Source organism: Rattus norvegicus, chromosome 17 (assembly GCF_036323735.1).
Source record: "Rattus norvegicus strain BN/NHsdMcwi chromosome 17, GRCr8, whole genome shotgun sequence".
NCBI lineage: Eukaryota > Metazoa > Chordata > Mammalia > Rodentia > Muridae > Rattus > Rattus norvegicus.
This window is the reverse complement of record NC_086035.1, coordinates 8072537-8214242: the sequence shown is the minus strand read 5'-3', so window position 1 is coordinate 8214242 and position 141706 is coordinate 8072537. Positions and strand designations below refer to the sequence as shown.

The 141706-nt window shown below is 48.6% G+C and overlaps 4 protein-coding genes across 14 annotated transcripts in view; 3 read left to right on the top strand and 1 right to left on the bottom strand.

Moving 5' to 3' along the window:
- The first annotated feature begins 36104 nt into the window (after nucleotides 1-36104).
- On the top strand, nucleotides 36105-43026 carry Gm3045l (predicted gene 3045 like). Of its 5 annotated transcripts, none has more exons than XM_039095991.2 (5): nucleotides 36105-36226; nucleotides 38015-38437; nucleotides 39010-39369; nucleotides 41841-41995; nucleotides 42532-43026. In XM_039095991.2, the coding sequence occupies exons 2-3, from the start codon at nucleotides 38018-38020 to the stop codon at nucleotides 39229-39231; spliced, it is 642 nt and encodes a 213-aa protein (XP_038951919.1). In that variant the 5' UTR covers nucleotides 36105-36226; nucleotides 38015-38017; the 3' UTR covers nucleotides 39232-39369; nucleotides 41841-41995; nucleotides 42532-43026. The 5 variants fall into 5 exon arrangements, with proteins under 5 accessions (XP_038951919.1, XP_063132755.1, XP_038951921.1 ...); XM_063276685.1 differs by having other exon boundaries at nucleotides 36116-36310; XM_039095992.2 differs by lacking the exon at nucleotides 36105-36226 and adding an exon at nucleotides 36321-37012.
- Slc25a48 (solute carrier family 25, member 48) lies at nucleotides 41867-101109 on the top strand. Of its 2 annotated transcripts, XR_010059371.1 has the most exons (9): nucleotides 41867-41995; nucleotides 52377-52420; nucleotides 59415-59486; nucleotides 61394-61652; nucleotides 77604-77846; nucleotides 79838-79971; nucleotides 85451-85581; nucleotides 87017-90602; nucleotides 100034-101109. XR_010059371.1 is itself a non-coding variant. In XM_039096450.2 (8 exons), exons 1-7 carry the CDS (start codon nucleotides 48400-48402, stop codon nucleotides 85571-85573), a joined length of 921 nt encoding a protein of 306 aa, XP_038952378.1. In that variant the 5' UTR covers nucleotides 47444-48399; the 3' UTR covers nucleotides 85574-85581; nucleotides 86034-86380. The 2 variants fall into 2 exon arrangements, 1 of the variants encoding a protein (XP_038952378.1); XM_039096450.2 differs by lacking the exons at nucleotides 41867-41995; nucleotides 87017-90602; nucleotides 100034-101109 and adding exons at nucleotides 47444-48445; nucleotides 86034-86380.
- Nucleotides 94092-97215, bottom strand: Il9 (interleukin 9). Its single transcript, NM_001105747.1, has 5 exons — nucleotides 97074-97215; nucleotides 96949-96984; nucleotides 96833-96865; nucleotides 95473-95604; nucleotides 94092-94311 (listed from the first exon to the last, which is right to left on the bottom strand). The coding sequence occupies exons 1-5, from the start codon at nucleotides 97185-97187 to the stop codon at nucleotides 94192-94194; spliced, it is 435 nt and encodes a 144-aa protein (NP_001099217.1). The 5' UTR covers nucleotides 97188-97215; the 3' UTR covers nucleotides 94092-94191.
- Nucleotides 101110-131322: 30213 nt separating the features above from the next.
- The window catches only part of Fbxl21 (F-box and leucine-rich repeat protein 21), a 19190-nt gene continuing 8806 nt past the window's right edge, over nucleotides 131323-141706 (top strand). Inside the window, exons 1-8 of one of the 6 annotated variants that reach the window (XM_039095612.2) lie at nucleotides 131553-131804; nucleotides 132697-134146; nucleotides 135140-135205; nucleotides 135599-135713; nucleotides 136630-136723; nucleotides 137475-137607; nucleotides 138698-139064; nucleotides 139492-139614. In XM_039095612.2, the coding sequence (XP_038951540.1) occupies nucleotides 138699-139064; nucleotides 139492-139614 (489 nt within the window). In that variant the 5' untranslated portion in view covers nucleotides 131553-131804; nucleotides 132697-134146; nucleotides 135140-135205; ... (2 more) ...; nucleotides 137475-137607; nucleotide 138698. Of the gene's footprint in view, nucleotides 131805-132696; nucleotides 134147-135139; nucleotides 135206-135504; nucleotides 135714-136629; nucleotides 136724-137474; nucleotides 137608-138697; nucleotides 139065-139491; nucleotides 139615-141706 lie in introns of those variants that run through there. The other 5 variants (XM_039095615.2, XM_039095614.2, XM_039095613.2 and 2 more) reach the window with 5 other exon arrangements.

Below are 141706 nucleotides of genomic sequence, written 5' to 3'. Positions count from 1 at the left end.
CCTTGCCAAGGGCAATCTTATGCCCATTCTCTGGATTGGGGAATGGGGAGGCAGGAGCTGGGTAACTACCAAGAGTAACAGAGTCAGGATTCAGACCCAGCACTGGCTGTTGACTGATGGCCAAGCTGTGCGTCCCACTGACTTTTCTGGTGGCTTCCAAGCATCTTGGGGATTCCCTGATATCAGGCAGGCTGAAGTGTCTTTCTGGGCTGACAGTTCACAGTCAGCAGCAGAGGGGAGGAGAGGGGAGCTTCTGATATAATCAGGTATGGCCAGTGTGGCTAGAGTGGACTTGTGAGCTGCCAGGCACTCTTAATGGCATGCAGATGACATCACAGGGAACTCTTCTGTGACCTGTCCAGCTTTGTGGAGAATGGGCTGCTGCTTTTATATGGTCATTGTCACCCCCATGGACTAGCAAGAGGGCCACTCTGCCGACTGGTAATGTGGAGCCTCAACCACAAGGAGTCCTGATATGATACAGTGATCGGGGCAAAGGGTTTAGTACCTGGAGGATATACTGTCCTAGGCTTGGTGAGGGTGACAGTAAGGAAGGCAGTGGTATCGATGATGCGTGATGCATGTGTGCGCTAGGTCCCGGTCCTTTCTAAACTGTATGAGAATCTTTCAGAACCTGCCCAAGAGACCAGCATAAAACTGTGTAGGAAGAGTCTGCCCAGCTTTCATAGGGACTCTGAGCTCATCCACTCTGAGGCAGTTTGCCTACAGAGAGATGCCTGGGAGGTAGAGCCGGGCTCTCACAGGACACCAGGCCATCACAGGTCATGGAATGTTAGCAACTCCTGACGGGTTAGCCGGCCTTGTGCAACAAAGGCTCTCTGCTGGCGACAGCAGCAGCCAATGGAAGCTGCTTTTGAGGACAGGCAGACCTGGCTAGGCGCAGGTGTGTTTGAGCTGTATCTTCTCCACCTTTGTTCTCAGGGGTCGCTTTGAACTCTTCTGTCTGCTGCTCTTTCTTTGCCAAGCCTGTGTGTGAGAAGCTGCCCAGCCTCAAGCCGGGCCCCTGCCCGTCACACCTGGCACCTGAGTAAACATGGCTACTCTGTAGGCAGTGTCTGCAGGGCAGTGACTCGATAGGCCTGGGCAGCCAGAGAGAAGAGGGGAGCTCTGAGCTGCAGGGCTCTGGGGACTTGTGCCTGACGTTGCCATGCTTTGCCCTGCACTGGGGCTTCAAGAGGTCCTAGACCTCTGTCCTGGAATACGTGTGGATTCTGATAGAATGAAACAAACCCCGGGCCCCACTCAGATCCTTATGCAACTGTGAGTCGCCTTTGAGTTTGGGTAAGTCCTCTAATCCTCAGTTTTACCACCTGTAGCCTGGGTGAGCAACATCCCCTGCCTCAAAGGACTGAAGGGAGGAGATGTTCTCAGCACTAGCCTGGGATGTAATAACAAGCCTTCAGTGCCCTGTTTGTAAGAAAGTGACAAGCACAGGGACAACCCAGGGCAAGCCACGGACACTGTGGGATCCTAGGAGCCTAGAGCTGTCTGGACATTCAGGAAGAGGAGAAGCTCCCAGCAGGACCAGAGAAGAAAGGGCCACATTCTTTCCTCGAGCCTCCAACCTGTGGACATGCTCATCTCCCTAGCCAAGCCTGTGTGATGGGCGTGCCAGGAGAAGTTTTAAAACAAGAGCTGAGGGAGGCTGTGGACAGGTGTGTGCCATCAGGAGCTTCTCGTGACTGCAGTGGGTGGAGGGAAAATTAAAACGTGCAGAAGAGTCTGAGAACTGCCGCCGTCTGACTATTGGTACCAGGGAGATACAAAATGTGTAGGGTGTGTGTGGAGGGAGGAATCTGGACGGCAGCAGGGCCCCCTACAGTTGAAGCAGTTGTGTGTGGTGGTGATGGGTAGTGCTTTTGTTCATGCCCTGTTGGGTACACCCCTGTGGTTAGAAATTGAACTTGTGACCCGTGGGCTACAGAGGAGGGAGGTGGCCCTGTCCCCTGGAACTAGACACCACCCCATCAGCAGCTCCACAGTCCCCAAAGGTCTGTGGCCCTGCCTCCTGCTGACTCTCTGACATCGATTCCATTTTGTCTGCCTTTCCTAGCTCACCCTCGGGCCCTCAGCATCCTCCTCTTCCAACGGCGTGGTCAGCTCTCCGATCAGGGTCCTCTCCTGGGTCTTCTCTTCCCATATCCCTTCACCAACTCCACAAGCAAACCCTCTGTCCTGGAGTACACACGGAGACTGACCATCCCCTCTGTCTGCCTACCGCCATCTTGATCCAAGTTGTCTTTAGCTCCTGCCTTGAAAATCCCATGGTCCCCGGCCCCATTCTTTCTGAATGGCTCCCCTGCAAATCGGTGTCTTATAACATTTCTGCTCCTCCTGTTAGAGTAACATCAAAGCTCCCAGAGAGGCCTGGAAAGTCCTTCCTGCTGGGCTCTGCCAGTACCCCTCCTATCCTGCTCCTGGCTTCATTGCCCTCACCCCCGCCCCTAGCTTTTTAGCACACCCCAGCTCAGTGCATCTGCATCTGCAGTTCACCTGGAACACTTGCCCCATGACACATGGTTCCCACCTGATACTCAGGTCTGCACACATCACCTCTCCATGGAGGGCTCTCACGACTCTCACGTAGCCTCCCACCCTTTGCTCCTTCCTGCTCCTCTGTTTCCCGGCTTGTCTCCTTCTGAAATGGCCTTTACAGTTTATCCTCGTGTTAATTTGGTCTGCTTCCCCTCAGCTCACATGTGAATTCATGAACCATGAAACCGAGGTCCATGATGTCCATGTTTACTGCCGGACATGCCTGGCATGGCGTGGGTTTCCTGAAATAGAGGATAGTAAGTATGTGTTTATGTGTTGGGTGAGGAGGGTTGGGGATGGCCAGTCAAGGCCTCTGCCTCTTATTATAGATACGTCTACACATCAGCACGGTTCCAGAAGCAGTGTGGCCACACCTGGTTGCTCACCGTTCAGTTTCAAGAGCCATTTTCTTTAGTCTGCCTATTCTGCACCTCACTCACCCAGGAGGGTTATTCAAAAGCTAACACAGGGACTGTGGGTGTGGTGGTTTTGTGGGTGTGTGTGTTTGTGCGTGTGTGTTAGAAAGATTCCCTGGCCATGTTTCCCAGACTGTCCCAGTTTCTTTGCTCTGCCCTGCACCCTGAGTCTTCCGGGCTGTCTGTTCTCGTTAAGATTAGCCCTCACAGAAGTCTGCTGAATACTCCCACGGAGGTCCAGATGGCTGATCTTATAGTCACTGAGAGACAGGAGTTCATTCTGGATTTGAATGGTGGGTGGGGCCTGACTGTCAGACAGGCTATGAGGACCAAGCTGTCCCAAGGTGGCCTCATCACAGCTGGGTCGGACTCTGTGTTGTTGCTGCTGGGTGATTTGGGACAATGGGGCTTGGGTGGAAGCCATGGAAGGAATATTTCCTGAGCCAGCCAGGACCTGGGGTACTTTGGGGAGAGCCTTGAGGGCCACCCCTCATGACTTTAGGTGGAGAAACAGTGGAGTCAGCTCTCCTGATTCCCAGTGGGTGGGCCATCCCTGGGAAACTAGGCAGCCATCCACACGGCGTGGCCCAGTGGATTCACACCTCAGGTCCTTACCTCTGCTTTAGAAGATGGCTTTGCTCTTCTTGGAAGTGGCAGAATGCCATTTCATTGGCATGGTTTTCTTGGGGTTGCATGGTTTTGGCCAAGGTGTTCGCACTGTTATCAAAGGTGGAAAACTATTTGAGGAAGAGAAGGGCACATGTGGAAACCTGTCCCCAGACTGAGATCTTAACTGACTAGCCTCACGACAGTGACCATACAAAGATCCTAGAGGCCTCCGAAGACACCCAGCCCCCAAGGGGCACCCAGGCTCCACCAGGACTGTCACTGTGTTGTCATGTGCCGATCACTAATTACTGCTGAGGATGGAGCTGACTGAGCTCCCTGGACGTGGGCTCTAAGTTCTTCCAAGCCCACCTCAGTGCAAGCCCAACTCTCTCTGACTAGATTTCCTAATTTGCATGAGACATTTTGGAGAGTCCCTGCTCAGGGTTAGATTTGCACCTTTGTGACCGGGAAACTCAGGAGAGATCTTGATGATACCCAATCAGAATCTTGGGGGCTTTGAAGATGGCTCAAAGGGTCCAGGTTCAGTTCCCAGTACCCACATTTGGCAGCTCATGAACCACCTGTAACTCCAGCTTTAGGAGAGCTAACGCCCCCTTCTGGCTTCTGCAGGCACTGTACATGGTGCACATAAAGACCCACAGGGTGTAGGGGGTGGGGAAAAACACAGCACAAATCTAGATTCTTGGGTCTCACCCCAAAGCACATACTTTGAAGCACATACTCTGAAGAGTTTGTTCATTCCTGTGGCTTAAACCTCGTGAGCAAGGCCAATTTAAGGCTTGCCATGTGATGACACTGAAACCATTGGGAATAAATCTACATCTTTTCCATAGCAGAGCCACACAGGCTAAGCTTCCACATCCCGCCAGAGGTGTCCTTCATCTGAGTTCTACCTTGGCTGCTGCCTCACTGTGCGCAGAAGTGGTTACTCTCTTCTGCTGCAAGGGGAGGGTTGGGGTATTTGACATTGTGACAGGACTTTGTCATCGAAAAGTTTGTACTTGAGAACACGGACTGGGGAAATAGCTCAGCCAGTGGAATACTTACTGGGAAAATATGAGGGACCAAGTTTGATTCCTAATGTCTATGTTTAAAAAATGCCGAGTGCATGAATATGTCCTGTAAAACAAGGGCTGGGGAGGTGGTGACATGGTGTCTCTAGGGCTTGGGGGTCAGCTGGGCTAGAGGAAATCAGCAAGCTCCAAGGTCAGCGAGAGAGCAGAGAGAGCTCAAAAAATGTGACAGTGATCTCTGGTCTCTACATTTGTGGACATGCAAGGGTACACACACAGACACAAAGGATCACATTAAAGGCCTCATGTTTGTATTAGGAATAGGTATTGGTGTCCTGAGATACGTGTAGCCCTTGGGCCCAGGGTGAATATACCTGGCAGGCTGTATGTGCCATAGCTATGCAGGAGATAAGGACTGTGACCTCCAGTTACAGTCTCTGGAAAGCCAAGCCAAAACTGGTCATCAAGTAGAGAAGGCCGAGCCTACCATTTCCCATTTGCTGTGAACCGCACGGCGGGCTCAGGGTTCCGTGCTATCCTCTGGCTGCTGTCCTCTGGCTCCTTCTGGGTTTGCTTGTTTTAAAAATTTAAACAGTGGTCAAGCATACAAGCGTGGGTCTTAGAACCAGATAGTCAGGGATCAAATCTGTGCACTGCCACACGACAGGATCCGTGTGGTGTGACCTCAGGCCACTTCTCCCAACCACTCTGCTTCCCAGGGAGATTGTGAAGTAAGCATTTGTCTCAAGTGTGGAAGGGAAAAGCTAGCTAAATGAATGGGAAGACAATTTTTGATTCCTCCTGGGAAGCCATCTTTGTTCTAGGGGCTGGGAAGCTCAATGGGAAAGCAGACAGCCTAGCTCACTTGAGGTAGCAGTTTACTTGATGGTGAGTTCCTCTAGCCCAAGGGTGGTCTGTGTGAGGAGCTGTCAAAAACACAGCCTCAAAGAATAAACCAAAACAACAATAAAAATTTCTTCCTATAAAACACCCCCATGTGGATTTGTTTATTTATTTTCTTAATCCGGAGGAATTTCTTGATATGTTTTGGTTTCAGATGTGAGCTAGCTCCCCCTAGACTTTATCTCGCGGCTACCTCTTCAGACACTCCTCACTCTTAAAACGCCTTAGACCTGTGAGGCCAACAAATGTCCATCTATCAGACACGTGAGACACTGCAAGTGTTAAGTGCTGACATACAACTTACAGGCGCGTTCTAAAAGGATGAACAGTTCAAAGACAATGGCGCCAGAAGGACCTAAGTTCCCAGTAACGGCGCCATGCAGAACAGAGGCTCCTCAGATATCCCAGGAACGACAGACACAACTGACTCTGAACAACACAGGCTTGACCGTATATCCACACATCTGCATATGTGAGGGTTTTACTTTTTTGACGTTTGTGACAGATTGGAAAAAAACAAAAGCCCATCCTCTTTCCCTCTGTCCTCCTCCTCTGATCCAGCTCTTCTCCCCTTCTCTTCCTGTTCTGCCCGGAAGATCCCGCCTCCATTTCTTCGCCCAGTGATTGGCTTCTTGTCGTCCGTATCAGCCAATCAAATAACTAGGGGGAAATTCCCCTGCACAGATGAACTTCATAGCTTCCCAACTTGGGTGCACACCTGAGAGGCAGTTTGTTGTTGAGAAAGGTGTGAAAATGCTGGCGCAAACGGTAGCTGTGTAGTTTACTGCTGAGCACACCCTGTAACCCCTGTGACTGTGGGCACTGGCTCACATGCTGCTGGTCCCTGCTTAAAATGCTACCATATATATGCTAACCGTCCCCAAGAGAGAAACAGATTAACTCATTGCCCAAAAAGGTGGTCCCTCACGGGTTCTGCGCACTTGTTACTGTTTAATGTCTATGGGATACAAAGTAGGAATAAGCCAATTGTGGTCACCAAGGCTTCTGTGAAAAGCAGGCTATTAGTGGGGAGTCTCTGACCAATGGAATGCTTTATGCAAATTCTCAACTGGATGTGTTTGAGGGGGAGAAGGTACCCACAGTCTGCGTGGTCCAAAGGTCAAAGGTTCAAGGGTCAACTGCGAAGGCTTTTTACTCAGATTGTCAATACTTTTGTTATAGCAGCTAGCCTTAGTAAATCCTAAGGCACCGTATAAACACAATGCCCTTTAGAGAACCTGGGAACTGCTCAAAGTATTCTAGAGCCAGTATTCCAGAGCCACTGAGGTCCTAGACTCTTGTGGTACCGCTATGTCACCAGCATAGTGGGAAGCCATCAGTGGATTCAAATGTGAGCCCCACTGTCGGAGGCTGAGTTCTGCATCATTAAATGCTATTCTCAGACAACCGTGTATGACCAACCCAGAAATGTTAGACATGACACGTAGTTACATCTCTTCAAAGCCACTGCAGGCACCTGGGTTAGTTTGGAATAAAGAGCAAAGGCCTTCCCACAGCCCCTCTACTCACCTGCTCTTCATATTGAAAGGAGTTCAATATGCAGAGGCACGGCTTTGCTTAAAGCTGACGTTATCTCTGCCAGTGTCTCTTGGTTCTGGGAAGTGAAATCAAACCTTCAGGGGATCCACCTGCCTCACAGATGGCTTTGGGCCACATGTGTCAGTATGAACTAACCAAAAGGGTTTTCGGGTTACATGTGTCATGTTTGTGTGTGTGTGGGGGGGTGTGAAGAGTCACTAGAAAGAGACCTTGAGAGGTGAGGTTCTCATAATTTCTTTTCTCCCCAAGGCCCACATTCATCTGCTTTATCCTTCTCTCTCCCTGTAGGACCAGGGGCATGGGGAACTTAAATATGAAAATGGAAGGGAGGCTGCCCTAAAATTGCTACAGACCCCAGTTTTTGCCTCATGGCAGAATTACATGTGTCTTTGTGTGTTTTTCTCATTGCCTGGACTGTGCCTTTCAGCTTCTTGGGATGGGCAGCATCCAAGACTGCATTGTTTCTTGGCCAACTTCTCACCCTGGTGGCTTTCACCTGCCCGTTCACTGCTGTCACTTCTGGAACCTCTGCACTTCCTCCCCTGGACAACCCTGGGTCTTCTCTGGCCCCCTTGTCCCCTCTAGCAGGCAACCTCTCTTACCCAGCTGTCTTTCTCTGCTTCCTGAAGCACGATTCCCTAACTCCAGGGAAGTCACTTGAAAAGTTTGCCTGTCTTGGCTAAGCCTTGATCCTGAACTCTCTGTGAGGGTCTGAGCGTTCTTTGTTCCAAAGTTTTCTCATTGTTTTCTTTCTGATTGTAGAAAACATCTCCCGCCAGGCACACCCTACTGTTTTCCTGAAAATTACAGCCTACAAATAACTGCTTAAGTCAACTGCCAGGAGGTGCTCTCTGCAAGACAAGATTCCAGCTGCTGACAGAGTGTGTCGGCTTTATTTTGGGAACAGAGTTCATCAAGGAAAGAACAGGATTTTCAGGTGCCCCCCTCCCACCCTGTCCCTGATTTGTAGCACATAGCAAGAGAGCAGGCTGCTGCTTTTGAGGTCCAAAAAAGAAAGCCCAAGGAAGAGACCAGGCTCCAGGGGACTGACCTACTGCAGTCCCACACCTTGGGCTCACCTTTGATACATTGACTTGAGGGCACTCTTCCCTTGTGCGACCAGATCAGACCCCACTGAAAGATCAGGCGGCCAAAAGACATCTAAGACTTATGCTTAAACTGTACCTGTCCGTAGCACCTGGACATCTTCCTCCCCAGGGAACACTGCACATCCCATGGAGGTGTGGTGGGTCGTCCTGATGCTGCTTGTATCCTATAGCTAAAACTGGTTCCTGATGTCTGATTGCCCCCGAGGAGCAGATGCTCAGGTACTCATGTGATGCTGTGAACACGAAAAAGTTAAGGTTCTCCCCAGTTCATCTGGTCAATAAAATGCTAGAGCCTGTCACTGGGCAACAGAGGGAATGAGGTGGGACTAGCGGGTGGACAGGGAGGAGGGAGCCGCAGTGCATTAAAACGGCATCACTAGGAGGAGTAGCAAATGACAAGGGGTTTTAGATGGGGAATAAGCTAGAAAAGCCCTAGATCTGAGCAATCCAAGCATCTGGCTTATAAACAAAATATCTGGACCGTGTCTTTCATATGGGCTTATCAGAACATTAACTCCAACAACACTGAGGAAGAGTTAAGTGTTTTATCCATCCCTTATGTCTCATCCGAAGAGCAGAATGCCACCTATAGACCCACAAGTCATTCTTTATCCGTCTGTCTTAGTCAGGGTCTTATTGCTGTGAACAGACACCATGATCAATGCAACTCTTATAAAGGACAACATTTAACTGGGTTAAATTAAATGGCTCACATTCAGAGAGGTTCAGTCCACTATCATCAAGGCAGGAGCAGGGCAGCATCCAGGCAAACCTGGTGCAGGAGGAGCTGAGAGTTCTACATCTTCACCTGAAGGAAGCCAGGAACAGACTGTGCATCCTCAAGCAGCTAGGAGGAGGGTCTCCAAGCCCACCCCACAGTGACACACTTCCTCCAACAAGGCCACACCTTCTAATAGTGCCACTCCCTGGGCCAAGCATAGGCAAACCATCACATCATCCATCTATTATCTACCAAGCTATTATCTGTCTGTCTGTCCGTCCCTCTATCTATCTAGCTATCTTTATGTAGCTAATTGCAGCATCCATGTCTAGACAGACAGGTAGAGACATACAGTCCTCCCTTAAGAGCCTCGTCTCAGGGGCTTATGTTCCACTTCCATCAAATCCTGCAGTGAGGTAGCTAATCGGATCGATTGACTTGTATTTTAGGGTTAATGGACAGGAGGCTCTGCACTAGCATCATTGTTTACTATCCAAAGCGTGGCTTTATAGATACTTGACACCGAGAGCTGGCTGGAAACAGAGGCTCCACCCAGATCTACTGACCAGCACGTGCCAGTGCGTGGTCGGCGGGAAGCAAGGTGCAATGTGAAGTGTGGAAACCTAGACTATGCCCTCTTGCCCTCTCTGTAGCGCGATTACTTCCGATGCTAGGCATTTGACGCTGTCAGTATTCTGACATTTTCACGTCTTAAAAAAAAGCTTTTTCAAAAATAGGAACCGGTGCGTGTCATTCGAGTCACTGGACTGAGTTTCTGGAAACACCAGGGGCCTGGCAGATCCCTCTCAGGATACCTTCGCTTAGGCCTGGCTTCTCACAGCTGCTTAATTGATAGCTAATACAGAAGTGCAGAGCCCCGAGGGAGGCCATGAACCTACTGAACATGAAAAACCTAAGGGTCCAGTGGAGACGAAAAGGGCTTGGTTCATGCTAGTAGACGCCTTACCCTCTCAGCCCTGCTGCTGACTCTGCATATTTCTGACTGACTAAAATGGTCATCCTTGGGGTAAGATATCTTTTGATGCTCTATAGTAAGGAGACTTGTGGGTCTCTTCCTCCATGATCATCTTCGGACTCTGACGTTGAATCTACAGTGAGGTCCCGTATAGAATGGGGCAGGGAGCTGGGGTGCGGCCGTGGGCCCACCCGCCCCCATGTGCCTCCGGGGGAGGCTGCTGGCTACGGGGGAACCCTGCAGTGTGGCGGGCTGAACACCTGCTGCTCATCCCCTCAGCCACAGCTCCCCAGGACCCAGATTTTGAAGAAGCAGCTCAAAGGCCGGGGCGCAGAAGTGCTCCGAGGCAAGGCTTATCCGTAATGGTTTCCGGGTTGTGGGCCTGTGAGGTTGGAGCCATTTCCCCTGGCTCCCCATCCCGCAGGCGTTGGGTCCCAGCCATCCACCTGGAGCTGGTTAGATGCGTTCCAAATACAGAGAGATGCATTAGCAGAGGAGAGTTGGACTCCACAGAGGCCGCCAGCTGGGCACAGTAATCAGGAAGGGCAGGGCGTCTGCGTAGGGGAACCTGGACCAGAGGAATGCGCCGAGCCTCCCCTGAGAGCCTCCGGGAGACAGGCAGATGCAGCATCTTCCTTTCCATAAACTCCTCAGCTCCAGGCCTAGCCTTGGAAAAGATCGGCTTCTTTGGGGCCTTAGAGGCCGGAAGGGCAGAGATCTCTCCATCTGACCGTCTGCCATCTCCAACACTCTTGGCTGCTCATCGGTGCTGCTCTGCTGGGGCCAGCTCAGAACCAGCAACCTTTGCCTATTCTCTCTGGCATTTGAGGGTAGCCACACCACTGAGACCAGCCAGAGTGCGGGGCAGTTTGGTGCAGTTGAGTTCAGGGTCCATCTTTACCCATATCCTAACTAGATGCTCTGACACTAAACTCAGGCAGACGAAAGTGGTAATGTTAGACGCTTTGTGTACTTCCCCTACTGGGCTTTGCTCTAAACATTTTCCACGTGCGACATCATTCCTTCTTCTAGCCCTAGGAGTAGCACTGTCCTGCCGTGCGTCATGTTTCTCAAATGGTGCAAAGAAACACAATTGCTGGGCCATCGCCAGAGGACACCACGCTGGCGAGCAGAGAGGCCTTTCCAGTCACCTGCCGGGGGTTCCCACTCGGAAGGCAGCATGGCCTGCGTAGGGTGCGAGAGAACCTGGGCAGAGAGGGCGTGGACCGTATACTCTGCTCAGTGCTCTGGCCCCGGGCCTGGAGTTTTTGGGGAAATGACACGGAGAGATGATAGATCCTGAGGGGTAGATACCTGAGTCTGGGACAGAGAAAACCGTCTGCTACAGTGCAGGTTAATGTGCCCCTAGCTTTTCCTGGTGCTATGGCTCTTCCTAGAAGCCTGCCAAGGTGGCTAATATGCTTTGGAGGGGACTCCTATGGACTCTGATGGCCTTCTCCAACCCCAGCCTCACCCCCAGCAGGACCTAAGCTATCATCTCTTCACTGGTCTTACCCAAGGTGCTTGCGCCCTGCTGGATGGCCTGCTGTGCAAGGGCAGGTGGTGCTGGGGGGCTGTGACTCACCCCTTGAAACTCTTCAGGGCCCCAGGAAACGGATAAATGTTTGGGCAACAGTACATTGTCATGCACAAGGCATTCATTAGCGAAAGCAAATTTCTTAAATTACAAATCCCTCGGGACTGTGTTAATGCCTCCTGAAAGAAAACATCCAACTTGGATCACCCAGGTGGTTCTCTCTTGGAACAGCCGGCTTGGACCCATTATGAAGAATCCACTCCAGCACTGCAAAGCAGGAAGGCTCTGCCCGCCCAGGACATGGCTCTCTGAGGCTAACAGGAGGCTCACAAGTCCTTGCTGTGATACAGTTTTGCTAGCTGGTCTGACAGTCTCCAGTTATATTTCTCAGGTTCTACTGGGAACAAGTTAGGTCTTGTATAATTTACTCTTTTAGTCCCAGCATTCATTACCCAGAGGGCGGTCTGAGAGTCTGTCTCCAAGGTTTGTGATAGCAACAGGCTGCTGCCCCTGCTACCTGGTGGTATGTTTTACGTTGTAGAACTCTTGCTAGTGACAAAACTTTTGTCATTTCCCCCCACCCTCCCACCAAGACCTCCTTCATGCAAAGTGAAAGCTGCTTCCTACTCTGACAGGGCAAGACAGTGCAGGGTACCTCAGCTTGCATTCTATATGAGGCCATTTCACACTTCACCAGAATTTGATCTCCATGATGGGAAGCCCTGTGGGAAATTTCCAAACTCTATTCTAGGAACTCAGGGTCAAGGTACCCTGGCTAGCTTAGCTTCTGTGTTAAGGCTATTCTGGTGGTCACCTTGTCTGCATCTGAAACTAAAAAATGGAAGGCTTGCCAGGGAGGGATTTTTTTTTTTTTCATTTCACTTGAAGTAGGCAGATGCACTTCTAATCTGGATCTTTGATTTAGAAAGACACAGCCCTTTAATCCAGATCTTTTGAGCTGGGAAAAGATAGCTCTTGAGGTGGGAAAACACACCTTTAATCTGAGCTACCCCCTTCTGCTGGAAGCCTATATACCAATGGTTCTCAACTTGTGGGTGATGACCCTGTTGGGGTGGAATGACCCTTTCATAGGGGTCACCTAAGACCACCAGAAAACACAGATACTTACAGTTCACAACAACAGCAAGATTATAGGTATGAAGTACCAACCAAAATAATTTTATGGCTGGGGGTCACAACGTGAGGAACTGTATTGAAGGTTTGCAGCATTAGGAAGGTTGGGAACCACTGCTCTATACAGATTTGGAAGAAAGAGGCGTTTGCCCTTTGCCTGCTTGCTCTCGCCTTGTTAGTCCACCCGTCCCTTCAGTGGCATTAAACATATACTTCTTTGGGATTCTGGTGTCTACTGAAGGCCAGCTAGAACATACAGCCTTGTTTGTGGCTGAGAAACTACTAGATTCTTGGACTTTCTATTCACAGCTACCAGTTGTTGGATTAGCTGGATTGCAGCCTGTGAGTCATTCTAGTAACTCCCCTTTCTAGATATAGAGACAGATTCATCCTATAAATTCTGTTACTCTAGAGAGCCCTGACTAATACATTCTGTTAGTTTGGCCTGCTTGGGCAGGACGTCCCGTGCAGCTAACTGTTTGTCTTAGTTTCTGTTAAACTGCTTGCTTCTACAACCCTCACCCACCCACCCTGCAACTGCTGGGTGAGCTGTGACTTTTGGCTTTAAAAGCTCCATATTCTAAATGCTGGTGTTATACTTGGGCCCCAAATACTGGAGTGTAGCCCCAGCTAGCTGGAATAAAGTTTGCTATAGACAGTGTCTGAGTGGTCTTCTCTGGTGGGCTCTCTGTGCCACTACTGAGAGACTAGGAATTAGACAAACCCCATGTAGGCAATCAGATAGGGAGAGGAGCCATGACCAGGTAATAAAAGTGGAGAATTCCCAAGATGGCCAGCTTTTTTCTTCCTCACTCTCTGACCTGAGATAAAAAAACAAAGGCTGGTTTCTCCACCACCTTTCTTCTTCTTCTTCTTCTTCTTCTTCTTCTTCTTCTTCTTCTTCTTCTTCTTCTTCTTCTTCTTCTTCTTCTTCTCCTCCTCCTCCTCCTCCTCCTCCTCCTCCTCCTCCTCTTCCTCCTCCTCCTCCTTCTCCTTCTCCTTCTCTTCCTTCTCCTCTTCCCCCTTCTTGTTCTCCTCCTCCTCTTCCTCCTCCTTCTCCTCCTTCGTCTCCTACTTGTAGGCCACCTGCTGATACACAGGTTCAAGAAGTTCAAGGCTGGACCAGAACATGTTACATAATAGTTGCCAGCCCATCAACCATCCTATCTTTCTTCAAGCTGACAAACCTAAATTAAGAGGAGGAAAATTCTTTGGGGACTTAAAACCCCCAGCCCTCAAGAAGAGATTGGGGTTTCCCATTTTCTGGGTCCCCCTTTTGCTTTTCAGAGGATCTTTTTCCTCTGTGTGTCTGCTGCATGTGTTTTCCTCACCCCCAAGAACTGCCTTTCTTCAATGGTCGAGCCTTGTGTTTTTCTCTGCTGCTCTGTTGTACCCCAGATAATTTCTGCCATCTAATTCTTTAACTGGCAGAGAAGATGAAGCTGACCAAGAGCCCTAGACTGTATCACTGTGGGAGAAAGTGACCCATGGCGTTACCTGACCTGGCTCCTGGATACCTCGTAGGACCCCCCCAAAGGCAAAGAGTCGAGCTAGCCATGATCATTGACGAATGTGAGAACTCCACTCCACACCTCCTCCTGCTATGCGTGTGACTGGATGGCTGAAACACTGGGCTTTTTAATGAGCGGTTTGTGTCAGCCAGTTGATTTGTGATGACCTGGGTTTCAAGGAGAGGACGGACCTCTTGCTGACTGACCTGAGTTGTGCTGGGGTCAGACCATGCTCAGAGCTCACAGACTGCTGGGTTGAATTTTGTTCCCATACGTTGAAATACCAATCCCTTTACCTGTGGGTGCTGCCTTACTTAAAGAATCAGGCGTAATTAGTTCACAGATGTAATTAGTTAGGATGGGGCCATACTGAATCAGAGTGCGCCCAATACCTAGAGTCTTTATAAGAGAAGCATGGCAGGGCTGGGGATTTAGCTCAGTGGTAGAGCGCTTACCTAGGAAGCGCAAGGCCCTGGGTTCGGTCCCCAGCTCCGGAAAAAAAAAAAAAGAGAAGCATGGCATGATACAGATGCGCGCACACACACACACACACGCGCGCGCACGCACGCACGCACGCATGCACACACACGGTGTGATATTGCAACTGTGGAGACAGAGGACAAGGTAGAAGAGCAAGGACAGGAAGTCCAACCCGCCCACACCTCATTTTCAGGCTCCAGTACAATGGGCAAGAGAAGACATTTCTGTAGGGCCCTGTGCTGCGTCCGTTTACAGCAGACCGAGGAAGCTAGCACAATAAAAGAGAAAATAGGATGCATCGTCCCTCCCCTCCTGCCATCTCCCGAGCGCATAACCACACAGAGAATATTCAAGAAGTCAGTTTTTGGCTTGGCCTAGATTTGTAAGCCTGTAATCCCAGCTTCTAAGGAGGCTAAGCAGGAGGAGGCTCAGTGCAAGGCTTGCCTGTGCTACAGTGAGAGTTCAGTACCACTCTGAGTGGTTTAGCAAGACTCTGTAACAACAACAGCAACAGCAACAGACAGACAGACAAACAAAAACAACAATAAAAAGGCCTCCAAAAACAAAAAGGCCTGAGAATGTAGGTCAGTGTCCTTGTTTCAATCCATGGTAACACACACACACACACGCACACACACACAGGTGCACAAACATGTACACAGACAGGCACACACATACATGCATGCATGCACACACGCATGCGCATGCACACATGCATGCACATGCACACATACACATGTACCACACGCATACATATGCACTCGTGCTCACGCACACACACACACACAGGTGCATGAACATGTACACACAGGCGCACACATGCACACATGCACACGTACATGCACATGCACACATACACATGTACCACATGCATACACATGCACTCGTGCTCACGCACACACATGCATGCATGCACACATACACACCCACAGGAAGTCAACTTTCTGTAATCAGTCCTAGCCTGACATGCCCCACGAGGAGAGTGAGCTCAGCTCTGGAGAGGGTTGGAGGCAGACTGATGCCCCTTGGCTCCCAAACAGGTTTCAACTCATGAAATGTTCTGGAACCTTTACTGCCTCCGGTGTTGATGAGAACTAACAGCCAGGCACTGTGTTCAAGCTAGAAAACCTTACCCTTCCCGCCAAAGCCATTGTTAACATGAGAACATGAGAGGTGGCCCAACTCCTCCTAGCCACACAGGTTAAAATAAGCCACGAGGATCCTTGTCTTTGGGGCTCACCTCTGCCTCTCTCCTTGGGGCCAGGCAAAGTCCCAGGAGGTCCAGTAGTGCCCGTCTCCAGTGGAGGTGAGGTCCTCAGAGTAGTTCAGTCCTGCACCATTGACACAACACTAATATCTGCGAGCATGCGATGGTTCTGTCAGCAAGGAATCTACTTAAGTAAAGTTTTGCCCATCTTTGTTATAGTAAATAATTAAAAATAGGTGCATCGTTGGCACCAGCAGGACACATGGCATCTGCGGGGCACTTTCATCTCAATAAACAAAGCTCAACTCGATTTGCTAAGTTCCCAATTTCCATCCCATGCTGCTGCCACCGGCTACTCTCTGGGCCCTGCGGCGATCTTGTCACCATGGCTAGCACCATCAGCAGCCATCCATCTAGTTCCCAAGGTGGGTAGCTGCCAGGCCAGTCCCATATAGAGACCGCCTATCTCGCAGCTCTCTTGCTACATTCGGTTCACATTCCCAGTAACCCAGTAAAATCAAAGCTCAATAAGCTTATAATTTATCAGTCATGTTTATATCAGTAAATTCTCACCCCTCAACATGTCCACACAATAAACTCTGAACCAATTGGTATTGATACAAACTGCCCACCTAGATAACACAAACTGTCCTATATAAATCATCCCTTATGAAATATTCATAACTACCTGTGGCCCTTTAAGGCCACACAGATCTGGGTCGTCCTTCTCTGCCTCCATATTGGTTCTTCTTTCTTTTTCCTCTCTCCTGCTTTATAAAAACTCCGTCCCTGCCTTCCTTTTTCACTGCCCAATCACAGGCCTTGCCTTATCGCGTGCCTGCCCTCACCTGCATATAGACATCAACCCACATATCTTACACCCATCAGAATGGCTAAGGTAGAAAATTTAAGCTACAGCTCATGGTGTCGAGGATGGGGGGCAAGGGGGAACACTCTACCATTGCTGGTGGGAATGCAAACTTGTTCAACCACTTTGGAAACCAATTTGGCGGTTTCTCAGAAAACTGGGAATAGAGCTCCCTCAAGACCAGCTATACCACTCCTGGGCATATACCCAGAGGATGCTCCACCATCCCAGCAAGGATACTTGTTCATCTATGCTCATAGCTTTATTATATAACAGCCAGAAACTGGAGACACCCTATATGATCCTCGACCAACTAACTCATAAAGAAAATGTACATTTACACAACGGAGTGTCACTCAGCTATTAAAAGCAAAGACATCATGAAATTTGCAAGGAAGTGATGGAACTAGGAAAGATCATCCTGGGTGAGGTAACCCAGATACGTGAGTCCATGGTGTGTCCTCACTTGAAGTGGGTATTAGCTGTAAAGTGATCATGCTTCAACCCAAGGAAGCTAAGTTACAGTCTGGAGGACTCAGGTTGGGGTCAGGGGATGCTTGAATCTCACTGAGAAGAAAAAATAGGATCGTGGGTGGTGGGGGAGGGTGGGGACATGAACAGGAGTAGTCAGGTGCAGGGAGGATGAAGGCAGAGAGAGTGGGAGAGACAACTAAAGTCAGTCCAGGGTGGTGGTAGTGGTGCCACAGGGAGCATCTTTGGGACAAGCTAGAAACCTGGAGCAAAGGAAACTCCCAGGAGTCTATGAAGGTAACCCTAGCTAAAAGTCCTTAGCAATGGGTGGGGGGGAGGGTATGGAGCCTGAACCAGCCAGCTCCTGTAACAAGGCAAGACTAACAATGGAGAGATGGGGACACCAGTCCAGCCACAAAACTTTCAACTTACAACTTGTCCTGCCTACAAGATGTACAGGGGTCAAAAGGGAGCAGACATCGGAGGAATGGCTAATCACTCACTGGTTCGGCTTGAGGCCCTGTTAATGACACTGCGCTTGCAGACAGCATCCTTTCAGCAGAGGCTTCATCCAGCAGCTGACAGAAACTGATGCAGAGACCCACAGACAAACGTTAGGTGGAGCTTGGGGACTCTTGTGGAAAAGGTTGAGGAAGGATTGCAGGAGCCAGAGGGGTTAAGGATACCATAAGAAAACCTACAGAGTCAACCAACCTGGGACCAGAGAGGCTCACAGAGACTGAACTGCCAACCAGAGAACATTTGTGGGACTGACCTAGAGCCTCTCACATAGGCAACAGTTGTGCAGCTTGGTCTTCCTGTGGGACTCCTAACAGCGGGAGCAGGGGTTGTCTCTGACTGTGTTGCCTGCCTTTTGGACCGTTTACCCTAAATGGGCTGCCTTGTCTAGCATCAGTAGAAGAGGCTGTGCCTAGTCCTACTGCAACTTGATATGCCAAGGTAGGTTGATGTCCGTGCGAGGCCTGCCCTTCTCTGAGGGGAAAGGGAGGAGGAGTGGATGGGGGTCAGGGAGATAAGGGGAAGAAGGACTGGGAGGAGGGGAGAGAGGGAAGCTGTTGTAGAGATGTAAAGTAAATAACTAATTAAAAAAGAAGAGTTTTGCAATATTTCAGAGTAATAGAAGGAACAAGTTATTTTTAACATACCTTTACTAATCTTTGAGAATTTTATATAATTAAATGCATTTTGATCACATTCATACCCATCCCACGCCTCCCCTTAACTCCTCCCACATCCTCATTCTCTTTTTCTTTAATTATTACTGTTTATTGTATGCATAATGTATGTAAATGAACCTGCTGAGTCCTTTTAGTCTTGCTTGCACCTGCACGTTCTTGGGGCTGACTACGGGAGTCAGATAACCTCTTAAGTGGCTCATTTCTGGGCAAGACTGATTCTCCCCCTCTTAGCAGCCATCAGTTGCTTGTAGGGCTTCATCTAGGGACGTGAGATTTTTTTTTTCCCATCCAGGATAGCACTTCAACAGGTATCATCATTGTTTAGATTTTGTTTAAGCAGCCACATTGTTGAGATTTTACGGAAAGCAGTGCGGTTGACTTATACAGAAGAAATGTATCTCCGCAGACATCCTGGTCTTTGGGTGTTACAATGTTTCCACTCCTCTTCAGGGCAGAGGGAACAAATTCTCCATTCCTCAGTGGCATGAACAAATTCCTAGTGCATTGAGCGGCCTGAGTGTCAACCCACACTGGCTCTAGGCTGCACCGTTGATGGGGGTAGGAGAGAAGTGGATGCCACTTGTTATAGGACACCTTGGGGACCCTCATCACTTTGGAATTGTTCTGCATCCTGATGAGATTGATGGACACATAAAACTGCATTGAATGGTTCTCTTTCATCCCCTCCCTTCTCCTTCTACCTCCCTCTCTTCCCCTCCCCCAGTCTCACCCCCCCACACCCATACATAGGAGAGCAGTACCGGTCCAACTGTGGGGTAATGTGAGCATGCTCAGGATGTGAGACGGTGGTCCTGGCTGTGATGGACTGGCACGGTTTCACAGGTTGCCTTCACTGGGGACACCAGATAAGGCATGCACTGACATAAAAATCTACAGTCATGCCAAAATAAAACATTAACATGAGAAACATTGGCTTTGGACACAGAAACGTAAACAAAATCAATCTGAGGTCCCTGGGCTTCACAGTGATACGTCTAGGATTTATTTTTCCCTTCGGGATTTTCTTACGCCTGTTTTTCTCGGCGCATGTCAAATTGACTTGAAAGATACATACATGAGTCCACCACCACCGTGTGTGTGTGTGTGTGTGTGTGTGTGTGTGTGTGTGTGTGTTGCATCTAGGAGCAGGCTAGGATAATGAACAGGCAGCAGGCTGGAGAAATGGCCCTGGGGAAAAAGCCCCAGTGTGTGCCTACTACACAGGAACCCCTGGAGTTTCACAACAGTGAAGGACAGAGGCAGCGGGACAGGAGAGGATGCTGGGGGAGGGGGTGTGCTCTCACCTGGGCATGTGTCTTCAAAGTAACAGCAAAAGCGTTTGGGATACCCATCCTTCTTCATGCATCAACTTGAGGGTCAGTGACGAACCCGAAGAACCCCCAAGGCAGGGATGTGCTTAAATTTGCTCCAGATGCTGCTGGGAATGTGAGAGGAAGGGACTGAAGTGGAAACTTAGGGGCTCTTTGGCGAGTCCGTTGTGTCAGATGGTATTTTGCTGGGGCAAACATGTGAAGGAGTGTTCTCTTGAAGTGGTCACAGGTGTGAAAGGCTAAGGCAGACTCGTGAAGGGACGTTTCGATGAGGCAGACACAGGAGAGAGGATGTTCTGCTAAAGCAAGCTCGAGAAAGGGCACGTGATGAAGGATTCCTTGCTAACAACACGCATGCACTGGTCCGCCTTACAGTTCATAGTTGAGCTGCATTCGTCCAGACTCCTTGGACTCAGGCTGATTGGATGCACGTGCTGAGGCAGGGCACGAGGCGGACACGTGGCGTTTGGAGGGTATAAATAGGACTCCACGGAGTGGCTGAGCTGGCTTGTTGGTACAGCTGGCTGTGCGATGCTTGTGGGTCTCACACCTTCCCTGGTCTTCACTTCCCTGGGAGAGGCACAGCCAGAACTTCTGGTGTTCCTGCTGTCCTCCTGCTGACTGGAGCTGAGGCTGAGGTCTGGCTGTCTCTGCTAGGTTGGGTCACCGCTGTTGTTAACTCGACTCTACCCAACTGGACTGCTGGTGGATCCGTGAGGTGTTTGCGAGTGGGTCGAGCTGCCGCTGCCTGCTGACCTGTGAACCGAGCTGTCAATTTGCAGACAGCACAGATGGGAGTTGCTCCAAAGAACCTTTCTAAACAGGTCCACTTCCCCTGTATCCTTTCTTTCCCACTACCTCTGTTGGGTGGTGGGCTACAAGGGAGGTTAAAGCATTTAAGTACCATCATTAAAAATAAGGTTTGAAAAGATTAAAATTACAGAGGAGGACCCAGAGAGGTGGGGAGCACAGCAGTATCAATGGCTGGCTCTGGCCACAGGCAGGCTTGAGTCCTTAACCTTTCTCCCCCAGGAGGGCTGGAAATAAACTCTGGTCAGTGTTTCTGTGGATCGCCCAGCACTCTCCTGAAGGCCCAAGGTTGCCAACTCTGGTGGTGGCAGACACCATATTCTATCCACTGTTTGGAATGGACCTCAAAGGGTAAAGGCCCCATCCGACCAGAGACGGGGTCAGGCAGGGAAGCACTCCTGAAGTGGCTCGTGGATGAGCTGACCTGGACCCTGCAAACCATCTGTTGAGAGTCAGGACGCCCGTTTCACTTTGCCTGAGGTCCCTTTAGCCCCTGCCCTTGATAGCGGGTCAGCTCCTTGCCGTGGGTCGGGTGAGGTCATGCAGGAAAGTGCCCAGGATTCCATAGCTGGCAAGTGACACCTTCATAGGGAAACTCAGGTCCCTTGAGCCCCAGAGACCAAGTTCAGCCGTGTCCTTTTGATTCTCACACCACACTAGGCTGGGCTCTGTGTAGACAGAGCTCCTGGAGAAAGGGGACACATCTGGAGACGCTATGAGTTGGCAACATGGTTGGCTGCCTTAATACCCACTCGGCTTTGGCATTCTCCCATGACCTAGCCAGCCTGTGTGACTCGACATATTTACAAAGGACTGAAATGAGTCCTCGTGGGAAGAAGTAACCCCAGAAACCCCAGGATTGATTGTCACAGGTACTGAAAAGCAGTAGGGCCCTCACAAGGGCGTGATACCCTGGCACCTAGCACCTGACCCTCATCTACCCGTCCTGTACACAGACAAGTCCCAGCATAGTCACAGGGGGTCCACCTTCCATGGTTCCCCCATACTCCTTTGCTCCAGGGTTGCAGCATGGGATGGAAGGGAAGACGGAATGGAACAGGCACGAGATCGCTCACTTAAAGATGGGAGAGGAGCCCAGTGCAGAGGGGTAAAGAAGCCATACTCTATGTCCTCTGAGGGGAGCAGCTGGGGCTCAGGTCCTTCTAGCTCTGATGTTGGCTTACCCATTTCTCAGTGTTCCAGAGCATGGCAGGGTATAAATGGTGCTGAAGAAAGGAGAGTGCTTTTAAGGACAGATGGCAGAGGAAAGCAGAGGGTGTCCTCTTCCGTTTTGTGCCCTGTGCGAGCCCACAAGCTAACGATTTGTGAAAAGGCTCAACTGTTATTTGAAAGACATCAGGTGGGTGTGAGAGCATCATCAGATAGATCTTAGCTTCGGGAGTGAGTGAGGGAAGGCAGGGCTGACAGATGGAGTTCCCGAGGGACGAAGAGGCTCCTTACTGTGGGAAAGAAGAGGGCTGTGAAGAAACCCCCATGTGCACCAGGTATGCTGTTGACAGCCATGCTCACCGGCAGGGACGATGCCAAGGGTCTGGGGGAAGATGAAGATTAGCCTGGATGCCGCCCAAGAAGGATGAGGTCTCCGTGCTCTGAATTCCTCTTTGATTATTGTAAGATGTGCTTGAGTGATTACGTGTTGTTGAAAGTCAGAGATGGTCTCAGGGTGGGCATGGAGCCCAGGGAAGTGGGACCTCCCTCCTCCCAGACTGCTTCACAGCACCCCTAAACACTTCATCCTGCAGGACTTTGGACCCCATGGGACATGAATCTATGTGCCCAGGGCAGAAAACAATTTAAACGTCACTCTGCTATATAATAAATATGTGTACTAATTGGGCAGCCATAGAGGGAGAGGCCCCCTTGTCTCAGTTTTAAATCTTGTGTGGTTTCTCAGCCTAGGTGAAGAAGACACTTTGCCAGGATGCCTATTGCTCTGTACACCTGGAATAATTAAATAGGGAACCTGTCTCAAGACTCTCTCACTAGTGGTGGTGGCAGGCGCCCCCCCCCCCCCCGGTGGTTAGACCGTCTGAATGGCCAGCAGAGGGACCTGTGCAGGTTTATAATTGACTGGGTTGAGCCTCGGTGTTTGTGCCTCCTCTCTTCAGGCTCACCGTGGTCTAATTTCATCAAAATGATCATATGACATTTTGGGGATTGCATGAAGAAGAGATCCAATAGAAAATTTCTGAGGTCACCATCAGTTTCCTGACAGTCAAAGGATCTGGAATATCCTCCAGTGCTAGTCTTGTTTCTCTTGGCTGTATGATCTATCCAGGCTGGTCTCTGCTGGGTCTCTCCATCTTCCCCGGTCTGTAGGCTTGGGTTTTTCAAGATCTATTTTAATTATGGTTCTTTAATGCTTCAACCTCCCAACATAGGAAACAGAGGTTGTAACCCTATTTAGAAATAGTTCTTAGGGGCAATTCCAATCTTCATTGTCAGCGGTCAAGGCCACCGGCAAACACCAAACATGAATCAGCAGTGGCAGTCCAGTCCACTCAACAAACACTAAACATGAATCACCAGCAGTGGTTCCATCCAGAAGAAACTGTGAGCCTCTGCCGATAGGCTTGAGTCAGTGGAAGTGGTAAGAAGCGGCCGGCGTACCATCAGAAGTTCTCTGGTGCATTTCCCTCTACAAAGTCACAACAAATGAAGATCCGAGAAGAAAGCAAGGTGAACCAATACTACACAGCATCGTCAGCCAGCCTCAGCGAAGTCCAAAGAAGACCAGCAAAGCGTTTGCAAGGTAATCCAATGCAAGAGCGACTTCCACGGCTGTCTGGTTATACTTACCCTCTTTTCAAACATCACGGGTCCTCTCAAGTGTTCACCAGCAGAACATCACATGCCCTTTCACCAGGCAACCTCCAGAAAAACGCAACCTGTCTGTTCTCACCAAAACATCCTGTCACATGTCTGCTTCAGCAAAACATTCTCTCATAAAACAGTTTCCCGAAAGATATCACATGACACAACCGAGTCTCCCATGAAACTGGAAATTCCCACATCACTGGTCCCTTGCATGCAGAGTCCAGCAACTTCACACGGTTGCACGCAGGGTGTCACCTCTAGATATGACCATTAACCCTTTCAGAACCATTCTGCTTGCTACATAGCACCTGCAGTTCTAACAAGGCTGTGTAGCCAACTGTGTCCAGCCTGAGGAAGGGATGCACCCCTAGCCCATGCCTCTACCTAAGGACATGAGGGTGTATTTGCCCTCACAGTGACTGTTTTCTATTCCGTTGGTAACAGGACAAAGCTCAGCTCCTCATTGGCTGATCCCACTCAACCTCACCTGACCCTGGTCTTCCACAGGAATCAGATGCTGCCCTCCCCAGTGTGTCCACTGTAAGAAATGTCAGGAGCTATATTGTGTCAGGTATGAGCATGGCCTGAGGAAATGGTGGCCTTTGCTCTCACATGTCATTTGATCACCCTGCTATAAGAAGAGGCTCATGAATTGGGCTTGCCTACCTTCTACACCGTGCCCCCAAGCCAGCTAGGAAGTCGGCTCTTTAGCAAGCGAGCTGGCCTCCATGCTACCATCAGCCAGCTTGATACAAATGTATCTTCTACCACCTGCCTCTCTGGAAACTTTTGTGCAGTAACTGATTCAATGTTTTGGCCCCTACATTTTTTATTTTTTTTTTTTAATTGAAAACCCTGCTTTGGGGGTTGGGGATTTAGCTCAGTGGTAGAGCGCTTGCCTAGGAAGCGCAAGGCCCTGGGTTCGGTCCCCAGCTCCGGGGAAAAAAAAGAACCAAAAAAAAAAAAAAAAAAAAAAAACAACAACAAAAAAACAAAAACAAAAAAACCCTGCTTTGCTAGCCACGCTGGAGCTAGACCCATTTTAATGATAAATCAGAGGGTTGGGGAGCAGCTTCAGGGACCCCTGGGGTATGAGGACTGTTTTATTTCTTTTCCGCTCAAAAACTTGCACAAACCGCATGGTAACAACCGTAACAGAATGCCGCTTTAATCACTTGAATCCCATCACTCAACCAAATCAACTGTTTTTAATCTCCCCTTCCTAATCTTCCCAGAGCCTGCTTGCGAGCAGACGGTTCTGTAAACAGCTACAATCACGGCACAGGTCAGCTCCACATTGCTACAGCCTTTCTTAGAAATCCTCTGTAATGGACCCACGTGTGCCCTCCAGGGAGACTCCGGTTAGTCTCCCAGATGACCATCTTGTCCTCACTTGGAAGAGGCTAAAGGTAACCAGGGATGGACACCTACGTTCCAAGAATGTCTTAGTGTTGCTGGACTCTAGGTTTTTCTGGCATTAAAATGTTTCCCTGGGACAGGTACAGCGCTGTTTGCGAGGCTAGAGCTCTCTTTAAAATCACTTCTTTTTGTGATTATACTACAATTACATCATTTCCCCTTCCTTCTCCTCTCTCCAAACCCTCTCCTATACCCTTCTCCTTGCTCCCTTTCAAGTTCATGGCCCCCTTTAATTGTTGTTACATATGTATAGGATGTATATGTTTTTGTGTATGTGTATGTGTATACACACACATTCCAGATACATACATACCACATGCCCAGCCTGCATACTGTTATGTTACTTGTAGGTTATGTTTTCGGCACTGACCATGTGGTATTGGATAACCAATTGGTCTGCCCTTCTTTGGAGAGGTCTATTTCTTTCTCTCTCTGGATTCTTAGTTGCATGTACTTCTCTATGTAGGATTGATGCCCTGTGCCCTCCCCCTGTCTCATCCCTGCCTGCTTCGACACGCCCATTATCGTGGTCCTTGTTCAGTTCATGTTCAGTTAACCATGTGGGTGAGACATTTTGGGTATAGCTTCTTACATTACTAGAAGACGTAGTCTCACAGCAAACGCCCCGATCCCCTGGCCCTTAAATGATCCCTGAGTTTTAGCTGCAGGGGTTGTAGATGTGTCCAATGGGATGGGCTTGTACAGCTACATTTTGATTGGCTCTGTTTTTCTGTAATAGTCTCTGTCCGCCTTCAACTCTATTTTTCTGTAATAGTCTCTGTCTGCCTTGCAAAGAGAAGCTTCCTTGAAGAGAGGTGAGGACCACATTTATCTGTGGTATAAAGACAAATATTTAGGATACAGTTAGGGAACATGGTGGTTTAGTAATGTGGTGGTTGTAGGTTCTCCTTAGAGATACATGACTTCAGGGTTGGGGATTTAGCTCAGTGGTAGAGCGCTTGCCTAGGAAGCGCAAGGCCCTGGGTTCGGTCCCCAGCTCCCAGACCAAAAAAAAAAGAGAGAGATACATGACTCTACTAACTCTGTATAGTTGACTAGGATTCTGATACCAAGCAAATTTAGCTCTTTTTTTTTTTTTTTTTAAGATTTATTTATTTTATATAAGTACACTTTCACTGTCATCACCAGAAGAGGGCATCGGCTCTCATTACAGATGGTTGTGAGCCACCATGTGGTTGCTGGGAATTGAACTCAGGACCTCTGGAAGAGCAGTCAGTGCTCTTAACCACTAAGCCATCTCTCCAGCCCCCACATGCTTAGCGCTTATTGAGTGGGTCTTAAGTCCAATTAGAGAGCTGCTGGTTACCACCATGGCATACAGGCCACTACTGCACCCTGGGTTATCTTGCCGCACTAGTCATTTATGTGGGGTTTTTATCTACTCAATACATCCCTCATTTTCTAACAGCTCTCCCACAAATCACCTGTGCCTCCCTGCCATCTCGGTGTGAAGCGAGACCATTTCCATCCATGGATGGTTCATGCTCACCTCTGTCCATCACCAACACCATCTTTCCAAGCCACACATCCCTGTGCCAGGCCCTGAGTTTATTTTTAAAATGTACTTTGTATGCACGGGTGTTTTATCTGCGTGTTTGTCTGTGCACCACATTTGTGTCTGGTGCTCACTGAGTCCAGAAGAGGGTGAAGTACCATGGGACTGAGAGTTACAGCAGTTGAGAGCTGCCATGTGGGTGCTGGGGACTGAACCCAGGTCCTCTGGAAGAGCAACAAGTGTTCTTATCTGTCCAGCCACTGTTCCAGCCCTGGCACTCAGTGTTTTTATGTGGCTGTTTAATCCCATTAGCTGCCACTGGAGTTAGAGGAAGAGGCAGACTTAGGATGCCGATGCAGCTTCTTCAAAGCCACATCTCTACTTCCAGAGCCTGCCTTGCTCTGTCTCATTCCTGTGAAGCCCACAGGAAGGGTGAGCGAAACTTAGTGCCAACCACGCACCTCCTGCAGTCAGAGCTTGACCTGTGGGGACTGGTGTGGTCTTAAGATGAAGGTTCCTCAGTTAGCCTTAGCTAAAGCTGTTGTGTTTTATTAAAAGAAAGAGAAGGCAGGGATGTGTTTGGTGGAGGTGAGGGGGGTGCCTCTGTGGGCCCATGCTGAGGCATCCCTTCCCCCTGAGGGACTAGCTACATAACAATAGAGTTTATTTAGGGAATGGGGAGGAGAATTGAGGGGGTAGAGACAGAGAAAGGGGGGGGAGAAGAGCCAGCCCATGGAGAGAAAAGGGAGAGGGGAAAGGGAGTGAGGGGGAAGAGGGCAAAGGAGCAGGAGCAAGGGGAGAGGGAGAGGGAGAGGGAGAGGGAGAGGGAGAGGGAGAGGGAGAGGGAGAGGGAGAGAGAGAGAGAGAGAGAGGGAGAGAGAGAGAGGTGAGCAGCCCCTTTTATAGTGAGTCAGGCACACCTGGCTGTTGCCAGGTAACTGAGGGGCGGAGCCTAGACAAAATGCTGACAAAGGGATCTGTCTTTATAGGGGAAGCAAGTCCCAACCCCCATCCTGCAGGAGCCCAGGACAGGGCAAAGGTTATGTTATGTAGCTGGGATGTACACATTAGGGGTCAGATCAGGAAGATCATTGCCTCAGAGAGTAGGAGAGTCAGAAGGATCTGTTGACCTTGATTGTGACCAGGCTCTGACACTCCCTTAGAGGAGCTGGTTCTCAAGACGCCTGCAGTTGAAGGAGAGGCTGACCAGCTGCTCTGTCCTCAGAAAAGGTGAAGCTGTTGGGCATCAGACTGTCCAGTAAAGGGGGGAGTGACTGCAGCCTGACCTGGTAGAGGTTGGCAGGGCAGGTTGGGTACCAGAATAACCAAGCCTAGGGTCTGTCTCAGCAGCCTCTAGCCTGCTGCCCTGCCCTTCCCGGTTTATTCTTCACAAGGCTGAAGGACTCGCTTCTGCCTTTATAGCTCCTGGAGAGGGACTTAAGGGGAAATACAGAGCTCTCAAGACAGAATGAGGCCTCTAGCTAGGGTGGTGGTGGCCCTGCCCTGCTCTCTGCAGGCCTTCGGTGAAGCTGGGAGACATGGAGTGACTAAGACACATGGATGGACAAGCTCTTCCACTTTGAGGGGCTCTGAAAGCTGCCAGACAAGCAGCATGCCTCCTGAGGAAGTGCTCTGGGGAGATAGCCAGGGAGCACGTGAGCTGAGCGGGAGGTGGGCCCAGAGGCCAGTTTGGAGGGAGTGAGGCTTCTGAGAAAAAGGCAGGATTGGAGGGTTTCACTAAGTACAGACCTGGAGGAAGGGCACTCAAGAGGGGACAGAGCAAGTGCCTAGGCCCTGAGGTAGAATATGGCACCTTACGTTCCAGGAAGAGAAGGGAAGGCCACTGGGTTGGGTCTTCTGCTCAGCACTGGGCCATTGAGAGCCTCCCCAGAGAGCCAACCCCCCCCCCCCTCAGGATTCCCAGGTTTCCTCTGAGCTCTTGCTTTGGCTCTGTGGTCTATGCCACTGTCTCCTCTGGCGCCTGCCTTTGCAGCCCGTTTGCCTTGTGAGCTTTTCCAGCTACCTCACTCAGCGCCCCCAGACAGTCCCCTCAGACTGATGGCTTGTTTACATCTCTGATAGCTGTGTCCTCATTAGGAGCAGCTGACAGATCCAAATAGCATTTCTCAGGCCTTATGGAGCACTAAATCGTGCCGTGTTTACCTTCTGGCTACTAGGCGGACAGCTGAGATTTGTACAAAAGCTACCTGTGGTGGTTTAATTGGAGAAAGCTGTACTTGTTGAGGACTCTAAACCCAGCAAAGGGCGACTCTGGAGAGAAAGAACGTGTGAGTTTTAATTACCAGTGCTTGCTCATTTGCTGCTTGCTGATGGATGTTAACTGGCTGCAAGATCTCACCTGTGGAGGATGGTGTGAGTGCCACAGGCTGCCTCCCAGAGAGCCCAGGAAGGTGCTGCCCTTCTATCCTCTTGCCTCTCTCTCTATGGCCAGCAAGCTGGGGAAGGGAGTAAGTATCCTCAGGACTTGGGGAACTGAAGTGGCGTTTGGGCTCTCCTGGCTTATCATCTAGGAGCTTCCTGGAGTGCACAGTACACCTAGGACCTGACCACCCTGTCTAGAGGACTCTGGCGAAGCCCTAAGATACTGGTCCACTAGGACATATATCCACAGCTTCTGGTTTTCAGGGCAGTTTCATGCTCAGTCCTTTTAAACTAAAGGTTGAGTCTGGAGATCATGAGATTCACACGTGGTTCTAACAATGTAGAGTGGGCTCAATCACTGGCTGTTTGCCTAGCAATGGTGAAGCCGTGGGTTCAGCCCTACCTCCAAACTGCCTCAAAGCAGGTGCGGTGAAGCATAGTCTGTAAAACCAGGACTTGGGAGGATCAGAAGTTCAAGGTCACCCTTAGCTACACGGTGACTTCTGGTCAGCCTGGAGGTCAGCAAGCAAGGTAGGAGAGCTATCTCTTTCCTCCCACCATGAGTTCTAGGAGTCATCCCAAATCACAGTTGGCAGCAAGCACCTTTACCCTCTGAGCCATCTTGTCAGCCCCAAGACCCAGGCTTTGATACAGTCAATAGGGATATTTCTACTGACGTTGCCGGAAAGAAACAGACTTGTTTCCGAGGATGTCCTTCCTATAGCCGTCTCCACCTCCCTTCTGTCCGTACCACCCAACAGTTTGCAGGTTTAGGAGCCGAAGTGTTTGTTCAACTTTTCTGAGGTTCTGTATTTCCAGAGTGTGGTAAAAATGGAATCACAGAGGAAAGCATTTTGCATTAACTTGTTTTCTTCAGCATAATGTCTGGCTACTCGCTAAGGATGCGTATTTGCAAATAATTCGTTCCTTTTCATGGCTGACTATGTAGATTTTGGTGTGAATGTTTTCATTCCTCAAGGAGATAGCGCGTGTGTGTGTGTGTGTGTGTGTGTGTGTGTGTGTATTGTTTCTTTGTGGTGATATCAATATACCATCCTAATCTTTATTGTCAGAGTGCAGAGTGACCCTGTTTCACGGATCCTTCTAGCATTTGCTACTGTCATTTGTTAAATAGCCTTTCTGCCCCAGGTGTGTGTGTGTGTGTGTGTGTGTGTGTGTGTGTGTGTGTGTGTGTGTGTGTGTGTGGTGTCTTATTGTCTTCTGATGCAGTGTACATATATATGGTGTGTGTATGGTTGTGTGTGTCGTCTCATTGTGGTTTTAATTTGCATTCCCCTAAAGGCTGCTTGTGCCGAACCCTCCCTCAGGTGTTTACAGGTGACCTGTAGGCAGTCTGTCTCCTCTGGTCATTCATCCACTCTGTAATCGAGCCATGGAGGGCTTTGCTGTTCCTTTGCTGGTCAGAGTCAGTTCTACAGTCCGGTAGTGACTTATCACATGTATGCTCTGGGAGGTGTTGGTTGTTTTGTTTTGTTTTCCTGCTATTTCCCCTCTTTTGATGTAGCTTTCCCTCCTTTCAGCGAGACATTTTTCAGAGCAGTTTTACTCCCATGGAGTTAAGCTCTCCCCTTTACACATGACGCTTTTGATGCCCTCAGACCCTTACCCTGCTGTACTTAGGAGTGATTTCTTTCCCGTGGTTTGAGGTATTACTTCTTACATTGAATTTCACATTGATTTTCATGTAAGCTGAGGTTTTTCCCCTCATACACAACCAAAGTTCCACCATCCTTTGTTAACTTTGTCAAGACTGTCCCCCGGCCCTGTACACTTGGCTTCACACTCCTGACACAGCTCAGTTGTGCGTGTCTACGTGCGTCCACTTCTGGTTCTGTTTCACTGCTGTGCCCCTCTCCCGCTGCGAGCCCCATGTGGTCCCAGTGGCTACAGTGGATCCAGAGTGACTTGTCTCATTTGACTCGTGGCCCAGAACTCTCTCTGGTTCCTTTGCCTTGCGTGAGACTCTTGGAGAACTCCCTTGGCCAGCTCTCCCTTAGTGAGTAGAATGATCTGGCGTTTTCCATGATCGTAAACACAGGTCTGTGTTGTCCTTTTCAGGTTGTGTGATGCCGTGTGTGAGTCCAGCTGCCTTTTTCTGACTCATCTTCCATCGTTGAGCGCTTAAGGGATCTTTCATTAATTTTACTTTCCCCCTTGCTATTGACAACGCTGCCATCAATAACCTGTCCCTGAAAACACATTGTCATTTCCAAAGGAGACACTGCTGAACTGTGTTGGTCTCTTCAGTTTCTTTTTTCTTTTTTTTTTTTTTTTTTTTGGTTCTTTTTTTCGGAGCTGGGGACCGAACCCAGGGCCTTGCGCTTCCTAGGCAAGCGCTCTACCACTGAGCTAAATCCCCAACCCCGTCTCTTCAGTTTCTTAAGCCCTGAGGGAGATATGGGTTCCCAGAGTCCAGAGGCTGCTCCTCCTGGAGAACCACGTGGTAGATGAGCAGACAGATCTCCATACTGTCCGGTCATGCAGAGCAGATAGGAAACGGACCCCTTGTCTCTTCTTTCTGGAAGATTCCCCCCTCCATTGGCCTACCTGTGCTCTGGGTTACAGCCTTTCCTTTCTGGACTCCACCTCCAGCTTCCCAACCCCAAGGAGCCTGTGACTACTTTAAGAAGATCCTTCCAGGGCTTCAAAGAGTAACGGGATAGCTTTCTGGAATGCTTGTTAAAATTCTTGAATACGTTTAAGGGATTTACATGTTCAAAGAGAACATGCTTGCTGTTTGACGTTGACAAAAAGACGGGGCTTCTCCCCCTTTCCTGTGAATTTAAATAATTTGCCTGATTTTTTTGGGGGGGGTAGAAGACCACAAGACTCTGTTCTTGTGGTCGAGATGTGGTATTTGTTAGAAGACCCCACCCCATCCCCCTACCCCCGTGACTAAACTCCCGGGGAAGATGTGTGTAAATGATTCGGAAATATGTTTTCAAACAAACGGCCATCTGAAAGTTGTCAGCTGGAAGGAAAATGGCGCCACCCTTGCATGAGGAGATTTAGTTTCTCTGAAACAATCACACACAAAGAAACAGAAATATCATCTTAAGTAATCATTAATGACGACCCAATAGGGACCTTCTAGAATAAATGGAAACTAGTCTCCCCCTTGTGGACAAGGCGGTAAGTACAGAGTTCTGAGGGAACTGTGGTCTGTGTACACTCTTATTTACAAATCTGGCTGATTCTGACACCCTTAAACTACAGGGTCCCTGGCACAGGGTTTTGAGATGGTGACGAACGGAAATGCAACTAAAGCTTCTCTCTGAACAAGAAAATCTTGCCAGGGAGATGCTAAGAAGCGTGGAGAGGGTAAGGCTCTGCTCCCGATGGACCACGGGAAGCCTTGGTACTGTCCAAACAAGTTCTATCAAACCCCACGAGCTGCTTCTGGGCAAACGTGACTGGCACCGGAACTGGCGCAAGGAGAATGCAAAGGGTTTGGGAAATATTTTTCTCCCAACATGGAAGCAGGCCGTTGACTTTGCCCTGAGGGACCGGAAGTGCACTGCAGCAATGTTCCGGTGAGCTGCTGGGCCTGGGTCTCCTCTGAGCAGCGCGCTGGGGATCAGTGCTTGTGCATTTGTTCCTCAGAGATGCTGTGACTGCAGCCAGCCTGGCCACTGCATGCCCTGCTGCCTCCTGCAGACCTAGCCTTCAGAGTCTCTGTCTCCTCCAACCCTGCCTGTATCTAGCGCCGCGGGACCACATGCTTCTGGAAATCAGGAGTTTTCAAACATCCTACCTTTACTGTGCTCAGGACCAAGGTCCCTCCCACCCACACTATACGCTCTCTGGGCAGAGAACAGAATTCCTGGCGAACAGAAGCTGGGGATGCAGACACTTGGGTCAGAGGGACCTGGTACAGGCTCGTTCGACTGACTGACCTGGAGTGCTGTGTTTCCAGATATGAATCTCTGACCTTGGGATTCAGATTGCTCATATGAAGACACATGTTAAGTGAATCCTTGGTGTGGGTGCCTGTAGTGGGCTTATGGTCTACCATTGTGCAACCCTGCATAAGCCTTTTCCTATCCCTTGGGCTATTTGCAGGGACGAACTACTGCACTTTAAGAAAAACAAACTGAACTTATTTTTTTTTTTAAAAAGTAAACTTTTGTTTCCCAGAAAGGCTTCAATAATAACACTAGAAAGGCATTCCCAAGAAGAAAATACTCACAATGCAAATGTTTGACAAGGGACTCGTATCCTGCATATGTAAGGAGTGTTTACAATGCAACAACAAGAGCAAACGGGCAAAGATGAGGCTGAAATGATAATATAAGCTTGTGGCAGCCCAGTCTTACTGTGACTGGAAATTCTAAATAGAACACACAAGCTGCTATGTGATAACTCTAAAAGGTGAGTGAATGCAGAGCAGGGAAAAAAAGAAAAAGAAAAATCTGTGAGCAGCCATGTGTTGGGCAAAGCTCCTCCATCTTTCCTCACACCGATCCTCCCTCACACCGCTCCTCTCCTCCTCCCCCTCTTTCCTTCCTCCCCCTTCCCCCTCCCTACCCATCTTCTGTTTTTCATCCTTCTCCCCCTTCTCTCAGAAGTAGCAGAGGCAAAAGGATGCACCACTAGAAAGCCCCTCTTTCTAGCCAAAGAAATCTGATGGGGGGAGGAGCATTCTGGAAAGGTGGTGTGAGGAATATAGACAGACAAGAAAACGGTCCCCTAGTTCTGTGAGGACAAGCAGTAGGCTCAGCCTGATCCCTGAGTTATCCACAAATCACAGACCCAAACGGGTAAACTTTGAAGATCAAACTGAACTGTAAGTCATGTACAACCCTAAACCAGGACAGTGCCCGAGACCGGAACCACTGTCCATACAAGGCAATGCTGAACCTGAGATTAAGCCTAAGCAAACCAAAGACCTGGCTAGAACAAAATACAAATGTCCTTCAGACAGAGGATTATGGGTAGAACCCAACGTCTGCACACGGTGACGTTTCCCATCTCTAAAATAACCCAAATCTACCTAGCATGCAAAGAGCCAGGAAAGCGGGGCCAGTTCTGAAAGGGAAAAGAATACGTTCAAATCCCAAGGTGAGTCACCGCTACTGGATTATTGAAGACTTCAAAGAGACTGTGGTGTGCGCATGCTCCGTCGGATCCAGCGAGGGTTGCGGAAGTGTCCACAAAGAACCTTAGAGCTGCTTTTAAAAAAGAGTAAGCAGAAGTGTTAGGATTGAAATATATAAAGCCTGAATTTAAAATGTCCCCTGTGTGATCCAGTGGGAGAATCAACAGCGAGAAAAGGGTGCACGGACGTCAGTAACTATGATGCAGTCTGAGGAATAGGGAGAAAGGAGGTTTTTAAAATGAGCCTTGGGGACAAATGGGAAAATAGTTTTAGGACTTAATGTGTTCGTTGTTAGATTTCCAAGATAACAGGAGAAATAGAGTTGGGGAAATGCTGGAAGAAATAAGGCCCAGAGTTGGTAAAGGGCAGGACCTGTTATGTTCAGAGGCGCTGTGGACCCCAAGAGGATGTGCTCTGTGAAGACCACGCCCGGGCTACTCACTCGAACTACTAAAAACAAAGATTCCATCGGAACAAAGAAATGAAACACAATTCACAGTGGGACGTTGATATGTCCAATCCAGGGGCAGCACCACCAGTCGGAGAAGTGGGGTCCAGTGGCTCACACAGTATCGGGACTGCAGTCAGGAGCAATGTATGAGGAAGAGAGGCCAAGAGACTAATCAGTTTGGTTCAGTTACATACATGTTCTAGACAAGGTTAAGCCGTGTGTGGTGATGACAGTGGCTGGGTTCCTGGGGATGGTGAGAAAGGAGGGAGGGAGAGAGGGAGGGAGGGAAGGAGGAAGGGAGGGGGGTATATGCATGACATTATTCTTGGGGAGACAGGAACAAACATCTACTCACTCCAGGTAGGAAACCAAACAGTAGCTTCTTGGGTCCGAGGGCACTGGGGAAGGGGCTTGGCTGCTCCATTAGACGTATTGATTTACTAATGATATTAGCCTTAAAAGTTATGTTGACTATATAACATGAGCTAAAGGTAAACGAGTCTGAAAGAAGTCCAAATAATATGTTATTTATACCAAGAGAGTCAAAGAGAGGCATATTTAAAAAAAAAAAAATCTAGAAACTGATTTGAGGTGTTTTTTTTTTTTTTTGTTGTTCTTATTTTTTTGGAGCTGGGGACCGAACCCAGGGCCTTGCGCTTCCTAGGCAAGCGCTCTACCACTGAGCTAAATCCCCAACCCCTTGATTTGAGCTTTAAAAGTTAATCGTTTGGGTTATGTTGGTATTTCAAATCAAATTTGGGGAGCAATATTTACAAATGATATTGAGTCAGTTGGCCATTCCAGTTATAAAATTAAGGACTATATCTATTTATGGAGGGAAAAAGGGAATTCCAGCTAGATTAAAGAGTCAAGTCTATTTTTTTTAAGAAAAAGTCACCCAAGGGGCTGGAGAGATGGCTCAGTGGTTAAGAGCACTGACTGCTCTTCCAGAGGTCCTGAGTTCAATTTCCAGCAACCACATGGTGGCTCACAACCATCTGTAATGGGACCTGGTGCCCTCTTCTGGTGTGTCTGAAGACAGCTACAGTGTACTCATATAATAAATAAAAAATCTTTAAAAAAAAAAGTCACCTAATGAGCAAGCAGTAGAGGCCATCAGAGTGAGTGTAGGGTGCCATCTAGGAGAGTCATGCCTGTGACCCAGAGAGCCCCAATGGTCACACCCAGGGGAAGCCCAAGGTCCTACAGACTTTGGAGTTAGGCTCCTGTCTCATGCTCCAAGGGAAAACTCCAGAGCCTTCTATCTCTTGTCTATGCTCAGTCCCTTCCTGAAACGTCACAACAGTGGTGCCCTCCTGACTTAAAAGCTTGCACAGAGGAGCATGGAGCAAGCACACAGTGTGGCCCCCTCGTGGCTGCATACTTCTAGGAAGCTGTCAACAATGCTGGTCCCTTCCCCCTGAGCAGCAACACCAGGTTGGCTACAGGAACCGGGATGGTGGCTCTGTAACAGGGAACAGACAGTGTATCATCAAGCCTGAGACCTGCTCCCTTTACTTAGGAAGGGCCATGGTGGGGTGCCTCAGCCATGGTCTAAGGAGACAGAGAAGCTGGAGGTCAGGGGAGTAGAGATCCACACGGTGCTGGCCAGCTCCCTGAGTGCCCTGCTGTCAGTGGACAGAACTACAGAAACCTTTGTCTTCTTCACCCCAGGGTGGGTCACTCTGTGGTCTCTGGTGACTCACTGGCCCCAGAGAAAAGAGCTGGTCTGGCTGCAGATGTTCCCAGTCTTTGTTTCCCTGCTCTCTTGGGGCCATCTGGATTAAGCTGAATTAAAAGGCAGGTGAGGAACACAGGTGCTGGGTGTAGGGCAGAAGTCTCCATGGCGACAGAGCCACCTGGCTTTCTTGCCTGGCACCAGGCCTTGTGACTTCATGGTGGAATCTTCTCTCAGTGGGCAGGAGGGGTTGCCTGGTGAAGAGGAGGCTCACGGAAGAGTGGGGGCGGGGTGGGGGAGGCTTTGACCTTCCAGCTCTAGTCTGAGGATTAGGCTTAGTGTCAGCACTCGGGGCTCCAGCCAGCTCCTGCCGGGGACTCTAAGCAGCAAAGTGAGTGTGAGCGCCCTAACCTGGGGAGCCTCCTGGGGAGTTGGAGCAAATCACACCTGCTCCCTTTCAATCCAGGCCTAGCAGGTAAAGAGGAGACAGGGCCCTGGGAGGCAAGGCCAAAGAGTAGATCCCCCTCTCCCCAACCCAGAACAGTCAGTCCTGATCAGCACCCCCTCGATGGCAGGAAGGGTAAGGCATAGTGGGAGTCGCTATAGAGGGCTTCCAGAGGAAGTACCAGCAGGGCCCTCTAACTCAACAGTAAGCCACCCAGTTCTCTGATACCGGTTAGGATCCTAGGGTTATAGGCAACTCTCGAGCCTGGTGGGTTTAAATGATGGCCGCTCATTCCCACACAATGTTGGAAACCTGAAGCCTGGTTAGCCTAATTCTGATTGGGACAGAATTAGTTCCTTCTTGGGGCTCCAGGGGAGAAGTTGTTCTACACCCTTCTTCTGGCTTCTGGCTCCTGGCGATGGCTGGCGACCTGGCCTTCCTTGGCTCTGCCCACAGGAGATCATGCTCCCTGAGTGTCGGTGTCCCAAGTTTCCCAGTCATCGATCTAAGGCATGCCCTGACGTAGTAAAACTTATCTAGACATGATTGCATCTGCCAAGATCAAACAAGTCAGGAAAGGTGTAGTCAGTGCCAGGGCTTAGGGATGTACCTCACAGGGAACAGGTACTGCACACCCGTACGGTGAAGAGCACAGGCTCGAGAGGGACAGATAGGGCTCAGCCCCTGGTACAGTCCCTCGGCCTGCTTCTCCACCACCGTGTAGCAGGAGAGGTGAGCCCATCCCTTTGGATCTTCTGAGGATTAGAACATTCTCCAGTGTCAGATGTGTGCTCCGATCCCTCACTCACTTCCTGGCTCTATCAGTCCATGGCCAGCACGTCCCCAGGAGTTAGTTAGGTGACATTCAGGAACTTAGGGGCTATCACTGATTCAAGAGCCAAGAACTCTAGAAGAGTCGGGAAAGCCAGAGGCCAGACCATAATAAACGTTGCCATGAAGCCCAGAGTGTCTAAGCTGGAGCGGCTCGAGGGCCGGAAATGGTCCAAATGGGCAGTGATGGAAATGGAGACTCCAGGCCTCTGTCCCCCCCTCACCCTGGCCAAGAAGGAACCCCCCATTTCTCTTCTCTGTTTCTTCATCAGACATGGTTGTTCCCCTACCAGTGTACAAGAACTCCGACACTAGCCAAGCCTGTGGGCATCCTCGTTCTCTTACTCTCTCACTCTTGCCCTCCTTCTTCCTCTTTCCCCCTCTCGTGTATGGGTGTTTTGTCTCTGCACTAATAACATGTCTACCTGATGCAAAGGCCTGTGTGCACCCAGCAGTGTTAGTTAGGGGAGTTGGAGACCAGGAGGTTAGAATAAGGAACAATTTCTTGGGATCTTTTGTTTGATTGATTGGTTGGTTGGTTTTGTTTTTCTTGCAAAAGTGTCAGGGACACGACCACCTCAGGTGCAGAGTAGGCAGAGAAAGAAGCATTTCTGAAAGTTATAACAGTCCGTAGTCAGGGAGACTAGAAAGACTTCTGGGGTGAGGCTCGCAGATGCTCAGGCAGTGTGACTGAGGGTCTGGGGGATGCCCACATCCTGCTGAACAGAGCCAGCAGGGTGAGGAGTGAGATGAGGTTAGAGAGCCCAGTTTTTTTCTGAGAGCACTGCTGGACTTCTCCCAGTAGGGACCCCTGGTCTGGTGTAAGCTCTAGAAATCTCCCAAATATAGACAGGACTAGGAAGGCATCAGGCAGCACCAGCCAATGGAGTCCTCTCTTCTTAGACAATGCAGAAGATCCAAAAGGCTGAGCCAAGTGCCTTGATCTCTCCAAGCCTCCTGTTGGGGGAGGACCTGGAATGCCTGTACCAGCAACTGCGGGACACCAGTCTACAGGACAGGGAGCCACTTGGCTCTCCCAGCCTCTCCTTCTGCACATATGAGCAGCCCACAGCCTTTGAGGAGCTGGCTCAGCAGGCTGCAGTCGGCCCAGGCCCGGAAGCTGGCTGGAGCGGCCAAGGGGGTCTGTTCTTCGAGGACTCAGCGCCACCCAGTGGCTTCTTCCCGTACTACCGTTCCCAGGAAGAGCACTTGCCCAGTGCCACCGTGCCTCAAGGCTGCTGCTGGTGTCTGGCCTCTAGAGACCTCTTTCCAGGAAGTGAGACACAAGACGGCTGCCACAAAGTGACAGCCAGAGATGGATGCCTTGTGAGTTTGAAGAGGCCACAGGAGGGCAGGCAACATGGAGACTCTAGAATGTTCCAGACACCTATCCCTGGCCAAACCCCAATAAGACCTTGGCCAGGTCCCTGATGGCTCAGCAGCTAGGCAAGGCCTGAACTTGGAGCCGAGCCCATAGAAACATCTGGTTACTTATTGAAATGTGTCAGATACCCAGACACTGGGTGTGAGCCATTTCATTTGATCAGGGCTAGTGAGACACATCTCCTAGAAAAATCAAAGTTCACCCAGCTGTCAGGTGCCAAGCCTGGGTTCTGACCCAGACCTGTATCCGCTCTAATCTCATGAGCAACCTCCACCACCACCCATGCTGGCCATGGGGTCTAGGGACTGCAGAGGTAAGGACTGAGTTCAAAGGTCAGGATCAGGCTTTCCCATAGCAGCCTCTGGTTGAGGAAACAACATTACCAAGGGTTCCCCACTTGGCAGCACTGGCCTAGGTCCCGCCCCACCCCCAACCCCGATTGCCCCCTGTAGAGTTGTAGGCCAGGTTCCACCTTGGCATGAACGTAGCTTACATCCTCTTTTTCCTCACCCAGTCCCCCTTGGCAGGGCCAGACCTCATCTCTGGGTTTTCACCCTCACCAGCCTGCTGCTGCTGCTTGGAAGGTCTCGCGTGTGATGACAGCCAGGATGCCGCTCTCGCTAGGCACCCTGTTCTTGGTGCCTCGGGATTCGTGCCATACTACAGAAGCCCCGAAGAGAGGCTAGACACCAGTCCCGTGCTTCCCTCCTCGGTGCTGGGGAGCTCACGAGAGTGACCCCAACCTGGTGGTGCGCAGGAGTGAAGGCAGCAGGGACTTCGTGCTCCAAAACCTCCTGGTCAGTGAAGGATAAAGGGAACAGGAACGGAGGCCCCTACAGCTCGTGCCACCTGCCCTGGGACCACAGCTGGCCTAGTGAGTGCCCCCTCTGACATTCACTGTCCCTCCCTCCTGGGGCGGAAAGAGGTCTTTTACTATGAGACCACCAATGGGGGGGAATCTTCCTTTCCCCACTGAAAGAACCATCTCTCCCCTTCCCCACCACACCTTCATCAGCGCCTGGTGATGACGTGGTCTTCCGCTCTGGTATCTCCTTCCACACGCCTAGGCTTGCCTTTCTCATTAAGCAGCCCAAGGGAGAGGCCTGTGGCACATTCAGCCACCCAGTGCCACGCCTAGAAAGTCACCATCCTACCCAGTCTACCCCACCTTATTCTCCTAGGTTGGGAAATCTGCCTGATGAGGCTCTGTGTGTGTGTGTGTGTGTGTGTGTGTGTGTGTGTGTGTGTGTGTGTGTTGTCATAAAAGTGGCTACAGGGGGATTCCTACTGTGTCCCCATTTGGACCTCATTGTTGCTTCTGTGGCTGGGTACCAGGGGCCTCCTGAATGACCTGAAGGTACACAGTACACATTGGCTTTGTAAATAAATCATCAGCAGGAGGCTGGGGTGCCTGACCACCTTAGTGTGGTGCTTCAGAACCAGGCCCCCCCCCCCCCGTCCTCCTGCCTTCCCTCTGCTGGGCATCCCTTATGAGCCTGGAGCCTGCCTTGCCAGACTTTGAGATAATCTCATTCTACAGACTAAGAAGCAGGCTCAGTGGGGTGGGCAGACGGACTTCTGATTCTGAGCAGAGGCCCATGGCTGGGACTGCAGGGATGGCGGGATCATCTGGTCAGGAGGAGCTGGAGCCTGACTGCACAGCCAAGAGATCCAGCAAGGCTCTCATGCGAGAGCCCGTTCCCATCCTGTGTGCTCCCGAACCCCTTCTGAGTCTGGTTCTCCCCAATCTTCTCACTGGGCCCATTTTGCCACTTAGGAAAACTGAGGTGCATTTTTGTAGGGAAAAAAAAAAGATCCATGTTGCTTTAGGGTTTTATTCTTTACCCTCCCCCACCCCACCCCACCCCACTTGTTATAAGATCAGAAGAAATTATTTTGGAGTTTGCTCCTCTTCAACATGGGGGCATTTGCCTGTGTGGTGTTTACACTGACCCTGGGGTGGCAAATGGTGGGTAGTGGGGTGGGTTCCAAAGCCAAGAGTGATCTCAGACTTGACACTGAAGACATTGGGTCCTGTAGGACTGGTGATACAAACCTTTACTCTGAGCCATTCGAGCCAGGAAGAGCAGGTCGTCGATGCTCTTCACAACTTAGATGGGCTCTGGCTCAAAGTTTTAAAAAGAAAGGTAAAAAGACTCAGGTTCTGGGTCTTTTTAAATAGGTGGGTAAGTGGGTATAGAAGAACCAGATGCGGGGTTGGGGATTTAGCTCAGTGGTAGAGCGCTTACCTAGGAAGCGCAAGGCCCTGGGTTTGGTCCCCAGCTCCGAAAAAAAGAACCAAAAAAAAAAAAAAAAAAGAACCAGATGTAGGCTGGAGAGACAGCTCAGTGGTTAAGAGCACTGACTGCTCTTCCAGAGGTCCTGAGTTCAAATCCCAGCACCCACATGGTGGCTCACAACCATCTGTAATGAGATCTGATACCATCTTCTGGTGTGTCTAAGACAGCTACAGTGTACTCATATATATTAAATAAATCTTAAAAAAAAAAAAAAGAAGTTCAGAAGGCATTTAAAAAAAAAAAAAGAGCACTGACTGCTCTTCCAGAGGTCCTGAGTTCAATTCCCAGCAACCACACGGTGGCTCACAACCATCTGTAATGGGATCTGATGTGCTCTTCTGGTGTGTCTGAAGACAGTGACAGTGTACTTAAATATAATAATAAATAAATATTTTCTTTAAAAAAAAAGTACCAGACGCATCCAAGACTTGCAGCAAGTGGGCAGACCTGGGTATTGATTGGAAGCTATGAGTTCTTGGTATCTTGCCCTGTGACCCCAGGCTTGCCCTCTTTCCCTCAGGGGCTAGTTGGAGGTTATTGGCTGATGCATATGTGTGCCCTGGGATGAGGGTTGACTGAGGTTGTAGACCTACCAGGTCTCCTGAGAGCAAATGCTATTTTGAGAGGAGCCTGTATTCTTGTGTGGGTGCCGTAGTTGCCACCTTCTGCGTGACCATCTCAGCTCCTGACCCTGCCACCCAGGGTCCTCTGGAGTCAGCCTCCAGCCCATCAGCATCCTGAGTGGCCAGGGAGCAAAGGACTGCTGACCTCCACTGGCTCTCACGGCACCATTGCCTCCCGCACCATCTTCCTGCTCACCTACGACATCTCCCCACAGCTTGCCCATCGCCCTCAGATTTTTCTTTCTGCCTGTGCTCTTCGGATAGCCATGGGTGAACCTGCAGCTAGGCCTTCCCCAACACTGAGGACGGCCATGTCATCCAATCTCCTCCCATTTATACCCCCTACATATTTCTCTTGACTTCCCAGTGAGGTTTCTAGCAGTGGTGGCCCTTGTCAGCCTCTTAAACACTCTCTTCCGCAGATCAGATCTCCCAGCCTGTGCCCACTTGTGTCCATCAACTGAGGGGAAAGTCGGAGGAGAGTCAGGCAGTCCTTGGCCCTCGCAACTTGGTACAGAAGAAGGTACAGGAGCTTCAGGATCCTGCGCTGGCATTTTGGGAGATGTTTCTCCTCCTGGTAAGAGTCCTCTGGGAGCCCTTAGGGTATGGCACAGTTGGCAAGCTAACCCTGTTTTATTGATGATAAAGAAGCGGAGGCAGGGGATTTCCAGCATTTATGTAGAAGGGTGGGACTGTGAGCCTTCAGGGAAGTCACTTCCTTTCTTGAGTCCTGGCCTGAAGCAGCATTTGTGGCTTGGAACGGAGCAGCTGATGAATCTCACAATCATCACTACTGAGTGGCATTAGCGAATTTGTTTGAAAGCCTGCTGTAGCCTGGCGGAGCTGACCACCCACCAAAAGCTGGGAGCCGCCTGGCAGAGCCAGGTTACAAGCTGTCAAGTGATAGTTTTCTTTTCAGTCTGCAATCCCGAAGAAGTCTCAGCTGCTCCTCTGGCGCTCACGCTAACACCCCCCACCCCCACCCCACCCCCCCCCCCCGCCAACACACACACACCACCACCACCACCACCAGCAGCAGCCTCTCTGGCGCCCTCAGACTCCTCTCTGGACCTTTTAAATGCAATCTCGAGCCCCTTACCACCCCCCTGGCAGGAAACCTCTCCACTCTGGCTACGTGAACGCGGTCCCTTTCCACCGGGAAGCTCCGAGTGCTGTGCTGCAGCGCCCCCTCCTGGCACATCTTGTCAACACACAGCTGGTGTCCCCGTGGTCTACAATTTTATTCCTCAGACACTGCCTAAGAAGGCACCATACCTACCTTATAAAGACCGAAACCACCAGCTGCAGCAGCCTCAACCCTGCCGCGGCGACCAGGCAGCCTAGTCCTCAAATGGTCAACCCACCTTCAGCCCACAGCCACACTCTGCTGTGCAGCTCCGAAGTCGCACCAGGCGGACGAGAGGCTGATCCTCTGAGCATTCTCTGGGCAGACCCCAGAGAACTGTCTATGAGGAAGGAACCTTTCCCGATGACAAGCTCACAAAGCAACCCCGAAATCACTGTGACCTTTTTCTCCCTCCAGTTACCTCCCATAGTCTGCGCAGGAACAACAAAGGCCCAAAGCTGTTGTGGGGCCTGTTACAGCCATCAGTCGACTGTCTTTCTGTTGGTGGGGAAAGGGGTCTAGTGGTCAGTGCGAAAGCCTGGAGGCGGGAAAGCAGCTGACACTTTGGAGGGCCTGAAAGAAACCAGGATTCTGTGGCTTCTGAGAAAGGCCCTTGAAGAGGTGTGAGGTGGCTACCTCCTCAGATCTGCTATGACTAGGACTCCCTCTTTTGTTGATATCAGGTGGCCCGCCCTTTAGTCATTGCCCTATTGCCTCCCTGTTTAAGGCATCTCTAAGTGCTGACTGAACATCAGGCCTCTGCAGGACAAGGCAGACAGACTACAAGCCCGAGTGGACAGGCAGCCACACAGACCGTTCAGCACAGACAAGGCAGAATGTCTTAGTGTGCACTTCAGCAAAGACCTGGTGGGGGTGGGGGGGTGGGGGGGTGGGGGAGGGGGGGAAGGTGGCAGCCAAGCAGAATCACAAAGGAGTTAGGCACCGGGGTTAGCCAGAGAGCGTGGTGGGGGTGGGGTGGGGGGGAGGCATCTGTACAAGGAACCAGTACATAGAGTCCCACACAGGGAAGGAATGTGGGGTGTGAAGGCCACATTGCCTGGCTGGACTCCAGCTGGACAAAGCGAGGTGGTAGAAGGAGCAGAAGGGCCACTGGACTCTGTCTCGCAGACCTGCACACGCCTTAATAGGGAATTAGCGAGTACAGTCAAGGCCACAGAGTCCCCGGAGGGCACTGCACAGAGGTGGCCAGAGCAGAGGCCACGTAAGCCTCAGAAGCCTGCTGTAGCAGCCATTGGGAGATGGGGCCCAGGACCAGGTCAGAGGGAACAAAGAACCTATGTCCACCATATTCAGGTGGCGACGGCCACAGCCAGAGGCCAGACTGTCAGAGGGCAGTGGACGTTGGAGAAGGGAGAACACCAGGAATTCCCGGCTGGCAGGATGAGGCACTTGGGGAGAGAGAGGAACATAGCAGCTTAGTGGAGGTGCAGTTTCCCAAGTTGAGGGGTATAGAAGAGGCAGCTTGGGAGGGGTTGGGGGTAGCAGAGGGAGGAGTTAGAGTTCTCTTGGATGTGCCTGAGGTATCAGTCTCCTGGGTGGAGGCTTTAGAAAAGCAGAGGTCCTGTGCTCAGAAGTGAAGCCTGGGGTCAAGTAGAGGATTGAGAGTGGAGAGACAAGGGTGGAAATTCAGGAAGGTTCCGTCAGAGCTCCAAGGAACCCCATATCTACATAAGGGCAGGAAACAAAGGAGGGGTGAATAAGGCCACATGCAGGCCCTCAGCACAGCTGGTCAGCAGCTGCCTCAGGTGTACATGATGCTCACAGGAAGGGGCTGAGTCCTTGGGTACCAAGGCAGAGCCATTGGCTGAGTAGATTCCGGGCACAATGAGGAGATGCCAGGCTGGAGAGAGCCTTTCCTGACTTCCGGAAAGAGCACTCCTCCAGGGCTTCACAGTGGCTTCCCTGTTGCATCCCAGGCAAACCGTCAGTTCCTTAGCTGCTTTCTCAGAAGCAAAGACTGGCTTTTGTTGCCCTTGAAGGAGATAGTGAGAAACCAGAATTGGGCCCCATTATCCAAGGATTCCAGGGCCACCCCCCCACTTGCCCCTACTGTGCAGATGACACTGCTGGTTCCCTGTGTGGAAGAACTGAGGGAGACATGGAATGGAATTTTGCTCTGTCTCTGACAAGTCTCTCAGTTTCTCTATGAATCTCTTAAGAGGTTAGCTCAGAACCCTGGTTCCTCTGTGAGCTGGTTGCCTGTGTCCCAACCAAGAGGACAGCTAGAGGCAAATCCAGAAAGGGCAACAGTTTTGGTCCTCCTCCTGGATCCAGTGTTCTGCTGGGTCCCATGCCGCAGTGGCTCAGGACTCTGAGGGCCCTGCTCTACACTGCCTCATGATATAAGGCTCTCTCAGTCCTTCTTGCGATGCGTTTCGAGGACAGCTTCATGCATGCAGTCAGGACTGTGAGGGCTTCAACTCTTCTCATTGGCAATCAGAACAGCAGTACCCTGGGCCAGGGAGGCTGTCTTATCTGCCACCAACGATGCCCACCAACTCAAGGCCACCCTAATGGTGCTGACCCAGGACTGAGGAGTTGGCCATCTGCCAGGAAGTACTAGGTGGCCCTACAAGAGTGGCTTTGGGAACTGGCTGGCTTCACATCGCACGGACTCCAACAGTAAACTCACCAAAGGGTCCCCCATTGCAGACCTCACACCTCCCCAAAGGTTCCAGGCTTAGGTCATGGGCGTAGCAGAGTACAGCTTGGAGTGTAGTGCTAGTGATGACCATGTGGCTAAGTGGGTCACTATGTGCATATGAAGTGACCTCAACCATGGGCTGTGGCTTTTCACCCTTCCCTAGGATGTTGCAAGACTCCCCTTCCCAACCCCTGCTTCCTGCTTTATCCTGCACTCAGACGGGCAGCTCTGGCTCTGGAATCTATAAGTGAACTCTGTACACATCCCATGGGGGAAGGGGATAGGGCTACGGGAGGACCCTGAGCCTCACTCCTCAGCAGACCCTATAGCAGGGGTCAGTGGTCAGAGTCTTGGGAAAGAAGCCTGGCCAGTTGCTCCTACACACTGACCCAAAACTGCCATCCTGGGACAAGAGCAGATCAACAGAAGCTCTTCCTTCAGTCATTGTCCGTCACTCCTGCTACCCTGGAGCGCTGTGCCTGGGACCCTGTGCTGCATCCCTGCTGGAAGCTAGCTGGACCCTGCTGAACACAGGGTCACCCACAGAGGCAGGGGAGTACTGAGTGTGTAGTCTGCTAACAGAGGCAATCAGAGGCAGAGAGGACCATCTTTTGGCTGGGGTAATGTAGGTTGAGACAGAATCTGGTGGGGATCTCCTGCTACTGAACCCCCAATTATGCCTGAGAGACTTCAGATCACTGGGTTCTCTGAGAGGACGTGGCTAGAGGAAGGGCCACAGTTGACAGGAATCACATTGTCAGGTCAGCCCAGGGCAATATAACACCCACCAAGTGCCATCTCAGGATGGGGATGGGGCAACAGTGGCAATGTATAGATATTCTAGAGCACATAAATACAGGGAATAGGGTGTGCTTTGGGGTGGGTGGGTAAGGAGTGTTTCTGCCAAGCTGAGAAATCAGGACATGGGGCCTGCAGGCTTCCCCAAAGTAGAGAGGTGCCTGCCTCAGAATTCTGGCTGAGAAGAACGTGGCTATCTGTGGCTTCCGTTCTGGCAGCTGCTTAGCAGGGGGAAATGCTAGCCAGCTGTATCACCTTAGTTCCTGGTAAGTCCTGGAGTGAGTCTCCAGCCTTGTCCTTGTCGTTCCGAAGGCTGGTCAGGGCGTGCTGAGGCCTCCAGGGCGTGAAGTTCTCTGGGAAAGTGTCATCTATACGGAAGGTTCTGCTGAGCTACTGAGTGATCCGATGTTGTGGTTGTAGAGGGTTGGGATGCTGCGAACTGAGAGCCAAGGCTATCTTCCTGCTCCTTCAATTGTCTTTCGTCGTCTGTATCTGACTAGCATCCCTCTGACAATAACCGATAAAACATCTGGAATTCGTTGAGACCGCTGGCTTCTACCGACATAAAATCCAAGGCATCAGAGAGTGCCCTAGCCTGTAGCGGTGCTGGCTTGCTCTCCCGTAGCCTGCCTGCTGGAAATGTTTGCTCTCTTTCTAGTGAGAAGGCTCCCAACACAGGGGCTGCCATTCAGGCTAGACCTATCCACAAGAAGGGGCTGTGTGCCCACATCAGGGGGGATGCAGGAGTTTCCTTCTGGGTAGGGCTTATCCCTGGCCTTTTCCCTGTGGGAGCCAGGGTTAGGGGAAAAATTTGGAATCTGTTCAGACCGAGATCTGGTCCATCCTCTGGCCACTTTTCTGAAGGATTACCATCTCTGTGTGAGACGCACACAGATTATATACTTTAAGCATACCGGCAGGCTTTCCTGGCTTGTGGAGTGGGGTTCCCAGACTTGCTGGAAAGGGTAAGCGCCAGGCCAGGGAGGAGGTGTTGGCTAAGCTCAGGATAACCTTGAAATCATTCAGAGCTGGTATTTCTTTGGAGCTGGCTTGACACTGATTTCTGGGTGTGGTGCCTCCCACCACCTTATTCAGTATCTCACTTGTAGATGGGACTCTCAATCCAGGGCATGCAGACGTTGTGTGGCCTGGAGGGGGTGAGGGAGTCTCTACTCTAAGTGGCCTGGGAAATTGTGTGCATCTTACAGGGGAACCATCCGTGGCTTCCAGTCAGCCTGTCAAAGCACCGAGAATTCAAGTTAGTAGATACTTTTCAGTTACAATTTTTGTGCACGTGTGTCAGTGCATGCATGTGTATGCATATGTCTATGAGTGTGTATATGCATGCACACGTGTATACATGTGTGCTTGCCTGTGTATATGTGTGTATATGCATGCATGCACACACATGTGAGTGTGTATATGTGTACATATATGCATGTGCACACGTGAATTTGTGTTTGCGTGCATATGTATGTGTGTGCGCTCGTGTGTGCTTGCATGTATATGTACACATACACGTGTGAGTGTGTGTACATGTGCATGTATATGCATGCCCACATGTGGTGTGTGTGTATGTATGCATATGTATGTATGTGCATGTGAGTGAGTGTTTATATGTGTGCATGCACATGTGATTTGCATGTAGGCACACATGTGCTTTTGCATGTGTGTGTGTGTGTGTGTGTGTGTGTGTGTGTGTGTGTGTGAAGAGAACCTTAAGTCTCCTACTCTGTCTCCCACTAGGCTGTCTGTCAAGTGAGCCCCCAGTAATCCTGTCTCTGCAGACCCCGCCCCCAACTCTGAAGTTCCAGGCATGTCTGCCATTTATATGGGTTCTGGGAACCGAACTCAGGTCCTCATGCTTGCACAGCAGGTGATCTTTCCCACTAATCCATCTCCCCAAACCTTCAATTAGTTATTGCAGGGCTGTTTGCCCTTAACGCAGTTGAGTCTTCCCAGGTGAGTTCTATTGCAGACAACTTTTGGTGTTTTTAAAGCTTCTCTCCTTCCCTCTTTTGATCAACTTTGCAAATAAATCCTAAGCTCCTCCGGCTGGCACTTTCACCTGGAAGGCTCTGAGGCTGTGTTGTTGGGGAGAGGATGTGGCCGGAAGAACCAAGGGATTTCCCTTTGGGGACTGGGGCCCGCCTCCCGGATCACACCTCATCGAAGTGCGGTGCCTTTAAGATCCTCTGGGGGCGGGTTGTCAGCTACCCGCCCTCATTCGCTGACAGCCCGAGCGCGGGTGGATGGAACTCAGAGTTTAGAGAAGAACCTGCAGAGTGACCGTGTCGCTCCCCTGCTGTGCACTTGGTCCCCTGGGGCCATGCCTGACACACACTGAGCGTAGCGCCGGCTGCGGGAAGCCGAGGCGCACACCGCGTCAGCCATGGGCAGCTTCCAGCTGGAAGACTTCGCGGCAGGCTGGATCGGAGGTGAGTGTGCTTGCGAAAGCCCCCCGCACCACAGGGCAAACTGCCTGGCGGTGCCCTGTCAGCTGTTTGCGCCCGGTGTGCTCAGTTAGCACGCTTTGCATTGCGGGGTTCATCACGCATCCCATCCCAGAGTGAGCAACGCCTGCAGCACCGGGCGTCCTTAGCCCAGTCCGCTTGGCTGGTCCTGAGGTCCCTCCCAGTCTGTGAAGCCAAGCTCTTAAGATTCACATTGATTTCCTCTAGCCTCTGATTTGCCTCAACTTAGGCCCTAATGAACTTGGGTCCCATAATGATTAAACCGCTGGTCAGAGCAGACAACCAATGATGCCACCCCAATGCGCGCACACCCTTCAGTGACCCCGGGGCTCACCTGGGTTTGGTGACATATCTCCAAGTATCTTGTGCTCGGGTTGGCGCCTGGCTTGGCTGCTGAATCCCGGTCTCAGGGTGGCCAAGAACTTGGACTTCAAGATCAGCTTGTCTTAAGGGCGTTGCTCCTGAAGGGAGAGGAGCCCGCAGGGCAGGGAGTAGAGAGTTGTGATATAGGTCTTTCTAGACAGCTGAGAAGAATCCCTGTCTGGCCGCTGTCAGCCATCAGCTCTCGCCCTCCTACCCACCCCCCACCCCCGGGGCCATCTCCAGCTCTTCCGGACCTTTTGGTCCCCCACTCTACCACCTCAGGTGTTACTTCATTAGCCACCAAGCTGGGAGTAGTTAACAAAGTAACAGTTTCTGAATAAAGTCCAGCTGGGGCTTGCTGTGTCCTGAGGTCTCTGCCAGGTCAGAGGCTCAGAGGCTGAGAGCCTGAGTCTCCGCCTAGGGCTCACCGCGCGCCTAGGGCTCACCGCAAGCTGGGTCCCATAGCCAGTCACCTGCAACCAACCCACGGACAGGACTCTTAGCAGGTTCCAGGTAGGCTGAAGTGCCGGTGCTGTGTCTTCAAAGGTTTGTGTTTCACATTAAAGACACCTGCAGCCCGAGTGTACGATTTGATGACTTTTAGTAACTCCACCAAGAGGTAAAACACCCCTATAAGTTGCGGAGTATTTTTAGCCATGCCTCATCTTCCCTGCCACTCAGTTGGGCCCCCACCTCTCAGAACAGCCACTGTTTGCTTTTCTTGGCTATTGTGTATTGGATCCTGCAGTGTGTACACTTCGCTGTGCTAATACCCATTTCCTCATTACATAGCAACCGCAGGGGAATAGCTGCCTTTACAGCCTCACTTAGCGGATAGGACGAGGAAGTAGAGCAGTTGGGTGATTTTCCTGAGGTGGGCATCTACTGACACTTAGGAGTCTAATCCAGGCAACAGGGCACTAAGGGTCTGCCTAGGGCCTTGAGAGTCCTTGAACCCCCAAACTTGCCTATAGCCGTCATCTTCCTTAATGACACCATGCCACAACATTTCACTACAATGCCCTCCATATTTGTTTGAAGCTCCAAGCTTTGGAAATGACTGCCCCAGCATCCTATCTTTTTACTTTGCACCTCTGGTTTCCAGTAGGTGGTGAGTGGAGCAGGGTTGATTCTCTGCACTTGATTCTCAGCTACTGCTCTAGACCTGAGGATGCCTGCCCTGCTGTGGGCTGGGAGACAGGGTACCCTGAGGAGTTGAGCTCCTCCCTCCCTGCCGGACAGTGTGAGGTGTTGTCTGCTTCTGTTCACCTCTGTGCTGCTCAGTTCAGGGTATGGGGGTTGAAGAAGACAGGAGGTTCTAGGCGGAGTAACGTGTGTCCCTGTGGGCCTTGCTTGTTAAGCCCGCTTCTCATGGCTCAGTGTGGTGGAGGGATTTGTTCCAGAGAAATCTGGGCACTACAGAGGCTTCTTATCTAGATCTGGGACTATTTTACACCAGGATGTGTGTAGCCAGGTTCTGTCTCTGTCTCTCTGTGTCTTTCTGTCTTCTCTCTCTCTCTCTCTCTCTCTCTCTCTCTCTCTCTCTCTCTTTCACACACACACACACACACACACACACACACACACACACACACTCTCACTCACTCCTGCTTTGAAGCTATCTATTCCACTGTTTGTTAAACAAATGTTTTATAGTTTACTGTTGAACATAACCAAAGAAGAGCCCATATCCATTCAGTGGTCACTTCTAATTCCCCTCCCTATAGCCTGGAACCTCTTTATCGGTTTTCTGTCTCGTGGCTTTGCCTAGTCCACATAATTCATTTAAATAAAGTTGCACAGCATGTCCGCATTTTGTGTCTGGCGCCTCTTGCTTAGCATACTATTTTTTTTTTTAAAGTTTGCCCACATTGTAGTAGGGTTCAATACTACACTCCTACCTGTTTTGTGACCCCAGACAGAGCATGGGTGACAGACCAAAGCTTAACAAGTCAGTGAGTTACTGGAGTTACATACAGAGAGGCATAGGCAAAGGGTTAGTTACAGGAGTCTGGGTGACTCACAGGCAGCTGCTGTGACACACATCCAAGCATGGCTGATGGCTCCTGAAAGCTGCTGCATACGTGTTCTCAGTACACCGTCTCCTCTCTCCAGAAGCACTTACTGTTTATGTAACATTGAGAAAAGAATCCTGTAAATCTCATAAGTTTCAGGTAGTTCTGAGACTTGTGAGTTTTACTTCCTGAGTATTAAGGATCCTCCAAGATATAATGTTTCCATTTGGAGGAAATGGCTACATAGTTCTACTTGCAGCTAAATAACAGTCCATTTTTATTCACCATGTTTATTCATTGTATGTCAGTTAATGAACATTGGGTCTGTTCCCAACCTTTGTGGCATGTGGTGAACGCTGAGCTGACCATGAGTGTGCTTGTTTTGCTTGAGTTCTTGCTTTCAGCTCTTAGGATTGGAAATGCTGAGTCATGCCATTATTCTGTGTTCAACTCTTTTTGAAGAATAACCAGTTTTCTGGAGCAAAGGCTCTGTTTTCCTCAACAACATACGAGAGTTCTAATGTCTCAGGGCTACAGTTACAGCTCAGAAGCTAAGAGTCAAGTACTTCTCTTCAGTGCAGTTCTAAGCAAACGCATACTCGCAACCATCTACAGGTACAGTTGCTGGGAAGAAACGCTCACTTCCAGCCTCTACGGGCACTGCACGCATGGGGGGGAGGGGGGGCGCATGCATACATGCCAGCAAACATTCGTTCACATAAGTAAATTCATTTTTTTAAAAAATTAATTACTTTATATCTTGGTCAATGCTTATTGTTTGCCTTTAGAAAGTTGCAGCCATCCTGGTGGATAGGAAGGGAAATTTTATTATTGTTTTGATTTACATTTCCCTAGTACCTAATGATGTTGAGTGTGTTTGTGTACTGTTGACCATTGGCATGTCTTTCAGAGGGATGTCTATTTTGGCCATTAAACACTCTTTCATCTGGAAGAGTTCTTGGGGTACTCTGGACCTTTAGTGGATAATGTGATTTGTAAATGATATCTATATTTTTTAAGCGATTTGTCTTTACTTTCATGATAATATCTATTGTGCTACCTACTTTTGTTCTTTTGTTGCTTGTGCTTGGGTGTGTGTGTGTGTGTGTGTGTGTGTGTGTGTGTGTGTGTTTACTCTAACTACAAATGTTACAAAACCAGGCTTGTAAAGTATATCCCACATGCTTGAGTCTTTATAGTTATAAGCCTTTGGTCTATTTTGGATTACCTTTTCTAGGTAGTATGGGGCAAGGGACTAAATCTGTTCTTCCAACATGTGGTTATCCAGTTGTCTTAGGATATCACTAATTCCTATTTTGGAGTAGGCCCAGGTTTGACTCTCCTCTCTCTGCCTTCCTCAGTAACTGGACCAGGCCTTGTGCACTGGAAGACCGCTCTCTAGTGACTCACTGACTGGTGCCTGCTGTGCCTTAGGTCTCTGACCTCTTCTAGGAGCTGGCAGGGCCAAACCAGGAGTCCAGAGTTTGGGTGACCAGGTGTTCTTCTTTGACCTACAGGTGTAGCCAGTGTCATTGTTGGCTACCCTCTGGACACAGTCAAGGTACAGTAGCTGCGTTTTCATGACCTCTTGGGGAGGTACCTCACATGGGTCTTTCCTGGGACGGTGACTCACTCTGATTTCCTAGAGACCCTCCAGCCAGACTCTCTAGGGCAGGCCCTCTGTGGTCCAGGGGTGATGTGGGTTAGGAGACTTTGTTTCCATTGTCCTCTCCTGAATGCCTGCAGGAGCTTATGAGCTGGTGAGAAAGGAGCTAGGGCTCTCCTGATCCTCCTCCTCCCCATCCTCCTTCCCCAACTCCTCCTCCTCCTCCTCCTCCTCCTCCTCCTCCTCCTCCTCCTCCTTCCCCTCTTCTTCCTCCTCTTCTTCTTCCTCTTCTTCCTCTTCCTCCTCCTCCTCCTCCTCCTCCTCCTCTTCTTCCTCTTCTTCTTCCTCCACCTCCAGGTCCCTGGGGAGCTGAACAATCAGGAAAGGTTTGGAATGTGAGGTGGAGTCTGAGCTTGAAGTGTGGGAGTGGGTTTCCAGTCATTGGAGAAGACATGTCAGGCTTAGGGGACAGACAGCATGGGAAAGGGGGCTGAAGCAGGGACCCCAGGTAGGGACTGTGCTTGGGAAAGGCCAGCAGGACCAGTTTTTCTGATTCTGTGTTACAGCTGTGGACCCAAATCTCGGCAGGTCAGGCCTCAGTCCTCGGGGAGCTTGGATGTCCGGTTGGCGATTTCAACCTAGGTTGGAATAACCTGAAAAAGGCACATAGGGTAGGGGACTCTGGAGCCAGCAGAGCCATCCTGACAGCCATTGGTACCCCTGAAGGAGTAGGAGGGCGTGTCCTAGGTCCTACCATGAAAAACAGATGAAGGGATAAGATACCAGAAAAGGACATTCTGAGTCCCTGCCACCCGCCACCCATCTGTGGTGAGCAGGATCCAGCCAAGCCCAAGAAATATGACCACTGAACCGTTCTTGCCTTTGCTAAAAATGCCGGGACTGTACAGAAGCAGCTCGGAGGTCTGACTCAGGTGTCTGCAATTTCCTTTCTGCCTGTCTTCCTCGGCATGTGACAATGGGCCCTCCTAGGTTAGGGCCTAGTTTACTATCCGCATGCTGTCTACATGCTCTCCTCCAAGGTGGGGCCTAGCTATCATCCTTAGCTTTGTCAGGAGGATAATGGCTACCCCTGCTGCCCCACTTAGACTCCCCAAATTCCTTCCCAGTCTACCTGCACCAGAGGCTCCCCTGACAGACAATCATCAATTGCTCACCACAGTTCAAACCAGAAATCGTGAGCTGTGGAACTGCAGGGGCCGTGGGTCTAGACCCTGGCTGGGGCAGTTCCTACTTGCAAAGTGTGTTAAGCAGGGCTTAATTTACTCTGCCTTGCAGGCTAACAGTGGGAAAGCTGTTCTTAATACCCAGTAGGCCAGTAGGTATTACAACTAGGAAATGTCAGCTTAATATCATCAATGTAAATTGATCATCTCCCCAGTTCTTACATCATTTTAGCCAGATTCAAGGTCTCCAATGTGAACAACACACACACACACACACACACACACACACACACACACCTGCATGCACGCACGCGCGCGCACGCACACACACCTGCATGCACGCACGCGCGCGCACGCACACATTTCTCTTTGAAGGCAATATGGAGACACCTCGAAAGTCCTCCTCTGAAGTGGCTTCCTCAGTGGGACTGCCCATGGATTGCTCGTAATGTCTGTACCTCTGTACCAGAACACAGCCATGTGCCGTTGTTTCTCTAGTTGGCCAGATCAAAGGGGATTCTTAAGACATTATCATTGAACGGGGGTGTGAAGACCTGACCTTTAAAAAGATGATTGGGGTCTTAGTTTCTTGGGTTGCTAGAGTAAATTACCACCAACTGGCTGTTTTGAGATAGCAGAAATTGGTACTGGAGAGATGGCTCAATGGTTAAGAGCACTGACTGCTCTTCTAAAGGACCTGGGTTCAAACCTCTAGCAGTCATATTAGGTGGCACACAGCCATCTGTCACTCTAGTTCCAGCAGATCTGACCCCCTCTCCTGGCCCAGTAACTGCTTACACATGGTGCTCAGGCAAGCGTGCAGACAAAACACCTGTACACATAGTTCAAAATAAACACATCTTAAAAACAAACAAACAAACAAACAAGATACTCTTGCAGTCAGGAAGCAGAAAACAAAGTCAAGGGGTTGGACCCTTCTGGAAGCCTCAGTGGGGCTCGGCCCCGTTCCTTCCTCTGGCTTGTTCTGTTGCTGTCGTTCTGACCACGGCTTTACCACTTTAACTCCAACTCCACCTTTACCGTCGTATGGCCTGTGCCAAAGATTTTTCTCCTTTCCAAGGACACGAGACACTGGATTCACACCATTAGGGAAATGAGTACCTTTGCTTCCTGTCTAGTCAAGCCTGCCCTTTAATTCATAACACACACACACCTGAAAAGGCCAGCACCACCTTCTTCCCATTCTGTTTTGCATCTTGGGAAAAACCCTTCTTCCTGTGAGAAGATCCAGTTGTGTTGACCGAGCTTGAGAGTCCCTTGCTGACACAGCAGTATGGTAATGGGCTCACGTGGTCTGCCCTGGATCTAACCTTGGGCTCTTGATTGCCCTGGAACATCCTCTTTCCTTCTGGTGAACATTGTCTCTAGATTCCCTGCCAACTGAAAAAGGCTTGGGCAAGTCTAAATAGGTGTCCAGTCCGGTGAGATGGCTCAGTTAGCGAAGGACTTGCCTAGCAAGCGCAGGGACCTGGGTTTGATCTCCAGGACCCATGTTAAAAAATGCCAGGCATGGTTGGACACACTTGGAATCACAGCACCAGAGTTTGGGGAGACAGGAGGATCCACTCTCCAGCCAGTCTTACCTAATTGGTGAGTTCTGGAACAGTGAGAGACCCCATTTCAAAGGAAGTTCGTATGAGCTGCCTTTTCTTTTCTAAGACTCCTTCAGTCCATGAAGATGACATCCAAGATTGTCTTCTGGCCTTCACAGGCATGCATGCACATGTACCACCATGTACAACACAAACACAACAATAAAAGAATCCAGTCTTGGCCACAACACTTGCCCTGTGTGTGTGTGTGGGGGGGGGGGAGTTGGGTGAGAATGGCTCCCATAGGCCTCATGGTTAAATACTTGGTCCCCAGTTGGTGGGACTGTTTGGGAAGGATTAAGAGGTGTGGCCCAGTTGGAGGAAGTGTGTCACTGGCAGTTGTTGTGATAAATAATAAAAATATGATTCAGGGGGTTGGGGATTTAGCTCAGTGGTAGAGCGCTTGCCTAGCAAACGCAAAGCCCTGGGTTTGGTCCCCAGCTCTGGGAAAAAAAAAAAAAAAAAGAAAAGATACAATAATATGATTCAGGGCACCAGGCCCCATGGCCACCCATCTCGCTGCAGCTCTCTTGTTGTGGACTCTGTTCATATTCCCAGCAAGCCCGTAAAATCAAAACTCTTAAAGCTTGTACTCTATCAATCAGATTTATATCAGTAAATTCTCACTCCACAAACGTCCACACAATAAACTCACCACCAACTGGTGATATAAACTGCCCACCTAGATAAGACAAATTGTCCTGTATAAATCCATCCCTTATAAGATATTCATAGCTACCTGTGGCTAGTTAAAGCCACAAGAGGGGGTTGGTCCTCCTCCTTTTCCTCCTCCTCCTTTTCCTCTTCCTCTTCCTCCTCCTCCTTTTCCTTTTCCTCCTCCATCTTCTATTCCTCTCCTCCTCTCTCTCCTGCCTTTCAAAAACTCTGCCCCCACCTTTCTTTTTCACTGCCCAATCACAGGCTTGCCTTATCTTGTGCCTGTCCTTACTTGCATATAGGTTATCAATCCACAGATATCAATCAAGCCCACACCTTTCCCAGTTAGATTCCCTGTGACTCAGTCTTCTGGGTCAGCTTACATCACTGGCCCCATGCCTGTGGTGGAACTGTATGGCCCCACGCTTAATATTTTCTTTTAGAAGTTGCCTTGGTTGTATTGGTTTTTTTTCCCCCCTCACAGTAATAGAAAAGTAACCAAGACACACCCATTCCTGGCACTGAACCTTCCTCATTTTTTGGTCTGTATAATGGGTAAATGGCACCTCCCTGGATTGAGGTGGATACGAAGGTTGTCCAAGGAGGTGCCAAAGACAGAGCAGGGAGTGATTCACACCTGCCCTGACAACTTGGAGGGGTAGGAGAGGTAAGGCAGGGGCCTGACTGAGGGCTTAAGACTCATCCTCAGAGCACCTTGATCACCAGGCCCTGGGCTGCTGGCCTCAGGCAAAGGCTCCTTCCCCTGCCCTGGGCTACTGGCTACTCAGTGGTGAGGAACTGGGATGTCTGATTCCTAGAGCTGTGAGACAATATGCTGTCCTGCTTCAAGCTGCTATGCAAGGAGGGAAACTAAAACCAGCAGAGTTCTTCATCTGCAAGGTGTGGCAAAGGGCTCCCTGATGCCCGTATGCAGTCTGTAGTCACTAGATCCTGGGGGAACCAGGATCAGGAGCCTTGGCTTGGCGGCTGACCTCAGCGTCTGCAGCCAAGGGCTGAGCGTGTCTGGTTGAACTTCGCTCACGGCCCTGAAGAGACTCTCAATGCTCGTGGGCTTCAGTGCTTTCCTTCCTCAGTCTTTTGGGGGACTTGTTCCTCCATGGTCATCCACTACTCTGGCAGATCTGGGGCCAGCGAGGGATACATAGGATACAGACACTTCCCATAGTCCTTGTCATTGTCCTGGCTGGGAAGTCCCTATCCCAGGGTTAACTTGTCTGGCTGGGCTTAACACAAACACAAGGGCTCAGTCCCACACTGCACATTCTAGGGTGTGTCTCCCACCCAGCCCTTCTTAATACTTCTTAAAACACACACACACACACACACACACACACACACACACACACACACACACACACGTATAAAACATTCAGCTACCAGATATATTTCATTTTGGAATTATTACCTCTCAAAGCATTGAGGTTCACTATCTGCTATATATTCCAATTTTGCCATGATTTTTAAAAAAGCCATGGTTTATTTATTCTTCGAATACAAAATACAATGTATTTTGAACACATTTACTCCCCTGTCTCAGCTCCTCCCAGAACCACCTGACCTTACTACCCCATCCTTCTCTGTGTTAGCTCTAATTTTTCTTTTTTAGGTTTTATGCGTATGAGCATTTTTGCCAGGATGTGTGTCTGTGAATCGTGTGTACACAGTGCCCTCAGAGGCCAGAAGGAGGGCCTCGGATCCCTCAGATCTGGAGCTAACCGGCAGTTGTGAACTTGCTATGTTATGGGTGTTAGGGACTGAACCCAGGTCCTCTGCAAGAACAGCAAGTGCTCTTAAGCCCTGAGCCTCTCCAGTCCCTCTTTTCCTTTTAGCCCATCTCCTTTTTCCCAACCTCACTAAGCTGTGTTATCCATGAGGGCTGAGATTTTGCTGTCTTTATTGCTGAATCTGCTGAGGTTTGGAACAGATTTGGATTCGCAATGTTTAACAGAATGTCCGACAGAGTGGTTAACTTATCTTCCCGGTTATAAACCCAACACCTGTAGACAGCACAATAGCGCTTCCCCTCCATTATCTGTGGCTACTAATGGATGCCAATCAAATCCTCGGCCATGCTAGTGGCCATGCTGTTGTTGAGAGGCAGGCGAGTAGGACAGGATGGTGGGTCAGAGGAGGCTCTGGACTTACAATTAGACTTACCGACATAATGCACTCCCTTGTTAGTTGCACGCTTAGAGTTACCTTTAAAACTGGATGTATTGGGCTGGGGATTTAGCTCAGTGGTAGAGCGCTTACCTAGGAAGCGCAAGGCCCTGGGTTCGGTCCCCAGCTCCGAAAAAAAGAACCAAAAAAAAAAAAAAAAAAAAAAACCTGGATGTATTAAAAGATACCCCTGCATATCATGGAAGGTTGGGGCTGCAGAAAGATGCCGTCCAGAAGACTGCCACCTTGGTGGCCTGTTTCTAGGGTCTTCATACCTTGCTTCACACTGGATACTGCAGGGGACAGGACCTCAGTGGGGCTCTCACAGCTCCTTACAGACAGTGCAGGATATAAGGACTGAGAAAGCATCTTGGGGAAAATGTCAGGTGATAGAATTGAAAGAAAAGCAGAACTCACAGAGTCCAGGACAGACATTATTCTGAACAACCTTAGAAAGCTTCCTCACTGTTCTGTGCCTGTCATCTCCTGACTCAGACTTCCTCAGAACATGCCATCTGCTTTTCCTGTGTAACCTCTCACAAGTCACAAAGAGATGTGCCAAGGCTGTGCCAAACTCTAGGCAAGGGCAAGAGGAGAGATCTATGGGTGGCCCTGCCCCATGGGGCAATCTAATATAAAATCTGCTTACCCTGTGTAGGCACAGACCCAACAGGAGAGCAGGGACAAACCAGAATGGAGGTTGGAGGCAGGAAGTGTAGATGCTGTTGTCATGGAGGCAGGATGCCACTGGAGGAAATGACTTGGGGGATAACAGGCAGGCCAATCATAGGAGGCATTTGATAGGAGGCCCTGGAGAGTCTTAAACAGAGTGACATGATTTCAATGATTTTGAGAAAAATCAGCCTGGCTGTGGCATTAGAGGGGCTGGAGGCGAGAGGGAGACACTAGGGCTAAGGCTGTGCTCTGATGAGAAAGGGGTAAAGACTAGAAAGATGCCTGCTGGGAAAAACGAGCAGGTGTCACCAGAGGCATCTAGAAGGGTGAAGTGAGAGACAGCAGCAAAAGGGACAGAGCCCAGGTCTGTTTTGGACCTAAGAGGCAGACCTCCTGAGTCCAGCAACCATCATCCATACATAGACAACCGATCTGGGTCATCCTCTGATTCAAAGCAGCCATCTGCTGCATGAGACTGGGCTGGATGGATATCAGAGTAAGTGTCCCTGACGATCATGTAGCATCTGGCTGGCTAGGATTGAGCCTGGGCCTCCTCCCTGGGTGGGTCTCTTGGGTAGGGTGTCTTTGGGGCTTGTGACCTATCTCTGAGTGGCTCCCTGCCCTTGCCTCTCTCCGCAGACTCGCCTGCAGGCTGGTGTCGGCTATGCAAACACCTTCAACTGCATCCGCATGGTGTACAAGAGGGAGAGTGTAAGTACCCTGGGCTGGGTGGAGGGTGCCTGCCAGGGTCTCCCTTGGTCCTCAGGGACCAGGCCACATACCACTGCCACAGACTCGAGGCAGCTTGTTCCTCCTGCTGCTTCCCTATTTCTTCTCATCTTGTACCACATGGCAAGTGCTACCTTACCTCAGCTTACCCCTGGTCACCTAGTACGTTGCTGGAAGAAAGGAGTCTTGTAGGAACTCTCTGGAGAAGCTCTGAGGAATTTAGAACCACAGAATGGAAAGTTCCTGCACAAATAAGGTGGACCGTTGGTTTCCCAATACAATGATTGCTGGGAAGCCGACCCTCTGCAGCCTCCCTCTATCTGGATGCAGTGGGAATCCCCACCCCCACCCCACCCCCAAGACATGACTGAGGTGCTGAGTTTCAAATAGGAAATGGACTGATATTTTGCAACACCCTCTCCCTTCTTAAGACTTAGCAGGTTACTTTGGGGGAATCTACAGTTTTAAAAGTTACATTTAGGATAGAAATGGTCCAAATTAAAGAAACAGTCAAACAGTTCATGGCGGCTCTGTAGTTTCCCTGAGTCCTGGAAATGTGCCAGTTGAGACTGTGGCTGCCACATTGTAACAAACGTCCTAGGCTTGTACGGCCTCCTGCAAGTACCAAGCTTGTCAATAGACGAGTTCATCTTGAATGCCAGTGTGGCTTTAACTCTTGATTGGCTACTCTGAAGTCAGGGTGAGTAGTGCCAACCTTATACTCGGTAAATGGCTGTGATTCCCCAGTCTCCTGAAAGATTGACATTGATTTTTTTTGGCCCACATTCCCTGCAGTACGTGCCAGCCAGTGTCCCCGTGCCAGGACTCCGGTGGGGACTTCAGGTGTTACTTCTGAGACAATGTAGCTCAGTGTTTCAAGTTAATGGAGGAAGAGGCTGAAACAAGGCGTTTGCGCATGTGCATGTGCCTGTGTGCACCCACAGGTTTGTGTGGTGTCCTCTCCCGTCACGATCACCCGTTTGTGGCATAGCTTTCTACATTTTTGCTTTGTGACGTGGCTTCTTAGAACTTGCTCATTGTTGGCACATGTGTACCGTGTCAGCTCTCCCGGTGGCTGTGGAATTTTCCACTTTCCCTTAGAGCACCTGTGGTCTTACTGAGAACTCGGTTATAGAGGAGATTCTGACCCTGCTGGAAACATTGCTTCTTGCCTTCCCCATCCCTCGCTCCCCCCTTTTTTCCCTCTCTACCTGTGTGTATGTGTATGTGTGTGCATACCTGCATGCACGCATGTGTGTATGTGTGTGTGCACGCACATGTGTTTATATGGAGGGGGTCCCATGCTGAGGTGCTGTCCTTGGTACTCTTTGAAAGTCCTTTTCTTAGCCCATCACCATAGATTTAGACAGTGTCACCTGTCCGTTTGTCCAAACCCCCCATTCTGTCCTCATCTGCCCTACCCCAAGACCATGAACTCAGTGAGGGTGAACACTGTTTTGTTATTGGTTTGACTCATGGAAAGTAACCAGGGGGTGGGGGTGGGGAGCGCTTTCCTTGAGCAGCTAGTGAGGAGATGTGCTGGTACTTGACAGCTCCACTATTCTTCAGGGCTCCTAAGACATCCGCAGCCACAGCCTGATTTTTTTTTTTTTTTTTTTTTTTATGGCTCTGACACTGCGTGCATTTGGGGCATGCATACATCTGAGGCCAAGGCTCTGTTATGCAGGAGGCTCATCTTTAGGGCTAGGATGACTATCTGAGTTGTATGTGGTCTCCCTCCTCTGTCTTTTCTGTGTCATCTAGACCCTTGTTGGGGGCTCTTCTGTGGCACCCTAGGGGGGGTCGAGGTCCCATACCTGGTATGCAGAGAGAAACCCTGAGGAGTGGTTTGGCCTCACACTTCCTCCCATTGGCTACCCTTGTCACAGGTTTTCGGCTTCTTCAAGGGCATGTCCTTCCCCCTGGCCAGCGTTGCCATCTATAACTCGGTGGTGTTCGGGGTCTTCAGCAACACTCAGCGGTTCCTTAGCCAGTACCGCTGTAGGGAATTGGAGGATTGCCCTGGCCGAAGTCTGTCTGATCTGCTCCTGGCTAGCATGGTGACTGGTATGGTCTCTGTTGGTCTGGGCGGGCCCGTGGACCTCATCAAGATCAGACTGCAGATGCAAACACAGCCATTTCAGGAAGGTAAGAGGCCAATGGAGAGAAATCTGGTGTCTGGGGATCTGTGGCCCTTTCCCAATTGTCTGGATCTGGGGTACAATTGGTCATAGCCTATTAGTGAGCAAGACCGCCCTCTTCCCTGTCCACTACAGTGATCGTCTCATTTTCTCTGCTTGGGGGTTTTCTGTGCTGCTCTTGAAAGTGGCTTTGGCAGAGGAGGAAGGAGAGGGGCACAGGCTGTGTGTCAGCTTTGGTGGGGGAAGGAAAGGAGAGGGGCACAGGCTGTGTGTCAGCTTTGGTGGGGGAAGGAAAGGAGAGGGGCACAGGCTGTGTGTCAGCTTTGGTGGGGGAAGGAAAGGAGAGGGGCACAGGCTGTGTGTCAGCTTTGGTGGGGGAAGGAAAGGAGAGGGGCACAGGCTGTGTGTCAGCTTTGGTGGGGGAAGGGAAGGAGAGGGGCACAGGCTGTGTGTCAGCTTTGGTGGGGGAAGGGAAGGAGAGGGGCACAGGCTGTGTGTCAGCTTTGGTGGGGGAAGGGAAGGAGAGGGGCACAGGCTGTGTGTCAGCTTTGGTGGGGGAAGGGAAGGAGAGGGGCACAGGCTGTGTGTCAGCTTTGGTGGGGGAAGGGAAGGAGAGGGGCACAGGCTGTGTGTCAGCTTTGGTGGGGGAAGGGAAGGAGAGGGGCACAGGCTGTGTGTCAGCTTTGGTGGGGGAAGGGAAGGAGAGGGGCACAGGCTGTGTGTCAGCTTTGGTGGGGGAAGGGAAGGAGAGGGGCACAGGCTGTGTGTCAGCTTTGGTGGGGGAAGGGAGGGAGAGGGGCACAGGCTGTGTGTCAGCTTTGGTGGGGGAAGGGAAAGAGAGGGGCACAGGCTGTGTGTCAGCTTTGGTGGGGGAAGGGAAGGAGAGGGGCACAGGCTGTGTGTCAGCTTTGGTGGGGGAAGGGAAGGAGAGGGGCACAGGCTGTGTGTCAGCTTTGGTGGGGGAAGGGAAAGAGAGGGGCACAGGCTGTGTGTCGGTATTGGCGGAGTTGGGTGCTGAAGGAGGCGTATTGCAATACCTCGGCTTTTGTTCGTGGTTCGTTCCCAGTTTTTCTTCTATCCCAGTGAAGTGCTGGTCTCTTCCGGCCCCAGTCTCCATGTCTAGAGAATGGAGGGGCTGGATCGCTGGTCTTCCCTGTCATATTACATGTTTGATGAGCCCTCTGCCCCTGCTGGCAGCCTTCAGAATGATTGCTGTGGGATCCCTCTGCACACTAAGGCTGGGGTTCACTGTGGAACACAACAGGAGACCCACAAGCTCACTCAAGAGCATCCTGGCCCAAATCCATGAGCCCCCTGTCATGGTAGTGTCTCGTACAGGCCCCGAATCCTCTGAGCATGAGGCTGATGCTCCCCACATCACAGGGAGGGTGTGGAGCCCAACTGCTCTGAGGATGTCTGTCTGTCTGCAATATAGAAGGGTGGAAGGGATACAGATTCACAACCGAGACACAGGGAGCTATAGGGCAGGCCCATCTGGCCTTATCCCAGGCATTGAAAGCAAGCGAGGAGGGAGAGATGTCACACGATTGCACTGAAGGCGGTAACCCCAGTCAGCAGAGGTCCTCGGAAGTATGCCGTCTCCCATTTTGATGATACACAATCTTATTCCGCTTTCAGTTTTCCTTTGCTGACTAAGACACAAACCCAGGACATACCTCATTGCGTGCCTCACTCTGCTGGTAGAAAACTACAGCCCAGGCAAAAGGGGGTGGCACCCATATCTGAAAGCTGGGGGGTAGGGGGGGTGGGGTAGCAGGGTTGTGGTGACCTTGGCAGTGTCCTTCCAATGATATAACCAGGACACTTTTTCCTCATGGCTGCTCTCCTGCAGCCAGATGTGTCTGGAGACTCTAGTTTTTAAAGACAAGATGGAAAAATGGACCTTCCTATAAGCTATCACAGGTGAAAATTGTCATGTACTTTAAGTACATAAGCTTTAAGAGACAACCATGTGGCCCGATATGGGGACTGGACAGAACAGGATTGGGGCTGACTTGGAGTGTGCAGTCTCTGCTTCAGGCCAGGCCCTCGGGACTGATCGCTTTGCTGCATTTCCAGACAGTGTGAGCAGCACTTGGGACCCCCTTGCTTTGTGGCTTTCATTCCTGACGGCCAGTCCACTTCCAGGTTAATGCTCACGTGTTGGGAGAGGCAGCTGGGTGTTCTGAAGCTAACCACCAGATGACTCTGTGTCATCTACTTTAGGACATGTGACAGATGGGCCTGGAGGTCCGTTGGGTGGCTTGGTCTTCTCTTTTGGGAGAGCCAGTGACTTCCTCCTGAATGTATGTTGCTGGTGTTTCATGGCTGAAAGCTGATCAGAACAGTGGAAATGTCCCTACATGACCTGCAGTAGACACAAGCTGGGACTCATTTAAGGTGCCTCCTTTTGATAATCTTTCTTAGGTTCAGGATTTTAGGAGGATTCACCCAGACTACGTACATGCTCCTACACCCTCTCATGCTCCCCTTGGACACAGACACACTTTCTATGTCATTCAAATGTGTCACATGTCATTCCCATTTATTTTAAATAGGTATGGTACTTTAAATAGATGTGTACTGTTCTCTCAATCACATGCATGCATGTATACACGTGTGTGCACACACACACATGTGAGCACACATGCACTTGCACATGCACACCGACAGGGCCAGTCAGTACCCTCTGGAAAGAATCCCATTTCCGGAGTTAGGTTGCCAGCAATCCTATCTTCGCCTAAACTGAGACCGTTAGCCTGACTCACCTGGTGCCACTGAGCTTCAGCTGTGTCACCTCACTGCAAGGACAGACTGGAGGTCCATGGGGCTCTCGGCACAGCATCTGGCATGTTGAAATTGTGAAGTAACCGTCACCTGTGTGCTTGGTAACCGTACTATTGAAAACGCTCCTTGCTGGTGACCATTTAGCCGGTTTGCTGTTTGTCTTCGACCCAAACGGTGAGGTTATCAGCCAACTCCTTTATAAAGCAGCTCCTTCACTGGGGCTAGTTCCCTCAGCGCGTGGGCTCTTTGGCTCATGAGTGGGACCAAGGGTGTGGCCATTTTTAAGATTCTTGGCACACACTGTAAAACTTACGCAGAAGGGCCTTGTCGCATTGCACTGGCAGTTGCTGAAGTTGAAAGGGATTGCTACTGTACAGATGTGTGGCTACCAAACACACCACACATATGCACGTGCATACAAACACAACACTCACACATGCACACTCACATACACACACATACACACATGCACATGCATGTACAATGCATACACATTCATACAGGCTCACAGTCACACTCACATATACAGGCACATATATTCACACACATGTACACACATGCATACACACTCACATAGACAAACACATACATGCACACACACATACTTTCATACTTACACACACACTTTCATACTTACACACACACATATTCACACACATGTACACACACTCACATGCACACACACACACATATTCACACACATGTATACATACTCACATGCACACACACATGCATACATACACACATGCACACACATTCACACACATGCACACACACATCACTCTCATACATATACACATGCACATGCACATGCATGTACACATGCACACACTCACACACGCACACACATGTACACATGTTCACATGAACGCACACATACACACATGTACACAAGCACACACATGCATGTACACATGCACACACATGTCCATGCACACACATTCACATACACACATACACACCACACACACTCCACACTTCTCCAGGCATGCCCCACAACCTCCTCTAGACTCTTCAATCTCTCCGTGCTAGTCTTCTGGGGCTCCTGCCCATTGGTATGCAAGTAGGAATGGCTTGGGTTCTCTCAGACGTGCTCCTCACAATGGAGAAACCTGCCTTCCTGTCAGCACTATTAGTGGCATGAATGAGCCCACCTGGGGGCCCTATTGGACCTGACTGGAAATTGGAGCTGGGTGTTGAAGCCCTCAGTCGCCCTGTTGCCCTGTCATGTTGTATCCCAGAAGCAGATGGCCAGTGATGCTCTTCTCCACCTGGAAGCTCTTGGGTCTGTACACCCACTAAAACCCTGAAGGCTCTCAAGGCCCATATGTAGCAGAAGGAGGTTGACAGACGTGAGGGGACTCAGTATTGGCCATGATCCCAGTCATCTGCAGGCCCAGCTGGAGTCCACTGTGCTGTGTTCTGCCCGTTGGCATTTACTTTGGGACTCAATCCTTCCTTCATAATCACTTCCTGGGCCCCTCTGAGCCCCTCAGAGTAGGTAAAGAAGAGATGTGGAAGTCAGTCCTGGGGAAGTCACACATGTATGTGTCAAGGGCCCTCACTGGAACCCTGGACTCTGGCTGTGTGGATCAGGAAGGCATTCGAGAGGCAGCAGGCATGATGAATACTGTCCGAGTACTGAATAACATTTAAGATCTGGGGTGGGAGTGTCTCCCATTGAGGGGGCAGTGTGGAGCAATGGTCAGCAGCAGGAACTAGTGTGTTGTGGCGAGGTGAGTAATCTGGAGAGTAGGAGCTCTGGGAGACATGGGGTGAGTTGGGAAGAGCTTCTTAGCCAAGGTTGAGTGAGATGCTGCCCCTCAGTGAAGCAGCTTGGGCGGCAGAGCGAGCCCACCAGAGCTGTGCCACAGGACAGCTGATCTCACAGCATTGGGTGCAGGTGCTTGGATTGTGGGACTCACTTGTGTTTCCCCAGATGTTTGAGATGACACCGGTAATTAACTCAGCTGTGCTACGCTTGGCATCTAGGAGCAGATTCCTGAGACTCTGGGGATGTACGGTGGTAGTGGGACATGTCCTTGGGGGGATTGACATTTGAGGAAGAGATGGAGTTGAGAAGGGAAAGACTTTCTCCTCCAAGTTGGGAGGGGAGGAGGAAATAGACTTTGAGGGTGAGAAGAAGGATGCGGAGGGTGTGCTGGACTCGGTGCCATCACAGGGACCGAGCTGGACCAGGGGCCAGAATACAGCTAGGGCCCTTTCATGCCAGTAGGGGATGAACAGTGAGCAGAAGAGAAGGGCACCTGAGAACTGGACCCAGGCAGTTTGGGCATTCTAGAACACAAGATCTGTGTAGCAACAGAGATGGGAAGAGACCTGTTTTCTTGCTTCACTGGGTCCTCAGAGGTCCCCAGTTGGAGTAAGACAAATCTGATGCTTCTGTACTCCTGGGTACATCAGCTTCTCTTTCACAGAATAGCTGGATTGCTGCTGTACACATGTGTGGCTACCAAATATACCACATACGCACATGTGCACACCTCATATGCACACCACACATGCACAGATGCACACTACACATGTGAACATGCACATATACACCATACATGCACACCGAGAAAGCACATCACACATACACACACATGCCAACACACATGTATGCACAATGCATACCACACATGCACACACATGCCAACACACATGTATATACAATGCATACCACACATGCACACACGTGCCAACACACATGTATAACATGTGCCCACCACACATGTACATGCAGGTGCACACACATGCACACAACACATGTTCACTACACATGGACACACATGCATACCACACATGTACACACATGTGTGCACACACACATGCCAACACATGTATACACACAGACACACCACAGTACACACACATGCCAACACACGCAATACATGCACAGACATGTACATATGCACACATGCACACCATGCACATACACACATGTACACACACATGCACACCGCACATACTCTACTCTTCTCCAGCTGGGAGGTGCAGCAGATGTTTTAAGATTTATTAAGTGAGAACTCATTAATGATAGCTCCTTCACTCACTTCCTAAATAAGGAAACAATGTGCAAAGTCAGGAGCTCTGGGAACATAGGAGACTTAAAAACCCCAGACACATTCCACCCTTGATAGTCTGGCTGGGCTTCTCCAGGAGGCTCTGAGATGCCAACAGGAAGTGGGGGCTGGGGCACTGGCAGCCTAGAAGTAGAAGAAGGAGGTCTAAGAGGCTGTGCACTGAGCATTAACACCTTAGTTAAAGTTGCATGTGTCGGAGGTACATCGTGGCATTTGCTGCTGCTGTTTTGAAATTGACGGACAAGACTAAGTGTTGTCCTGAGTCTTGACGCTGGCCTTGAACGTTCTTGTTCCCAGATAGTTATCAGCGTCTTGATTTAGGTGGTGAAGTTGACAGGTGTATCCTTTCAGAATCCAGATTCCTATCAGGACAGGACAATAAATGTAGGAGTGGCCCCACTGTTTCCCTTGAGCACAGTGCGTTCTCAGAACACTCACTTCAGTGAAGTGTGTCTGTAACGCTCTTTCTGTCATTAAGCCAAGGAACAGAGCAGTTCATTCATCTCTGTCCCCTCTTTATAGATGAAGAAACAAAGGCCTATGGAGTCTGGTCTCTTGAACATGGTTGTTCAGGAAGCAATAACCGAACAGGAGTGGGCATGCTGGTGTGGTTTTAATGCAGGGTTCTTTCTGCTGAAGCTCCTGACTCTCTTGGAACCCCCAGGTCCTGGGGAAACTGGACTCTTGAGAGACAATAGCTAGTGAAGGGCTTCCCAGCCGAGAAGTTCCTGGCATGTGATCTGAGGGGTCTGCCAGCTGCTCCTACCCAAACCCAACACCAAGACGGGGTAAAGGCAGTTTGTCTGTCCAGAGAACCTGTGGGATGCCTCTGTTACCTTAGACCCGTGGATAAGAACATGACGCGGGGGATTTCTAGTGTTTCAAGCCTCAGGCCAAGATCAGAGCCAATTTTTGTTGAACGCCAAGCGGATGAACCCGTGGCCTTGGTGTGGGGACCTGCCCAGGTCTGCCAGTCTCGTGTGTATGGAATGAAGCTGAAGTGCTCAGGGTCCCAGACCACAGCTTCCTACCAAGAGGAGGCCGCCTGTCCCAGAAAGGGTGTTTGCTTTCTGTTGCTATGATAATGTAATAACCCAAAGCAACTTGTGGGGAAAAGCGTTTATTTCCTCTCGTCTCTTACATTCCATCATGAAGGTTAGTCAGGAGGCTAGAAACTTCACAACAGGAACTGTACACAGGGACTGAAGAAGACCCAGGGAGGAGCACCGGCTTGCTCTCTGTCTTTTAGGGTTTCTATTACTCAGCAAACCACCATGACCAAAAGTAAGTTGGGGAGGAAAGGGCTTATTCAGTTTACACTCCAGCTTGGAGTCCATTACTAGGGGAAGTCAGGACAGGAACTCAAGCAGGGCAGATGCCTGGAGGCAGGAGCTGATGCAGAGGCCATAGAGGGGTGCTGCTTACTGGCTTGCTTCCCATGACTTGGTCAGCCTGCTTTCTTATAGGACCCCGGACTGCCCAGGGGCGGCCCCACCCACAATTGGCTGGGCCCTCCCTCATCAATGACCAATTAGAAAATGTCTCACAGCTGGATCTTATGGAGACATTTTCTCAATTAAGGTTCTTTCCTTTCAGATAACTCTATCTTGTGTGTCAGGTTGACCTAAGAGGGGCTAGCACACTCTCCATGGCTTGCTCAGCTCGACTTTATACCACCTCAGACCAGGTCCGCCACCACTCATGGTGGGCTAGGCCGTTTCCATATCAGTTGTTAATCAAGATTGTCCCTCAGGCAATTTGATGGAGTCATTTTCTCAATCCAGAACCCCTCTTACGAGACGGCTCCAGCCTGTGTCAATTTGACAGACAGACAATGAAAAAGTAACCATCCCCAAGGAGAAGACAGCATACAGGGAAATAGAAGTGTCAAATGCAGATATCTGGCCCCCTCAAAACAAAACAAGCAAAACAGAAAGCATCCTTTAGAGGCATGAGAGAGACCAGAGAAGGGATGGCCAGAGATGAAGCCAGCAAACAGGACACTTCTGGAAGAGCCGTAGGACCAGTTAGCCACAGCCTTCTGTCAAAGCAGTCATGACAGGCCAAACTGATGATGTAGACCTGTAGATTAATGTGAGTCTCCCAACCTTGGGTGAAATGGATGTAGCAGAAGGGTCCTTTCTCTTGTTTCAAACATCCTGCCAGTCTCTGCATAGGGCAGCAGTTCTCAACCTGGGTCATGACTCCTTTGGGGGTTGCCTATCAGACCTCCCACATGTCAGACCGTTCCATTACAATTCATAACAGTGGCAAAACTCACAGTTATGAAGTAGCAGTGAGGAAAAAAAATGTTATGGTTGGTGGTCACCCCAGCATGAAAAGTTGGCAGCATCAGGAAGGTTGAAACCAGTGGTGTAGGGGACTTTGAGTTGATGCTAATGGGGCTGTGGGCCTTCTGAGATCTATAATCTATACCAATTAGAGGAAGGTCCACTTAGAGGGAAAGTAACATGTTTTTAACTTAGAGTATCAGTTTCAGCGGCTTCGTCTCAGGGACGAAGCATTCATGATAAGAAATGATCAGAAGTTGTTTTTTTAATGTATATTCTCACTGTAAAAAAGCATGGTCAGAGATATTAAAGTATTTTAGAAAAAAATATTGTTAAATGTTAATCCTTCCATCTACATGGACCCCCCAACTCCTACCCCAGGACCAACCGTGGGAGGCTCAAGATGTTGGTGGGGCATCAGTAGTTTACTGAGCTGAGCAACGGATTCAGCATCCTGAATCTTTCCTTAGCCACCTTGGGCAGACAGCATGGCGGTCCAGGAAATTCGAGCACTTGTTATTTCCGAGAACCATTTCCCCATCATACCTCAAGCCAGCCTATAAGAATCATTCACATTTCGCCTTCACCAACCATAGTTAGTCCGTGCGAGCTACAGAGGACTCTCACCCAGGGCTTTCCTGCAGCCAGTGGTGGGGACTCCAGGCCACACCCTCGGGGTCAAGGTCTAAAGCTCAGGGTACTGCAGGGTCAACTTTTTGGAACTCTTGTTGTTTCCTGGAAGAAAATCCCAGAAGCTACCCAGCAGCTGAGTATTGACCTGGCGTCGTTTTCCCCGGCTCCTACCATTGCTGCTGAGTTGATAAATAAAATGCATGGTCTCCATCCTTTTATAGCCTCCCTTGGCCTGGGAATTGTGGGTATTGTGATGTTTTCGAATAGGCCTAAAACTGCAGTGTCATCAGGTGATGACACATTTTTGTGGTCCTGATGTGTTAAAGCCCTTGAACCTGTGCAGGTGGATGCTAAACAGGCGCCACCCCAGAGGTGGTTTCCTGCCCCTTGAGCACTTCCTTGATGACACTGTGGTGTTCTTTAACCTTAGGAGAGCATTGCAGGCTGTGGAACATCATGGTAGGTGTGGCTCTCTAGGCGGGTGCGACTGTCATAAGAGCTAAGCTTTTTCTTGAGTGTAAATCTAGAATCAAACTGAACAAGGGCAGAAGGCTTGAGGAGGCACGGACTGGGACTCAGGGAAAGGAGGTTAAAAACATGAAGAAACCAGGAGCCAAACACCTCACTAAAAGAACAAGGAACCCCAGACACACCCTGGATGAGGATGGTCCTATAGCAAGAAGCCGTTTCCTCCTGACCATCGGCGTCATGAGAATGTCATAGATGGAAAGACCTTTGTGGAGGAGAAACACGCTATCAGGGATATCAAGAGGTCAAACGGCAGCCTCGTCAAAGATGATAGATTAGATAAGGGCATAATCAGTGTCAAGTGAACCCGATTACTAAGGCTAGCAAGATGACCGTCTCAACCCTTAGCACGAGAGAAGTGTTTAGGGTTACACATTCAGTGCATACAGCCCCCCTGAAAGAGGTCACAAAGATAAAGTCATGCGGCCAGAGAGAAGTGCTCTGAATGTGGTGGGACTAAGGACCAGATGCACCATGGGTAGAAGGTCTAGGACATCAGTCCTGGCTGTGAAGTCCTGGGTCCCAAGGCTGTGCTAGGAGTATAGATGGGGGTGGGGACGGTGGTGAACACAGACCTGAGGCAGAAGTTGCATCCCTCTCCTTTGCGCACTCCTGTGCTGCTGCTGCAGCTGCAGAGTGAGAGCAGGAGCCAGAGAGCGGCAGACGGAGACCGCCATGATCCACCAGCCTCACAGTTGCACGTGAAACTCACTGTGGCAGGGCGCCTGTCTAAACTGTCCTGGTTCAACGCCTACCCTAAACCCTAGTTTTACAGCTTTGAACCATCCTTGCAGACTGCGATTCCTCCTATTAGCAATCCCCCCCCCCCGAAACACCACAGCAGGGACAGAATTTAAAACCCACCCCAGTCAAGGAAGGAGGACTGACTGATTTTTGATCTGGACTTTCTGAGGCGATGTGTTTTTATTTTTTTTTTCTTTGTTTCCTTTAGCCTTGTTAATGTATAATCCTGATGTTTCTGCGATTCCGTCTCCGTCCTCTGGTTTGGGTTTGATTACGGCTTGGTCAGGTTTTATGACTGTTGTGTGTTTTTCCACCTGCTCTCCTGTTAGTGCTTCACGGTTCTTTCTGAGAGTAGCTATTGCTCTCCTCCATTCCTGTGTCATTTCTTCTCTCTCAGCCCCCGCCCCTGAGCTTTCTCCCCTCACGTCTTAATTCAAGCCTTCCATGGCTTTAATGATCTTTGAGCTCAGTGTACCCTAAACTTACCCCAGCTCCCTTTCCTTGGCCGCTGCTTCAACTTTCTTCTCAGCTGATGAGATTCCGCTCCCAGCCCACTTCCCTCCACTGCTGATCTCAGCAACCAGGGCTCTTGCAGATGCCGCACGGCCCTTGTTTCTCATCCCTCAATTATTATTGAAGTCAAATGGATGGCTCTTTTCAACCTGCCACTGTAACGTGTGTGACGTGGTCCTATCCCGCTGTTGCGGCTCACGCTCTCGGAGTAATAGAGGCTGCCTGGTGCCTTATGTGCATGGATTGAGGGTTTAACTGCTAAATTACACACTCGCCCCACCATACTCTGGCCCCACTTTGAACATTGCAGTTAATTCCGCAGAAATAATCGAGCTGATAACATCTAACAAACTCACAAAAGCCCAGATGCCTGAGTCCTAGCACAGGCTATGTAAGGAGCACGAAAGAATTGTAAACATGTTTAATGAAATCAGGGAATACAAGTAAACTATCAAATGAACTGAAATAGACTCCAGATAAATAAATGAAGAAAGAGTCAGACAGGAGTTGATGTTGGAACTCGGTGGTATATTAAAATTTAAGAAATGGAGGTTTTACTAAGTCAAAAAACAGAACAAACCAACCCAACAAAAACCCTCTCTTTATACAGCCCCACCAGCAGAATGGATCAAATAGAAGGCAGACTATCAGGGGTGGAAGACAGATGTTAGAACATCCAGACATTGACAAAGATAAAGTAATAAAACATGGACAGAACACATGAAATCTATTGGACACCGTTAAAAGATGAAATGTAGAAGTTATGAAAAAACCGTAAGTCGTGGGTGCTAGACCTTCAATCTAAAGGTTTATACAATGTATTCAACAAAACCACAGCTCCAAGTCCCCAAATACAGAGAAACAGACGACCATAGAACCAGGAGGCATTTAGAATACTAAGCAGACAAGACCAGAAAAGAACCAACTGACTTCACATTTCAGCTACAACACTAAACCAAGAGAGCACAGAAAATATTCAAAGCTGAGAGAAGCACACACACACGCAAAAAGATACCCATGGAGGCACAAGACTCCAGAGTGCCAAATACTACTAAGGGAAAAACAAAACAAAAACAAATAAACAAAAAAAAAAACCCCAAACCAAAAACCAACCAACCAACCAGAAAACCCTGGAGATAATCAACAAACTTGATTTCAAGTTGTACCACAGAGTCGTAAGAACAACAACAAAACCTATGTAGACCATAGAACCAGACCAGAACAGACCAGAAGAACAACAGAACAGAGGACCCATCTGTAGACTCTCACAGCTATGGACAATTGATTTTTGACAAAGATACCAAAAATACTGGAGAAAAGCATAGCCTCTTCAACAAATGGTGCTGGTAAACTGGATAGCCACATTTAGGAGAATGAAACTGAATTCTGATCTCTCTCTCTCTCTCTCTCTCTCTCTCTCTCTCTCTCTCCATATATATATATATATGTATATGTATGTATATATATATATGTATATATGTATATATCATTCAAGGATCAACTCCAGATGGAGCATTAGAGGGAAAACTCTTAACACTTTAAGATATCAACATGGGCAAGGACTTTCTGATTTTTAAATGTTTGTTTAGAGTTGGAAGAGACACATGCCATACCACACGCATGAGGAGTTATGAGAACTGTTTTCCATTCTGTTGGTCCTAGGAGATCCAACCCAGGCCATCAGCCTAGGCAGTAAGCATCTCTACCCACTGAGCCATCTCGCTGGTCTATGGAAGACGTTCAGGATGGGACTCTGATCACTCAGGGATTAATGCTAACAATTGACAAGCAAGTTTTCCTGAAATTAAAAAGTTTCTGTAAACAAGGAAACAGCTGAGTGTCGAGACAGCCCACAGAAACGGAGTGGATCCTTGATGGCTAGATATCTAACAGAGGGTTAATACTTGGGTTATAAAAAGGTCTCGATAATAAATCAAGCAACCTACTCAATAAATGGCCTGGTGAAATGAGTAGACACTTGCCAAATACATGGCCAATAAACATATGAAAACATCCACCCATCAGAGAAACACCAATTAAAGTACATTGAAATTCTAGCTCCGGTTGGAAAGGCAAGTGTTAAGAAAACAATAGCTGGGCCGCTTGTCGATGGTGCACGCCTTTAATTCCAGTACTTGGGAGGTAGAGGCAGGTGGGTCTCTGAGTTCAAGGCCAGCCTGGTCTACAGAGAGAGTTCCAGGACTGCCAGGGCTACACAGAGAAACCATGTTTCAAAAAACCAACCAAACAAGTGAAACAAAAAGAAACAAAACAAAACAAAAAGAAAGGCTGGAGAGGATGTTGGTTTTGGAGAAGATGTTGGTTTTCGATAGAAACATAAATTAGCCTAACCACTGTGGAAATCACTGTGGAGGTTTCTCACAAACTAAAAGCCAGGCAGCTGAACCACTCCTGGGTGTTTGCCTAGAGCACTAAGTGAACACCCGACAGGACCACCTGCACACCAGTGCTTATTGCAACATGGCCAACGTGGCTGAGCTTCCGGGTCAGCCCAGATTGCCACAGCAGGGTACACAAAGGAAGTGTAGTTGGTTGTGCAGTAGAATAGTTTGAGCTGCAAAGAATAAAGTTATGTCGTTTACAGGACAGTTGAATCAACTGGATATAATCTAGTAAGTAAATTAAGTCAGTTTCAGGAAAAAAAAAGATTCCATGTTTTCTCTCCGTTGTGGCTCTCCTACTTTATACAGGTGCATACAATCAAGCATGGCATGCAGGAAGTAAGGCTGAGTAAGGGAAAATGGAGTGAAGAGGTGAGAGGGGCGGGCAGCAGGGCATGGGGCTAGCATGCTCAAAGGATGTCACACACTTGCGTGAAGTTGTCTTATGTAACCGAGATGCAGTCACTGCCTTGCTACAGGTCTCGAACTGTGAGGCTAACAAGTCATTGAGAGACCCCCACCCTCCACCCCCACACTTTAAGACAAAGTAAACCTTTTCAGAGGTTAATCACCTTGGATATTTTGTTACAGTACTGCCAAGTCAGCAAGTGTTCATAGTTGGAGTTTGGGTTGGTGTGTCAGCATCTGGTGGTTGTCTTCACTCCTGTCATAACTTCTAGTGTGGTCTATGTTTTACTGGCTCATATATTGCTTTAATAGCCACAAATGAGTATTATAAGCCAATAACCACTGCTTGTGTTATAGCGCCTAGGAGACGAAGAGGATTTTCTTATTGCTAACTCAGGGGCGGAAAGAGGGTAACTGGAAGGGTTTACTGACAGACAGGGCTAGCTGGCTGATCTGCCAAACTAGCAGATCATTATCTGGACACCGCCTTTCAATCAGTAACTCCGGAGAGCCACCCTGTGGAAGCTGATTTAGAGGAGCCTTGACTCCTGGGTCAGGATCAGCCGTGCCTAGAGAAGGGCATACTCAGCCAGTGTTTCCACAGCCAGACAGCGACACCTGTTTGGTCTCAGGCAAAATTCCCACGATAACACCGTGATGTCGTCATGGTTTGGGGAAAGAACCATCTCTTGGGGCCTCTCAAGGGCCACAATGTCTGCTCTTTCTCACCCCCTCCAACTTCCTTCCTCCACACAGGGGGAAATGCATTCACAGGAGTTTGCTCAGACAGGTTTCTCAGGCCAGTGTAGCCTCCCCTCGCTCTTAAGGATATCTGAGGGTGAGTTATAGTCTGCATCCTTCGCTCTAACCTCAACTACACAGCCTATGAGGTTGAATGCTTGCAGGAGAGAGATGAGAATGTTGACTTGGGAGAGAGCTCCCAGGATGACAGGTCGCTTCCTGTCTACAGTGTGCAACAAGACCCAATCAGATGCCGGGATCAGGGGTTGAATCCTGGCTCAGACAGTGTTGTGGTTGTGACTGGGTCTCATAATCCATCCCGAACACATCATGTTAGTAGGGCTCTTCAGAAGTAACACTGAGCGCCACTGGGTCTGTACATGAAGGCTTTTCTGACCATGAGCCACAAGGGAGGATGATGGGTAGCCTCTGGGAGGATCGGCTGGCAGAGCAAGTAAGGCTCTGCTGTTCTCTATACCCCTAGACATGCTAAGAGAGAGCAGACCACAGCCAGGCAGCATAAACCCCCAGGCCTGAAAGTGTCATGGGGGATCCACCAGAGAAGACTGCTTAGGCATGGGTTTAAGCCAACAGGAAGTCTTTATTAGCCTCTGGTGACTACACTCGGTGTTTGGGAGATTCCTGAAGCCTGAGCCTTTCTCAGGGTGAGATTTTAAGCACAAAGCCCTTCTCTTGGGTTGACATACTTCAGCTAACGAGAACAGTCAGCCAGAAGCAGAACTATCGATGACAAACATCAAGGTTAATACATGTAAGGACTTCCCCAAAGCTGTGGACTTTGATGGATTGGGTCTTTGTTTTCATTTTGGCAGGCGGTGCTGCCTACGTGCTGAGTTTTGCAGCCTGAATGGCTTTTCCATCATGGAGTCAGGTTGTGCTAAGATCTGGGGCCTGTTACAAAAGGAGATAGAATCCAGGGCCCTTGAGGTTGAGGGTCATTGATGCTGCCTTACAGCTGTTTTAGGGCACAGCCAAAGTCAGAGCTGGCATGGGTCAGAGCATGCTCATCCTCTAGCCAGCCAGTGGACCCCATCAATGACCATGGGCTAACTTACTGAATCCCACACTATTCCAGTCGCCACACCAAGGACTTGGCATGTTACCTGCCTTGTCTTTTGTATTTGAAAACAAGAGCAGAAAATGCCGACATTTGCTAAGTGGGGGAGGAGGGTTTGCATCCATGACAGGCTGATTTCAAATAGAATTTTAATTTACCACACTGGGTACATTCTCATTCTCATTCTCTCTCTTCCTCTCGCCCCACCCCTGTCTGTCTGTCTGTCTGTCTGTCTGTCTCTCTCTCTCTCTCTCTCATTTACACACACACACACACACAGTTTTGGGGAGACAGAGGTAGATAGATAGATGATTGATAGATAGATGATAGATAGATAGATATATAGATGGATAGATAGATAGATAGATAGATAGATAGATAGATAGAATAAGAAGGACTATCAGTGCCCCATCAAGAGAGAGCCTGACTTGACTGTCTTCAATGATCCCAGGCAGTCTTCAACCATAGCCACTTAGAAATGCACAGTGAAGGTTGACCAGAAGGCTCCAAGAATCCCAGGGCAACTTGGGCTTGTATTGTCTCCAGCCTGGTATACAGGTTGCCAGGGCTCCTTCCTGGAGCCTCGGCATTCTGGTGTAAGTTGCCAAGGGTGACAGACAGCATGGTAAACATGAACGAGCCATGTGAGTAGGAACTGTCAATGGGCCGCACCAGCTGTGGTGCCAGGGGCTAGCCAGTCTCTTACCTGCCTGGTCACTTGGCACCTTCTCCCTCCTGTCTTTTCAGCCAGCCACGGATTGAAGTCCAGGGCAGTGGCAGCTTACCAGGGACCGGTGCACTGCTTTGCAACCATTGTGCGGACAGAGGGCCTGACAGGACTGTACCGGGGAGCCAGCGCCATGCTGTTAAGGGACATCCCAGGATATTGCTTCTACTTTATTCCCTATGTGTTCCTAAGTGACTGGATCACACCTGAGGCCTGCACGGGGCCCAGCCCCTACGGAGTGTGGCTGGCAGGAGGCATTGCTGGTAAGCACCCCCACTTCTCCCATCCCCTTCCCCCCCCCCCCCCCCCCCCCCCCCGTCTATAGAAGTCCCATCCCTGGGTTCTGGGCCTGCCACAGCAACGGTAAAGCACAGAGGCCGCCACCATAACCTTCCCAGTCCTGAGGAGACAGGCCTCATCCAGCCAGATATGCAGGGCCTTCTTTTCACTGACCTTGGATTACACCTAGTGAAGAGAATGACCCTTTGACCGCTCATGTCCTTCCCTCCAGGGCTGTGAGAATCCCTGTGTGAATTTGCTGGACTCTGAGGCAATGGGTGCATTCTAGCATGTTCTCCGTGGCAGGCATTGCTGAGCGTTGGGAGAAACTGTTGTCTCTGTTCACTTTCACTAAATGTTGGGCTTCGTTAGGTATGGGAGGGGGAGTCAGTCTCCACACTGCCCTGAGATACCTAGGGGCACGGCAGTCACAAAAATATAAGGCTAGCCACACTTGTTCATTTTGTTACCTCCTATGCTGCACCACAACCCCAGTTCACTCAGAGGGACATCCGTGTGCACTAAGTGCTTTGCACACTTTGATGTGGCTCTCTACTGCCTCTCAGGCATCTTCCTCTTCCTCCCCCTCCTCTTCCTCCTCCTCCTCTTTCTCTCCCTTCTCTTCCTCCAAGCTATCTATGTTCTAAGCTCATAGCAAACGTACACAAAGCCCATGCCTCAGTCAAACAATAGTGGTCTGCTCATGGGCCCTGCATGTCTGAGGCTCATCCTTGGAGCCATTCCCAGGGAGAGCCCCCCCAAGTTCCATCTGCACTCACTTAGAGAACATGTGCCAAGGGCTTGCTAACCTTAGTTCGTGACATTCTCACTGTGACCGAGGGATAAGTATCCCAGGCACATGTGGAGAAGTAGCCAGGGGCCCTGGCAAAGACAAGAGAGTGAACACCCAGTCAGAGGCCAGGGCAGAAAGCTAGGGCGTTGGAGGCCTGCACGGGCAGAGGGACCAGGGTGTGCTGAAGTCTCCTTGGTGAGCTGCCAGGCAGCAGCTCCAAAACCTAGCAAGCCAAGTGCCCTGGGCTTTGATATTGCTTTGTTGTCTCTCCCCAGCCAAGAACGTGCCAATTCCTGTGTTAGTAAAAAACAAAACAAGGGGTTGGGGATTTAGCTCAGTGGTAGAGCGCTTGCCTAGGAAGCGCAAGGCCCTGGGTTCAGTCCCCAGCTCCGAAAAAAAGAACCAAAAAAAAACCAAAAAAAAAAAAAAAAAAAAAACAAAAACAAAAAACAAAAAAACAAAACAAAACAACAACAAAAAGCAAAAAATAAATAAATAAAATAAAATAAAAAAACCCGACAGAAAACAAAAAACAAGCAAAAACAAACCACCCCAATTTCCCCAATCCTTTAAAGTCACACAAATGCTCAAACTGGAATTTTTTGAGGCTGATCCAGCGAGGCTGACCCCTTTACGTGATCTCTCAGTTTCATCAGTTTCATGCCACAGACTTCGTAGATTTTACTCAGAAAAAGCCCGTGCCCCATCTTCCCACGCTGGCCCTTCCCCAGCGATCAGTCTTTGTGATAGACAGGCTTCGTTCAGCGCCCCTAGACTCAAATTAAACCCAGCCACAGGCAAGCCTTTGGTCACAGGTCTTACCTTTGCTCTCTGCCTGCTTGGGAGACCGCGGTGTCCTGTGAAGCAGTTGCTAGCCACACGCTGATAATGTAGCTGTGTGAGCGCCGCCATGGTCCGGTCTCCTGCTCCAGGCTCTCCCAGGCCTCATAAACACAGCACTGCTGCCCCGTTTCCAGAGGAGGCGTGGGAGGATTCCGCTAGGTCCATGAGTGGTTGGAGAGAAGGGATCAGAAGTCCTGGCGGGCCTACTTCCCCCACCACTTAAGGGGCAGGGATGGGGAAGGGGAGCAGGGGGCATTGGAGTACAGCACCCTCAAGAAGCCAGGCCGTGAAGACCCAAGACAGCCAGCTCTGACATGTTTGGTTTCCCTGACTACGCAGGGGCAATTTCCTGGGGGACAGCAACACCGATGGATGTCGTGAAAAGCCGAATCCAAGCTGATGGGGTCTATTTAAACAAATACAGGGGAGTCCTGGACTGCATCTCCCAGAGTTACCAGCAAGAAGGCTTTAAGGTAAGCTCCACACAGCCGTCCTGGGTCAGCAGCAGCCTGGAAGAGGGTTTAGACCTTTGGTGGTTTGGCTGGAGGAGGGGACTGGGAGAGCAGGTGCTGGAGGATACCAGCCTGTCCTTGGTTACATTTATTCCTCAGTGTTTCATGTTTTATGAGGCAATTGTGGATGAGACTTCCTCACCCCCCACATCCTGATTTCTTTATCAGCAAGTTTATTATTAATATATGAAAACGTTACTGGATTTTGTACGTTGATTTTGTACCCTGATATTTTGTTTGAAAATATGGATCAAGTTTTGGGATAAAGTACTTAGGTTTTTAAGATCATGCTAATCTGCAAATAGGGACGACTTGACTTCTTCTCTTTTCTATTTGTGTTCTTTTTATTTCCTCTCTTCTCATATTATCTCAGTGAAGACTTCAAGCGCTGCATTGAACAGGAGAGGAGAGAGTGGACACCCTTGTCTCCTTGTAGATTTTAGAGAAACGTCCTCAGTTTCCTCTGATTTGATGTGATTGGCTACAGGCTTGTGGTATATACCCTTTAGTGTGCTGATGTGTGCTCCTTTTCCCGCAGTTTCCTCTAAGGAAGACTTCATGGCTGTTATCATGAAGGGATGTTAAACTTTGGGAAGGCCTTTCCTGGATCTATTGAGATGGTCATGTGATTTCTGTCTATTCACATGTGTTGAATCAAGCCGTCCCTGGAATGAAGCCAACCTGGTCGTGGTGTATGAGCTCATCTTGTTCTTTAATTAAGTTTGCAAGAGTTTTATAGAGAATTTTTATATCTATAATTTCTTCTTGGTTGTCTTTAGCCACTGCTGGTATCAGGGCCGTGCTGCTTCTGTAGGGTGAATTTGGTGGTATGTCTTCCTTTTCTTTTAGAGAAGGTTCCTCAGGCTCTTTAGAAGAATATATATTCTATATCTGTTGGATCATTGATATCTGTTAAATCCATTGACTCTATCTTGTAATTTAAGGTGGAGGGTTTTTGTTTGTTTACTTTTAGGTTGGTGGTTCATCTTTAGCTGAGAGTGGGCTACTTAAGTTACCCACTATCAAAATCTGCATGACCTGTAATTTCCTGTTTAGAGATTGTGTACCATGTGGTGCATCTGTATTTACAATTTCGATGTCTTCTTGATGAACTATCCCCTTCCTTTATAATGCAGTGACCTCAGCATTATAGTCTTATCTACTTTATCAGATGTCAGAACAGCTGATTTTTATCTACCATTCTATGCCAGCTAGTGTTTGTCCTCCACCTTTAGACTCTGGGTGTCGGGTGTGTTTCTTGCAGACAACATACAGCTGGGCTGATCTTTTAGTTCAGTCCGACAGTCTGAATTTCTATATTCATGGGTTGATGGCATTTACATTTAAGGCTAATATTTAGAGGAGCTTAATGACTCCTGTCATCTTGTTGTTATTTTTCTGATTGGTTGGCTTATTGTCTGTTCTTTTGTGTTTCCCTCATTAGTCATGGGGGTTTTGCTGGTTCACTGTGTTGGACACGATGGATTCTCTCCTAGCTCTCCTTTCTTCATCTGTTCTTTTCTGTCACTTATTCTTTTCCAAAGCTCTCTTATGGAGCCTGTCTTTTATCCCCTCTGTGTGCAGTAGTCCTGCATATCTTCTGTGGTGCTGCCCTGGTGGTCTGTAAACACTGGACATCGCAGTTTTGTGCATGGAAGTGTGAGGGCCAGTTGAACTTGGGAACTTGTCTTTCCTATGGTTTATATTGTTGCTTACCCTATGTTAGTTGAGCGTTTCTTGGCTACTAGAGCTGTCTTTATTTTGCTCTGTGTGTGTGTGTGTGTGTGTACACACACACCAGAGCCCTCTGCTGTCTATATTTAGCTTTATAGTCTGTGGACAGGTCAGGTTGCCTCATTCTTCTAAAAACTCCCCAGACTGTACCCCCTGGGATGGCAATAGATAAGTCAGTGGTTCTCAACTTGTAGGTCACAACCCCTTTGGAGGTTGACTGACACAGGGGTCACATATCAGATATCACGCATATCAGAAATTTACATTGTGGTTTATAACAGTAGCAAAATTACAGTTATAAAGTAGCAATGAAAATAATTTTATGATTGGAGGGTCACTACAACATGAGGAACTGTACTAAAGGATTGAGAAGGTTGAGAAACACTGTGCTAGAAGCTCTCACCTGCATATGTTGGCAATGTGAGAAGCAAATGCAGCCCTGAGCCCCTGTCTGTAGTTTGAAGGCCTCCTGGGTAGTAATCAACAGCTGGAAGGATACACCTATCGGTTAAGTATACTGATGGGGCTTCTAAAGCACACAGGTGACTAGAAATTGAGCCATTCACTGACTGGAGCTTTAGGACTATTAAGCTTCAGGGTTATTAGTTAAGGATTCATAAAGGACTCATGCAACCAGGTGATCTGGTCTTCATATTTCAAAGGAGAAACCCAGAAGCCCATAGTTTAGGAACCAACCACTAAGTTACAACCAAAGTAATATCTGATACTTTGGTCCCATTCTCTGCCCACTCCAAGGGTTGTCTTGGGCCATATGTGCTGTCTCCTGAAGGAAGACTTTATTCCCTGAACTGAGGAGGCTGAAGTTGAGCCCTGGATTCCTAGTGGTGTGGTGAAGCTGGAACATGGCTGGTGAGGAGAATTTGTGGTAGTCAAGCTTCATGAGGAGCCAGGGTCGTTTGCCTGGTGGTCCTGACCCTTAGGGGTCTGAGGTCCTAACCCTACTCAAACATTCAGAGCTACCACCGCCTGGACTCCCTCAGCACTGGCAGTTCTTTGGTCATCCTTCACTTGCTCATCCTTCTCACCCACTCACTTGTTCATCTTCGTCATTCATTCACACACTCACTCATGCTTGTCATCCATTCACCTCCTCATCTTTCAGAGACTCACTTAACAAGCAGTTATAGAAGGTCTACTCAGGACTGAGAACCCCATGAGTGCCAAGACCAGGGGAAACCACACCCACAGACTGTGTTCCTTACCCTGTCAGGGTCTACTGAGTCCTAGTCCATGAGGAACATCCTGTGATTAGGAAGGTGCTGTTGTCTCTGGGGTGGCCATGATTGGATAGACAGAGGCTATAAGCAGGTCTGGAGAACATTCAAAGCAGAGGAGACCAGAGGTGGCCTAAAGAGGTAGATGGGACAGACATTCAGCATACAAGACTGGTGCAAGAGTATAGACATGTCCCAGTAGCAGGTAGCCATGGAGGCTTTGTGAGGAGTATCTTGGCCCCGACGTCTTGAATGTTGTTTTATGAAGCAAGCTATGCTCTAGGGCTGGGCCCACTTGGTACTGCCTTGGAGTAGAGTCAAGCCAAGGTTACAGGGAGTCTTGGCACCAGCATGGAATTTCCCCCTTGGAGCTGGACTCAGTTCCTTGCTATTCCTAAATCACTCTGAGTGAGCCTGAGGAATTCCAAGATGGTTAGGCATTTAGGAAGGAGTGCCGATATTACCCACATCCCATGTGGGTCTGCCTGAGTGACTCCAGGATGTGTTCTATCACCCCTTCTCCTAGGCCAAGCTGTATCCTATGGTTGCCAGTGTCCCCCAGACCTGGTCACATACATGACCTTTGCCTCTTTCTGAAAATGAGCCACTCTGTGTCTTGAACTTTGAAATGGTTCTGTGAAGGTTCAGTTCATATCCTGACAGCCCTCTGATCTTGCTTTGGGTAGGGTTTGCCTTTTGAGCATGCAGTTGTCAGAGAAGGCCTTAAGAGGGAGGTTCCAAAGACCCCTCTCTGTTCCTATCATTGCCTGGTAATATTGCCATTGTTCCCAACTGCGCTTATCTAAGAGGCTATCAGTTGCCCATGTTTCTCTGAGTCTACCTGGCATGAAGCAGAAAGATGCGGGGCACAAGGAACTCGGGGGGGGGGCATTACTTAGGGATAGAAGATCAAACACATGTGATTGGTCACGACAGACGCAGGGGCTAGCAGCTACTCCATTCAGACCAGGTGTTGAGCAGTCACTGGGTGCCCTCTGGATCAATGGGCACTAGGAAAGGCTTTATTAAGTGTTGACTGGGTTGTTCTCTAGAATACCCTTTAGCAGCCCAGTGCTGCCACTATTGTAGTTAAATACACTTGTAACCCTCGTGTTTTTCCACTTGTCCACGTTGTTGCCCAAAGTAATGATTCCAAGACTTCTGATAGATAAATATATGCTTAGTCCGGTAGCTTTGGCTCTGTTCCCTGCGTAGTGCATATCTCAGTAATCCAGTTGATTCTAAGTGTGCCACATGACTTGGTACTTTCTTCTCAGTTTCATGTATCTGTCTCCTCCCCAGAGTTTGGGGTGAATCTCCTGCCCTGACTATCTCCCAGAATCCTCTCTCAGTACCGGAACTTCCACCTCCCTATTTCCTGACTATGCTAATAGGCCAATGGCGTTTTATTGACAGGTGATGCTTCTGCACAGTGCAAGATTCTCTCTACAATCTATAATTAGAGATGCTGTCACCTACCTGTGCTGTAACCTTATCCATGCCTATAAAGATGTTGTCACCTACCCACAGTGTCACCTTATCCATGCCTACGATCTTAAGCATTGTCCTTGATCTGTCCTCTACCCCTTTGGGGATCTTTCAGAAAGCACCTGTCACCATCATTATGTGTGGCTGGGTGCTTTTTATCAGCTTCCAGAACCCTGGGGGAGGGAAGAGGGAGGAAGGAAGGAAGAAGGAAGAGAGAGCAACAGAGACAGAGAGAGACAGAGACAGAGAGAAATAGAGACAAAGAGACAGAGACAGAGAGACAGAGAGACAGAGACAAAGAGACAGAGAGAGACAGACAGACAGAGACAGAGAGACAGAGACAAAGAGACAGAGAGAGACAGACAGACAGAGACAAAGAGAGACAAAGAGACAGAGACAAAGAGACAGAGAGAGGGACAGAGAGAGACAGAGACAGAGAGAGACAGACAGACAGAGACAGAGACAAAGAGACAGAGACAAAGAGACAGAGACAAAGAGAGACAGAGACAAAGAGACAGAGACAGAGAGAGACAGACAGAGACAAAGAGACAGAGACAAAGAGACAGAGACAGAGAGACAGAGACAGAGAGAGACAGACAGAGACAGAGACAAAGAGACAGAGAGAGACAGAGACAGAGACAGAGAGACAGAGACAGACAGAGACAGAGACACACACACAGAGAGACAGAACAAATATAAGTGCATATAGACATACCAGTATAGATCTGCTTGGACCTCAGTTTGCTGAAGCCGTCTGTGGATGCACCTCAGAGCCTATGACAACAAGCGACATCTCAGGTGTCGTGGGTTGGAAACACGCCAGCGTCTTTCCACATTCAGATCTTTGGGCTCCAGTCAGGCCAGCAATGGGCTCCCTGCACTTGCGATCATCTCCCTCACCCTCAGAAGCAGTGTTGTCGAGAACGTGGGTTGGCGCTTGGAGGGTCAACCCTGGAATAACGCCCCACCCCTACCCCACAAAGGTCTTTTTCAGGGGCATCACTGTGAATGCTGTACGCGGCTTTCCCATGAGTGCGGCCATGTTCCTCGGGTACGAGCTCTCACTGAAGGCACTCCGTGGCGACCACACCGTAAGAAACAAATGAGCGATCAGGTCAGTGTGCTTTCTTCCTAGCCAGGGTTGAAGCTGGGCCTCTATTCTTCCTGGTCAAACCATTATGAGTTCTCTAAAGTGCCCCTCTGTCCCCTGTGGTAAGTCTAGGAGTGAAGAGGCCTGCCCTCTCACCCGCATGTTGCAATTCTGACATAGCCATGGTTGACATGGTGTGTGGGCCCCCAGTGACTAAGCTGGGTCTAACTCAACGGCGTTTTCACAGCCAGTTCGCCTGCTCTGGGTCCCCTTCGCAGCTTCCAAACCTTGGAGAGAAGTGTGTTTAGCTTCTTTCTTTATTATAGTGATGTCTGATCTGCAGACACTGACCCCATGCCACCCCGTGCCTACACAAGGCCGTCTCCCAACTTCTGACTAAGCCTGATTTACTCCTTTACAAAGCTCTGAAGGACAGGCCACTTACAACACAGGTCTTCTCTTTTCCTTTCTCACAGGGAAGGATCAGTATAGCTCTGCACAGCCGACATCTTGTTCAGATGCTCTCAGCAGTTCTTGGGAATCAATCCATGTTGCCACCTCATCCTCCAGCTAGCCTCCCCTCATCCTGAACACCCCCTTCTCCTTCTCCCTTCACCCCCTGTTCCCTGTGTGTTCCCATGGTGCCTTGAGCCAACTCTGTCTTGGTCTTGGTGACGATAGCTGTTTGTCCTCCAAGGCTACTCGTAGGTCTCCTCCTCCAGGAAGGCAGCTTGATTTCTTCGCTGAGATGTGTTCTGCCCACTACAGGCCCCCTAGCTGCCTTGGTTGCCCTCTGTTCTTCCCAGTGGATGTCCCCGCACAGTAGGTCTCCTCTCTCCACCTTTTTCCTGATGGCGATACTGCCCTTCCCTCCTGCTGCTGCTGCTCCTTCCTGGGCTCAGATTTGTCCCTTGCCAAGCTCAGAAAATGGAAGGATCAGTCACTGGACTTTCATATCAGGCAGAAAGCCTGTTACTCTGCCTCTGTGATAACCAATTCTACTGAGGAGGAAGGCCACCATCAGGGAAGCCTAGAGGCCTGAGTACTGCCTTCCAACCCCATGCCCCAGGGGCTGCTGGGAAGTGCAGCACAACACGCCAGGTCCTAGTTGCAAGCACAGAGGGCCGTCAGCTGGGCTGACCACAGGGGACCTAGAAGCTGACCTTAAATAAACCTCTGTGGCTTTGCACTAGGATTCCAGCACTCACAGCTTCCCCGGCTCTTTGCCCCCTTTATATAAAATTAAAAGGGAGTAGTAACATGTTTCGCAAAATTAAAGCTCTCGGTGGAGCACCCTTGGTTTTGGATGAAGTCTGGGACAAGGCAGGGCTGAGCAGGACCACAGTTTCATGCCTAATGCTGTGCCCAGACATTCCCTGCCCCCCCCCCAAAGCCAACAAGGGGAAAAAGATCAATGTTTTAAATCCTGTAACAAAGCCAATGTATGTTTGTATTGTAGGAAAACACAGAAACAACAGAAAGAGTAAAGCAAGAATCCCTGTGTTCACCGTAAGGTCCAGCTGCAGCCTGAAACCCAGAGCTGGCTTTGTACAGGACAGCCACCGCCATCCTGCCTAATGGCCCAGAACCACGTCCACGTCCCGTGGTTAACTCTTCAGCTACAAAATGGCTTTGGAACACAGACCTCAGATCCCGGAGTGACTGGGCACTTGTCCTAGCTGTCGTACTAGGCCGCTCTTGGCCACTGGCTCTTTAAGGAGGCTGGGGGAAGTTACCAGAGAGCCAACTCGTGGCATCTGAGAGCTGTAGCTGAGCCCGCCAGAACTTTGCTTTCTGAATGTCTTTTCTCTTGCAAAGGGCTGGGAAACACGTCTCCTTAGGAAAAAAACCAAAAACAAACCAAAAAAATCCCTCTAAGGGCAGTAATGGGGTTGGGGAATAGGAAGACGCTACCTCAGTTGGGAAGGAGTGACCCCAGCAGCATTGTCTGGAACAAGGTGTTTAATATCCTGCTCTAACCAGGAGCCATGGACCCCAGGTCCTCTAGCAAGCCTGGCTTTTAACTTACAAAGGTTTGGAGCAGGCCACAGTCTATGTGGCAGAGTCACGAACTCTCTGAAGACGTGAACAACAATGCCAGCCTTCTCATCTGGTCCCCCAAATGGAGGAGACAGTGTATCTCAGATAACCCTGGAACACTCACAGCAGGCCCTAAGAAATGGTGGGATGAGGACTGTCTCCAGAGGCCCAGGCACAAGGGTCAATAAAAATCCTTTCAGAATATATGCCTAGCATGGAGGGCACAGTTCCCTAGAGGTTTGGGGAGGCGGCACCTTCCTTCCCATCTGCCCCTAGTTTTGTTTCCTTCTGTGGTACTCATAGCAGAGAGGTGAAACTCAGTGAGAACCCTGTGGGGCGGTTATTTTGTCATGGGGATGGCTTGAGGAAGAAGGTCGCAGTCACTCGTAAGCCGTCCTCAGGTTTCCTCGTGAGTCATCAGCCCCTTCCCCTTCAGGATCCTGGTACCAGAACCCTCCTAGAACAGAGCTGTTCTATCCTCTGACCTGGTGTGTGTACTCCAGACCTGGGAGCCTACTTTCTGTTTACAAGGCGCTTCATAACCAAAGAAAGGAGATGCGTTCTTCCCGTGACACCTCGTTTGAGCATTTACAAACAATCCCAGACAGCCTTCCTGACCGACTGTGGCACAAGACCCATCTCCATGTGGGTGTGTCCAAGCCTAGATCCTGCTGGCCACAACTCAAAAAGAGCATTCTTTATGCACCCTCTCTCCTCTCTGCGCCACCGTAATCTGAGCAGGCCTCACCCCGCTGCAGGCTGCGATTGCAGCGCCCGTAGAGCCAGCAAGGGTGCATTACTGGAGAGTAGGAAGACCCAGCCGTCTCCGTCCGGTGCCAGGTGGGACACAGCCATCATCCCGAGCTTCGAGTCCCTTCCTTCATGACTGCAGACTTTCTCTCCAGAGTCCAAGTGCTGGTGGGAAACAGCAGACCATACATGGGTCAGGCAGCCATCATCTCTTTCAGCTCTGGGTTAGAACCTGAGAAAGAGAGGCAAAAACATTCTGTGCCCACGGATGTTGGAAACCCAGCATAGACTTGCACTCCTCAATCAAAAGCACAGAAAAGTCCTTAGGGTTGTTTCTGTATACGTAGCGCCCTACCTGACTTCTGAGAGACCTTGGTCACCCTCCTCTCTCTTCAGTTTAGGTCTTTGGAGATGCTGCCAGAAGAAACCAGCTTAACTAAGAGGGGTGGGGAGGTTAGCATGTGTCATTTTCTTCGTGGTCCTCAAGTTGGGAAGGGAGGGTTCAGTGTCTGGAAAGAAACATACAGGGGAGGAAAATCCAAAGATTTGCTCCCAAGCCTGAGCGGGTGATGTGTTGGTGTCATGCCTGAGCCGCAGATGGCAGCCAGAGCTCACAGGGGCGGGTGTTCTGTGGGCGTGACTTCTACGTGGAAATCCCAATAAAATGCAGTCTGCTTCCCAGTGTGACTTTGTGCTTCTACCTTACCACCTATGGGAGCCACATAGGAGATAACCTTGCTCTTCCGTGGCGCGCGTCCATGATGTCACTTCCGGCTCTGCGCCTGCAGCAGCCACGCCTACTGCACCCCAGAGCCCTTCTCAGCACACTGCTGAATGTGGCTTCAGAGTCCTGCCTCACATTGTCACCTGCGCAGTCGCCACCAGCCAAGCAGAAATGTGGTCCAGGGTGGTCTTAAACCCCAGTGAGGGAACTGTCTTCACAGCCATGTAAAAAACAAACGTTTTAAGATCTTCCTTGGTTTGCCCCAAACCAAGCACCAAATCACAACTGCCCCCTAGAGGCCGACATGACCATTTTCAGTGTAGATCACAGGTGCTTCCTCAGAATGCTCTCCAAGCCCACCCTTCACAGCTCTTGAAGCTCAAAGTCCCTTGGCTAGATCTGAGCCGATGGGCTTGTGGTCACTTAGTGATCACCTGTGTTGAGCCCCTGCTGTGTGCAGGCACCGACTCAAGGGAAGAGTGGAGGAGCTCCGGCAAAGCTTTCGTGCTAGTTTACTAGACTCCTTAACAGGAAGAGGCTGGCCCAACCCCCACTTCAGCATCACGGGCAGGTACTGAGGGTCTTGGTGAGGTGCTGTGCTCCTGGTATGTTACAGGATGGACCCAGAGTGCCTCCTCTATCCCATCCCAGGATGTGTCAAGCAGGCATGCACTAGTGCCTGCCTAGGCTGCACAGTTGGGTTGAAGGAGTGGTATTTTCAGAGGCCAATCAGGATCTCCCATTGTGTACTCCTGGCTAGGCAGAGAGTTCACTCCTCTGTAGTGAATGACTAAGGGGCAGTTGGAAGCCCTTCTGCTTGTCTGTGACATCACGTGCTGTACAGTCCTTAGGAAAACCCGTGTGCTCATGAGAAAACGAGAGTGGAGAGGAAGGTGGTATCTTAGAGTCATTGGAAGTTAGTTTTCAGTCTTGCCGGTCGCTTTGAGGACCGGAAACATTATTTCTCAAAAGCCTGTTTGGCTGATATGCCATAGAATTGCCACTTGGTGGCAGCAGAGTGTCAACTAAATCCTGAGGGTGCCTGCTAGCTGGTGACTGTTCTGGGAGCGCTTGGGTCCTGGGCACTTCCCTCCCAATCTTTGTTCTCGGTGCCCCAGGGTGTGGTCCTTCCCTTGGGTTTCAACCTCGGTGTCTATCTGCATGATCTCGACACGTTCTGCTGCTTGGGCTTAAGTTCTCCTCGTCTGTAAAAAAAAACCACAGTCTTCCTCTCTGATCCGGGGCTGTTAGCTTTTGTCTGGAGGTTGACAAAGGGTGGCTGGGTCTGTGTACCCTGGGCCCGGACCATGTGAAACTCTGAGCATCATAACTGCTCCTTTGTGTCTTCATAAGCATGCTTTGGAATGGGATAGATGCCGATACTGAATAGATCTTCGCATGCTCCGGACACAGGATGGGCTATTGGTCCGTGTTCTAACTCCCAGAATCCTCTCTGCTAAGCTGTTGTCAAAGAAGATTCCGGAAGCACGTGATTCAGTTGTGAAGTCCAGGGAGCTGTACATCCAGAGAAGTATGGCTTCTGGCCACTGGCTGAGCATAGAGAGGGCCCACTGGGCTTGATTCCCCTGGGCATGGAGGGGCCCACTGGGTTAGGTAACCCAAGTCTTAAAAGATCGGTGTTCCGCGCTCCTGCCTCAGTTCTACCTTCCCCTGCATGCTTATTATGGTTGCTGAGTCATCAAACCGTGTCCTTGGGCGCTGGGGACACAGGTGCAACTGTTTTCATTTTCTACCTAAATTTAACTGTCCTTCCCCTCCCCCCAGCCCGCGCCACTTCTCCTTCCCCCACCAAGCCCCATTCTATCCAATAGCCAGGAGTGGGTCTCGGGTGTGATTTTGCCACTTCTGGGGAAAATTTAGGCATCCTGAGTGAAATGGTCAACTCGAGATGGCCCCTTTACCCCTGGAGGTGACTTGAGATTCTGAGACCGGGATACCCTGCTGTATTCTCTGGGTTCCTGCAACAAATCTGCCCAGGGGCTTAGCCCCCTGCACAGGGTAGCATCTGATCCATTTGAACAATGTGCTTCTGGGCCTCAGTTCTCATTTATGCAGTGAGAAGTATACACAACTGTTAGTGGGTACCTCAGGAGGTCAACGTGAGGATCCAACTCACTATCCTACAAGTCACTCTTATTTCTGCCTGATGCCCAGGAAAGAGGAACAAGTGCTCCAGGTGAGCTCTCCTCACCCAAGGTGTGCCCTTCTCACCCCAGGTGTGCCCTCCTCGCCCCAGGTGTACCCTCCTCACCCCAGGTGTGCCCTCCTCACCCCAGGTGTGCCCTCCTTATCCCAGGTGTGCCCTCCTCGCCCCAGGTGTACCCTCCTCGCCCCAGGTGTACCCTCCTCACCCCAGGTGAGCCCACCTCACTCCAGGTGTGTCCTCTTCACCCCAGGTGTACCCTCCTCACCCCAGGTGTACCCTCCTCACCCCAGGTGTGCCCTCCTCACCTCAGGTGTGCCATTCTTGAACTGTGTCTGCAGGAGTGAATCTTTTCTTACTCAACTTTACAGTCAGGCCAGGGAAAGCACCAGGCTGGCAGGTGGTTTTGATGTGGCAGCAAGCCTCAGTTTCTATTGCTTGGCCCCTCCCCCTAGCAGTAGCTAGTGTTGTCTTCTGAGACCACCCCAACCACCAGCATCCGCCCCTCCCTGAGATCCTGAATGAATGCAGTCAGCAAACCACAGTGAGTAGTCAGACTCAGAAAACCCAGATGGAGGGGAAACCACCCAGGTTGCCATGTAGCCAGCCAGTCAGGGAGCTGCAGACGCCTCTGTTCCTCCTGGAGATGACCCAGAGCCAGAGGGACCGTAAGTGAGCCCCAAGTCAGAGCAAAGCTGTTTTGTTCACACAGTTCCCCAATCCCTTATCTCCATCCCGAAACCCAAACAGCTCAGCCAACTCAAGGTTGTTGTGACTCGTTGGGCTGTAAACCCCGGCCTATCCGTGTAAATGTTCTTGGGTTCTGCAGCAGAATATTGATGTGTTTAATTACAGAATTTTCGCCCCAGGTCCTGCTGTTTGTGTTATGTAAGGAGTGGCGCGTGAATTGTGCATTAACTTTTGAAAGGACAAAAGAGCCTGAAATCTGAACCCTTTCTGACCTTTGCTTGCTGGATAAGTGACTGTGCCCTGGGGCTGTGGTGAACCCATTTGACCCTCGGGCTGTCAGAGGAAGTAGTGTAGAAATCTTACACAGATAGGAGAGCAACGGAGCAGGGTAGGCAGAAGGATGGATGGCTTGGCAAACAGAACCAGCTGGAAGTGGCTCTCTGCTCCTAAGTTTTCCCCAGCTGAAGGATCTTGGGAACATCTCCAACCTAGAAAGCTTCGACTTTCACGCTTATAGAAACGAAGCACCAGCGTCTACTTCCTGTCAGTCGTGAGCCACTGAAGGGGGTTCTGCCCCTTGGTACAAACAGAAGCAAGGCAGAATGTAAGTGTTTGATCTGATGACGATTGCAAATGGGTGTCTCCCTCAGCCTCTCCTGTGTGCCACACTTTGAATGGTAGGTTTGGAAGGGGTGGGGCAAGATGCCACATTTGGGGGGGTCCACAGACTAGACATGAATCAGGTACAACACAGACTCAGACACCCTCCCTATTCAAGGCGCTGTGTAGGAGCCTAGTTCTGGAAACTTCATGCATGAAGACAGATTCCAGGGCTTCTGTCCCCCAGTCCCCACCCCTCTTGTATCAGCAGGTGGAAGGGGAGAGGGCCATTTTCTCTGCCAAAGACTCCCACCCTATCTTTGACCTTGTGTCTGCCTGTCCATCAGTCAAGGCTGAAGGGGCCAAACGGAAGGCCTGAAGTCTTCCATACTGGATAGGCAGGTAGTATAAACTAACCCTTGACCTGCCTGGGGGTGTTGCAGAGACACCCACAGAATGTTCTGGGTCCAATCTATCTGCCAGACATGCATATTCTCAACTCAGTTCCAGTTGTGCCCCTGCACCCTGGAGACCAACCATCCATTCAGACCACATCCACACGGCACCTGCTGCAGGCCAGCTCAGTGCTAGTACAAGAGTGAACAGAGCTGGTCCCTGGAGAGCTGGGGTGTGATCTGGAGAGAGAAGCAGGCATGCTTGGAAGGCTGTGAGCATCGTGAGACCAGGAGTGGGCATTGGGGTGGGGCATGTAGAGTGTTAGGCTGAGGGGAATGGCTACATCCACAGTCTGCCAGTCATGCAGTATGATTCAAGGACCTCCTGGGGCTTGCGCTGTTGGATTTTGTTGGCTGGCACATGGTGGACGGTCCCTGAGCAGGTTCCAGGTAAATAGGCCACGTTGACCTCACACTTTCCTGCTTCAAGCTCTCACCTGAAGGGCCCTGCTCTGAGACCCATCTCCAGACCTGCTGCCTTTGTACCCTTATGTAAACCATGCCCACGTTTATTTTTTAAAAATTGTGTGTAGGTGTGTTGATCTGTATGTGGGCATGTCCACATGACTGCAGGTGCCCTTGGAAGGCAGAGGTATCAGATCCCCTGGAGCTGGAGTTACAGATGGTTGGGAGCCTCCTGACAAAGGCGTTGGGAACTGAACTTGAGTCCTCTGTGAGAGCAGCAAGTGCTCTTAACCACTGAGTCATCTCTCCAGCTTCCGTACTCACCTTCTCTCAGCCCTTGGACTCACCAAACAATGGTCCTTTCTGCTTTGGGGGCCACAGTTTGCTTCACAGGAGCAAACCCTTGGGAACTTGGTGGTGCCCTGTGTCCCTCATGCTGTTCTTAGCCTTTGCTGCTGTCGTCTTTCAGGTTGTGCCCCCCATAGCTGCTCGCCTCCAAACCAGTCAAGGCTCAAGCCTCCAGTTCTGGGCTCAGGCTTATGACACTGTTTATTACCAAGTCTTTGAACGTTGGACACTTTACCTGCTCTGAGCAACAGGATGAATAGGCAGGGAGAAAGCCCAGTCCCCTTGTATTTCTCCCTCCCCATGGAATGGCTCTTTATTCCGAAAGAAACTGTGAAACAAAAGAACACAAACAGGTTCTAATCTAGAATAGCTTAGTTTATTTCTTCATTGTAACAATTAAAACAATTAGGGAGAAAAGGTTTTGTAAATTCAATAAATAGAATAAATAGTATCTGTCTTCACGCCCTGCTTCTCTGCACTTGCACCTCTGTCTTCTGGAAGGTCTTCAGGAGACTCTTCAGAAATGACACGGTGTTGCCTGCTGTGGTCTGGTTGCACGGCTTTTCACAGGAGAAAAACTGCAGCGAGAGAAGTGGACAGGACAGGGTGAGCACCTCCAGCTCATTCTGCAGCAGTGTACACCCTGCAGCCTAGAACCATCTTCCCTCAAACCTGGGGACCAGTTGATGGTCAGGGGAGAGAGAGGTGTGAGATGGGAAGAAAACAAGAAGGGTAATCCTGGGCTAACTAGCATTGGGTAAGACTCTGCACGTGTTAATTTGGGGGGGTCACGATTCCAGGAGTCTATGTACACACACACACACACACACACACACACACACACACACACACACACATGTCTTTTCAAGGTAACATTGTAACACGGAAATTCTGAGTAAGACTTTGGATTCACACAGACCAATGTTTAAGTCCCAACCTCGGCTCTTGTTAAATACAATAGCATCAGAAAAAAAGACTTTCCTGGGTATCGCTTCCCTCCTTATAGAGCTGGTGTACAGCACTGAAACTGGCCTCTAAGGCTGGTGCTCAGCGTAACGGCACCCGTAACATAGACAGGCAGGTGCCACTGGGGACAGATACCTGTGTCTAGACGGGCCAGCCATAGCACTTAGCTGGTGCTCTCCTATGAACACTAAGCATAGGGAAGTAGGACAGTGGCTGGCCACTGCCCCAGGAACCATGGTACATGCTGATAGTGGGTAGGGCAGGTGGAAATACTTATCTTGACCTTGATGTCTTTAATTCTACAAACCTTTTCAGTCATTCAGCAAACCAACAAAAACCCTGACTTAGGGGCTACCACATCCTTGGTTAGTAAAGTGAATTCTAGGATGACTTACTGCTGCATGAGCTACAGTCTGACTCTTCAGAGTCCAGCTTTTGCTTACAATAAGGTGAATTCTTTCATTATCCAACAAGCAGAGAGAAGAAATTGGCCACCTGGGTGTCAACGGTCTCCATTTAACCAAGGGAGCTGCAGACTCCAGAGCACATCTGACCTACTCCAGTGATTTTGTTCCTGGTTAATTTCTTACCTGCCCCACTTCCAGCCTGGGCCTACCTACGCTAACTTTCCCATCCTTTCTCCTTTGCTTAGAGATGAGCAGACAGTCATTGCTCTCAAGTTTCTCTGCTACAGTCTCTGACCCAAAGACCCTCCCCATTTGCTGACATCATGCACTCAGAAATCACGTGTCACATGCAGACACAAAACTCACCTGACACTTGTTGCTCTTTAGGGTTTCAACTATCCTTTTCACCCGAAAGAAAAAAGGTGAGAATTTTGATTGCTGGGTGGCATTGGTCACCTGTGACATTCCCTCCTGGAAGCACGGTGTGGTACAATCATCCTGGCAAATAACAAGGACATATGAAGAGGATTTATTAAAAACCTGCCTAGGACTGCTTTCAGAAAGAACCACCAACAGGACTTTAAAGGACAAATTAATTTAACCGATGCCACTCAAACTTGTGCTACTGTTTTTAGATCTCTTCCTTGCCACCCTAGGAAACGATCTTAATTAATTAATTGGAGGTGAGGTCAATTTCCCAGGGACGCTCCTAGAGGAGATTCCACACAGGAAATGTGGGCCTGGTGTGCTAGCAAGGCCGTGCTGCACTTGCCTTGCCCCTGGCAGCCCCGTCCAGGTCCAGTGGCTGTGAGTTTGAAAGCCCGGGAAAGGAAAAGCATTTTCTCACGCCAGCTGATGGGACAAGCCATTGCACAGGGCTCATGTTTCCCACAAGCTACAATCCTGCATTGAGAAAGGAGGGGATAGATCGGACCCTTCCCTAGCCATAGGACCCCAAAGAATTGGGGCTTCCGACTTTCACAGGGTTTTAAGCTCAACTTTTCCCCAGTCCAAATTGGGGGGCTGAGCCCTGCAGTGGCTACAGGTCTGAGTGACTGCTCCCTCATCAGAACTAGGAGTTAGAATAGCACCAGAGCCTCCCTGCCTTCCCCTCACTGACAGGGCACCGCACTTAGATATTGCCTTCCCAAAGGGCAGCTGGAATCATTCAGCAGCCACTGAAGACCGGCAGGAGAATGGAGAAGGAGAAAGAGACGAAGAAGGGGAGGGGGAAAGAGTAGGAAGATGCCAGAGAAAGGAGGGGTGTGTGTGTGTGTGTGTGTGTGTGTGTGTGAGAGAGAGAGAGAGAGAGAGAGAGAGACAGAGACAGAGACAGAGACAGAGAGACAGAGACAGAGACTTCTAGATAGGCCATGCCTGATGCTGCTATTTTGTTTGTTCCACAAATCTGGACTCACCAGCAGACGAATCAGCAAGCAATATTCATTTTTTTTTCATTTTGTACATGACCATTTATCTCAGAAGATAGTCAATAAATTTTAGACTCTGAAAAAATATCCAGATGTCTTAAGGGTATGACACTAACTTAAGACATATGGATGTGTATAATGTGTATATATAAATAAAAGTTTTAAAGGTGGGGTCTATACTCTAGCAGTTCCACTTAAACAAACATTTAGAATTTAGAATGTCAAGTAAACTGTGTTCTTTTTTTTTTTTTCCAAAGCATAAGCCATGTCCTGTGACCTTTCCCGACTGTACTTACAGATGGGATGGGGAGGCACAAGCAGCTGGTCACCTGCAAGAGAGAAAGCACAGCATGAGCATTCTGGCTGTGAACACAGAGAGAAGTCTGGAAGGTTCTTAAGGTTATTCACTCACGTTGGCACTGCAGCTGCATTTTGATGATGGGTCGTCCTACAGTAGGCAAAGAGATAACCCACAGTGAGTTTCGTCCCCTTTGTCATTCCCCAGCGAATGGCTCTTCCTAGCCCCCCAAAATCTACCTTCAGGTTTTCAATAAGGTAAGAGGTGTGTTGGATGCCCCAGGAGGTGCTGCATCTCTGGCCCAGGACAGACCCAAAGAGCAAAGCAGAGGCAAGGACGTATGTCACAAACATGTTGACAGGGTCTGTAGCTCAGCCTGCCAGCATCTTCCAGTCTAGCTGTATTTAAAGCTCTTCAAACCTGGAAAAACCCTGACATCAAACTGATACCCAGTGCCCACTTTTTCTCTGTAAGTTGGGGCCAAATGATAGTGAAAAGAAATCAGTCTGAGTCACTCGACAAAGGCTGTCTTATGCCAGGAAATACCATTCCTCAGAAAAGATGCTTTTCAAATGGTGGGGTTCTGAAATACTAAAGGAAAAGTTAAAGATCTAGCCCAAACCCCACTAAAGGCAGGAATTCTGGTTGTGAGGTTGAAAACACTTTCCATGAAGGCCCAGGTCTGTGTTTTCCCCTTCGCATTTGCAGAAGTGCTGATAGAGGGTGAGTTAGAGGGATGGTAATGAAGGGGTCACCCTGGGGATACCAGGGGAAGTCAAGGCTCACCTTCCACTCACTGGGGTTTTCCTCTGCCTATTGGAGCCTCAGTTTACTTGATTGCTAGATACTCACAGTGTGTCAGGCGTAGGAACAAAAGTTCTACCTCACACATACACCTCTGAGGGTCACTCTATGCGAGCATATGAGGGGCTGTCCTCTGTAAGCTCACGGATGCTGGGGCTGTACTTGTTAGCTTTGGCCTTGAGGGTCCTTGGGCTCTTTACAGACTGTGTATAAGTACTGGGCAACTTGGGTAAAAAACAAACCAAAGCTCAGAACTAAAACAGGGTACCATTTAGCACCTAGAGCACTTACAGCATCTCTCAGCGCGTCCCAGGTGCTCTATGTGAATTAACACCCCATGAGTGGAAACTAAGTTGCCAGTGGATACTAAGTTGCCATTCTCATTCTCGACCCCTTAAGTCACTGGATACATTTTAGCTGCCAGGCCCTCTAGTGTGGTTATAGTCCTCACTATGACCAGAAAGCAGACCTCTGTAATGTAAATGCTATAATTATCCTCAGGATTATATATGTAGGGAAACTGAGGCACAGAGAAGCAAGTAGCTGGCCCAAGGTTATACATCTAGGAATCTTTATGTAGGTTCTGAATTGAAAGTTCCAAGTGCAGGTTTTTGGGAAGCAGCAGGCCACCAGAAGTTTTTGTTTTTGTTTTTGATGTGTGTGTGTGTGTGTGTGTGTGTGTGTGTGTGTGTGTGTGTGTGTGTGTGTTTCTCTCTATAGAATCCAAACAAATGGAGCTCAACTATGCAATGTAAGGCGGACCATTACATGCATGTTCTTAGAGAAGCATCCTTCATCACGTGTCCTTTCACGTGCTTGCTTTAGCAGAACATCCTCTCCTGTGTCTGCTTCAAGAAACGTTCCTTCACCTGTTTGCTTTAGCAAAACATCCTCTCACCTGTGTCCACTTCAGGAAAACACTCCTTCACGTGTTTGTCCCAACAAAACACCATCCATCACAACTGAGTCCCCAAGGAACCCTTAAGTTTCCACTTCAGATCCACATCTCTCTCTGACAGGACTCGGGAGAGTTTGGTGTGGCAATACAGCTAGGTAAAGACCTATTTTTTCCTCACATTTTTGCTGCAGCGGGATCTCACTTTAATCCCGGCTACTTACATCACCTAGGAAAGTTCTGCCCTGACCCATCGTCCTTGGGTCACCACCCAGCCACCACCAAGAAGAGATGGTGCATAGATGGCACCCTTACCCAGGGGTGCCTCTCAGGCTGGTCACCTAACTTTTCCAGTCCCACGGAATCAGGGCAGGGCATCATCCATTCGGGGATTCCTCCCAGAAACACATTCGATTTGGAATATTTGTCCAGCAGTTAGCCACGGATTGGGCGTTTGGTCTGATGTGGGCCCGTCTCACCAGGCACTCACCCCCCTCAAGACATGTTGCTGTCTCTGTCTTGTTGCCCTTAACCTTGTTGAGCTCTGCCTGGCTGGCCCTCCTCAGCTCTCTCCTACAGGGCCTGCTCTCATTCTCCAGGCTTTCCCTGAGCACAGGAATTATTGTAACTGCGTGTATCTAGATCTCCTTAAAATCGATACATACTGATTGTGAACTGTGGGACACCTGGTGCTGGAATTTCAGGGGGTGACTACAATGTGTCCTTGGCAACCAAGACAACTCACTTTCTACCTCCTACCCCATGCGTACACTTAAAGCCATTTTATTATTATTATTTTTTTTGGTTCTTTTTTTTTTTTTCGGAGCTGGGGACCGAACCCAGGGCCTTGCACTTCCTAGGTAAGCGCTCTACCACTGAGCTAAATCCCCAGCCCCTTAAAGCCATTTTATTAACAGAACTTTTGTTTTATATATGTGACTACATGTGTGTAAATTTGCTGCATGTACGCAGTGCCCCAAAAGGGCATCAGATGCCCTGGAACTGGAGATACAGATGGTTGTGAGACGCCGTGTGAGTCCTGGGACTCAAACCCAGGTCCTCTGCCAGAGAAGCCAATGCTCTCAACCTCTGAGTCATCTCTATATCCCCATATTTGGAACCCCTGAGTTCTGGTGCTTTGGGGAAATACTATCTCCTCCTGATAGGCTATCATGTGCTGGTACCCGGGCCTCCTTCCATCCAGCTGTGTCTTGGTACCTGTTATCCAACATCTTTTAATTCCTCGTCTCCTCAGCCTTTCCTACCTTCCAGGATTATATTATTCTACTCTTGTCTGCTCTAAGACCAATGTTTTTGGTTTCCATGAGTGGGAGCTTCTTGCTTTTCTGTGTGACCTATTTCACCATATTGTCTCCCAGTTGTGTCCGTGGTACCACAGGTGGCAGAATTTCAGTGTTATGTCATTGTGCACGCGCATATGCTCATATGCGCACATGTACAAGCGCAGACATTTTCTTTTTTTCTCTTTTTCTGTCACAGACTTGGACGTTGATGCCACATCTGAGTCGTTGTACTAGCGCCATCCTCTGCTCGCTGTATGCATCTAGTCATTTCCTTTCAGCAGAACCAGGAGTGGGATTGTAAATTCTCTGGCCAGTCTGATCTTCATCCTTCGAAATGTTGACACTAAGCTCTCTGTACTGATCTGCTTTCCCACCAATGGCGCCCAAGTTCTACCCGCCTCTCACCAGTCAACATTTACTACTTAAAAAAAATAATAGCAGTTTTGAATGGGATGAGATTATCAAGTAAAGGAAATCAGAGGCATACAAATAGGAAGAGAAGGAATTCAATCACCTGTTATGAAATGACATGATGTATAGACTTAAAAAATCAGAACTCTACAAACTCCACCAAAAGACCCAGGTAAAGGAATTCAGTGAAACTGGAGGATATAAAAATCCTTCATAATCCAACATAAAAGCCAGCCGTATTTTATACACTGATAATGAACTTCCTCGGAAGATATGAGAGGCATTCTATCTATTCACAACTGCAGCAAAAGTAAGGTTAAAGAAGACAAGATAAATGCCCCGGGATGAGCCAGGAGTGGCAGTGCAAATCCCTAGTGCCTGCTACCTGGGATGCCGAGAGGACAAGATGGTGCAACCATTCAGGGCCAGCAACACACGAAGCCCCAGAGGCTAGAAACAAATTCAACCGAAGAAATAACATCAAGTCCTGAAGTGAAAATTACAAACCACCGATAACAGAAACCAAAGACGCCCTGTGTACACACAAGGGAAACCGCCGCGTATGCCTGTGCACTGAGAAAATGAATGTATTTAAAATGTCTACACTACCCAAAGTAGTTTATAGGTTTAATGCAATTTCCATCCAAATACCAAAGTCATTCTTACAGAAATAGGCGGAACACAGATTCTAAATTCATTAAGTGCTCAGCAACCACTGACTAAATGATCGATAAATTTGCTCTTGTTATACTCGTGTGTGTGTGTGTGTGGGGGTGTGTGTGTGTGCACGCGCGCGCGTGTTTTACTTGATATCTCATCCCACTCAGAATTGCTATAATAAAAAACAAGTATTACTATAAATTACTATAAAACATGTATAAAATTTAGACATAACCAACACATCATTCCAGCAGATGATGAAGCATTCGAGAAGCCGACCATGGAAGCATTTGAGGAATGAGAAGGTGACTGTGTTCTGAGCCCTTGGTGCTGGGCTTGCTGTCATCGAGGCTGCCCAAGGAAGGGCTGTGGGGTGGGGACCCCCATCCTGTGCCCCCCACGCACTCACTTATGCAAATGGAGCAGAGTAAGGGGCAGGAGGAGAGGAAAACCCTGCAGTTGAACGCACCATTGAGACAGCAGGCACTGTCCAAGCCCCGTGCAACTTTCGAAGCTCTGCTTCTAGGATTTTTTTCTCAGCATCAGAATGCAAGTATGCATGCAAATGCTGGCAGGAAATAACCCAAACTTCAAAATGACTCACTGACATCACCACAGGGAGGCTGGGGAGCTGAGCGCACGATGCAGGCCGAGATCGAGTGCAGATAGTATCTTTCGCAATAAATGACAGGAGACAATAATCAGCCATTTATTTCCAAAGATAAAGCTCAACACACTTATTTTGTGATTAAAAGGCTAATGTGTCATGGATTGTTTCTACAACAAAATGGCCATTTATTCTAGGAAGTCACAACACAAAATGACCCCCCAAAATTTTTGTTTTAAATAGCTAAATTTCCAAGCGCAGAACCATTCCACATTTTACTCTAAACGGTAGAGAGATAACGAGTTCCACGAATCTTTCAGCACTAATTTCTTTGTCAAATAGTTATTCTTAGGTCAATATTTCTCATCAGCTATCTGGGGGTAAACCCCTCTGGATACACTTTTCTCCAAAGGAGGGTGCTTTTTAACTGGACACCGTAGGCCGCTCCCCAGAATCTCTTCTAAGCCAATTCTTCTTTGCCTGACAGGGGGACACTGTTCCCTGTTGACTGGCCTGAGACCCAGGACTCTTTTCTCCTTTCTCAGATCCAACCCCTACTTAACAACTGCCCAGCCCATCTTCGTAGATGGAAATTCTCACACTCCACTGCCAGCACAGTCTATCACCGCTTGAAACTTGTGTCTCTTAGCTGCAGGGTCCCCTTTGCTCTGGTTGATTTATTGATGTCCCTATAGCTCAGAAAAGCTGCTGATTCTTGTGGCCACGTAGGAAATCCTAGAGTCAGTTAAATGTTCATAGTAAGCACCCTTCTGTATTTACTCACAGTGGGGTCTCTAACCTTTTTCTTTAAAAAAAAAAAAAACTCTTCTATATGGAAAAACAGATAAATTTATGTGGAAATAGGTGCCAAGGTACAGAAAGGCATGTCTTAGTCCCAGAACTCACAGCTTGAACAGAATGCAGCAAGTCTCAAAGCTTGTGTGCTTGTGGACAGTGCCAGGAGTCAATCTCCATTTGTACTGACCCACCCCATGCATTCCATATCCCAAGACTACTTAATATAATCAGAAAGTCAGTGTAACCAAAGTGTATGGCACACTGTGTATGGCATACAAGGAGGATGGTGGATGGTGGAAGGTGGATGGGGGATGGGGTATGATGGTTAGTACTGTCAACTTGACAGAACCTAGAATCACTGGAGAGATAAGCCTCTAGGTATGTCTTTGAGGAATTATCTGGGTTAACTGAGATGAGAAGAACCGCCTTATTCCATGAGTTGGGGATCCTGGACTGAATAGAGAGAAGAAAATGGGTTTGGAGATATGGATGTTAAGATCACTGGCTGCTCTTCCAGAGGATCGGAGTTTAGTTCCCAGCACCCACATGGTGGCTCACAACTATCTGTAACTTTAGTCCCAGGGGATCTGAAGGCCTCTTTGGCCTCTGTGGGTGCCAATCTTGAGTGTGGTATACAGACACACATGCAGGCTAAATACCCATACACATTAAAGTAAGTTTTAAAATGCTTTTAAAAACGAGGAAGAGAGCTGGGCACAAGGAGCCATCACTTGTAGCTGTGGCCTCAGTGTGACTAGCTGGCTTCTTGCCCCTGCAGTCATGCTGCCATCAGGATGGACTGTATCCCCCGCTGCTATAAGCAAAATAAAATCTTTTTTTCTTTAAGTTACTTTTCCAGGTGTTTGGCCACAGTAAGGCCAGTAACTAATACATGGAGGCAGATTCTAGAGAGATTAATTGTGTTACTGTCCCAAATTGCCATTGCAACATTGTAGCAACTTGGAAGAAGGATTGATTTCACCTCCCAGTTTGGGGTTACAGTCAGTCATGGAAGGAAGGCATGGGGGCCGGAACAGGTGTCTGGTTATATTGCATCCACAGTCAGAAAGTAGAGAGCAGTGTCTGCTAATACCCAGCCTGCTCTCTTTTGATTTAGACCAGGATCGGAGCCTAGGGAATGGAGCCACCCACATTTAGTGTGGGCATTCCAATGTTAGTTGATGCAATCTAGGAACTTCCTCACAGACATGTCTAGAGGTTTGTCTAGATGAATCTAAATCTCAAGTTGAAAATAAATATTGATGATCAGAGGTCTGTTTCTGGACTATAGTCTGTTCCAATGAAATGTTTGCTCACACCAGTGTTGCCAAAACCTTATTTCTGCGGTTTTCTAAATGTCTTAATGGATGATAGAGAACACATGGCTACCTTTTTATTTTCTGTGCTAAGGACCCAGCCCAGGTCCTTGCACCTGGTGAGCGAACATATCTCCAGCATTTACTTTTCATTCCTGCAGAGCAGTTAGATAGTTGCAAACATTCACATTTCTAAATTGTCCTTAAAAATCTATTTGATGATCCCTCCACTAAATACTATGTGGGAATGTGTCCAATTCAAATGTATTTGAGAAGAAATTATCTCTTTCATGTATTGGGCCTCTCTTCCTAAAGCTTAGTTATTACTATATATTTGAGTGTGTTTTTCTATCTCCCTCAATTAAATTTTATAGGTTTATTGTTATTTTTAATATGACTTCCATGCATTTTTACAAAGTTTCTTCCCAGGTTCACCCACTTGCTCAACAGTATTTACTGAGGACTTATATCCTGAGCATTGTTCTGGCCTCTTCAGAAGGGAACAAAAACCAAGTTCCTGGTTCACGCAGCCTCTGTTGTAGAAAGCACAGAAAGACAATGAGAAACAAATGGAAGCAACCACACTGGTACTATGTCAAGTGGCGAGCCGTGCCCAGGAAGACAAAAGCCAATAAAGAGGCAGGGGCGATGGGAGAAGAGCAGAGCTGCGGCCTATTGTGTTCCCAGTGAAAGGCTCTCCAGCGATGGTGATTTGGGCAGAGGCTGGAAGAAAGCAAATGAGTCACGCACAGCTTGTGAAAGAGCATTCCTGGCTGAGGAGGAACAGGATGGGTGACACAAAGGCCTCATGGTTCCAGGGTGCCTACCATGCTAGAGGGGCTGACAGTGAGGTAGCCAGTGTTTCTATAGATTAATGCAAAGGGTTGGGGATACTCGTGGTTGAGGCAAAAGGGCAAACATGAGCCCTACAAGCAGGAAAGGTGGATTCCAGACTCCACCCTGAGGAAGGTTGGAGCCCCGGTGAGCAGTAGGCCTAGGGAAGGACATGATACGAACTGGTCTATACTTAGGAAGGCCCCTTTGGATGTTGCATGGTGAATAGCTGAGGCAAGAGACACAAGGATAGAAGACCAGATCGTTTTACAGGCACAGGTCAGTTAGGATGTTGTTGAGATTAGTCATGCGAGACACAATGGAAGCCTGTGGATAGCACATGACAACTAGCATCAAACCCAGAATCTCTTGGTGGAGTTGGTGAGGGGGAGGGGGAGGGGAGAGGGGGAGGGGAGAGAGAGGAGAAGGAGAGGGAGGGGAAGGGGCAAAGGGAGAGGGAGGGAAAGGGGGAGGGGGAGAGGGATGAGGGAGAGGGGGAAGGGAGAGGGAGGGGGGAGAGGGAAAGGGAAAGGGAGAGAAAACCCAAAAGGCCTTTACCAGGGAAGTTGATGGGGGTGGTTGTCAGCTGGATAAAGAATGTTGCAGGATCAGGGTGTAGGGCTTGTGGCAAAACATATTTTATTTTGAATGCTTTAGTGCGATGTGCCTTACTGAGCATTTGTGGGCCTTATAGAATATCTAAGTATTAAAGTATAAGCACAAGATGAAGTGTTTTCTACTTCAGTACATATAGTGTGAGCTTGTGTGTGTGTGTGTGCCTGTCTGGGTGTGTGTGTGTCTTCCAACTTGTTATTTCTGATGCTTAAATACAGCAGTTAGCTTTGGCTATGTAACAAGCAACCCCCATACTTCACCAGATTCTAATGCCATCCATTCGTTTTACACACATCTGTGGGGCTCAGCTGGGTTTTCCTATAAAGATCTGTAGAGCTTGTGTGCACTGAGTGAAGTCCTTGCTGCTCACAGGCCTGAGACTGGCTGGTTGTACTTCCCACGGTAACAGGGTAAGTCTATCAAGCTCAAACCTCAGAGTCACACCGAGCTCTGTGCTAATCACATCTGCCAAATCTGCAGAGCCGAAGTGAGTCATACAGCTGATCAATGACTGACGGGGACCCCTGCTCAGAACTCTGGAAGATGACGCAGCAGAAAGCACGGGTATGGGAGAGGAGTGGAGTTAGAGCCAAATGCAGCCTGCCGCAACAGAAAAGTGTTAGCATGTTATCTCCTAGCCACCAGCCCTCCCACTTCTTAATTTTCTAAATGTTCATTTCCCTAGAACATGACTGTTGTAGAGAATATTTAATCTCGATCAGTGGCCTTCTACCTTGCCTTTGAGCATTTATTTCCTGGGTAAAGACACACACATTCTTTATATTTATAAGCCTTAATCAGCACTAGAGCTGGGCAGATACCTACTCTCTATGCTATTAAAATCTATTTCCTATCGATAACTCTAAGTTATTACTATGTTTCATCTGGGCTGCTCTTAACTCTACTTGGTCCTTAAGGCCATACTTTCTTGACTCCTAACCACGGTGTCTTCTTTCTTCCTCACCCTCTCCCTTCCCTCCTGATCTTCTCTGACTCCAAACCTGGGAACCCCACCCCTGCCTTTCTCAATTCTCCCCAGCGATTGGCTGTAGGCATCTCTATTGGCTAATCAGAAATAATTTGGGAGCAAGGTCACACAACATCACTTGAGTCTGTGTGTGGACTCTCTCTCTGGGACAACCAAACTTTGGGGTCCACAGTTAGCATTATAACACATAACATAGACCAAACCTCAACACATGACCTGGGATTTGTTGAAAATAAAAATTAACAAATTACACACTATACCAATTTTTCTCTTTAATAAAACTTTGTAAAAGATAGTTTGTACTTTACAGAAATTTAAGAGGATTTTGTTGTTGTTGTTTTGTTTTGTTTTTTAAGACATCTCAAGGCTGTTTAACCTTGACCGTCCTGGAGCTTGCTCTGTAGACCAGGCTGGCCTTGAACTTACAGAGACCCATTTGCCTCTGCCTCCCAGGTGCTGGGATTAAAGATGTGTGTCACCACCATCCAACTCCTTTCTTTTCCTTCCCTTTCTTTTCTTTTCTTCTCCTCTTCTTTTCTTTTCTTTTCTTTCCTTTTCAACCTTCTTAATTTTCACTGTATACCTGCATGAGAGTGACTACTAGTAACAATGAGACAGAGTCAATGTTAGGCTGTCTTGAGTTTTCCCCTGCTAAGGAAATTAACCCAATACTTCTCAATTTAACCTTAGTCAAATTTTTAGGACAAAAAGCAGAAAGCAGCCATAAGATTCTTTGCCAAAATATCGCAAGTCTGATCTCTAGCCCAGTTGCTAGTATTCTTCCCCTCTGAAACCTCTTCTAGTCCATCTCTGCATCTCCCTGGTCCACATTCCTCTCAGATCTGCTGCTGCCAAGATCCTCCTGGAATGGCCCATTAAGACTATCTCACGGCATCCCGACTGCTTTCCTAATCCAGAACCCCAAAGGTTCCCACATTCAAAAAAAGCTCAGTCAGGATTATCACAGCAATAGCTTATTCCCCGGTGACAACTCCCGTCTTAGTTTTCTTAGTTGCTTTTTCTTTTGCTGTGATAAGGCACCATGACCAAGGCAGCTTACAGAGGAAGCCGTTTATTTGGGAGATAACTGTTTCAGCGTGTTATGGCCGTCACGACGGGAGCACAGCAGCAGGCAGGCTGGCACACGGCCATAGTGCTGGAGCAGAGGCTCAGTGCTCATGTCTCCATAAGAGAGGGGCAGAGAGGCACTGGGAGTGTGTGAGGCTTTTGAAACCTCAAAGCCTGCCCCTAGTGACACACCTCCTCCAACAAGGCCACACCTCCTAGTCCTTCCCAAGCAGTTCCACGAACTGAGCCCCGTGTATTCAAGCATATGAGTCTGTTGAGGCCTATTCTTATTCAAACTACCACAATAATTTGATACTTTGTCTCTCCCTTATTATCTATTTGATTTAATTTTTTTTAACCATTTCTTTTTCAGCTCTGTAGATTGCATGTTTGTTTTGCTTTCTACACAAACAGTATCTACGATTGATCTTTTGGCAGGTACAGCCACACATTTAAAACACGTTCTGCCGAGTCCTCATAGCTTCCTGTGAGGCATCATAGGGGGCCTTTGAAGCATGTCGGCTATAGGTATAAACCAGAGCCAGAGAGCCTCCGCTGCTTTTGTATAAAGGTGATTTTATGCGTATCAATTCTGCTTTAATTTCCTCATCTGTAGAAGGGGATGGTGTTAGAATCTGTGTCCCCACTGAGTCCCATCAAAGGGAGAGGACTAATGATTCATGCATATAAAGTCCTCATGACAGTGAGGGACCCACTTACTGTGGTAAATAAAAAATAATTGAATGCACCAACCCGCGTTATTGCCAACTCCAGCGGGCCACATGGCATCTGCGGGGCACTTTCATCTCAATCAGCAAAGTGTCTCAACCCAACTTGCTAAGTCTCCAATTTCCATCCCACGCTGTCCCTGCAAGCTACTCTCTGTCCCCAGAAGCTGCCATCTTGGAACTCCCTGCTGTGAACTCCGCTCAAATTCCCATCATCCATCCCCTGTGGTTATAGTCGCAACCAACTGATAATGACATAAACTGCTCACCTAGATAAGACAAACTCTCCTGTAATAATCCATCCCTTAGAGGATTTTCATAGCTCCCTGTGGCCATTTAAGGCCACATGCATCTTGGTCATCCATCTCTGCCCCCCCCCCCCCCCCGTCTTGGTTCTTCTTCTTCCTTCTCTCCCTCCTCTCTCCAAAACTCTGTGCCCGCCTTACTTTTTCACTGCCCAATCACAGGCCTTGCCTTATCTTGGTCCCACCCTCGCCTGCATATAGACATCAGTCCACAACTTACCACCATGGAAGTGGTTGATACCATTGTCTGAAGATGAGAAAATGGGAGCTTGAAAAGGACTTTGGATGGGATCTCACAGTGTGTGTGTGTGTGTGTGCATGTGTGTGTGTATGTGTGTGCATGTGTGTGTGCATGTGTGTGTGTGTGCTCGCGCGCGCGCGCGCGCGTGTGTGTGTGTGTGTGTGTGTATGTGTAGGTAGGTAGATGTCTGACGTGTGTGCAGACCCCCTTGGAAGCCAGACATGAATGCTGAGAATCAAACTCCAGTCCCTTGGAAGAGCAGCAGGCACTGGCCCCTCAGGGTAATGTTCAAAGTCTCTCTCTTCAATTCTGTCTGTCCTCTGGGGAAGTTACTGTTGTTTCCTCTCTTCAGGAAACACCCTGATTCTTCCCATCTGCACGACTATCCCTACAGAAATTCAGAAACATGCAGTCAGTGTCTAGTTACGGCTGTCCTTGCTATTCCTGACCAGCACGTAGTTGGCTCATTTAATCTCAAGATCACATTCCCTACTTCGGTGTTTTTTTTTAAAACAGACTTTTTGGTGTTTTGATGTCTACGGCATAGACTGCCAACCCTTTCACCCCTTGTGTTGCCGTGATGGCTCAGCTGAGGTGGTCGGTCCTGCTGCTTCTCTGTGCTGAGGTGACTCTTCCCCTCCTCTCCCATGAGATGTTCTTTGGAGAAAACCACTGCACACCGGCTTTACTGAGGTCATCACCGGCTGTGCCCTGCGTCCTCGATGGCACAGCCATGGAGGGATATTGGTGCCACATGGGATATTGGTCTCCAGATGTATCAAATAAAGTATTTACCAAGACACGTTTGCGGCTAGAGTAGATTTCATCTTCTAGTTTGTCGATGCCTTACTTATGGTTCACATGGTTCCAAGTTTGACCACCAGGAGCCTGTCGAGGTGACCGTTGGTGTTCCCTTTGAGTTCATCAGCATGGCTTTTTAAACTTAGTATTGGGAGGGAAACATCTTCCCTCCTTCCCTCTCTCCTTGTTTCCTCTCTTCCCTTTTCTCCCCTCCCCCCTCCTTTTCTTCCCCTTCGTCCTCTTTCTTTTGCCTTGAGATACTCCAGGCTCAGACTGCCTACTCTTCCCCAGTCCTAGAAGCTTCCACTTCTCTACAGAATGTTCCTTTTACAGAGAAATGGCATGAGGCGTGAAGACGGTGCCAGGGTTGCTCATTGCGGTTCGTTCGCGGTTAGCATCCCACTGAGACTTGTCTCCAGTGATACTTTTTTAAACATGTTTTCAGTTCCCTAACAACCTGCTCTCACCATATTGATACAAAGTAACAGCAAGAATTATAAATAGCATAGGAAATAAATGGGGGCTGCCCCTTAGGAAGAGCCTTTACAGTGAGAGTCATTTGCACTGAATGATCCATTTAAACTGCTGAGTATTTTATGCGTCTGGTAATGTTTTTATTCCATTAATGCAAATAGGTTTTTGCTCAGTAAGATAATAAAATCAGTATTAGTAGCTGAGACAATCTCCAGCTGGGATTATGTAAATCAATATAATTTCTCTTCATGTTTCCAGTATAACCTCCTCATCCTTAACAAAGACAGAGGGTAATTTACATGTGTGTTTAAAATCCCCCTGCCTCCCCCATTTATGTGTGAATGGCTGTTCATGCCCTGACACGTAGAACTCAAGAGACAAAACTTTTAAAAGTTGATTCTCTGTTTCCATCCTGTGGTGGGCTGTGGGACTGAACCAAGTCGTCAGTCTTGGGGGCCCTAGGTGTACCTTAGCAGCTTAGAGACTCAGGAGGGGGCTGTACGATCTGAGAGCTCCTCCTGTCAGTTGTCACCTGCTTCTGTACAAGTTGGGGGTTGATTCATTCAGCAGTTCACACTAGGTGGCACCGGGTCATTTCTGATCTCACAGAATCCTCCTTTTCCCAGAGGACTGGCTGCCCTTTGACCTAGCTCATGGGCACGTTTGATGGCCGGGTTCTGCTCAGCCTCCAGTACCTTCTTTGGGTACTTGAGGTGGAAGAGTCAAACGCACTGAACTTTGTTTCTGCTCCTCACTCACCTCCTCACAGCCTGACGGTATTACCTGGCTCCTGGTGGGGAGGTGACATGGCTCACGGTTTGACTCTAACCCCGACCCTTACACCAGTGAGGCTGGGACACGGCGGCTCTTTTAGTTATTGTGGCTGTGTAACAAACAACACTAGAAGTTTAAAGCAATATTTGTTTCCCGTCACATAGTTTCTCAGAGAGCAGGCAGGCTTGGCTCAGCTGTATCGTGTGTTTTTCTGCATCAGGAGTCAACAAAGGAGTACGGTCCCGAAGGTTCCTGTGGAAGCAGGGCCTGACTCTGCTAGCTGATGTGGGTGGATTTGGTTCCCCATAACTGAGCGCACTGAGTCCTCCCTGGCTGTTGGCTGCAGGGTCATCTGAGCCCCATCACAGCTTCTCACGTGGTTTAGTCAGGCACACCTGGCCGTTGCCAGGTAACTGTGGGGCGGAGCCTAGAAGAAATGGCAACATCTCTAGTGTGGCAACTGGCTTTATCACAGTGTGCAGGTTGAGGTGCCTTAGTGAGTATCCGCTAGCAGGTAGCACGGTCACCTATGACCTGTCGCAGAGAGGGAGAGCATCCTGTTACTGTGTTTATCTCAGACTCCCGATGGGAGGGCTCCGCAAGTGTGTGACAAGCAAAAGGCTGATGCAAGTCTTAGGAATCTGACCACTAGCGTTAAGGTGAGACTACCACACGCCTAGGCGGCGGTATCTGTTTCTTCCGGAAAGGTCTGGGCTGCAAGGAAGGAATGCACGCAAACAAGTGACTTGGTACACAATATGATGAGCTTGAAATTAGGGCTTTTTCAAAAGTTGGAAATATACAGAGGACTTCAAGTGGAAAATGCCTGGGCTGGTGACATGGCTGAGTTAGTAAAGGCTCTTACCTACAAGCCTGATGACCTGAGTTGGGTCCCTGGGAGTCACGTGGTAGAAGGAGGGAACTCGCTTCCACAAACCCGCCATGGTGTGTGCCACCAGCTGACCCCCTGTGAGTAAATAAAAACTTTAAAAATCTAAAATCTTTTTACATTCTAAGCTCTACTCACTCAATTGGTTTATCTTTTGAGACAGGATCTGACTATGTAGCCCTGGCTAGCCTGAACTCACTATGTAGACCAGGCTGGCCTCAGATTCACAAGGCCAGCCTCTGCCTCGTGAGCTCTAGAGTCTACGGTGTGCACCAGACCTTGTGTTACTTGGGCGTTGAGAACTGAGCCGGTGTCTTTTGGAGGAGCAGCAAGTGCTCTAATTGTGAAGCCAGCCCACCAGCCCCTAAAATTTAAAATAAAAAGCATTCACTCTGCTGTTCAGTAATAGTTCCTTTAATCTTTCCTATAAACTAGCCCTTGACTTAAATATTATATATATACTATGTTATTATAAACCGCACATCAGGTCTGCAGGGATGGCATTGTCACCAGATAATATTCCAGAGGGACATCAGAGAAGGTGCATTCGCAGCCTCTCACCATCCGATACCCTGAGAAGCTTGCACAGGCTCTCATGAGGCTCTTGACTTACTCGGTTGCTCCCTCCCTCCCCAAGGCTCCGTGTCAGGATAGTGTGTTGCGGCTAGAGTTGAATGACTTCCTCATCTCCCTTCAGATCTGCTGACTCTCTCTGGGGTTGGCCCCAAAAACATACTTGGCCTCTTTTTCTGCTTCTCACCATACTCCCCTGAATGGACTACAGCCCAGAGACAAACTCCTTGGCCCTATCTCTATTGGACTTAACAGGTCAGATGGAATGGGGGACAGGAATAAAAATATCCACAACGGCCGGCTGCAGTCGCAGGTGGCAGTGGAGGTCAAGGGAGGAGGGCGGTGGGGACCAGGAGCTCGGAGTGGAGGTGGAGTAAGGTAAGGCAGAAGGATGTGGGCTTCTTTTGCACCCCAGGATTTTGCTTCATTGGAAACTGGGGGATCTATCTCTGGTGACACCTCCACTACACACAGTACACTTGAGACACGAAGTGTACCGTCTGGCAAAGGTCTGCCTTGTCCACAACTGCGAACTTCAGTGTGTGTGCCTGGAAGAATGATAGTGTTTTCCAGGTTGATTTCAGAAAATGATAGGCAAAAGGGAGGGGGAGAGAGAGAGAGAGAGAGAGAGAGAGAGAGAGAGAGAGAGAGACAGAGAGAGACAGAGAGAGACAGAGACAGAGAGAGACAGAGACAGAGAGAAACAGAGAGAGACAGAGAGAGAAACAGAGAGAGAAACAGAGGGGGGGAAGAGAGAGAGAGAGAGAGAGAGAGAGAGAGAGAGAGAGAGAGAGAGACCCTGTCTGTAGGATGTTCAGTAAGAGGCAGACAGAGGTAGACAGCGGAGGATACCCTGGAGTGCTTCTACATGGTTCTGGGTAACCACAGGGACTCTCCGATGGCCAGGATTTACTATTATAGTTAGCCGCTGGAGTTTCATTTTGGCTCAAAGATTACAGTATTCGCTGTCTTCCTTGAAAACGGTGCCATGTGTTTGTGAATTTTCTTTGCCAGGGGGGACGTCTTTGGTTGACTGAGTTTATTTATGACCTGGAAAAAGTAGTCCCTGGTGTCTTTCTAGGAAAATTCGACACTCTGGACGGGTGAGTCTGTCTGGGTTAGCATCAGAGCATGTGTTGGGATCTTGTTCCAGACAGACCTTCCGGAAACACTCGATTCAGCTGAGCATCCTATGTCTGGAAACCTGCCGTCTCCCGGACTCCACTTCACTGCACATTATTAATTTTCTTCCGGTCCGAAATGCAACCTCGTTTCTGTGGGCTCTGAGGCGCCTTCATGTTTTAATGGTGCTTATAACGAATGGGTCATTCTAGGTCAGGTAGTAATACGTGAGGCAGTCCTGGTCTTTCTGGAGTGACTTAAAGTCCTTGTCTGGTCCCCAGTGCCACATGCCAAAAGACTCAGATGCTGTCTCCAGCCCTCATGGACCATGAACTCTTGTTGCAAATAGGATAGGTTTCTGTATGAAAATAGTTCATTTTCTTTATATTAAAAAAAAGATCACTCCTCAACCACCCAGGCAATAGCAAGTAGATTCCTTCACTGTACGGAGATTCAGTGTATAGATGGAAGGCTGCCCTCCACACTGACGGCTGTATGGTGAGACTAGTTGCCCTGGGCCGGAAATGTGGAGTAGGTGGAATTCAAGTTGGAAGCCTACCTCATCTAGTGCCAAGACATTGTGAGGAGGAGGACAGAATGGGGACAGAGGGAGGCACTGGGTGACTGTCTTTGCTCTCCTAGCCGCAGTTAGTCAGAGGAGATACGCTATGGATCTTGAGAGAGGACAAGGAAGGTGCGTTTGCTGGTTTTGCCTTGAGAGCCCCTGTATTAGTCACGGTTCTCTAGAGACACAGAATGTATGGAATGTGTCTCTCTCTCTCTCTCGAGGGAATTTCTTGTAATGACTTACAGCCCAGCTACCCCAACAATGGTCAGCTGTGAACGGGAAGTCCAAGAATCTAATGGTTGCTCAGTCCCTCGAGGCTGGTTGTTTCAGCTGGTCTTCTGTAGAAGTAAATTCCTGTGGGACTGTGAAGAACACCCTGGTTCCCAGTTGAGGAGGCTTGAATCCCGGAGACCCTGAAGGGGTGGTAGGTGTTTCACCTGACTCCTAGGAAACCAGGCCGGTCACTAGCCTGCAGCCCTCCATAGATTTGTGACCATCGCTCATGTAAGGGCAATGCCCCAAGCCCCTTTACAGGTAGAGGACATGACCACAGGTCACATAGGCTCAAGACAGATCTCCATTATAATGAGGTACCTAAAGGCCTGAAGGCTTAGCCAATGAACTTTCCTTCCCAGACACTCCTCCCTACAAAAGGTATTTAATCTCAGGCCCACCCTGAGAAGTAGGGTATGGTTTTACTCATCCACTTTCCTCCATGACAATAAACACCTTGAAACCATGGACTGCCTCTTTTTATGGGATCCGCCATGGGGAGCCACAGAGAAGGCCTTCGCCTATAGTGCCTCCATGTAGTCTCCCATAGAAGGCCTCCCTGGGCTCCCAGCCACTCCCACCACCAAGCCACCAAGCTTCCTCAACTGGGAACCAGGGTGCCTTTCGAGGCCCCACAAATTCCAACCGATGTGCTAGCAAGCAGAGTGAGTCTTCCTTCTTCCAGTGACCTTATGTAGGCGTCCAGCAGAAGGTGCGGCCCAGATTAAAGGTGTGTACCACCACACCTGGATCTGGGACTTGCTTGAACTCAGAGATCCCCTTGCCTCAAACTCCTGGGAATAAAGGCGTGTATTACCTTGCCTGGGCCTAAGCTTTTCATAGCCACCATGCCTCAAGATCTCCATGCCAAGATCCAGGTCAGAAACTTGTGTCTTCCAGCCTCAAGCTCTGGATCACAGGTGAGCCCTCCAATTCTGGATTGTAGTTCACTCCAGATACAGTCAAGGTGACAACCAGGAAGAGCCACTACGGCCCCCAAGAGGCAATGATCTTTCATTTAATCTTTATGCCACTCCCCTGGGAATTGGGAGAGAGGTAACGGCATGCTAGAGGGCATTCGATGGTATAGTCAGATAGAGACAGAAGGGGGCTGGAGTTTGGTAAACCTCTGTTCATTTTCCTACAGAGGGACAGGAGTCAGAAACCCCCATGTTACCAAAGGGTCTCTATACCTCACCTAGGTAGAAATTTAGCAGACATCATATACAAGGGACAAGGGACCTCGGCCCACAGAGCTAGGAGCTGGGTTGAAGTATGACAGACACCAGCAGGGATACTGGTCCAGTTTGTATGAGCTGTGTCAGTCAGGGAGCCTCAGGGACTTCAACAAGGCTCATCCAGTCACAATTGGGAAGGTCAGTGGGCGGAGCATCGAGGATGTGGCGGGAGAGGACCCCAACACACATGATTACTCCCTGGGGTTCCATGGGGGGCTGGAGAGATGGCTCAGCAGTTAAGAGCACTGGCTGCTCTTCCAGAGGTCCTGAGTTCAAATCCCAGCAACCACATGGTGGCTCACAACCATCTGTCTTGGGATCCGATGGCCTCTTCTGGTGTGTCTGAAGACAGTGACAGTGTACTCATAAATAAAATAAGTAAATCTTTTAAAAAAAGGGGGGGGTTCCATGGGCTCCTACCATCACAGGGAAGAGAAGAGGGGAGGCTTGACATAGGAGAGGTTGTGCCTTCCTTGACTGAAGCACCCCAGACTGAACTAACTCCAGTCCCCTGCGGCCATCTTTCCCTTACCTCCATCTCCTAGTGGGTCAGGAGCCATGGGAGGACTCAAAGTGCAGGATTTGAGCTTTGGGATTACGTTTACTGAAGCTGTAGATTTCTTCAACTGACAATAGCCTGAGCTAAATATTTCACCCTTTCCCCAAAAGAAAAGTCCCAGTTTCCCTAGCTCTGTAACAGACCACCCCGCTCCCCTCAAGCCTAAGGCCTACTTTGAATGACAGGCCCATCACCCACCAGCCCTCTCTACCCCTGGATGTGGCCAGAATCTTCTGCTTCTCGTTCTACAACAACTAATCCTTGTAGCCGTTACTGCAACACACGCCCTTGCTTTCGCTCTGGAGGCTGCTTCTACCCGGCATGGTGTGTGCTATGAAAAAGAGATCTCGGGGTTGGGGATTTAGCTCAGTGTAGAGCGCTTGCCTAGGAAGCGCAAGGTCCTGGGTTCGGTCCCCAGCTCCGAAAAAAAAGAACCAAAAAAAAAAAAAAGAAAAGAAAAGAAAAGAAAAGAAAAAAAGAAAAAGAGATCTCCTTTCAGAGCTGGGGGTGTGTGAGTCAGTTGGCAGGAGTTCAAACTCCGGGACCTCATGCCTGTGACCTCAGCTCTTGGGAGGTGGAAGCAGGAGGATCAGGAGTTCAAGGCCATCCTCAGCTGTATAGCAAGTCCAAAGCCATTTTGTCTTAACAAACAACAGAACCCCTTCTTTCTATAGATAATCATCCCTGTATGGGATACGGAGCTTGCAGTGTAGGCCCGTCGTCCATCTTGGCCCCCACTGAACCCCTATGCCTTTGAGTAGAGTTCAACCTAGGACCACATAGCCAGCAGCCCTCCCTGCCCCCATTGTGACACCTGTGTAAATCAGGTTTCCTCATTGCAGCTTCCCAGGACAGCCTGTGATGCCCTTCCTGCTCTGGCCCCTGCTTCCACCTCCCGCCTCATCACTTCCCCTCACAACTGGCTCCCTTTCCTCTAACAGGATGCCAGTGTCTTCCGTTTTGCTCTTGTCGTTCTGTGGGACTGGAATCAATGGCTTGGCTCCTTCCTGTCACTCAGGTCTGGCTGGGATGCCGTGTCCTCAGTAAGGACTGACCTAAATTAATATGACCCTTCTCCAGCAGCCACTATCACATTACCTGTTGTCTCCCTAGTGACACTTATCGGCCTCTAAAATCACTTTCCCACTCATTTGTCTGTATTTCGCTTCATTCTCTTTCTCTTCTGCAGAATTAAAACCTCCGGAGTCAGAAAGCAGACTGGCCCACTCTTGTCTTCAGAGTCTTGACCAGTGAATGGCACGTGTTGCTGAATGGATGCTCGGGGTAATGAATCTGTGGTTAAAACTGCGTATGGTGCCATTGTGAAAGTCTCGTAACCAGACGGCGGGCTGCTAACCAGCAAAGCCAAGTCTTTAGACTGTCTAGGAGATGCTGGGAGTGCAGCGAGAGGCGCATAAGCAGAAGAATAAACGACAGGGAATGAAAAGCAATTTGCTAGGCGATGAGCTTCACATTTGCGTCCCCAAACGTAAACAACATGGCAGGTTGATGCTAACACCATGGGCGGCTCTTGCCAAATGTCATAACTCGATTTTCCAGAACTTCAGAAAGATAAAAAATAGCTATACTATTATATACTTGGGATGTGATGATATTGAAGAATGTTCATATGTGTGTGTGTGTGTGCGTGTGCATGTGTGTGTGCATGTATGTGCATGTGTGCATGTGTGTGTGTGTGTGTGTGTGTGTGTGTGTGTGTGTGAACAAAGGTCAGAAGACAACTTGTAGGGGTCAGTTCTGTTTGTCTACACCGTAGGTCATCGGAATCAAACTCAGACCATTAGCTTTGGTGACAAGCACACTTACCTGCCGAGTCACCTCATCAGCCTTAGAGGAAAGCGTCTTTAAAACTCATTTATGACTGGAATTAGATGTCTTTTTAGTACGTCACCTGGAAGATTTTTACATAAACAAAACCTTGTTTTTATTTAATATTTCCAAGTTTCCTGAGGCTCGTTGATCGAGTAGCGCATGACGGCTTGCAGAGAATGTTGGCTGTAGCTCTAAAAGTGAGAATTTATCTAGTTTGGGGTGTTCTCTAGGGACTTATTATACCCAGCTGTCTTGATAAAAAAAACAAGATCATTTTAATGTAATTTATATGATGCAAATGGTAGCGAAATGGTGTCTCCTTTCCTCGCTCACAGTGCTCGCGTATAAACGGTTGCATAAGCCAACTTTCAGCGTGTGTTCATAGCAGTAGCGAGTCACTGGGAGTGTTGCATGTCCAGACTGAATTTAAAACTAGAAAAGGGCAAGTTTTAAAGTGGTTGCCTAATTTGACACAGCTATGCAAAACACACTCTTTCGGTGATCATTTCTGTTTCTGGCACCCAAACACTCTTTTGTCTCAGCACAAGTCTTCTGCATCCTGCTTGTGGTTTGAAAAAAAAAAAAAAAAAGCAGCAATCTGATCAGAGAGTCTGATACAGCTCATACTAAACGATTGTTGGGGCAATCTTCCCACCTCCGCCTCCTCCACCTCAAACATTCGAGTTTGTGAAAACTCTATTCACTGTGTCACTAAACCCACCAAGTGCCCACACTTTCACACGATTTGCCCCAACACAGAGCCTCCGAAAAGCTGCTGGTGCCGCCGCAGGCCTGTCATAAGCAGTTCATGGAACCGGCATGATGAGGACTTCTATCAAGAGTCACTATCTTCTGTTACCTCATTCACTCCTAATCTTCAAGACCCTGTGGTCTGAGGTTTCTCTTTGCAGTTTCTTTTGTTCAGTTTAGGAAATCAGCTGCTTTGCAGACCAAGCCTTGTGACATCCTTTAAAAGCTGTAAGATACTAATTAGCAAATTATAAGGTCTGTTAAACAAAAGAAAAGCTGTTTACTGGGAACTTGCTGGATTTTTCTTCTTCGGCCCTCTCCCTAACCTCTTTCTCTGTCTCTCTCTGTCTCTCTGTCTCTGTCTCTGTCTCTGTCTCTCTCTCTCTCTTCCAATATTATTGTGTAGTGATTTCCTTCCAGATAAAACCTTCCATCTTGGAAGAAAGCTCCTTTAGATACAGGAAGGGGTGAAAGGGTCCAAGCAGTAGGAAAGCTTGCTTGCTAAGCAAAGCTCAGGAAGAAAACAACTCAATTGCTTCAGGAAGTCCCTGAAACTGACCAGATTTACCAGGTCCCTCCCTCCCCAAGTGCTATGTGAGCCCCCCCAAAAGTCACCTAGACCAAGAAAGCCACCCAAAAGAGACAGAAACCAGCCCGCTGCCTAAAAGACTTTCAGACAAGCTGAACTGCTTAAAAGAAATTCCAAACGACCTGCCCGCCTAGAAGCAGTGAGCACCCGGGCTGCCCAGCAGAGGTTCCCACCAACTGAAACGAAAAAAGACTCTCCAACCTCCTAAGCTGTTTTGGTTGAGCAGGAGCTCCAGCGATGCAGCTTTTCATGAACTGTTGCTCAGGCTGGGTGGGCGTCTCGGGGAAGCACCTGTCCCTGAGTTAGCTAGGTGATTGTAGGTAACCCTGAGAAGCTCATGGCTCACGGTTACACTTGGAATTACTACGTCTTACCATTTATGGGGAGAATGGATATTGGTTCACTCCTCCCCAGGCAAAGTCACACAAAGGGCATGAAATTCTTGTCTGAAGTGAAATGGCTAGATGGAGACTAACCCTGAGCCGAAACTCAACACCTCCTACTCGGGGGTCTCTATTATTCTCCATGGCCCCTGTTATTTCACTTTGGTCATGTAGACGGTACTGGCTGACCATTTGAGAGTTGTGGGGCTGCTCCAGTGTATAGGAAACGTCTCAGTCAGTGTTCTATTGCTGGGAAGAGGCACCATGACCATGGCAACTCATAAAATGAAAGTGTTTAATTGGGGCTTGCTTACAGTTCAGGGGTTTAGTCTATTGTGTGCATGGGGGTGGGGGTGAGGGACATGGTGACACACAGACAGATATGGTAGCTGAGATTTCTACATCCGAATCTGAAAGTAGCAGGAAGAGAGAGAGAGACACTGGGTCTGGCTTGAGCTTTTGAAACCCCCAACCCCACCCGCAATGTTACACTTCCTCCAACAAGGGCATACCTATTCCAACAAGGCCACACGTCCTAGTCCCTTTCAAGTAGTGCCTCCCCACAGGGACTAAGCCCTTAAACATGTGATGTTTTTCATTCAAACAACCACAGCAGGTAACAAGCTAATTCTAGGCTTAAAGCATCATTGCCTTGTGTGGCTTGTATTGTACAATCCTTGGCACGGCCCAGATGATCATCTGAGCCACCCTTCAGATGACGAAGGTGACAGAGTGACCTCGCTGAGGCACGGGAGCATTTGGGAGGAACTGCATCCTGCTCTCATTCGAGCAACTGCCCGACTTAAGATGTGGAATCGGTGCCTGGGGCCTCACAGACCAGGTGTGCGCCTTTTGGGATTTCCATTTCACGTAACAAGATGAGGCTCAGCTTTCCGTGGCCAGGGCTGAGGAGGTCCTGCCAGCCTATCTCTCGTATCTTACACCAGTTCACTGGGATAGAGAAGTTGCTAGGAATGCTTGGGGCTTCATACTCTCTCCATGGTTTGGGGAGTTAAAGTCTCCTATCCAGACTAGAGGCTGGACCTGACATCTTTCTGTGGGCTTGTCAGTAGTTTTGTTCCTGTTCACAATATATTCAAATAGTCACGTAGGAATCTCAGATGAGTGTTTAAGCTGTTGCCCGAGGCTTTTCCATGTGACGCTCTTTGTAGGGAAGGAGGATGAAGGTCATTGGCATCTAAAGAGAAGGTCACTGTGACAAGGGGCATGTCATTAAGTTACAAAACATCAAAGTCATGCTCCAAAACACTTGGGAAGTTTGACAGGGCCTGGTCTCATGAAGTGAACTTTTCTTGACCCAGTGTGACCAACGCAGAATACGTGTGCCACATTTTGACCTCAGTAATGTCCTTTTGGTTAACCAGCAAGTGTGAGCCCCATTTTCTCCTCAAAGCCCCACTTCTGTAATCTGTTCAACTGTGAAACACCTGGTTAGACAGAACAGATAGTATCAGCTGAGGTGACTGGCTGGTTCGAAGATGCCAGGAGACAGTAGACAGTCAACAAGTCATTTCATTTTTTTCTTATGCTAATAAGCCACACCATAATAGATTTCCCGGGGCTCCGATGACACTGTGTAAATGTCAGGCTGCCACACGGGCTCATCTCACATTTTCTTTTATAATATAGACATGTCAAGAGCAAGTGAGCTCTTGAATCCATTAAGCCTCCCAACGCTGCCTGACGTGCAAGGGTGATGTCTAACTACATGTAATTACAGTGCTCTTTTTGTTACATGCTTTAAGATCATCAAATGCAAGGCATTGGTGCTTAATGTATAAGAAATACAGAACGCATAATGATTATGTGCTTCCTCTAACCTTCCATGGGCTTGTTCTATCTTGGGGTGTCTACGAATACTTGGTGCTGCCTTTCCTAGGGAAGAGACATCAGGCAGGACAGCCGACTCCAATCTACCCACGCCTCCACCTACCGTGTAGTCATCTGTTTATCATCTGTCTCTCCACCCTGCCTTTATATCTGTCTAATTATCTTCCTACCTGTCTTCTCATGACTGGAACGGTTTTGTAAGAGGTTGGGACATTAATTTACCCACCTCGGTCTGTGTGCACTCTGTATTCTGGATCCTAAGCACGACTTAGAGTCATGAGGTTACAGTGGTGAAGGGCGCAAACATCCGGCTTGCCTGAGGGATACAGCAGGTTATCTCTAGGAAGGAAGAAGAGGCCCGTGGTGCCTGACCAAAGTCCTGACGGAGGAGACGACTGTGGGTAGAAGGGAAAGCGGTGCAGAAAGTCTGAGGCATGAGTGTGCATGGAAGACACAGCAAGGAGGACTCTGTATGGAGAAGAGGGAGGGAGGACAGTGATGGTGAGAGGGGACCAGAGACATGGGGTTGAGGTCAGATGTAGGAGATATCACAGGTCCTGCTAAGGACTTGGCTTTTACTCTGAGTAAGAGAAGGCCACTGGGTGAGATAGAGCAAGGTCTTAAATGGCCCTAGTTAGTTATGTGTATTTCTTAAGGGATGGATTTCTATAGGTCAATTTATCTTATCTTGGTAGGAGGTTTATATCTTTATTATTTGGTGTGATAGTAACACCCTAGTTCTTGCTCTGAGATGTCATGGGTGAGATAGAGCAAGGTCTTAAATGGCCCTAGTTAGTTATGTGTATTTCTTAAGGGATGGATTTCTATAGGTCAATTTATCTTATCTTGGTAGGAGGTTTATATCTTTATTATTTGGTGTGATAGTAGCACCTTAGTTCTTGCTCTGAGATGTCATGGGTGAGTAGAGTAGAGACAGTTAGCCCATTAGGGAACAGGATGACTCAGGCCAGTCTAGCGGCAGGTGATGAGACTCCGATTATGGTCACGTTCGGAAGATAGGCTATTTGCTGACATAGGGATAAAGGGAAAAAAATGAAAGAGTCAGATAATGTCAAAGTTTAGCTCCAAGTGACTGAAGACTGGAACTTCTATTTGCTGAGACAGGAAGACAGTAATAGAACGGTCTGGAGACCATCTAGAGTCCACTATGGGTAGAAGTGAGGGATAACTATTATGATCTAATTGAAATGAAGCAGAGAGTCTACAGTTCAATCGAGAGACTATCTAGAGCCCTCTTGAACCAACATATCATACAATGGCCAGGCTCCATAGGGACTACACAAGGCACCCCTCTATTTCCACTGCCTGTGACCTCTCTCTGCCCTTAGGATCCTGTTCCAACTAACTAGTCACAAGTGACCCAGTCTGATGGAGACCTGTTAAAGACATCCCCCTTCTCTACCTGTACTCTACCCTCTTGTCTCCCCAAAATGGTCTATCCCACTGTGTAGGTTGATGTCTATATGCAGGTGAGGGCTGGCCCAAGTTAGGTCAAGGCCCACGATTAGACAGTAAAAAAAATAAAGTGGGGACAAAGCTTTTGTAGGGCAGGAGAGAAGGAGAAGAAAAAGGAGAATCGAGATGGAGACAGAGAAGGACGACCCAGAATCAGGGTGGTCTTAAATGGCCCTAAGTAGGTATTTGTATTTCTTGAGGGATGGATTTCTATAGGTCAATTTATCTTATTTAGGTAGGCGGTTTATATCTTTACTATTTGGTTGTGAGTTTTTTTGTGTGGATGTATGGTGGACTGAGAATTCAACATAGAAATCTGATTGATAAGTTGCAGTTTATTGAGTCTTGATTTCACTGGGTAGTTGGGAGTTTATACCTTAACTACCAGGGGTGGTTGTTGGGAGTGTTGAAAGAGTCTGTGGCATGGAGCCACAGTAGGCCAGTCCTCTGGTGGACTTCTAAAGCTCTGATTTTACCTGATAGCTGGATAAAATAACTAACCAGAGATAAATTGTGTTTAGAAAGAAACTCTGTACTATGTATTATGTTAAAACACTAAAAACACAAAATAGAGAAAAACTATTGAAAGGGGAGAGAGAGAAAGAGAGAGAGGGGAGAGAGAGAGAGAGAGAGGGGGGAGAGAGAGAGAGAGAGACCAAGTCATATATTCTAATGGCCCTGCCTTTCTAACAGCTGATTATACAGTGGAAACTTCTATTTTTTCCTATAATTGTTTTATTTTTATTCACTTTACATTCCAAGTATAGCCCTCCTCCTTTCTCTCCTCCTAGTCCCCCCTTATAAATCCCTCCCTCAATTACCCCCCTTGTATTCAGAAAAGGGGAGACGCCCTTGGGCACCATTGGGTACCACCTGACCCTGGGAGATCTAATCCCAGCAAGGCTAAGCACATCCTCTCCCACTGTGGCCCAACTAGTTAGTCCAGGTCGGGGAAGGGGACCTAATGATAGGCAACAGAGTCAGACAGCCCCAACTCCAATTGTTAGAGGAGACTCACATGAAGACCAAGCTGCAATCTGCTACAATTATAGGAAACCTAGGTCTAGTCCTTGCATGCTCTTTGGTTGGTGGTTCAATTTCTGAGCCCCCATGGGCCCAGGTTAGTGCACTCTGTAGGTCTTCTGTGGTGTTCTTGACACCTCCACCCACTCTTCTACAAGACTCTCTGAGCTCTACCTGATAATTTGGCCATGGGTCTCTGCATCTGCATCCATTTCCCAAGATGGATCCTTTCAGGAGACAGTTATGCTAGACTCCTGTCTGCAAGCCTAGCAGAGTATCATTAAATAGTGTCAGGGGTTGTATCTCTCCCATGGTGCAGGTCTCAAGTTGAGCCAGTCATTGGTTGGCCATTCCCTCAATCTCTGCTCCATCTCTTATCCCTGTGCATATTGTAGGGAGAACAAATTTTGGGTTGAAGGTTTTGCAGGTAGTTTGATAACTTCTTTCTTCAGTGGAAACTTCTAAAGCCAGAGGAGCTTGAAAAGATCATGACTGCCAATCCAGATTATCATATTCAGCAAAACTAGCTTTTATGAGTAAAGAGGAAATAAAAACAAACTAAAGGAATTCATGACCGCTAAGTGAGTCCAACAGAGGATACTGAAAGGAATACTTTAAAGATAAAAATTAGCACACCAAGGAGACCACAGGAAAAGAAATGCAATATCAAGGCCATTTATCAAAAGGTACCTAAGAAAACATAATAATCAAGATGAAAAGAATTAATACATTAATTCTAAATCAACTCTGAACACTAATGCTTTCAACTCCTCAAGAAAAAGATATAGACCTTCAGTTTGGATTAGAAAGCAGGATCTATCTTTTGTTGCTTTCAAGAAACACACCTCACCATCAAAGGAAGACATTACCTTAGAGTAAAAGTTGGGAGGAATGCAAATGGAACTAAGCCATTTTAATAACTGACAAAATAGAGTTCAAACCAAAACTAGTTAGAGGAGATAAAGGGCTCTAAGTGAACGATCCACCAAGAGAATTTTACAGTTGCGAATATGCACATACCAACCCCAGGTACACCTGATTTCACAAAGCAAACTCTACTAGATCCAAAGCCATAAATTAATCTCAACACAGTAATTGTGGGGTTTTCATGTCTCACTTTTACCATTAGAAAATTTATCCAGACAAAAATTAAACACAGAAACATTGTAGTTAAATGGCATCATAAATCAATTAGAACTAGTGGATGGCTACAGAAAATCCCACCCAAACACTCAAGGATACACATTCCTCTCAGTACAAAGCTTGTGCTCCCAAACAAACCATGGTTTGTCACACAGAGCAAGCTTTAACAAACACCAGAAAACTGAAATAGTGTAACATATTGTATCCAATCAAGTGGAAGAGAAGCTAGATAGCAACAGAAGAGAAGCTGTTGAAAATATACATGGGAATTAAACAGTACATTATTGAATGATAAACAGGTCACTGAAACAATGAATGATAACGAGACAAGAACATATCAAAAACTACAGGACACGGTGTGGGCAGGTATACGAGGAATGTTTATAACAGTAAATGCCCACATCAAAAAAAAAAAAAATGTCAGGCAATCCAGCATAAACAACCTAATAATTCACCATGAGTCTTTAGAAAAACAGAACTAACCAAATCCAAAAGCAGTAGGTGGCAGGAAATAATAAAGATCGAGGCAGGAATCAGTGAAATATAAATGTAAAATACATGGAATCAATGAAATAAGGTATTGATGGAATTAATGAAGTGTTGGTTCTTTGTGAGGGTGAACAAGGCTGGCAAACTGCACACTGTCAGCCAGATTAGCCAAAAGAGGATGAGAACACCCATGTCGGCAAAATTACGGAGACAAAAATACTAGAGATACCACTAAGATTCAGAAAGTCATGGGGATGAACCTTAAAAATACCTCTACTTCACTAAGACAGGAAATCTAGAATGAATAAATTTCCATATGCTCACGATCTACTAAAACTAAACCAAGATGACAAATGGTCTTCTGGAGTTCAAGGCACTTGCATTGGTCGTTGGTTCTCCATGTCCAAGGCACTGACAGAGCATGTAGTGCCAGCTCTTGATCACCAAGTAGGAGCAGAGCCCTCTTTTGTCCTCAACATATCCCGTGTAGGGGAGAACAGCAGACACTGGGGCCCACAGAGACCTAGTGCCCACTGTGTTAGTTGCCATTGACTGAAAGGAGAAACTTCTATGATGAGGGTATAAACTGAACTTTGGGTATAGCAATAAACCTGAAGGATTCTGTTTAACACCATGGCTTTTGGTAGAGTAACGCTGTGAGGAACAAGCAAAAGAAACATATTGTAAGTACTACTATTTCACGTTCAGACTCCATTTAATCACAGGGAGAAACTAAATTCAAGGTCCCAGGTCCTAGGGGAGCTAAGGACTTCACAGTAGCCAAACAGCCTCTATAAAGGAACGCTTGTCTGAGTCCAGACATCTCAGGGACAACTTCTCTGTCTTATTGGCAGGGCCAAACTAAAGTCATGTTCCCAGGCTCAGGAAACAAGTCCTAGTTGATGGAAACTCTCTTGTTCGACCCCTTATGTCAAAATATGATTGGACAATGCTACAGTCCACTGGCTTTATGGTTTCATCCTTTAGATGTGCTGTACAACATCCCTTCAGGATCCTAGTTCAATTCCCAAGTCCGTTCTCTGGCCCTGATCGATCTGTAGTGGCTTGATCACAATAAATTTTTGTCACCCGCATTGACCTGCTGTTTGAGTTAAGCTGGATTTATATTGAATTTAAATGGGCCCCACAACAACAGCAGCAGTAGTAGATTTCATGGGAAAACCTCAACATATTTCTGTGGAATAATACCCTCTCATGATCTGAATTAAAGTTGGGGTATATGTCTCTGTACTGGTGAGTGGTGTGCAAACTTGATACAAGCTAGGGTCATCAGAGAGGAGGGAACCCTAACTGAGAAAATGCCTCCATAAGATGGGGCTGCAGGTGAGCCTGTTGGAAATTTTATTTAGTGATGGATGGGAGGGCCCAGCCTATTGTCTCGTGCCATCCCTGGGCTGGTGGTCCTGGGTTCTAGTAACAAGCAGATTGAGCAAGCCATGGGGAGCAAGCCAGTTAGCAGCACCCCTCTCTGTATGACCTCTGCCTCCAGGTTCCTGCTTAGGTTCCAGCCCTTACTGCCTTTGACAGTGAACTGTGAGTGGGATGAATCCTTAGCTCCCCACATTGCTTTTGGTCATGGTGTTTCATCATGGCAATGGTAACCCTAACAAAGTCTCATTTATCAAATCTGGAATTTAATAGAATCTAAACTTGTAAAGACACCTTTGGCTCACAGCTGTTGCCTCATGATTTGATAATGCTCTAACTACAACCTGGAAATTATGAAAAGCCCTAGGGACATTATGACCGTTGGATAAGCAGTTCTGTGTTTTGTTTATTATGTGTGCACTTGCAGAAACACAAGGGCAGTATTGTGTGTAGGGGTCAGTGAAGTATTTACCTAGCACAGTCACTACTTGTTAAAAGGGGCTTACACCCATGCTCACATGTGCCTACCAGTGCCTGCCATCTTAAAAGTTCTGCCTAAAAGAAATACGACAGGGAACTCAAGAGTCTTGGCCGGGTTCTCTTCTGAAGCACCTGTATAATCGTCTTCCTAAGATTGACAGTATACTTCAGGATGTGACATAATAGTGATGTGCTTGTCATCAAACGCACTTCACTGCTAAATGAGCAGATAGTGTTACAAAATTCCCTTTAAAATTTTTGAAAAGTTCCCTAAAGGCAAGAATCCGCGCTAGATGTTGTTTGAGGAAAATGAATGATGAAATATTCTTCCAGGAGAAAACCCTCCTATGTGAAATAAAAAGGTAAAAAGGCTCGGCAAGGATTCAAGGACAGTATTTACCCTCATTTGCTGCGATTCAAGCCAAGCTGCGCTTATGCTGACAGTGATCCTTGGGAGCGGGGGGGGGGGGGGGGGGGGGCGGGGGGGGCGGGGGCGTTCAAATTCTCTGCTTCAGGGAGGAAACTTCTTCTCTAGGCACGAGGCTTTGTGCCATCCCAAAGGATGGTACGTTTCCTGAGCTGGCCTCAGAGTCACACCACCCTACAAGCCAGATGTGCACGCAGTCCAGCAAGTAGTTTCACTTAAATGGAGGAGAGGGCGAGCACAAAGCCCCGCCCCTCGCTGAACAGCTCCTGGCTTTTGATAGTTGCTGGGAGAAGGGGAGTCACGTGTCCTTGACGATCTGATCTCCCTTTTGTAGACTGACCGGGTCAGTCCCCAAACTTAAAAGTAATCGGCCAACACAAACTGGTCCGTTTTAAGGGGGGAAGAAAAGGAGAGAGAATGAGAAGTTAGGTGGGGGAGGGAGGTGAGGGTAGATCCGGGAAGATCGTGGGGAGGGCTAAGTATCATCAAGTACACTGTATGAAGTTCTCAAAGAATTAATAAAAGTTATTTGGAAAAAAGAAAAGACGAAAAAGATGTTCTCGGTACAAAAATGCCTCACCTCGTTCTGCAGAGTTCAGGCTAAAAGCATCACTGACTACAGGCCTCTTCCCACACAGGCGCTCCGTATGAGGATCTGTGAAAGTTAGATGCTCTGTGTGGCATTACTTGGGAGACCTGGTCAACTGTATGAGGAATCAGCCATGATTCAAACAGAGATCATCACTGTTGCCAGCACCTAGCTGTGCTACACAGGAAGCACGCGGCTTACCATTTTCTCCGAGTCGCTGATACGTCGTCCTTGATTGGCAAATCTTTTGGCATCTGTGTCTTTTTGCCCAAAGTCGTTTTAGTGACTTGGTTATCACAGTGGCCCTATTTTTATTGGTTTTTGCTGATAACTTATTATGCAGTTGTTTTAAATATTATTTCTAGCCGCTTTGGACATGGCTCAGCGGGTCAGAGTACCAGCTGCTCTCGCAGAGGACCCAGATTCAGTTCCCAGCACCCACGTGATGGCGCAAAACCATCTGTAACTCCAGTTTCACGGGACCTGAAGCCCTTTCTGGCTTTTGTGAGCACCAGGTATGTAGACTGACATGCAGGCAAAATACTCATACACATAAAAGATGATAATCATAAAGATCTGACAGCGTATTTAAAAATCCAATTCAATTTAATTAAATAAAATGTGTTAATTCATTAGTAGTACTCTCTGGGAGACTTGGCGAACTGTATAAGAGATCAGCAATGGTTCAAACAGTTGAGACCATCTCCGTTGCACACCTCCCAGACAAGGCCTTTAGCTGGTAAATATCGCAGTACATTCCTCTTCTTTTGTCTGAAATTCATTCCATTTTGTGAATCCAGTGTAAGAATCCTTTAATAGTCTATTCCTTCTACTGAATTAAAACTAATTCAAATTTTAATTATTACTATTTTATTTATTTATTCCTATTTTATGTGTATAAGTATTTCTCGTGTATTGCACCAGGCCTGTGCAATACGGACGGAGGCCTGAAGAGAGAATCAAATCTAGAGCTGGAGTTACAGAAGGTTGCGGGCCGCCATGTGGGTGCTGGGAAGAGCATATACCATGTCAGGGCAGCCAATGCTCCTGACCGCAGCTAGTGCTCCCGACCGCTGAGCGTCTCCCCAGCCTCAGAGTGCTGAACCTGTTTCTAAAACACTTTGAAGCATTTTCTTTCTACAGCTGGTAAGTCCGTAGAGCCAGTGTGTGATTGTGTATCTGTTACCCAATGTTAAGATAAGCCCACTCACAGACCGAGAATTAACAGGGGCGACCTTGCCATTAAAAACACATGGAACTTTGGATCCTTGGAAGAGAGTGTAAGAAAGTGTCCCCATGCTGAAGTTTTCTTTTTGTTAAAGAAAAAAAATATCTAAGAAAATGTTACTCCTGCTGATGATTACGCTTGGAAAGGTCCGTCACCAAGGCAACAATAAAGCATGATCTGTTACCTAGCTTCCCTTTATTAAGGAGCTTTAGAGTGAATGCTCCCTTTCTCTAGGTGGTTCCAGGTTTGTGCCAAGAAGTAATGAATCTGCGGGGGGAGGGGCAGGGGGGTTGTCTTTCACAAATAAAGCACTCTGGAAAATTATCTTTAGACTAACAAAGTATTCCTGTGGCCTTTTTGGTTAAACAAGGCAATAGAATCATTTGTTTCTTTTTAAGCAGATTGTATTTACAGAGCCCAGAGCTGTTTGCCAAGACTCCAGCTTTTCAAACCTCGGGGATCTACAAAGAAGAAAGCACGACCCAGTGCTATACTGTATTGTAAAGACTGCTGTGCGGGAGCTAGACTAGAAAAGTGTCAGGAAGCAGGTTAAAAGTCATTTCTCTTCCTTGTTTTAAAAACGAGTGGTTCAGACCCACAAAGGGGAGTAAGTAAGACAAGGCTACCGTGTGCCAGAGCAGGCGTTAATGAAATCGTGAGCTCCGTGAAACGCCCTGGCTTTATCCATACTCCAAAGCAGAGTGGTGGCTTTGAGTCAGTGGTGACTAAGCCTGACCCATTTAGAAAGACTTCCTTCCTAATAATTTCCCATTCATGGGGGATTCGAGCTGTTGGAACAGTTAAGTGCTGCTGAGTTCTTTGTTCATCGATGGACTGTGAAAAACATGAGTTATAAATGACTAGCCTTAATTTTTGAGTAAAATTAAATGTTCCCTTTACTGATTTCCTTCAGGGGGAAAAACATCAATCTAAGAGATTATGAAGTAAAAGTTGTTAAGTTTTTTTACATGGGCAAAAATGCTTAGGAAATATTTATGTTGCAGTCTATACTATGGAAATTTATTTAGAAAATACATTATGCATCCTTTGAAGTGAAAAAATTATTTAACGACAAATGGGTATTCGAAGATTAATTTAAATAAAGGTTCAAATGGAATAATAGCAAAGGTAAAATTTTATATTAATTTTTTTGTGTATGAAACAATGCTCCTCGTTACCGACAGTGCCGTATGTATGTATGCATCCCTCTACTTTGTTGTCTTTGACCACTGGGAACCTTGTCTCAGGGAACCTTCTTCTTAATATTCACATTACTTCTTTGAGAGCGACACAATGTATTTGATCACATTCACCTTCTGCTCCTCCCACCATGCCCTCTCAGATCCACCCTCCCCTCCTGACCTCCAGCAGTGAGTCTGACAGGACACAAGAGGCCAAGGGTAGACGGCCCCTCTGGGACACTTGATAGAGTAGTAAGCTCAGTATTACCCACCCCAAGTAACAATCCCTTCACCAGAAAATGTTACCAGCATATGTCAAATGCAGTTTTTTTTTCTTTATGAGAAAGACATATGAACCCTCTTGCTGAAGAATCTGAAGTGGTGGTCAAATTAAGTCCCATTTAATCCAGGTGAGGAAAACAATTACTTCCAATCAGAGGAGGGGCCCAGGTTCAGCCTGGGTGGGACTTTTCAGTCCTTGGTATGTCCTGCCTGGTAGGGTTCTTGTCAGAAGTTAGGCTTTAGTAGTGAGGAAGGAAGGAAACAGCAGGAAGCTCGATAGGAACCAATGTTCTGAGGATGCTTAGCAAATTCCTGTGTCTGACCCAGGTCCGTGCAGCTTAGAGCACGTGAGTGCAATGTCTGACGTCATCTGTGTAGTAACCTTGTGGCACTGGTCTAGAAGGCCCAGAAAGAACGTGACTGCCTGTCTGCATGTATTCAATGACTTGCTGTCCTTGTCCATTTAGCCTGCTCTAATAAAGTACCGTAAAGTGTGTGGCTTGGAAACTGGAAACCTCACAATTTGGAAGCAGTGGGGTTCAACAGCAAACGCTTGTGGATTCATTGTGGGCCTGTTTCCTGTCATCACTTCTGCTGTCTGCATCTTCACTGGGTAGGAGAGAGCCAGCATTTTGTAATTTTTTTTTTAAGTGAAGACACTGATGTCACCCCCACCCCCACTCCTCAAAGTACCCTATCCGGTAGCACCAGCTTCCAATTTAGAATTCAGCAATCGAACTGAGGAGGGCACGAGGACATTCTTAGCATAGCACTCTCTGTGTGCCAGCTGACATCTAAGACCTTGCTGTGAACAGATGTCTTAGCCAGCCCAGGAACTCTCTGAAAACAACGGACGCCCTGTTATCTGGAGCAGTGGGCAGAGAGAGTGTCCTACCTTGAACTCAGTACAACAGGAAGTAGCAGAATCAGGAAGTGATTCTCCATCGCCTCACACTGTCGAAAACCCAGAAAGCAGAGGAAATGAGGCTCTTTCTGCATCTGTTCCATAAAGGTAAATTTATCATCTCAGAAAAGTCCTTAATACGGGTTAATACATTAGAAGGCAGGATCCGGCTTCTAAAGCCAGGTTGGCCCCGCCTTTGTTCTTGTCTTATGTTGTTGCGGTTCCCGCCCCTTTCTCATTATTTTTTTTTTCTTGCCTGAAGATCGTAAGTGGCCCCATTTTCAGTGTCTCCGTACCTCGGCCTCCTAAAGATGAGGGTGTTCCGTGTTATCCACATCTATACCGCTCTCCAGGCTTTTCTCATTTCCCTAAAATAGGTCTTTTGCCCCTGTAGACCACCCCATGAGTATTCCTTTCTTCTGTTGGTTCTCTATCATCTACTAACCACTAATCTTACTGTATGTTTTCCCCCTCTGCCTCTGCCCCTGCCCCTGCCCCTGCCCCTGCCCCTGCCCCTGCCCCTGCCCCTGCCCCTGCCCCTGCCCCTGCCCCTGCCCCTGCCCCTGCCCCTCCCTCTCCCGCTCTCTCCCCCTCTCCCTCTCCATTTATACGGACTGTTTGGCTGGAGTTTGCCCCTGCACAAGCAGGGAAACCCCTTCTGCTCTCCTTCCCCTGACCCTGCCCGCACTGAGAAAACTCCGAACAAAGGAATGGCACCAAAAGCCCAGTTCCTCATTTCTGGCAGCAGCGGCAACCCAACTTTCAGACATGGCAAGCCCACCCCAGTGCCCGCCCAAGGTCTATAAAACCTCCCCACCTTAATCCAGGTACCCTCGCGACTTCTCTGGCCCCGCTGAACGTGTCTGGGAGCAATACCAAATAGACCTACATTTATGTGCTTTTAATCAGGTCTGATCTGGCCTTTGCTTCACTGACAATAGCTAACATACAAGTATTCATAGTATTATCAATGTCTCTTTACTCCCTAAAATGATTAAAGCTGAAGATATGCGGCATCCTGGCTGGAACAGTGAGGGAATGAAGAAAGAACAGGCGCATGTGCAGAGAAGCTGGGGTCACGTGGGCCACAGGCACTCTGATGGAGTCGCACCAACAGGCAACAGCCGTCTGGAACCACGGCGTGGGGGAGAGGTCTCTGGGGGTAAGCGGTCTCAGGCTGAAAGAGCTGGGCCAGGAAGCTGCAGGTGCCAGTTTTGCAAATACTAGATAACAGTTCACCAGTGCTCGTACTTGTCAAGGCAGAAGAGACCATGGAAGGGTGCTGCTTACTGACTTACTCTTCATGACTGGTTCAGCCTGCTTATAGAACCGAGGACCAGCAGCCAGGGGTGTTTCCACCCACAATGGGCTGGGCTCTACCCTGCCAGTCACGAATTGAGAAAATGCCTTACAGCTGGATCTTATGGAGGCATTGTCTCAACAACGTGGGTTCCCCCTCCTTTCAAGTAACTCCAGTTTGTGTCCGGCTGACCTAGGATGAGCCAGCACAGCGTTAAACAATGGGAGTTTAATTTTCAACAGCAAGGAAGGGCTATGGATAGAACCTATGACTCTAAGTGCTATTCTAACAGAGAAAAACAGCAACTCAACCCCTGCTACGACCTCGTCCCTCCTAAACGCCGCAAATGCTTCCACGTAAAATAACGAACTTCATTCAAATAATAACAAAAGTAAACCAACGACCTAGCTCCTGATGGATAGGCAAGTTCCAATGTAATAACACAAAGTAACAGCAAACCAAGACATGTCCCCTCCAAACCCTACCCATCCAGAGTAATGTTCTACAACGAGAGCGACCTAGATGGAATAAGAATCTAAAAAGCGTGACGATAAATCCACTCACAAGAGATGAAAGACGGCGTAAACAAACAAAGCTGAAGGAAGCCCTGGAGAACACGAACGGCTGAATGAAATAAGGAGGTCAACGTAGTTTGTGAATGGAATTCAGTAAAGACAGAGATGCCCCGGGGACAGCCGAAAATGACAACTGCAGTAAATGAGGTAAAGCCCCACGGAGAGATCCCAGAGGCCATCACAAGGACAAAGGCTCGGGACATGAGGACAGGGGAGAGGAATTGCTATATTCATCCAAGGACAACAATTAAAAGATTTAAAAACGTAAATGTAAGACGCATTATCTTTGGGACACCATGAAAAGGTGACATCTAAAGCTATGCGCACAGTATAAGGGATGTTTCCTTGAAACTGAAACAGCCCCTCCAGGAAGCACTTAGGAGGGGAAGAGAAGGTCGTGTACCTGGGGAATGGAATCCGAGCCTTCTCGAGGCTCCTCCCCAGCTGTGTAGAAGCTGTTCACAGCTGCTGGGCTGGGAGCCAGACTCCGACCCGCTGAGCTGAGCTGCAGACACCTTCATGATCATTGAACTATCTGGGAGCTGAGCAGAGGACTCCAGGCTGGCAACTTTCCAGTGAGTTGTCACCCAAGTTGGGGTGGTCTGTTTTTTTCCGGTGATACAGCTGCTTTCTCGGGGGAGGGGGGTGAGTGGGACAGAAGTTGCAAGTTTCTTGCTAGGGGTGGTGAGATGTGTAACTAGGACTGAGCCATAGTGGGTCAGAGTGGGGATCCCAAGTCTATACTGGTTCAAGATAGATCTAAGCTGCAGAGACTTCCCTGAGGAACAAGATTTTGCAAGTGGCTTGTTGAGTCCATGGATGGAAGCGAATTTTACAAAGTTGAGGCTTTGGCAAACCTGAATGATCTAGACTGGCATATGCATCTAAGTTCATAAGGTGACAAGACAATCTCAAAGAAATCAAAGAAGGACAAAACGGGGGGGGGGTGTCTATCCAGGTCACTTGGAGCAAATGTGGCAAGATCTGTGTCACCTGAACTCTGGAGGGAAAAATAGCTGACAGCTAGACACCATGGAAATAATATGAACTGCAAATTACTCTAAAGTGTCAGGTCAGGGAGGACCATGATGGGGGAATTACAGGGGGACCTAGGTGAATCTCGGGGAGACATACATCTATGGTATTTTCATTATCTTGTCAGCAAGGATGGTTTCAAAGGCAACAAAACCTAGGGTATGTTCAGTTTTTGTTTGTCAGTCATACCGCAATAAATCTGGTCATTACAAAAAGAATAGGAGAGACGCTATACGTTAACATAGAACTGTGTTCCAGAATGCTGTGCATGACTTGATCTCATATTTTGAAGTAATTTTTAAATCAAGCTTTAAAATCCATAACCCATTGTACATTCCTTTTTGCGCTGGGCTGGCGGGTTGGCAGCTCACAGGTGAGCTTCTGCAGGCAGCTCAGGACCTGAGAGGCTATCATGGCAGGTGGTAGTGGGGTGTCCTTCTCAAGTTAAAACCTGAAAACTGGAACTCTTAGTTTGGGTCAAGCAGCCGGTTATTTAACTGAATACTCACTAACCATACCGCTTGTGACTTAAGGAGCACTCTCCCACGCTCTGGGACCACCAAAGGACTTGTAGAGGCCTGGGAACCTGCATGCACCAGGTGAGATCTTGGGCTCCAACAGAGCGGCTGGGGGGCGGGGCGAGGCTACCTAGAGTCATAGCCTCTAGGGGGTGGAGCTTCTGCCGGTGGGCGGGGCGCGGGCGGGCTTCGGGGTCTACCTCTCGGTGAACCCTGAATTCAAACATAGCGGCTGGGGGCGAGACGGGATTGACGGGGGCGTGGCATCTCTGAGAAGCAGCCACTTCCGGGAGGCGGGGTGTAGTTGGGGACCAGGGATAAAAGCAGCTGCTGGGGGTGGGGCGAGGCTGCCCGGGGGCGGGGATTCGAGGGGCCGTATATTAGCATATTGGGGCAAGGCTTCCTGGAGGGGCGTGGCGTGGGCGGGGCCTGGCCTGCTGGACCCATTCAGTCCCTCAGCGTCCTCGGCTTTAGGCGGCGCTGGAGCTCGCCCACCAGAGAAGGTGGCTGCTGGCGTTTGTCACGCAGAGTCCTGCGCTTGACCGGAGGGCCTGCCTGGGGCTGGCTGCCCTGAGGCGCGCGTTCTGAGGTAACGTTTGTGGCGCAGCAATTGGGAGCCGGCGGGGCGGGCCGAACTGCAGGAGCCCCCGGAGCTGCCTGGCCGTGGAGGCAGGAATGGAGTCGAACACGCTCGGAACCGACCCCCGCCGAGCCGAGCCGAGCCGTCCCCCTCCCCCAGACCCCCGGAGCTTTTCTGCTTTCCCGCTGGTTTTGTGGAGGGTCTTTCGGGTTAGGGTCGGGCTGTCCCCAAGCCCGTTTCTCTGGACAGTTAGAATGTAAGATAAATTGCACCGAGCAGTTTTAGAGCGGTGCATTTGCACTGCCATCTGTATTCATTTTTACACTTTAAACTCAGCCCTGGGTTGGCGTCGCCTCCTTCTTGTCCAGTCTGGTTGCTGGGATAGGGGACAGGCTGCTCGGTACCCATCTACCTCAGGGATTCCTAAGGGTTGGTGCATGTCAAGTTCTGTGCAACCTCGCCTCTCAAAAGATGTGTTCAATCCAAGTACGTATTGCCAAACTTGGGTCTTCAAATGATGTACTTAAAAATGAGTTTATCCCTTTAAAAAAAAAAGCAAGTTTCTTTTGGAAGTAAATGTATCTTAAATACCACAGAGAAGCTTGAACTATGCCGATTTATACAGCTAATAAACCAATACATGTAATTGTGAACTACTTAAATTTTCATGATCTCTCTCCATAGATATTAAGTAAAATGTGAATTTTCAGAGTCCTTTTCTGCCTTATACGTAACCTTAGTATAGCTTCCAGTGAAACTTCTAGTAAGGGCTGTGATATTTCCACAAACTAGTTTTCATATGGGCAAAAAATGGTCTTATTGTTAATAACTTACTAATAAAATCACATATATGTATATAATGATAGATAACCTAAGCATAAAATTATTATATGCCCTAATGATGGTTTTGTGGTGTCTTTCCAAGACCGAAAGTGAAGTCAGATGGGTGTTGGTGGATGCCCCATGGCAGCTTCATATCCTCAGCTCAGCAGGAACTGTGACTGGGAAACCACCTTCGGGTAAGGGAGTCTTGAAAAAAGGAGGGATCCATTTCCTTCACATGAAAAGAAAGGAATCAGGCCCTTTAAATAAACGGCCCCATACATTAAAGGAAGAATTTTATATAAACAGTTCCAAGAAAACAATTTAAACGGGACTGAGATGTGACCAAGTGATTCATACTATCTAACTAAATAGTGGACACATGATCGAAAAGTATTTCTAAGTAATAAAAATCAGTTTATCTTACACTCTAAGGTATACCGACGTGCAGCTACAATATGAAGTTTGTAATTGAGAGGGTGGTTTAATGCTCTATTAATTCACACGAGGAGAAAATCGACGTGTATTTCTATTGAATTATTGGTGTCAATATAACATCTTTAAGGGGTTTATTTGCCTGTAATGGTATTTTGCCTGCATTTGTGTCTGTGTACCGTGTGTGTGGCTGGTGCGTGTGTGGGTGCTGGGAATTGAACCTGGGTCCTCTGTAAGAGCAGCCAGTGCTCTTAACCGCCGAGCCATCTCTCCAGCCCCGCATACAGGGGTTTTAAGAGAAGTAGCAGTAAAGAGTCCGTTCCGTCTGCAGGCTGTGTTCTGTGTTATTGCCTTGCGTTGGGTGACAGGTTCTAAGGTCCCCATGTAGCTCTTCCGTCAGATGGAGACGCTTACAGTAACCCTTCCTTTGATGCTTGAGGTGTGGGTTTTCAAGGTGTGGGTTTTCCACTGCAGCTCCCAAGCGCCCCAAAATGACTTTTCCTACTTCCGCAGTGATTTTAGAGGTCAGTCCTGCTCCTGGGATCCACCTTTATGTTGTGGCTAAGAAATGTTTCACGTCGCCCAATCTGAATCAGAAGACAGATGCACCTTACGTTGTGAATAAATATTCTCAGCAGATTTGAAGGTATGTTCAATTCTGGCACTGCCTTTGTGTGTATATATGTCCTTGATTGATGGGTGGAGTCAGTCAGGGTTAAGTCATCAATCGGAGTTGAGTTCTGAACCATTTTCGCCCCTTTTTTAAAGCCTCTCAGATAATTGTATATTTAATATTTTGTGTTCTTATATAAATCTGTAGGAAGATTAAAGATAAATTGATCTATCTATCTATCTATCTATCTATCTATCTATCTATCTCTATCTTGACACATGTGGTCTTCTCGGCGCTAGATACTTTGTAGTATATCCAGTAGTTAACACCTGGAGAATCTTTCTGGGAGGAGAATAATGTCCTTTCTTATGTTCTTTAGTAGTGACCACAGAGACACAGACATGTACATTCAACAACTCTGCCCCTGCTACATCCGAGTTTCCCAGAATTCTTAGGTGCAAGCTGTCACCTGAAATCCATCGCCAGTCATTCGGCTGTCTGTTAGCAGCGTGGCTTGGGTGGTTAGCACAGCAGCCTTTCCTGAGCATGCGCTGCACACACCAAGTGGTCTTCCGCTCCTCACAGCGGCTTTATGGCTGCTCTGATCCCCGCTTTACGGATGAGGAAGCAGGGTTAGAGCCACACATGGTTAGTCCGTGGCATGGCTGAGGCGTTTCCCCAGTTTTGGTTTAGTGGTTCTGTCTCCCAGATTTCCTGGGATTTTAACGGGATTTCAGCGTGGTGTTTCCTTTGGGGGATACAGTAAGGATTAGCACTTGACCATGGGGAAAACAAAAGTGGGGGATTTGCTCTTTGGATGCTCTCACACACAAACAGGGCTGCGTTCAATTCTCCTTTGTTCTTTCGTACAATCTGTTCAACTTCAGTCCTATCCTTTACCATCCGTTGAGCCCTGGAGCCTGGTTTTGAGTGCAGCTTTGCGCCGACCTCTGTCCTCAGTAGCACAAAGTAGCACGGATCAGTGCGTGAAATGGAAGATTGCTGCCGGAATCATGTCTGTTGGATTACTCTCCCCTTCTAATGTTATTTTATACAGTTAGGGTACAAATACTTTTGTGGGAAAGCGAAAAAGAAACGAACAAACGCTTTCTGGCACTTGCAGAATGAAGAGGAATAATTTCTCCACCGTGAATAAAGTTGTTCACTCGTCACCAGCCGTGAAACAGCCCAAACGTGGGCTCTGCACTTCCCTCCGCCAGACTCAGATGCTCTCTGCCCTTCTGGACTGGGGCACGTTACCTCACCACGTCATATTACGGATTTTTCAGTATCTTCCTTTAGTAGATCGAGCCCGGGCATCTTCTGTGTGTAGGAGTTGGAACGAAGTGTTCCACATTCCCGATCTTTGGAGGAAGTTCGAGTTCGAGCTGAACCAATCAGCAACCTCTTATTTTAAGTCCACTCATCCCGACCTCATTCAACAGATCATCAAAAAGCACGCGGCACATCTTCAGTACGTCAGCTTTAAGGTATGGAGCAGCGTCCGTTGGCGTGCCGACATTGACGTGTTTTCTGTGTTTGGAGCCTTGCTCTTGTGCTCCTGGTAAATCCTCAGCATTTTATCCCACCTTGATTTCTCCTTTTTCTCTCGCCATTGCGCGGACTGAAATAGAGACCTTAAGCTGTAACTGAATGACGTAAAATTCAGTTTTCTCATCTGGCTATTAATAATTCCCAGATAATTATGAAGGGCTGAAAGCTCGAAGCGCTAACGAGTTACCTTGTCATCTCTGTTTCTCCCTTTGTGGGCTCAGACATTTTATATCAAAACAATCACTCATACTGATGAAAGGGATCAGCAGAACTTGGTTATTGGATCCCATTAAGTAATTGCATGTGCAGTGTAGTACTGATAAATCGCCTTCGGGAAATTTAGATTTAAAATGGTCTTTATAGGTTGATAGCAGTACTGAGTCAGCGGAAGCCGCCTGTCATATCCTTTCTCAGCTGGTAAATTGCTCTATCCAGACCTTGGGATTGATTTCAACAGCCAAGCCCAGTTTCATGAATATGCCAAAGGTAAGGATACTGTCCTTCTGGCGAGATATGATAAGCTTTTTAAATGTTTGTGTCCACGTATGTGCAGGTGAACATGTGTGTACATACATGGGACTGCCATTGACACCCTTAATGTGTCACCCCCAGAAACACTGTCACCCTCCTCTAAGATTTGAGTTTCTCATTGGCTTGGAATTTACCGATTAGGCTACACTGGCTGGCCAGCGAGCCCCAGGGTCTGCCTGACAGTTAGAACTGGATACTGGATAAGCAGAGAGGAAAGACGGAGTTGCTGAGGGGCGAGGAGGATTGTCGGCTGCAGAGACCGCTGTCTCACTTAGGCCTCGTCCGCGTGTCACCAGGTCCTCTCCTCCTTCGGTGTGAGTTGCTCGTTCTGTGGCGGTGAGAAAATAACCTGTGTAAAGCATGTAAGGGAGAGAGGGCCACCCTGGCGGTCTGAGGGCCCAGTCCGTCATGGCGGGGAAGTCAGGGCAGCGGGAGCTTGAAGCATCTGCTCACGGGGCGTCCATTTTCAGGCAGCAGAGGATGTCCCGTGCTGCCGTTCTTCCCCTCTCACAGTCAGGGAGCGGTGCTACACACGGGCAGTGAGTCTCCTCGCCTCAGCACAGTCAGGGCAGTGAGGCGGCTCCGTGGGGAAGGGCACTTCTCTCCAAATTGAAGAACCTGAGTTTTGATCCCCAGAACCCATACGATGGCAGGAGAGAACCCACTCCAACGACTGTGACCTTTGACCTCCACGAGTGGGCAAAAGCATGTGAACATGTGTGAACATACACAGATAAATAAATGGATAAGTAAATGCATGCATGCATGCATGCATATGCATACATACATACATGATCTCCAAGACGGTTCTAGGTTCTGTCAGGTGGATAGCACACACCAACCACCACATGTGCACCACATGTTGGACATTTTATGGTCTTTCCATCATTCCTTAGTGCTCAGTGCCACCTTACTGATTAATTTAGCCTGTTCTCTGCCTCCTTCTCACACTCTCTTTGAAGGATGAGAGTCCGTCCTTTTTCCTTAAGCACCATAAAGCCAGGTTAAAATAGTATTTGGTTTTTAACAAGCGCTTTATCGTGGTTGCTGAGAAAATGCACCTCATGGAAACCTCCCGCAGTAGAGGACAGGGAAAGCTACATCGTCTCTCCTATAAACTGGGTCATGGCTCTCCTGGCCAGGCTTTCTGCTAGCCTGTTGTCTTTTTAAGAGATATGCTGGGGGGGGGGGGGAACTGGGTCATTTGGGGATTTAGAATACTGTAAGTAATCAGGCGAAAGCTTACTAGCGCTAACTAGTTACTTCCTTGTTTATAAAGCACAGCGTCAGGTTGGCCTGATGCTTCTTGGCAAAGCTAAGGCCAGCATTTCCCAGCAGCCTCCTGGGCCAGCATCTGGGTTCAGCGGTACAGTTCACCAGCAGGTGGCAGGCAGTAGGCAGCCCTGTCTGTCCGAGTGTGCTCCTGAGCCTCTGAACAGCCTGAAGAGACTCTCTGGGATCCATTCTTGGTTTCCCTATGTGTACGTGAGTGGGAGAACTAGGTAAAATTTCGGTATTTTGCTAAACATAAAGAGTGTAGCAAATTGATTCTAACGAAGCTGTGCTGTTTCAATGTCCTTCAGAATAAAACAGCTAATCCAGAGCTGATGGGAGCAGGGAAAAAAGGACCAACCTTACAGTTCTTGAAAGGAACTTACAGTTCTGTAATAACTTAGGAGGCCTCTAGCCTCTACTACTCGGAAAACCATTTTTAATTAGTGTAAGTCAACGTGTTTACGTGTTTATAAGCCAGCGTGGCCATCCTAACAGGACTGGTAGAACCTTTAATATAGCCGAAACTAATTTTGTGGAAGGAAAATTTGGTTTCCATACTTTTTGACTTTGCCAGAAAGAGTAAATCTGAAAATGGAATTCTGCCTATCTTGAAGGCAAAATTATTAATTAGCTTTATTTTGTGATCCTTTAAAACATGTAACTATTTTCATCTCCATTGTTTAAATCTGCTAGAAAAAAAAACCCGTAAGATTATAAGCCTTCATTCTTTTGACAAATGTTTATTGACTACTCTGCAAAGAGGGGAAATGCA

What these genes read in the sequence shown, in the direction of transcription:
- Gm3045l (XM_039095991.2), top strand. Translation starts at nt 38,018, where the DNA reads ATGCAGAAGATCCAAAAGGCTGAGCCAAGTGCCTTGATCTCTCCAAGC. An exon ending in CAGCCAGAGATGGATGCCTT is followed by an intron (nt 38,438 to 39,009) that starts GTGAGTTTGAAG and finishes TTCCTCACCCAG; the next exon opens with TCCCCCTTGGCAGGGCCAGA.
- Slc25a48 (XM_039096450.2), top strand. Translation starts at nt 48,400, where the DNA reads ATGGGCAGCTTCCAGCTGGAAGACTTCGCGGCAGGCTGGATCGGAG. An exon ending in GCTGGCAGGAGGCATTGCTG is followed by an intron (nt 77,847 to 79,837) that starts GTAAGCACCCCC and finishes CTGACTACGCAG; the next exon opens with GGGCAATTTCCTGGGGGACA. An exon ending in ACCAGCAAGAAGGCTTTAAG is followed by an intron (nt 79,972 to 85,450) that starts GTAAGCTCCACA and finishes TACCCCACAAAG; the next exon opens with GTCTTTTTCAGGGGCATCAC.
- Il9 (NM_001105747.1), bottom strand. Translation starts at nt 97,187, where the DNA reads ATGTTTGTGACATACGTCCTTGCCTCTGCTTTGCTCTTTGGGTCTGTC. An exon ending in AATGCAGCTGCAGTGCCAAC is followed by an intron (nt 96,866 to 96,948) that starts GTGAGTGAATAA and finishes TCTCTCTTGCAG; the next exon opens with GTGACCAGCTGCTTGTGCCT. An exon ending in TGTGCCTCCCCATCCCATCT is followed by an intron (nt 95,605 to 96,832) that starts GTAAGTACAGTC and finishes GTTATTTGCCAG; the next exon opens with GATGATTGTACCACACCGTG.